Genomic DNA, 126,082 nt, shown 5'->3' with positions numbered 1-126,082 from the left:
GCAACGCCGGGTGTGACCCAAAAAGAAAAAGAAAAAAAAAAACGGAAAAAAAGAAGACAGACTCTCTGGGACTCTGCCTGGGGTGAACACACAGGGAGTGCCCCCAGAGACCCCCCAAGGCTTCTACCCCTCCTCTCACCCACCTGCCCACCTGGGGGAACAGTGAACCAGAGGCCCCTGCAAAGCCACTTTTTCTCAGAACTCTTGCTGACTCTCGGAGCCTTGTGGCAGGAAAGGGCTGGGCTGGAAGAGCAAGTCCAGAGGCAGCAAGGCCTGCAAGACCTGAGCTTAGCCACCTGACTCACATCCGGCCTGATTCCTCTGAAGTGGAGTTCAACCCCATTGCAGTTCTGTTTGCTTTTATCTTATCTATCTTTTTCTCCATGCAACACAGTAACCATCACACATAGGTTGGATTTTTTTGTTTGTTTGGCGGCCACACCCAGTGATGCTCAGGGCTTACTCCTAGTGGAGCTTGGGGGACCCTAGGGATGCTGGGGACGGGGGAATCAAATTTGGGTCAGCAGCATGCAAAGCAAGAGCCTTACCCACTGTACTACCACTCCGGCCCACCATCACTTTATTTTTTTGGTTATGGGCCGTAGCAGCAGTGCTCAGGGTTTATTTTTGGGTGTCTACTCTTGAATCACTCCTGGCTGGCAGGTTTGGGAGACTACACGGGATGCTGGGAATAAAACCTGGGTGGTCCATGTGCAAGGTACTATCACTCTGCCCCTCTCTCCCTAATGGTTATGTTAAAATCCTTCCTGCCAACCCCAGTATCTGAGTTATCTGTGCGTCTATTTCTGTTGCTTATCTCTTGGGTATCAGCCCCAGGGGAAAGTGGAAACACCATCTCTGAGGTGATAATCTCATCATGTGAATTTCATAGAAACTCATCAAACTACAGGAGAAATTCCCCCTCAGAGACTAGACACATCAGAAGATAGGGTTAGTGAACCTGAAGATAGAGTAATGGAAAAAGTTAAATGAAGTACAGAATGGGAAGAAAAGACCCCCCCAAATGTGGAACTCGTTTATAAGTCATTAAAATCACTGGGGGGGGGGCGCATATGCTGCCCGGGCCCATGTGCTGCTTGCGCCCACGTGGTCAAGCACATGGTGCCTGAGCATGTGTCTCTCGCATCTCCCCTCTTTTTTTTTTTTTTGTTTTTTTTTGGGTCACACCCGACGATGCACAGGGGTTATTCCTGGCTCTTCACTCAGGAATTACCCCTGGCGGTGCTCAGGGGACCATATGCGATGCTGGGATTAGAACCCGGGTCGGCTGCGTGTAAGGCAAACGCCCTACCCGCTGTGCTATCGCTCCAGCCCCTCGCATCTCCCCTCTTGAGATGTGTACTTTTATGCTTTCCTATCTAAAGCTGGGATGTGTGGAGGGGCTCTCTCCACCCTTGGAGAAGCCTGCGTTCTCTCTTGAACACATTACTCTGTCTCTCTTACTCTCCACTCTCCGGCTTTTCTCTTCCTCCTTCCCTTCAAAAATCCTCCAAATAGGGCTGGAGCAATAGCACAGAGGCTAGGGCATTTGCCTTGCACTCGGCCAACCCGGGTTCGATTCCCAGCATCCCATATGGTTCCCTGAGCACCGCCAGGGGTGATTCCTGAGTGCAGAGCCAGGAGTAACCCCTGTGCATCGCTGGGTGTGACCCCCCCCAAAAAAAAAAACAACCAAAAATCCTCCAAATAAAATCTGTTTTATTTCAAAAAATAAAATAAATAAAGTCACAGGGGGGCAAGTTGGGGCAGAATAAACTGGAAATGACCCAGATATCTATACAGCAATTAATAAAATGAAAACTTGGGCAAAAGAGAGATGTAGTAGAGCAGTTACAGAGCTTGCCTTGCATCCCCAGTTTGTTCCCTTGTGCAATTCCCAGCATCACATATGGTCCCCTGAGCACTCCCAGGTATCACTTCTTCACTTTTTTTTTTTTTGGCTTTTTGGGTCACACCCGGCAATGCACAGGGGTTATTCCTGGCTCATGCACTCAGGAATTATTCCTGGTGGTGCTTGTGGGACCATATGGGATGCTGGGAATCGAACCCGGGTGAGCCGTGTGCAAGGCAAACACCCTACCTGCTGTGCTATTTTTTTTTTTTGCTTTTGGGGTCACACCTGGCGATGCACAGGGGTTACTCCTGGCTCTGCACTCAGGAATTACTCCTGGCAGTGCTCAGGGGACCATATGGGATGCTGGAAATCGAACCTGGGTCGGCCACGTGCAAGGCAAACTCCCTACCCACTGTGCTATTGCTCCAGCCCCTGCTGTGCTATTTCTCCAGCCCCGCCCCCCCCTGCCCCATGTCACTTCTGAGCTGAGTTAGGAATGGCCCCTTAGCACTCACAGGCATTTCCCCAAATCAACTAAACTGCTAGTACATATACCAACACTGATGAATTGCTGATACAGAGTAAAAAAGTCAGATGTGAGGTGGGAGTGATAAAGCCGTGGGTGTCACACAGGCTGTTTCATCTGGGGCAACCCGGAAGTGGGAGGGTGAGTTCTTCCCTGGCCCTCCCTGCCCCAGTGAAGCCAGCCCCGGCAGCCCAAAACCTCCAGAACTCAATTGCCACCATGCTCGTGGCTGATCTCCACGCACTCAGACGAGCCTCACCCATGAGTGAATCGATTCCTGGATCGCACAACGGCCGCAAATGCTGCCGTGCAGCGTCTCATACTTTACACCACTGATATTCTAAGAGTAGCACACCACATTTGATGAGATTTAAAGTAGAAGCTAAGTCTCCCAGGACACGAGGTGACCGGAAGGACAGACCCTGCCTATGTCTAACACCTCAGTGACTGCCAACAGGCTTTCCAGCCAGCAAGAAAATCCAGACCAGTGATTTGGGGGTGATGCCAGAGACGGAAGTGGAAACAATGAGCATTTTACATCTGTTTAATCAACCCCAAAACTGTTTAAACAACTTTCAACAGTTGGGCAGTGACAAGGGCCTTTTGGACCTTGGTCCTTTTGATGTCAGCAGTTAGACAGGGAAGGGCCCCTATGGCAATGGAATTCATAGGAAGTAATAAAACCAACAGGATCAAAGCTGCGAACACAGGAACCAAGACCTGGTAAGATCATCACCTGGCTAGCAACAGACCCAGAGAAACCTGGACCCTTTTCCAGGAGAAGTTCCAACAGGAACAAAAAGCCAGGAAAGGAATTTCAAAGAAGGTCATCGACCACTCCCAACTTTACCCCCTTGGCAACCTCCCTAACAGACTTACCACCTACTCTGAAGCCCCACATAGGGGCAGATTGGGAAAACCTATAAAGGCCACCTTGAGCAAAGGAATGGCACGCATGTGCTGCCTGAGCCCATGTGCAGCTTGTGCCCACATGGCCAAGCAATACGGCACCCAAGCACATGTGTCACCCGCATCTCCCCTCCTGAGATGTGCATTTTCCTATCTAATGCTGGGATGTGTGTAGGGGCTCTCTCCGCCTCTGGAGAAGTCCGAGTTCTTTCTTAGCGTGTTCCTCTCTCTCACTTTCTCTCCCTCCTTCCCCTTCCTAAAACCTCCAAATAAAATGTTTTTACTTCATTGCTCATCTCCTTCTGAAATTTTTTTCAGCGAGGCAAGATAAGAACCCTGGAACCCTAGGAAAGGCCTACGACTGACTTTCCTTTGCTGCAAAGAGCAGTGCCTGGCTCCAACCTGAATCCGTGACTCCCCGAAAAATCGGGTGGTGGGAATCAACTCCCATACCTAGACGACCAAGTGGACGTCAGGTGTGGCTTGACGGCTACCTGGTGGAGCTGGCGGGACTCTGGCCCATGTTGTGCAGGGGCTCATCGCAGACTTTTATCAGCCCTAGTCTTCCGAGTCTGGCAAGCTACCCGTGGCGTATTCGACATGCCAAAAACAATAACAAGTCTCACAATGGAGACATTACTGGTGCCCGCTTTAGCAAATCCATGAGCAATGATGAACAATGGGATGACAGTGCTACAGTCTTTCGGGTCCCTGGTGACAGAGGCTGATTGGGAGAAAATGATCATCTCTTTCCTCCCCTCCTCACAGAAGGCACCTGTGGGGCCACCGACTTCACTTCCTTTGCCCCCACCTTGCTTTTGGGCTAAATACCCAGTGGGCTTAATGGGCTTAGGGTTCATTTAGCATTTACTCCAGACTCGGTGCTCAGAGATCACCCCAGGCAGTGTTTGGGGACTGGGAACCAGGGTCAGCTGCGTGCAAGGCCAGTGCCTCAATCTCTGTACTCTCTCCTCACCCCTCAGTCTTTCCTTTTGAGCAGATAACAAGGGACCAGCAAAGAGGCGCTGGTGTCCCGGAAGACATGCAGCAAGGCAAGTGCCCCAAGTCCTGCCTTGACAAATGTAGACTTCACGCGGATATTCTCTGCGGAGACGAGTGTTACGACGAACGATTATAACCCATCTAGTTCCAGCCTCGGCAAAAGAGATCTTCCTTATTGGGTGACAGGAAGAGTCGGTGAACGCACCCCAACCCGCGCCCCTTTTCCAGGGCAGCAACAACTCAGCGTGCAGCAAACGTGCCCATCTGCGGCTGGTGGGAAGGAGGCAGCGTTTCTGCTCCAGCTGCCAACGCGCTGCCTCTGGCCACCGCCAGAAAAGAGCATCCGCGGCTCCGGGCGACAGTGCGTGCGTGCGGCGCCTTCCGCAGCGCGGATCACGCAGCTCGGAGGCCAGGGCCAGCCGCAGCTGCGCACTGTGCGGCCGGCTCAGGGGTCCAGTCTCGCTGAGCCCGGCCTGTTGGAGGGGCTCGGCTTTGCGTGGCCTCATCGCGGACCCCCAAGGTGGTGGGAGGGGCGTGCTAGGAAGCGTGGTCTGATGGCCAGGCCTGGTGGCGTAGGGGCGGGGCCTGGAGCGCGGGTGGGGCCTATAGGTGGGTGGGGCCTGGTCCCGGGCGGGGCGCGGGGCGGAGCCTGGCGGTGGGCGGGCGCAGCGCTGGCCCCGCCCCCACTCTGCCCCGCCCGCGTCCAGGGGGCGGGGCTGCTGGTGGGCGGTGTCTAACGGTGGGCCGGGCGCGCGGGGCGGGGCCTGGCGGCGGGGTGGGCGCAGCGCTGGCCCCGCCCCCACGCTGCCCCGCCGCCGCCGCACGACGCCGCGCGGGGGGAACGGCGCGACTGGCCGCTGTGGCCCCCGGAGAGCGCGGCGGCTTGTGACGCGCGGAGGAGCGGGGGCGACCGGGAGCCGGACGTCTCCCGCTTCGCCTGCGTTGCTGCCTGTGCGCTGGCGGCAGCCCCCAAGGATGTGAGGGGCCCGAGCGGCGCGGAGCCGGGGCACGGACTAGGTAAGGCGTGGGCAGGGCCCGGCCGGGCCGCAGACCTGGACCCTGGCTCCGAGGGGCGCGTCCGCCCGGGAGGCCGCGGCAGGTGCCCTCCCGGGAGCCCCTCGCCTGCGCCCCAACTGCGAAGCGGGCGCTGCGGGCCCCGACCGCGACCCCGCTAGCGAGCAGCAGGGCCAGGCTGGGTCGCGCCCGAGGGCTAGGTGTCCCCTTTGGGGCGAAGTTACCTCTGCGGGCAGCCCCAATATTGGGGGAGCGCCAGGGCGGCAGGAAGGTGCTGGACCAGTCCAGGCTCTGCCTCCCGGGGACAGGCACCCCCGTCCCCTCGCGTCCCCGTGGGCACCGCCGTGCCCTTTGATGGACACAGACAGTTGATTCATCTGGAAGCAGATGCATGCACGTGGCCTCACCCCAGCCCGTCTCCGGTGGCTACAGGGGCCGCTGGGTCAGCACCTGGGTACTGGTTTGGATTGGGTGGTCCGAGCCAAACCCCCAGAGGGAGGGAAGTTTGTTAGTAGGTGATGGTGGGGTGTGTGTATGTGTTGATTTTTTTTCCCTCCCGTCCTCTGTGTTGTTGGCAAGTCAGACACAGCAGTGACATTTGTTTATGGTGCCAGGGTCAAGCACGAGATTCACAGACTCTAGGCTCGTGGTGCTCACGGGCAGTTGCGAGCATGGCCCGTTGCAAGCGTGGCCCAGATTCTCTTTGGTGCTGGTTTCTCATCTTTGGTGAAGGCGCAGAGGCCCAGGCTGGCTGCCAGGCTCTCACAGGTGCTCGCCAGACCTCATGGGTCCTAACTTTGGGGCTGTGCTTTTTTTTTAAATCTTTTTGAGCCACACCCAGCAGTGCTCAGGGCTCACTCTACACTCAGGGATCACTTTTGGTGGTGCTCAGGGGACCATAAGGGACACTGAGATCCAACCCAGCTCAGATGCATGCAAGGCAAATGCCCTCCCCTTTGTCCTACGACTCCAGCCCCGTGCCTGTGTTTTTTATAGTAGTGCTGGCAGGGCCCATGCCCCTTCCTTGTGCCTGCACACTCCAGGCCCTGATGTACCTGGAGGGTGCTTTTGGCTCCAGAGACCACAGATGCTCAGCGCATCAGGACTCCCCCTGTGTTGGCAGTATGGGTCAGGGCATTTGGACCTTGTCTGCTGCGCCCAGCCTTGATCCAGGTTGGGATGCACAGCCAGAGGGGGATGTGGTACTTAGGAGCTTGGGGGTGTGTGTGTGTGTTTGAGATTCTGGGGATGGAACCCAGGTCTCTTGCATGCAAGGCTGGAGCTTTCCCATGTAGCCACATCCCAGGCTGGCTTGTTTCTCAGGAGGGGCTGGGGCATTGCAGACCTGGCAGTTTGTTGCTCTGGCCTGGTGGCCTGGCAGTGCCACGGTACCAGGAGCACTGTTGAGGCTCCATGGGCTACCAGGACGGGCTGGGGATCATGCAGTGTCAGAGATCAAACTCAGGGCCTCATGCATGCTAGATCTCACCACAGGGTTATATATTTTTGTTGTTCTTTTTTTTTGAGCCACACCCAGCTGGTGCTCAGGACTTACTCTGGCTCTGCACTCACTCATGTCTGGTGGGGATCAGGATAACCTATGGGGTGCCGGGGATCCAGCCTGGGTCAGCCATGTGCAAGGCAAGTGCCCAGCCTGCTGCACTATCTCCCTGACCCCGGGAGTTTATGTATGTATGTGTATATATATATGTGTATATATATATTTTAACTTATATATATATTCTTTGTTTCATTTTGCTTGTTTTGGGGCCATACTTGACAATGCTCAGGGTTTACTCCTGGCTCTGTGTTCAGGGTTCACTTTTGGAGGGCTCAGGGAACCATATGGGATGCTAGGGATCAAACCCAGTTTGGCCACATGCAAGGCAAGCGATGTACCTGCTGTACTATCATTCTGGCCATTGTATTTTCATAATAATATAATAATAAAATATAATAAGCAATAAGTTTCTTACCCCAGAAGCTTGTGTGTGTGTGTGTGTGTGTGAGTGTGTGTGTACACGTTAATGTGTATGCACGTGTTTGGGCCACACCAAGCAGTACTTGGGCTACTCAGGGCTCCATGGTTGGAGACTCATTCCTTGCCATCCTACATGGACCACAAGGTGCAAGGGTCAAGCCCGGGCCTCTGCATGCAAGGCCTGTGCTGCAGCCCTTATAGTCATAGAGCCTGGCAAATAGGCGCTCTTAGAGCAGCCCTGGGGGTGCCTCTGGGCGTTTGGTGGGAGACCAGAGACATTTTCCTGTCATCCTCCTGCCAGGCCGCCACTATGAAGCTGAAGAAGCAGGTGACTGTGTGCGGGGCTGCGATCTTCTGCGTGGCCGTCTTCTCGCTCTACCTCATGCTGGACCGAGTGCAGCATGACCCCGCCCGGCACCAGAATGGAGGCAACTTCCCCCGGGTGAGTCAGGCCAGGTGCTGCTTTATAAGCACACGGCCACATGCAGACACACACACACACACACACACAAACACATTCACTCACTCTCTCTCTCTCTCTCTCTCATACTAATTAGGCTGGGGACACACACATACACAAGCTCATTAGGCTGGGCCCACACTTCACTTGGCTGCGTTTGGTCAGCCTCGGGCAGGACTGTTCCTTCCCACTGGACAGTTTCTAGAAACCTTGAAGCTAAAAGCAGAAAAAGGAAATGGGAGTAGGAGTGGGATTCCAGGAAGGCATTGCTCGTCCCTGGCCGCATTTGTGGGTATCCGAGGGGCGCACCACCTGGGTGGGTTTCTGCCTTCACACTTGCGGCTTCTCTGGACCTGGGGGCACTATAGCCCAGTGCAGTCTGTGCCTCTCCTGTCACGGGTTCCATCCGCCCGTGCAGGGGGGGCCACCAGGCAATGCGACTGACCGCCTCTGCTCTCGGGGCAGAGCCAGATTTCTGTGCTGCAGAGCCGCATCGAGCAGCTGGAGCAGCTGCTGGAGGAGAACCACGAGATCATCAGCCACATCAAGGACTCGGTGCTGGAGCTGACCGCCCATGCCGAGGGCTCGCCGGCGCTGCAGCCCTACCCCATGGCCAACGGCTCCTGGCTGGTGCCGCCCGAGCCACAGCCCAGCTTCCTCTCCATCTCCCCTCAAGATTGCCAGTTTGCGCTGGGTGGCCAGGGTCAGAAGCCAGACCTGCAGGTAAGAGCCTGGTGGCGGCCCCCTCCCCCGCCCCCCTCCCCCGCCCCCCTGCTTGGCCCCGCGTGCCTTGGCTGGAGCCCTGAGTCCGTGCCCTGCCTGGCAGATGCTGACGGTGTCAGAGGAGCTGCCCTTCGACAACCTGGACGGCGGCGTGTGGAAGCAGGGCTTTGACATCTCCTATAGCCCCCACGACTGGGACGCTGAAGACCTGCAGGTTTTCGTGGTTCCCCACTCACACAATGACCCAGGTGAGCCTGTGCGGCCTCTGCCCTGCCGGGCTGGGCTTTCTTCCTGGGGATGGGCCGCTCCTAGCCATGCTCAGGGGACCACAGGTGGCATCAGGGATTGGGCCCGGGCAGCACCCGAGTGCAGCTGTGTCTCAGTGGGCTTTCTGATGGCATGGTGGAGGCAGGTGTGGAGGCAGGGGGGCTGTCCCTCAGGCTCCGTGTTGCCCCCCAGGTTGGATCAAGACCTTTGACAAGTACTATGCAGAGCAGACGCAGCACATCCTCAACAGCATGGTGTCCAAGCTGCAGGAGGACCCGCGGCGCCGCTTCCTCTGGGCCGAGGTCTCCTTCTTTGCCAAGTGGTGGGACAACATCAGCGCCCAGAAGAAAGCCGCCGTGCGCAGGCCAGTGCCGGGCGGGACTGGGATGGGGGAGCGGGAGAGGGGAGAGTGGCAGGAGAGGGTTCTAGAAGGAGAAGGCCCAGCCAGCGAGTGGGACAAGGGTGTTGGGAGAAATCAAAGCTGCATGAGTGTGTGTCCCCTGGAGCCTGGACGGAGGTGCCAGGAGGAGGCTGCATGTCTGTTCTCGGGTCTCCGGCCAGGCCCTGCCTCCACTGACCGAGCCCTCAACTCCAGGCTGGTGGGGAATGGGCAGCTGGAGATGGCGACGGGCGGCTGGGTGATGCCGGACGAGGCCAACTCACATTACTTTGCGCTGATCGACCAGCTCATTGAGGGCCACCAGTGGCTAGAGCGGAACCTTGGTGAGTGCAGGCGGGCGGGGGCAGGTCTGAGGACAGACCTGGAGTGGATCCTTTTGGGGCACATCGCCCTGTGGGCCTGGCGTCCTGGCCAGGTGGGAGCCGCAGCTAGGGACCGGGCCTTGAGGACCTGTGATTTCTGCACCCTGCCCAGGTGCCACCCCACGCTCAGGCTGGGCAGTGGACCCCTTTGGCTACAGCTCCACCATGCCTTACCTGCTGCGCCGCGCCAACCTGACCAGCATGCTCATCCAGAGGGTGCACTACGCCATCAAGAAGCACTTCGCTGCCACCCACAGCTTGGAGTTTATGTGGAGGCAGACATGGGGTGAGGCGGGGGAGGGCAGGGCAGGGCCCCGCGTCCTCAGCCGGCCCCAGAGCCTGCCTCTGGCCCCTTCAGGCCTTGCTGCCTGGCCCGTGGGTGCCTGTCCCCACAGCCCCCATGCTCACCCAGAAGCCTCGCCACCCACGTTGGCAGGCACCCCCATGTGCCCCCGCCCTGTGCTGGTAACTCATGCCTGTGTGTCCGCCCCAGACTCAGACTCCAGCACGGATATCTTCTGCCACATGATGCCCTTCTACAGCTACGATGTCCCTCATACCTGTGGCCCGGACCCCAAGGTCTGCTGCCAGTTTGACTTCAAACGCTTGCCCGGTGGCCGCATCAATTGCCCCTGGAAAGTGCCGCCTCGGACTATCACGGAGGCCAACGTGGCTGAGAGGTTCGTGGTGCTGTGGAGTCCGGCCCGGGTCTCTGGCAGGCTTGCTGCCTGGGCCTGGGTCCCGTGCAAGGGATGGGCGCAGGTCGGCACCGAGAAGCCCTGTGGTGGAGGTCAGTCAGAGCTGGCCGGCTCACACAAGTGAGAGGGCTGTAGTGATAGGACGGCAGGGAGGGCGCTTGCCTCGCACACGCCGACCAGGCTGCATCCCCGGCGCCCCACATGGTCCCCCGAGCACTGAGAGGAGTGATCCCTGAGCACAGAGCCAGGAGGAGTCCCTGAGTCTCGACAGATGTAACCCAAAAACATAAGAAAAAAAGAGTGATCCAAACAGTGATTGGGCCAGAATCGGACCTGCCTTCAGAACAAGCCAAACTGGTTTTCACATTGCGATCGTCTGATCGCCGGGTGTCTGAGAGGTGAAACCTGGCCACGGCAGGAAGAAAGTCTCTTCTGTTTTCCAAACCTGCAGCTCGAGTCCAGCGGGGCCTGGGGCTGGGCGGCAGGCCAGGTGCCACTCGAGGTGGGAGCGGCTCTGCGGGGCGCCCACATGCATAGCCCTCGGGGCTCCATTCTTCCCGCCAGCTGCCTCTTTCCACCGTCCTTTTCTTCTTCCTGGTCTTTGCTTGGCTCACCAATCTCATGCCCTAGCCCCCCACTCACGGGCCCCTTGGAATGCCATGGGGCCCACGTAAGAGGAGCCCCTGTTGAGAAGTTGGGTTCAGGGGGGCTGGGCGGGGTGAGCAGTGTTCCCTCTAGGCCAGATGTGAGGTTGTTCTGCAGAGGTTGGGCATGTGCTTTGGGCTTTGTGTGTGTTCCTGCTGGCTTGGCCTGAAGTTTAGGTGGGAATGAAGGTGATGGGTGTTCAGTGTAGCCCCTGCTGTGTGCTTTGATGCAGTTCATTGTGACTCATATTACAAGCACGGACGTTTTCCTCAGTCTCCAGAGCCTGCAGCCAGGGAGGTTGATTAGTTGCCCTGGTCCCTGTGTGAGGGGCTCAGCCCCTGGCCCCATTGCAGTGGGGCTGGAGTGTCAGAGTTCATGGCCCAAAGGCCTCACCAGATGAGGTTCCCTCCAGACACAAGAGTCTATCCCCTTTGTTCCAGACACATAATAAGGGTTCTGGGGAGGGAACCCCCGAGGGGGGCTACGTCAGGCCCTGTGGGTGGTGGTGGGGCTTCTAATCCCTGGCTGGCCCTCCCTGGGCTCTCGTGTCCAGCACAGTGGGGACCCTGGCTGGCAGCCTGCCTGCCCGTGGCAGGGTCTGTGTTGGCAAGGGGCAGCCGGGGGGCCTGTGGCCAGGCTCGGCTCACGGGAGCTCTGTGTTCTGGGGCTCTGCAGGGCCGCCCTGCTGCTGGACCAGTACCGCAAGAAGTCTCGGCTGTTCCGCAGCAATGTCCTCCTGGTCCCTCTGGGCGACGACTTCCGCTACGACAAGCCCCAGGAGTGGGACGCGCAGTTCTCCAACTACCAGCGGCTCTTTGACTTCCTCAACAGCAAGCCCGAGCTGCACGTACAGGTCTGGGCCCTCCTGGCGGGCGGTGCGCCCCTGCAGTGGCCCTGCCGCTGACCCCCGTGGGCTTGGCTCCTGCAGGCCCAGTTTGGCACCCTCTCTGAGTACTTTGACGCGCTGTACAAGAGGACGGGCGTGGAGCCGGGCGTCCGGCCTCCCGGCTTCCCGGTGCTGAGTGGGGATTTCTTCTCCTATGCTGACCGGGAGGACCACTACTGGACCGGCTACTTCACTTCCCGACCGTTCTACAAGAGCCTGGACCGGGTACTGGAAGCCCACCTGCGGTGAGGAGTCCCTCTAGGCTGGCCCGCAGGGCCAGGGGCAGGAAGACACAGGGTCCGCGCGGCGCAAGCTGGCCACTGACCTCTGTGCCTCCGGCTCCACAGCGGAGCAGAGATTCTCTACAGCCTGGCTGTGGCACATGCCCGCCGCTCCGGGCTGGCTGGCCAGTACCCGCTGTCCAACTTGGCTCTGCTGACAGAGGCCCGGCGCTCCCTGGGGCTGTTCCAGCACCACGACGCCATCACGGGCACAGCCAAGGAGGCCGTGGTGGTGGACTACGGGGTCAGGTGAGGCCCGAGCGAGTGGCCATGCTGGGCGGGAGGGCACGCCCGTGGGTGGAGGGTTCTGCCACTGTCCACTCCCGCCCAGGCTGCTGCATGCCCTGGTGGGTCTGAAGCAGGTGATCGCCAACGCAGCCCACTTCCTGGTGGTGGCGGACAAGGACGCTTACCACTTCGACCCCGACGCCCCCTTCCTGCAGATGGTGAGCTGGGGGCACCCCCTTCCCTTCCCGCTCCTGGGGCGGCTGGTGGGGAGGAGGGCTGAGCCCAGCACTATCCCCCTGCCTGCGGATGCAGGACGATAGCCGCTCCAAGCACGACGCCCTGCCTGAGCGCACCGTGATCCAGCTGGACACCTCGCCCCGGTGAGCCCTCGCCCCTCTGTCAGCTGCTGGGAAACGGGGCCTGGCCAGCGGGGGGGTCACAGACGAGCCCCTGTCCCCTGCCCAGGTCTGTGGTGCTCTTCAACCCCCTAGAGCAGGAGCGGCTCAGTATGGTGTCCCTGCTGGTCAACCAGCCCCAGGTGCGGGTCTTCTCGGAGGACGGGCAGCCCCTGGCCGTGCAGGTCGGTGCCCACTGGAAGTCAGCCACCGCCACGGTCCCCAATGTCTACCAGGTGAGACGGGAGTCCTGGGGCAGGGCTGGATGCCGACAGCGGCTGTGGCAGTCACACGCCTACCATTGGTCACTCAGCAAATGCTGCTCAGCTTCCCCACAACCCCCCGCGGCCAGCGGTGGGAGGTCGACCTAACTGCCTGCATGTGAGGGACCACGGCCGGTGCAGGGACTAAGGCCCCCGTGCTGCCCGTAGGTGTCCGTGCCCCTCCGCCTGCCCGCCCTGGGCCTGGGCGTGCTGCAGCTGCAGCCAGGCCTGGATGGGCAGCGCTCCCTGCCCTCCTCCACGCGTGTCTACCTCCACGGTCGGCGGCTCTCGATCAGCAGGCCCGAGGCCTTCCCTCTGCGGGTCCTCGACTCCGGCACTGGAGACTTCTCCCTCAGCAACCGCTACATGCAGGTCTGGTTCTCAGGCCTAACGGGGCTGCCCAAGGTAAGGGCCGGGCTGGGTGGGGGTCCGGAGGGAGCCCAGCAGGGGGGTGCTCCAGGGGACGTTGGGCCACCTCTGCGGGCAGGCCTGACGTGCTGCTGTGGGGCCAGGGGTCAGGGCTGTGTTTCTTGGCAGAGCATCCGAAGGGTGGACGAGGAGCAGGAGCACTGGCTGAGCATGGAGCTCCTGGTCTACGGCACCCGTGCGGCCAAGGACAAGAGTGGGGCCTACCTCTTCCTGCCCGATGGCGAGGCCCAGGTGAGGGATGCCTGGGGGCGAGGGGCATGGGGCAGTGGAAGGATGTGGGCTGGGGAACGCGGTCGCGGCTAGTGTGCTGGCCTGGCCTGTCCCCACCACTGGCCATCAGTGAGCTCTGTCCCTGGCTCTCCATAGCCCTACGTCCCCAAGGAGCTGCCCGTGCTGCGCGTCACCGAGGGCCCATTCTTCTCAGAGGTGGAAACCCACTATGAGCATGTCCAGCTGCTGTTCCGGCTCCATAACCTGCCAGGTGAGCCAGAAGATGGGCCCGGCCCCATGGTCTCAGCCCCGTGATCCCCCAGCCCCATGGCCTCTGAGCCCAACTGTTAATCCCCATCCCGTGCCCAGGGATAGAGGGGCTGTCCCTGGACGTGTCATGCCTGGTGGACATCCGGGACTACGTGAACAAGGAGCTGGCCCTGCGTGTGCACACGGACATCAAGAGCCATGGCACCTTCTTCACGGACCTCAACGGTTTTCAGGTGCATCCTGGGGCCCTGCTGAGCCGAGGTGGAGGGTGGGGGGCTGACGGGAGAGCAGAGTCGGGCCTCCTGTGGACCCAGCCCTGAGTCCAAACCTCACCCCGCAGGTGCAGCCCCGGCGCTACCTGAGGAAGCTGCCCCTGCAGGCCAACTTCTACCCTATGCCGACCATGGCCTACATCCAGGACGCACAGAGCCGCTTCACGCTGCACACGGCCCAGGCCCTGGGCGTCTCCAGCCTGAGCGACGGTGAGTGGGCAGGGGCCGAGGGGTACAAGAGAGGGAGCCAGCCCTGCCCCCTTCCAGTTCAGAAAAAGAAGAGAGAACATGGGCTGCTCTAGAGAAAAGCCTGGAAATTGTTGGTAAAGATTAGAAACCAGAACAGAACGAAAATCTCCGTTGTCTACACTGTCAACTCCTGACCGAGAAAAAGTGCTAAGGGGGTTGTTCTAGCCCAGCCGAGGGTTGGAGACCTCCGGGGACGACCTAGGAAAGGGACTGATTTAGGTCTCAGCCTGGGGGCCATGAGAGGGCACAGGGTGCAGCCAGGTGTCCCGGGCTGGAGAGGGTGCAGCAGGTAAGTCTTGCATCCTGCCACCCCCATTTCACTGCCCACACTTTACGGTCCCCAAGCACCACCAGGGTCACTCCTGAGCACTGCTGGGTGTGGCGCAACCTCCCCCCCCCCAGTCCCTCCCCCCACCCCACCCCCCAACTAAAGCAGAGGTCTTGACCTAAGGCTGCCCTTTCCCTGGCCACGACCGTCCTCCATGCAGTTCTCCTCTGTACAGCCTCCGTCACGGCCATGCCTGGCTGTCCTCGCGCAGCCCCGTTGAGGGCTGGGCAGGCAGGACGCCAGGTCCCTGTGGGGCAGACGGAGGGCACGTGTGCTGCCTGCGCCAGCCTGGAGCCAAACCCAAGGCACAGGCCCCCCACGGCCTCGGGACAGCTCAGCTGCTGGCACTGTCCTGAGCCCTCACGAGTCACCTCCCCAGGCCAGCTGGAGGTGATCCTGGACCGGCGGCTGATGCAGGATGACAACCGGGGCCTTGGCCAAGGACTCAAGGACAACAAGAGGACCCGCAACCACTTCCGCCTCCTGTGGGAACGCCAGGTGGACTCTGGCCGCCAGGTGACAGCTGGGCCCAGCCCTTTTGGGAGGGAGGGACTGAGCCGTGGTCCCTTCAGCTCTCACTGTCCTCTGCCTCCTTCAGGTGCCCGAGCTCCTGCCCACCAGCTTCCCGTCCCTCCTCAGCCACCTGACCTCAGCGCACCTCAACACTCCCGTGCTGGCCCTTCCTGTGGCCACGAGGCCGTCGCCGGGCCCTGGCCTGCGCTCCTTCCACCCTCTGGCTTCCCCGCTGCCCTGCGACTTCCACCTGCTCAACTTGCGTGCGCTGCAGGCCGAGGTGAGCTCGGAGGTACCCCCACCCCCCACCCCTGCAGGTAGAGGTGAGCTGGGTGGTTCCCAGCCCCCAGCCCTCCAGCAGCCTCACACCCACCCCCTACCCCCAGGAGGAGGCCTTGCCCTCAGCGGAAGCGGCACTCATCCTCCACCGCAAGGGTTTCGACTGTGGCCTCGAAGCTAAGAATTTGGGCTTCAATTGTACCACCAGCCAAGGCAAGGTGAGGGGGAGGGTCTCACCGCATGTTTGGGGGACTCTAGGATCAGCTGTGACAAGGTGAGGGACGCACAGAATCCGGCGTGTGGCACACAGGAGGGGCGGTGAGGCTGACATCAGTGTGGGGCTTGCCCGGGCTCTGAAGGGAAGGGGCAGAGATGTGGGGGTCATGGCAGGCGCGCACGGAGGGCCACGGTCTCGGTGTCCTGGCAGAGGGCTCCACCAAGCCGATTCTGACATGGTGCCGTGAAGATCCAGGGCCTTTCCAGAAGCTTCTGTCTCCCTGGCAGCAGATGGTACAGAGCAGGCTGCCACAAATATGCATGTGGCTGTGGGGTGTTGCCTCAAGGGCCAGAGCTTCTGGTAGGTTCTGAGCAGTTGGCAGGTCTGCAGAGGGAGCCGCCCACAGACGCGCCTTCTCCTGTCTCTCCACAGGTGGCGCTGGGGAGCCTCTTCCAGGGCCTGGACGTGACCTTCCTGCAGCCGAGCTCCTTGACCCTGCTCTACCCGCTGGCCTCGCCCTCCAACAGCACCGAGGTCTACCTAGAGCCCATGGAGGTGGCCACGTTCCGCCTGCGCCTGGGCTAGGCTTGGGGCACCGAGAAGCCTGTCCCCAGAGACACCCTGCCCCCAGGTTGGGCTGGCACCTGTCCCATCTACCTCTCAGCACTGGGGCGAAGAGCCTGCCCCCACCTGTTGCTGCTTCTGCCCACGTGGGGGCAGCCTGGGCTGTCTGGAGGCTCTGGCCAGCCTCCACTCTGGTGAGTGGCCGTCCCCCCAGAGCACAGGCCCAGCACTGTCCCCTCTCCACTGTGGCAGTGGAGGAGATGCCTGAAGGGAAGGAGTCACCGACGGGGCCACTGGGCATGAGCCTGCTCGAGGGCCCTGCTGTCCAGAGCTGCAGAAAAGATGGAGCCGCTGTGTGGGGGCTCTGCTCTCAGTGCTCTGTGGCAGCGCCTGGCGTCATGGACATGGCAGGGAGCAGAACCCCTCTTGGTCTGGGTGCTGATTTGGGGTTTGGTGGCAAGGGTGGGGCTCTCCCTGACCCCTCTGACTCCTGGGCTCCGCCCCACTGACATCCGGGGTGTCAGACTTCTCTCCTAGCACAAGGCCCTGGGCGTGATAGTCTGGAGTGGCAGCCAGGTCGTGGCCTCCCCCTGGTCCCTGGGATCAGGGACCTGGAACTGAAGAAGGGGAGGGCTGTACGGCGCCTGTCTCAGCTGGAGCGGCAGAGAAAAGGTCTGGTGGTCTTCCTAGACGCGGGATCGCTGCTTGGTCAAGGTTAGGTCATTTGTGGAAGTGCGGAATGAATCCAGATTTCCAAACACCCTGATCTCGATGAAGGGTGCGTCCAGAATCCAAGTTCAGGATGCCCAGGCTTGCTCACGAGCCAGACTTTCACCTGGGGTCCTTCCACCTGTCCCGGCACTGACCTTCCAACTCCTGACTCTGTGCGACTCCTGTAACCCAACCCAAACCACACCTGCCGTGTTTCTGTCAGAGGCTGCTGCTTCAGAGCCCATAAACTCACTGACTCGTGGGCTCCGTCAGGTTCTTGTCGCCATTGACCAGACCCCACAGTTCCTGTGTCCGTGTGTGTATTGGGGGTGGTGGGGAGTGTGGGGTGGATGAGGGGTGGAAGACCGTGGATGCGCTCAGCTGAGGTCTGTGGGTGGGCCAGGTATGCAGGCATCTGGTGGAGGCTCTGGGCTACACCGGGGATGAGGCGCCCCCTTCAGACACAGCCTTAGATGCAGTGAAGAACCTTCCCTTATCCCTTTGGGAGAACACCTCAAGGGCTGAAGCACGTGCCTGTCGTGCACAGGGGGCGGGGTCCATCCCGGCACCACTGTGGCTCCAGCAGCAACTGCCCGACCACCGAGCCAGGCACTACCAGGGGTGGGTGTTCCCCCAAGATACTGAGTTCTTGTGGGCCAGACAGAGTATGTATAGGACATGAGGTGCTTGTCTTGCATGTGGCCAACCTGGGTCTGATCCCTGAGCACCACCAACATTTGGCCCTAAAGAAAGTTCTCCAAAAAGCTACCAAAGCTTGGTCTGCCTAAAAGGATTACCCAGAACGTTAAGACTTTCCCCACTCATCTATTTCTTGTCCTTTGTGTAGCCTTCACTTGTCTGGGCATCTGTGTGGCATGCGCCATGCAGCACATGGCACAGGGGTGCCACCAGGGTCCCCAGGGACGAGGCCCTCAGCTTCCCTGCAGAAGAGCAGATGTCCTGCTTATTGGCTCCCCACTCTGGAGTCTGGACAAGGAGCAAAAACAAATCTTCCGTCGCAAACCCTTTATTTCCCAGAAAGACTTCCTGAGGCAGCTCCAGGCCCGAGGCCTAGAGAATAATAGATTCGGGAAGGCTGCTCAGTGGGAATGCCCTTCAGGGTAGGAAAGTGTCTGGTCTCAAGCCGCTCAGGCCCTCTGGCTGGAAGGCTCACAGGCTCAGCCCTCGCTCCTCAAACAGCTGCTTCAGGGCCTCTTCCAGAGGCTGGTTGGTTCCCTGCAGCCCCCTGACCACCTGCGCTGCCCACTGGAAGTACTCCTGGACCCGCTGCTCAGACCAACCTGCGAAAGAGTGGACAAAAATTCGCTGCTCTTGTCCAGCACGGGGTTTCAGCCCTTTAGACGGACGAGGAGTCCCCTCCCTGCTATGCGCTACCCTAAGGAAGCACATGAGGGCCATGAGGTCCAGTAGGCTGGATCCGGGGAGTCCCCAGGAACGCAGCCCGCGGCTTGCCCTTCCAGCAGCAGGGGTGTGGGGCATACCCTTCGGGGTGCAGCGGGTCAGGTCCCTCAGGTTGTAGAGCTTGTCGGCCAGCTTCACCAGCTTGGCCCCGGGGCTGCTGTGGGCTGCGCGCTCCACCTGCAGCCGTTTCCTCTCTGCCTTCGCCAGAGTCTTGTCGTCTGTCACCTCCTCCACCAGACCCCGCACCTGGGCCCCGAAGTGCTGCTCCAGCTCCTCCAGGCTGGTGTCCGTGTCCTCCACGGTGTCATGGAGCAGGGCCGCCTGCGGACAGGCTCCCACTCAGCCGCGGGCTGCAGCGGGCTCCCCCACCCCGGACGGGCAGTTACCTGTAATACCGCGATGTCGGTGATTCCTGCCTCGTGGGTCAGGATCCGAGCCACACCTGGGGGTGGAGGCGGGGTGGGAGGGGGCGGTCAGACCCCACCTGGGGGCGGGGGCGGGGGCGGGAAGGCGACCAGACCCCATCACAGCCTGGCGGTGGCCCCCGGCAAGCAGCTCCGACCTACGGCGGCTGCTCCCGGCCTCCCCTCCCAAACTCCCACCCCCACCCGTAGGGTCGTCGCGCACACCGATCGGGTGGTTGATGTAGGGGGTCTCCTCGGGGTCTTTCCGCCGCTGGTACCGATGCTTGCGCGCCGCGAAGTCGACCGCGTCCAGCAGCCGCGCAGCCTCCGACTCCATCGCTGCTGGCGAAAGCCCACAGCGCCCCCTGGTGCCGCGGAGGACCGGGCGCCACTGCTCAATGAGCACCGGGAACGCAGGAACCTGCGGCCTCGCAGCTGGCTGAGTCCAGCGCTGGAGGCACCAGGCCCATATGCCTGGAGGGAGGATTTTTTTTTTTTCTCTTTGGGTCCCACCCGATGATGCTCCCGGGGTTACTTCTCGCTTTGCACTCAGGAGTCACTCCTGGCGGTGCTCGGGGGACCTTATGGGGTGCCAGGGATTGAACCCGGGTTGGCCGCGTGCAAGGTCCTCCCCGCTGTGCTATCCGCGGGCCCACAAGTGCATTTCTGTCTTGGTGGCTGCTTCAAGTCCCTAAGTGCCAGCCAGGGGGCCCCTGGGAATGAATGTTGCCAGGGCCGCCCTGGGAGTTTGATGTTGTTGGACATGGTGCTTGATGCCACCCCACCCTCCAAGCTGCGAGCCCTAAGCTTCAGCTGGGGTGGGGCACGAGAGGTGACCCCAGCACAGCAGCACCCCCCTCCCGAAATTGTGCGTGTCAGGCTGGTAGCGTGTGTAGGGTCCCTCGTGTCTGGGGAGGGCAGGTGAAGGCAGGGACTGCCCTGGGTTTCCCTCTAGGCTAGGCGGTTGCCACGCTGCAGGTGGTGGGGAGGGACGCTCCAAACGCTCAAATGAGGTCTCGGGGGAGGAGGGGGATGAGATGGGGCGGGCCAAGCCCCCAGGAAGCCCTACTGGGAGCCCAGAGCCAGATTAGCTTCAGTTTTTAGGACGGTCAGACTAGCTTCAGCTCTTAGGACTGTCAGCTCTTCCGTCCTCCTCAGCTGCCGGGTCCAGCAGGGGCTTCCCCTCAAAGCCCGAGGCAGAGAAACTCCAGGTTTGTGTTCCCGCCACCCACTCCGGCCCCGGCCCCCGCGCTGCTCTTCTATTTCATCCCTGTCCGCAGCAGGCTTAGGCTGACCGATATGGGGGTTCCTAGGAGCAGTGCGGAGACCAGGACGTGCCGCCATGGGTTTCCAGAGGAGACGGTGCCCTTTGCTGGCGGGCCTGAGTGGGGGGTTGCTGCTGCTCCTCAACTGGGGGTCCCTGGTCCAGCCCATTGATCTCTCAGGTAGGACACTGTCCCCCAATCCGAGAGCATCGGGACGGGAGGGGGGCAGTGATGTTGACTGCGGGTGGGTGGGGGCAGCCCTGCCCCCAGCTCTCCAACTCCCCCCACCGTGCCCCTCCCCACAGCACTGGCCCATCACCCCCACTTATGCGAGACAACCCGGGGAGCTGACGGCCGCCACTTCCCCGGCTTCTTCTGCCCACGGCTCTCTGATGACCCCGAGCAGGCTTACTGCTGCCACATGCAGGCCGCGGGGGGCTCCTGCTGCACCCTGGCGGAATTCGAGGCTCTATACCAGGTCAACCTGTCTTCCCTGCCGTCCCCGCCCATCTTCCGGTGAGACCCGGGCTCCGCTCTCGGGGTTCTGGCTGAACTCTGAGGAGGGTTGGGGCCCCTGCAGCCTGGCGGCAGTGGCGGGGCAGAAACACCCGTGAATGCACTCACAGGACTGCACACAGTGCCGCGAGGGGGAGTCGGGGCGCGTGAAAGCAGGCGACAGCGTTGGAGTTGCGGGAGGGGAGCTGCCACCGCCCGCCTCTCTCCACGGATAGCTTTGGGATACCGCTGGGTCCCCGTATTTCTATCGCAAAGCCCACGTTTATCCACGCAGGGGAGCCCCAATTTCTCTGGGGCTCTGCAGCGGGGCCAGCACCCCGAAAAGTCAACTCTGTCCCGCAGGGGCCCCGGCCCGCTCTTGGCGCTGGGCCTCTACAGCCTGCTCCTCGTGGCGCTGATGACGGCGGACCTCGTGCACTTCTGCCGCGGCCGGGGTCGGAGTCCGAGCCGGACCCCGCGCAGCCCGAGCCCCGCGCGCCAGGCACGCCCCCCGCGGTCCTCCACGGCTCGGCCCCTGCAGGTCCCGGCGGGAGCGGACTAGGCGCGTCGCGTCTGCGCCTGCGCACCCGCTCCCCCTGCCCCCGTGCAGCGCCCTGGCCACGCCCCCGAGGCGCCCTGGCCACGCCCTGGGGCGGGGCTCCGCCGGCGGATTCCCGGACACTGCGCGTGCGCGGGCCCAGGACTTTGACTGCGATGACGGTGAGTGGAACCCGCGCCCCCGGGGATGGGTCCCCTTCGCTCCGCGGCTGCGTCCAAGCCTACCCCTGACCTTTCCGGCCCCGCAGGCCAGCGACGTGGAGGAGCTGCGCAAAGAGGGCAACGAGCTCTTCAAATGCGGGGACTACGAGGGCGCCCTGGCCATCTACACCCGGGCCCTGGGGCTGGGCGCCACACCCCAGGACCAGGCCGTGCTGCATCGGAACCTGGCCGCCTGCCACCTGAAGCTGGTGAGGCCCTTGCGGGTGGAGGGGGACTCCGGGGCCCTGGGCGGGGCCCCTCCCAACGGCCTTACCTTCTCTCTCGCAGGAGGATTACGACAAGGCGGAGAAGGAGGCGTCCAGAGGTAGGAAAGGGGGAGGGCCTGGCGTGCCGCTGGGGCTTCGGTCGGGGCGCGGGGTCTCCGTACACCCCCGGAACACACCTGCCTTCTCGCTTTCCCACTTCCTCGGGCCTTTCCTTCTCCGCAGCTGCCCTCACCTTTTCCGTGGCTGGACTGGGCTCCCGCTCGCCTCTGGCGCTGGAGACCTTTCCTTCCTCTCGCTTGGAGACGGTGTTCCCTGGGGTGCTGACAGAGCTCCTGTTTGTGCCCAGCCATTGAAAGGGACGGTGGGGATGTCAAAGCACTGTACCGCCGGAGCCAGGCCCTCGAGAAGCTGGGCCGTCTGGACCAGGCCGTCCTAGACCTGCAGAGATGCGTGAGCCTGGAGCCCAAGAACCGAGTTTTCCAGGAGGCTCTGCGGAGCATCGGGGGCCAGATTCAAGAGAAGGTAGGGCTGCGGGGAGGGGGCACACACACACACACACACACACACACACACACACACACACACACACACACACACAGAGCTGTGGGGATAGGATCCGTTTCAGGACCATAGGGGACCGCTCATGTAGCCACGACTAGGGAAATGCAGATTAAAAGTATCTTAAAGCCATCTTGCATAGGGGAGACCCTGGGGTTGGAGCCCAAGCAACCCCGAAAAAAAAGAATAGCAGATCTGTTTGACCAGACTTTGTGTTTTGGTACTTAGGTTTTTTTTTGGGGGGGGGGGGTCACACCCAGCGATGCACAGGGGTTACTCCTGGTTCTGCACTCAGTAATCACTCCTGGCAATGCTCAAGGGACCATATGGGGTGCTGGGAATTGAACCCGGGTTGGCCTTTTGCAAGGCAAAAGCCCTACCCGCTGTGCTATCACTCCAGCCTGGTACTTATGTTTTTGTGTAGTTTTTTGTTTTGTTTTTGTTTCGAGCCTACACCTGGCAGTGGTCATTGGTTACTCCTGGATCTGTACTTATGAATTAATAATCCTGGCTGTGCTTTGGGCACCATATGGGATGCAGGGGAATGAACCTGGGTTGGGCATGCGCAAGGCAAGTGCCCTCCCCTCTGTATTTTTGCTCTGGCCCTCATAATGTTTTGGTACTTAGTGCTCTCTGCACCTACTCGGAAGATGTGTTTTCTTCTTTTTTTCTCTCTCTGATTTTTGGGCCACAACTAGTGATCCTGGCTTGTTCAGAAATCACTCCTGGCAGTGCCCAGGGAAAAAAATGGGGTGCCTAGGATCAAACTCGCGTAGTCTGCTTGCAAGGTAAGCTCCCTCCTCCCCACACCCTTAATGCTCAGGGGCTTCTCCTGGCTGCCTGTATGGAGATCATTTCCGGCAGTGCCCAGGTATCATCAGCTCCCTGGTTCGAGCACAGCTCTTGGCATGTAACTGCGTCTGTCCTGTGGTCTCTGATCCCCTGAACTGACTTGCCCTCCTGGGCACATGGTGGGACTGGTTAAGTGTATTGCTGTCTTGGGTGGTGGTGAGAAGATGGGACCGGCCTCATTGCCCAGGATTAGAGATGCTGTCCTACTGCACCCCTCTAACTCTAGTTCCCAGCGTGTTTGGACATGAGGGAAGATGCTTGTTAAATGAGAAATGGTGGCAGTGAGGGGGAAGCCTCCTCCCAGGGGAAGGGCACCTGTGTGCCAGGATTTGGACTTCTACACCGCCACTGTTTGGCATTTCCTCTGTGCTTGAGTGTGTAGGGCTGGGCAGAGAACCTGGGCCTCTCGTGGGAGAGTGTTGAAAAGGCGCACATCACAAGGCTAATCCTGTGGCCCTGGGGGAGAGACTAGGATCAAGGGGGCTTTTCAGAGGAGATTTTGCTCGACCTACTCATTCATTTTTATATGGAGACGCTCTGTGGTCCATAAAGTCAGTTACAAGCATCGAAAGCGACGGGAGCCCTGGTACACAGGGCAGGGCGTTCGCGTTGCACGTGGCCAGCATGGGTTCATTCTCTGTCATCCCATACACAGGTCCCCCGTGCACTGCCAGGAGTAACCACTGAGCACTGCTGGGTGTGACCCCAAAAGCAAAATAAATAAATAAAAGCACCAAAAGACTCACACATTGTAAACAAGCTTGAATTAACTAGTTTGGTTATAAAGATGCGGGTCAGAAAACACAGTGTAGGCTCTTCATTGAAAATCTGAGTGGGCAGCAGGTGGGTCTCCGGCACGCACGGATGTGGGCAGTAGCTGCCCATAGTCCTGCGGGGAGCAGGATCAGACACAGCCCTCTGGGACTGGCAGGGGATGCTGCCTTCATGGATTAGTCATGTCTGCCGTAGAGGCAGGAGGGAGTGACACATGTGCCACCTTCCCTCCCAGGACCCTGGGGACATAAGGGTCCTGAGTGATCTTGCTTCTTCAGCTCTTCGGTTTATAAGACAAGTGCCTCACTGGTCCCCTTCAAGTATATATATTTGCTTTTTTTTTTCCCTTTTGCCCACACCTGGCGGTGCCCAGGGCTTACTCTTGTCTCTGCACTCAGGGTTTATTCTTGGCAGGTTCAGGCTCCCATATGGGGTTCCAGGGATCAAACTGGGATCAGCCGAGAGGAAGGCAAACACCTTACCCGCTATACTACCTCTCCAGTCCCTAGACCATTTTTTACAAGCGTAAGAAAGGAGAAATCCAGAGCTAAAGGTCATGTTAGCAAAAACCTCAGTGTAAATGCTGAGCTCAGTGCTGGGGCCTATGCTCTGCCCGGCATGGCACAGGCTGCCTCGGGTGGCAGGACGCCTGGATGCTGCCACATGCCTGGTGCCACCCTAGCTACCCAAGCAGGAAGCGGCCGGAGGGAAGTTTTGGAGAAGCGGCTGGGCGAGTCTCTTCCTGCCTGGGCTGGTGTAGGTGCCCCGAGCCTGAAATCCTTGTGGGACCTCTGCAGGGCCCCGGGCGGAGCCGGGGAGGTCAGGTAGGGAATGGGTGGGGTGTCCCCATGGGACCGGCTGGGGTTTGACTGGCCGCTGGGTGGTGTCATTCCCAGGTGCGCTACATGTCCTCGACTGACGCCAAGGTGGAGCAGATGTTCCAGATCCTGCTGGACCCGCAGGAGAAGGGCACCGAGAAGAAGCAGAAGGTACAGTCTCGGTGCCTACCTGAGCCGCTCGCCTGCGCTGGCCTGTCCCCCCTGAGCCACAAGCAAGCTCGTCCCTCCCCTCATGGAAGTGAGAGGTCAGGGGCGCTGTCGCCTTCCTCGGGCAGCAGGAGGGCCAGGACCACCTCCTGCACTGCCCATGCTGTGAGAGCCTTCCCTCCCGCAGGCGTCGCAGAACCTGGTGGTGCTGGCCCGGGAGGATGCCGGGGCTGAGAAGATCTTCCGGAGCAATGGGGTGCAGCTCCTGCAGCGCCTGCTGGACACGGGGGAGACCGACCTGATGCTCGCGGCCCTGCGCACGCTGGTTGGCATTTGCTCGGAGCACCAGAGCCGGGTAGGTGGGCCTGTGCCTGCCCGGTCTGTCCCTCCCTCCATCCCCCTGTTCACCTGGCACCAGCCTGCAGAGGTGTTTCCCTTCACCTCCCTCCAGGGAAACCGAGGCAGGCCCATGGGGACACATAGTATTTGTTTGGGGGAGCGGGGGGGAGGGGGAGATCATACCATTGGTCACACTCTAACTTGGTGCCTCCATCCACCTCTCCTCGCAGACGGTGGCCACCCTGAGTGTGCTGGGCACACGGCGCCTGGTTGCCATCCTGGGTGTGGACAATGAGGCCGTGTCACTGGCCACCTGTCACCTGCTCCAGGTGATATTTGATGCCCTTAAGGCTGGCGTCAAGCGAGGTTTCCGGGGCAAGGAAGGCGCCGTGATTGTGGGTGAGTGCAGCCAACCCTGTGGGGTCCCAGGACCGTGACTAGTGACAGCCTTGTGGGTCCCCATCCTGGCACTCCCCAGAGCCGCCTCTGTTGTCTGGTCCCCAGATCCCGCCCGGGAGTTGAAGGTCCTTATCAGCAGCCTCCTGGATCTCCTGACTGAGCCGGGGGTGTCGGGCCAGGGCCGTGACAATGCCCTGACTCTGCTCATCAAGGTGGTGCCCCGGCCATCTCTGAAGGACCCCGACAACAGCCTGACCCTCTGGGTCATTGACCAAGGTAGGACGGTGCTGGGCTGCTCCTCTTCCTCTGCCCTGACCCCTGGCCCCATTTTCCATTTTCCATTTGACGGGGCTCTGCCTTCCCAGGTCTGAGGAAGATTCTGGAGGTGGGGGGCTCAGTGCAGGACCCCCCAGGAGAGCTCTCAGTCACTGCCAACAGCCGCATGAGTGCCTCCATCCTCCTGAGCAAGCTCTTTGACGACCTCAAGTGTGATGCTGAGAGGGAGAATTTCCACCGTCTCTGCGAGAGCTACATCAGGTGTGGGGGGCCCCTCCCCTGTTTCTGAGCAACCCCCACCCCGGGAGGGCACTCGGTGTCACCAGGCTGGCCTCCCTGAGGAGCTGGGGTGGTGTTCTGCGGTTGGGGGGGTTCCAGAAGGGTCCCGTGGGGGACTGCAGTCTCGGCATCTTCCTGCCGGCCTGGCTGTGACCGCAGCCCTGTGCCTGCAGGAGCTGGTTTGAGGGCCATGGGCTGGCCGGGAAGCTGCGGGCCATCCAGACGGTCTCCTGCCTCCTGCAGGGCCCGTGCGATGCCGGCAACCGGGCCCTGGAGCTGAGCGGCGTCATGGAGAGTGTGATTGCACTGTGCGGCTCCGAGCGGGAGCCGGAGCAGCTGGTGGCCGTGGAGGCCCTGATCCACGCGGCTGGCAAGGCCAAGCGCGCCTCATTCATCACAGCCAACGGTGTCTCGCTGCTCAAGGACCTGTACAAGCGCAGTGAGAAGGACAGTATCCGCATCCGGGCACTGGTGGTGAGTCTGGCAGCCAGGCTGGGATGGGTGGCTGCAAGGAGCAACAGTCCCCATGGGTCTGGGACAACCTCAGCCACAGGTGGGGTCAAGGGGCCATCTGAGGCTCTCAGCGGTGACCCTCTCGCCTCCCTCAGGGGCTCTGTAAGCTCGGCTCAGCTGGAGGCACCGACTTCAGCATGAAGCAGTTTGCAGAAGGCTCCACTCTCAAGCTTGCCAAGCAGTGTCGAAAGTGAGTGGTGGGGGGCCTGGGAGGGTCCTGTGTCGGGAGAGAGTGGTGGTGGGCTCGGGAGGTCCTGTGGGGGCTGGAGGTCAGAGACCCAGCCCAGCTCCGAGGCCGCCCTCGCTTCACGTCCTCAGGTGGCTGTGCAGCGAGGAGATGGACGCAGGCACCCGGCGCTGGGCCGTGGAGGGCCTGGCCTACCTCACCTTTGACGCCGACGTGAAGGAGGAGTTTGTGGAGGACACGGCTGCCCTGAGGGCCCTGTTCCAGCTCAGCAAGGTAGTGCTGGGGTGGCTCCGGGCCCTGGGCCCCATCTCACACTCCCCTTTGGGCCTCCCTGGCAGTGCTCAGGGGCTGTGTGGTTGGACTTGGGTGCCACCTCACGCCAGGCGTGAGCTCAGGGCCAGAGAGAGCACAGCAGGAACACACTGCCTGGCACGCAGAAGACCCTGATTTTTTGTTTTGGTTTTGGGGGGTCACACCCAGCAATGCTGGGGGCTGACTCTTGGTCTGCACTCAGGGATCACTCCTGGCGATGTTTGGGGGAGCATATGGGACAATAGGATTGAGTCTTGGCCCTTCCTGCTGTACTGTCGCTCTGGGCCCATGCCCAACCCTTATTTGGTTCCTCATGCCACATAGGGTCCCCTGGTCCTCTCCAGGGTTGGGGGGGCAGCAGCGCGTACCCCAGGCAGGGGTGCTGACGCCCACCCTGCCTTTCCTAGTCGGATGAGCGCTCAGTGCTGTTTGCTGTGGCCTCGGCACTGGTGAACTGCACCAACAGCTATGACTACGAGGAGCCCGACCCCAAGATGGTGGAGCTGGCTAAGTATGCTAAGCAGCACGTGCCCGAGCAGCACCCCAAGGTGAGACGCCGAGAGGGGCTGCTGACACAGCCATAGCTCCTTCTGCCCCAGCCCTTCCCCTCCCCCGACCCCCCTGGCCCTCAGCTGTGGCCCAGCTCAGCACCACCTTCTCCAGGACAAGCCGAACTTTGTGCGGGCCCGGGTGAAGAAGCTGCTGGCGGCAGGCGTGGTGTCCGCCCTGACGTGCATGGTGAAGACTGAGAGCCCGGTGCTCACTAACTCCTGCCGTGAGCTACTCTCCAGGTGAGCCAGGTGAGCAGGTCCTGGCCCCGTGGCCACCGAGCCCCCAGCATTGACCACCCCCATTTCTCTGGCAGAGTCTTCCTGGCTCTGGTAGAGGAGGTGGAGGACCGAGGCACCGTGGTGGCCCAAGGCGGGGGCAAGGTGAGCTGGCCCCACTCCCTCCTGCTGGTTCTTCTAGAAAGTTCCCCAGAGCCCCCAGCACTGATACCTGGGTGGTCCTGGGTTGTTACTTCCTGTGTCCAGCCCTCAGGGGACGCATTCAGAATTGCACGGTAGCTCCGGAGAGGGGATGAGGCCTGAGCCCAGGGAGGGGCGGGCAGGGGACAGCCATCATCGGGCCTGATGTCAGGGCACCTGTGACCATCCTATAGGCCCTGCTCCCGTTGGCTCTGGAAGGCACAGACGTGGGGCAGACCAAGGCAGCCCAGGCCCTGGCCAAGCTCACCATCACCTCCAACCCTGAGATGACCTTCCCTGGGGAGCGGGTGCGTGTCTTTTGCTCCTCGGGGCGGATGGGATGTGACGTAGGGAGGTGAGTGGGGGGCAGCCCTAACTGGCACTGGGGGTGCTCACAGATCTATGAGGTGGTCCGGCCCCTGGTCTCCCTGCTGCACCTCAACTGCTCGGGCCTGCAGAACTTCGAGGCACTCATGGCACTGACCAACCTGGCGGGCATCAGCGAGCGGCTGCGGTAAGGGCAAGCCCAGATGTGGTGGGTCCCCACTGGGCGCTCGGTCACTGCTCTGAGCTGCCCATGAGTCCTGACAGCAGCTCAGGACTGAGTGCCAGTAGCTCCACCAGCCTTGGTTCCTGAGAACAGCCCTGCACCCCACACTCACACCCCTAGGGCCAAAGGGAGGAGGCTCAACAGGTCAGGAAGGGGCACAGGGACCACATCTTCCTGCTGCCACACAGGTCCCAGCGCCCCCCCAACTCCTGCTGCAGGGCCGCATGCTCCGAAGCTCAGCAGGGTGGCAGGGTCCACTGCAGACCTCTGTCCACCCGCCTGCTGCAGGGGGCTCCCCCCGTCAGATTGTTTGGGGGTCTGGGTGCCAGGCTGCTGATGCCGACCCCCTGTCTGGGCCCTGCAGACAGAAGATCCTGAAGGAGAAGGCAGTGCCCATGATTGAAGGCTACATGTTTGAGGAGCATGAGATGATCCGCCGGGCTGCCACCGAGTGCATGAGCAACCTGGCCATGAGCAAGGAGGTGTGACCTAGGGCCAGCCAGCCAGTGGGAGGGGGTTCCCTCCTGGCAGGGTTCAGTTTCCCTGACCCAGCTGCCACCGAGTGCATGAGCAACCTGGCCTGGAGCAAGGAAATGCAGCCCAGGGCCAGTGGGTGGCCTGTGGGAGAGCTGGTGCTGGTGGGTTTCGGCACCCCCCTGACTGTGTTGCACCCCTTTCTGCACTCAGGTCCAGGACCTCTTTGAGGCCCCAGGCAATGACCGGCTGAAGCTGCTGGTGCTGTACAGTGGTGAGGATGATGAGCTACTTAGACGGGCAGCGGCTGGGGGCCTGGCCATGCTCACCTCCATGCGGCCATCACTCTGCAGCCGTATCCCTCAAGTGGTCAGTGCACATGGGGACCCCTCTAGTCTAGGGGCACTTGGTGGTGGGAACCCTCTGGGTGGGGTAGCTGTGCTCACTCTTCCCCATGCCCACCCACCTGTAGACCTCACACTGGCTGGAGATCCTGCAGGCCCTGCTGCTGAGCCCCAACCACGAGCTGCAGCACCGGGGCGCTGTAGTGGTGCTGAACATGGCCGAGGCCTCCAGGGAGGTGGCCAGCACCCTGATGGAGAGCGAGGTGCTGGAGATCCTGTCAGTGCTGGCCAAGGGCAAGGAGGGCCCAGTCGCCAGGGTGGCGGCAGCCTGCCTAGGAAAAGCTGTGGAGTACGGCCTGATCAAACCCAACCAGGACGGAGAGTGAGCTGCAGGCATCGCCTCCCGTTTGCCTCCACTGCCGTGCACAGAGCGGTACACTATGGAACCTGCCTCTCCAGCCACCGGCCTCACGCAGCAGCCCGGGAAGGAGCAGGTGCTTCCAGGCTGGCCCGAGGGCCCCGGCTCCAAAAGGGCACATTGCACAGCCTCGCTAGCTGTGAGTGTCACTGAGCCTGCACCAGCAGATTCCCTTCCCCCCAAATAATAATAAAAGTGTGAGAGTGTGAGTGACATACTGTGCTCTTCCTGGTGAGGGAGGGGTTTGGGAGCGGGAGGACGGGTAAATCAGGGTTGAAGGGTATAAACTAGTTGGGAGATGGCGCAAAGGGCTAGTGCACGTGCAGGGGTCGCATTATTGGCATGGCTTGAGCAACTCTGGTGTGACCCTGGATAAAACAAACATCCTTCTCTAAGAATCCAAAACTCTGGCCTCAGTGATTAATGGGCTTATGGTAGAGGCACTAGGTGCCTTGAGTTGAGTCGCTGTTGGGGATCAGCAGGATTTGGGCGGGCACTCAGTTCAGGGAATCTAGCTTTCAAGGGGTCCTTGCGGCGCCATGAGCCAACTAAGAGCGCGCCTCCTGTCTTCTTAGTGATCATTGGCTGGGCAGAGGTGAGTGACGGGTTCTGGGCCAATGGGAGGTGGGTTATCACCACACTACTTCCGGCTGTGCTTTAATCTCGCCGCGCGCTGTGGCCGTCTGTCTCCGAGGGAACCACCGGAACCTGCGCCGCACAGGCTGAACCGCGAAAGCCAAAAGCGCTGGTTTCGTAGGCTCTGGGCTCTGACACCGAGCTACACGGCCCGGCCGGCCCTTGTGGGTGGTAGGATCCTCTATCTCGACCTGCGCTCTCGGCGGGACAAGCTCACATAGGGCCGAAGCGGCTGCGCAGGTTCGACCGAGCTTGGACGCGATTGGACGGGACTGCAGGTAAGCTCGCCTTCTAGGTGACGTCATAGACCTAGCTGACGATTGGTCATGGGGCAGCCGCCGCAGCCAATGGGCGCCTCGCCCAGAGCGCGGCGCTTTAAACATTTCTCATGGCTCTGGCGGCCGCACCGGTGAGCGGAGCTGGGTTTGCAGCTTGTAGGCTCCGAGTCGGGGTCAGAAGACCAATTGGTGGTGGTGTTGGCAAGGAGCTGGGAACCCTGAATCTAGTCAAGAAGATTTGGTTGCAGGAGAGACCTAATAACGGACTCGGCGTTGGAAGTGGCCGAGAAGTTCTGGCCAAGCCAGCGCGTTGTCTGGAGGCGGCGTTTTTGCCGTCCTTTACCCTGGATACCCAGAGCCGCCCTTCGCTTCCGCTTAGAATGCGACCTCGTGAAATATTTGCACTTGCAACCCGTATTTGCTATTTCGTCTATGAGATACACACACACATAGTTAAAGGGAAGAAGCCAGATTGGACTCAGGGAGGCCAGGTGGACGGGGAAGGACAGATGTGCGCTCCGGAGCATTGCCACCTCGCAGACGCACTCCTCCGTGGAGCGAGCACTGTGCACTAGAGTCCCCGTGTCCAGACTGAGAATAGTGTCTGGATTCCTTTCTCTGCAGTCTTCTCCGAGAAAGGGGACCGACGTTCTGGTCCCCTACATCCAAGGGATGGTGCACGCTGGGGATTTGGGTTGGGGGTGGCTCCATCCTAGGCACGTTCCCAGACATGAGTCAGAGGAGGGATAGGGAACGTTTGTGGTGGTGCCTCCCCGCTAGGCTAGCAGGGTGATATTTTCTGTTTTCCAAATAGGACAGCTTCAACTCCGGAAGGGACAACGACGTGGCAGCGGGTCCCGGAGAACCTCCGGGGTGTTGGCCCCCGACCCTGCCCCGCGAAGCGCGGGGCATGGCGGGGGCGCACCCAGCCGTCTGGTTCGGCTTCGGCTTCTGCGGCTTCGGGCAGGTGCCTGGCTCCGGGAGTGGGCGCCAGGTTCTCCGCCCCGAGCGACTGCTGGACGCCGACATCTGCCGCGTGAGCGCCGGCTGGAGCTACACGGCAGTGCTGACCCGTGAGCCCCCCGTCCCGGCCAGCCCCAGGCCCCGTGCGCGTCCTGCCCCGCTCTGCAGCCCCGCTCTCCGCCCCGCAGGTGCCGGTCGGCTGCAGCTGTCGGGCTCGGCGGACGGCGGGGCGGGCGGCTGCACGGACGTGTGGGCCTCGGAGGATCTACTGGTGCTGCTGCGCTCGCGGCCGGGCCCGGGGCCACGCATCGAGCTGCAGGCTTGGGAGCCCGCGGCGGCGTTGCGCGGGGATCCCCGCTGGACTCGGCTTCTGGAAGACGACAGCGAGTCGGACGACGGAGGTGGCGGTGATGGTCAACCCGGGCCGCTGCCCCTGCTGCCCGGCGCCCGCGCCTACGTGAGCCCGCGGCCGCCCCACTACCGGCCTCTGGGCCCGGAGCTGCGGGCGCGCAGGTTGGAGCTGGGCGCGGAGCACGCTCTGCTGCTGGATGCCACCGGCCAGGTGTTTTCCTGGGGCGCGGGAAGGTGAGTCGGGGTAAGGTAGGGGTCTCGGAGGCGCTGGAAGGTTTGTGGGGGCGTGGCTCAGGTCTCCAGGTCTTGGGGAGCGGAGTGGAGGCGTGGCCGGGTCTCGGGGGGCGTGGCCTGGGTCTCGGAGCCTGGGAACGGGAGTGGGGGCGTGGCTTAGGTTTCGGGGGCGCGGAAAGGTGAGTAGGGGCGTGGCCTGGGTTTTTAGGGATGTGGGGAATGGAGTGGGGGCGTGGCCAGATTTTCGGGGGCGTGGCCTTAGTTGGAGGTCGCGGAGAGGGGGGCAGGGGCGTGGCCCGGGTTTCGGGGGCGTAGTCTAGGTCTAGGGGGCGTAGGGGAGGGAAATAGGGGTGTGGTCCGGATCTTGGGGCGTGGCCAGCCGCGGGGCTGGCAGGTAAACGTGACTGAGAGTGGGGAGACCTCAGCGGCGACCCCCTCACCAGGCATGGACAGCTCGGCCACGGGACGCTGGAGCCCGCGCCGGAGCCCAGGCTGCTGGAGGCGCTGCAGGGCCTGAGCATGGCCGCGGTGGCCGCGGGTGGCTGGCACTCGGTGTGCGTGAGCGGTGAGTGACCCCTTTCTTACAAGTTGGGAGGGGGCCCAGCCTCATGCCCCCTTCCTCCGCCTCCTCCAGTTCTGGGGCGCCAGGCAGGCTTCCACTTTGCACAGTCCCCTCCTCCCGGACTCCTGAATTGCCCCCCAGGTCAGCCCCTCGCCACCCCTAAGTTGTTTCTGCTCTCATTGCCACTCTGCCCTGCTTTCTCCAGCGGAGAGGGGCAGCCCGAGGAAGTGAGTGGCAGAGAGGGGAGGTGGCATACCCCTTCCCCCCATCTCCTTCCCTCCCACCCGCCTTGCTGGTGATGGAGGGAGCAAACAGGCCGTAAGGGCAGCTGTGGGGACGGGGAATTATGTTTCTCAGGGTTGGGGGCTTGGGAACCAACTTCTGGGTTCCTTGGGACTGAGCAAGTGGTTCTGTTTGAAACGGGAAGATTGTTCTGGAACCCCGCAGTGGGACTGTTGGGAGAGGTCAGTGATTGGGTTTGAAAAATGCCTAAGACAGGGGCTCAGGCAAAACCTTTTAGAAAGGTTGACTCCCCACTCACCTGTGTGCAATTTGAGGGGACAATGGGCCAACACGGGAAAAGAGGAAGGTCTGGGAGAGGCGGTTAAATTAGGTGGCATTTGGAGAGAACTCTACTGTAAGCCTGGGCCCTTGGCCCTTATCTTGAGGAAAGAGTGGGGCACAGGGTGTAGGAATTTGTGATCAGTGTACCCTGGCTTATTTTTGTTTTCTTCATTTGCCAATCTTATTTCCCAGTACTTCCAAACGTGTTTTTAGTTAAACATTCAGCCCTGTCTTCCTTGGCTCCACAGAACCCCCTCAGCTGATACCCAGTTTTGCGGGAAGGGCAGACTTGTTTGGATTTTTCTAGCTGCAGTGTTCTATTGTGTAATATTCTCCATCTTCTCCCCTTTCAAAAACATTAGGGCCAACATGTGTGCCCCACACGGAGCCACACCCCTGCTTGCTTTTCTCACCCCATCTCTTAGCTGCTGTGAATCACTGCAGTACACGGGAGGATTTGAGTTAATGTTTTCCTTGTTTGGTTTTGGGGTCACACCTGGCAGTGCTCAGAGATCACTTTTTTTTTTTTTTCTTTTTGGGTCACACCCGGCAATGCACAGGAATTACTCCTGGTTCTGCACTCAGGAATTACTCCTGGCGGTGCTCAGGGGACCATATGGGATGCTGGGAATTGAACCCGGGTCGGCTGCGTGCAAGGCAAACGCCCTACCCACTGTGCTATCGCTCCAGCCCCTCAGGGCTCACTTTTGACTCTGCTCAGTGATCAGTCCGGTTCAAGGGAACATACCGGGTGCAGAGGATTTAACCTGGCTAGCCACATGCAAGGTCAGTGTTCTACCTGCAGTATTACATCTTTCCCCTCCATGTTTTGTTTTGCTTTTGGGTGCTCAGAGTTACTCTTGTTTTTGCACTCAGGAATTAACTCATGGCAGTGCTCAGGGGACCATATGGGATGCAGGGACTAAAGCTGGTTCCAGCCATGTGCAAAGCAAATGCCCTAACCCACTGAATTAGCTTTTGTCTTTCTAATATTTTCTTGCTGCACAAAAGCTTTTTTATCTTATTGTTTGGGGCTACACCCAGCACATGACTCTGTACTTTGGGCTCACTCAGTGACTACTGGCTCTTTGCTCAGGGATCACTCCTGGTGGGACTTGGGGGACCGTATGGGATGCTGGGGATCAAACCAGGGATCAGCCACATGCAAGGCAAGTGCCTTAACCCCTGTACACTCACCACACAAAAAGGGCTTTTCAAATGTTCTGTAGTCTCAGTTGTTTATTTTGTTTTGTTAAGTAATAGGATTATTCTGGGGACCTGGAACCCCCTGCATCAATACTTGTCCACCCAGGCTGAGGCCCACAGAGTCATCACTGGGACCCTCCCGGTGCTTGGGGCCCCCAGGTCTGCACCAAGCAGGCCCTGGGGCGCTTGGCTTTGCCTATACCTCTGTGCCCCAGGCCTTCCTGGACGCTTAAGTGGTTTATTTTTGCTTTCACCTCCCTAGTCTAGTCCCACAGACATTTCTTTCTTTTTGTTATTGGGTCACACCCAGTGGTGCTCAGGGATCACTCCTGACAGGGCTTGGGGACTATATGTAGTGTTAGAGATTGAACCCAAGTCGGTTTCATGCAAGCAATACCTTCTGTACTATGCTCCAATTCTCTCAGTGTTACTAGGGTTGGAGGCTTCTTTAGGGGTTTCTTCTATCATCCACAGATAGTTTCCTTTATCCTCCTCCATTCTGGTTCCTCTCTATTTCCACCCTTGAAAGTTGTCTAATTAAGGTCTCTGCTGTGGGACTAGTAGTGATGACAGTCAGCTTGTCTGGATTCTGATTTGGCAGAATGAGAAAACTTTGCCTTCTCAATCTTTCAGAGAGAAGGAAGCGAGCTGTGGTATGATTATATTGAGCATCTCCCCTTTTATGTGCAATGAGGGTTTTTTTGGGGTCACACTCGCTTGCTTGAGGCTACTCTTTGTACATTGGGGATTATGTCTCCCTAGCCTTGAGAATTTTTAGTTTGGGGCTGGAGTAATAGGATAGCGGGGAAGGTGTTTGCCTTGCACGTGGTCAATCCTGGTTCGATCCCCACAGGGTCCCCTGAGCACCACCATCAGTAATCTCTGAGTGCCGAGCCAGGAGTAAGCCCTGAACACTGCTAGGTGTGGCCCAAAAGAGAAAAGTTTTTTAAAAATCATAAATGGGTGCTGTATATTGCCAAATGCATTCTCTGATGTTGGGGTTCATGGGTGCAGTATATAGATATGCCCCACGCTCCTTGAGACTTCTGATGGCCTATTGCTGAAGTCTATTTGCCAGTGTTTTGTTTGTATCTTTTTTTATGTGAGAGATTATTCTGGTTTTGTATTTTTGTGGGAGAGGAGGTACTCCAGAGGTGCTCAGGAGCACTCTGGCAGTGCTCAGAGACAGTCTTAAACGGCCAGTGCCTGAGCCCCTGCTTGGATACACTTCATTGATCTGGAGCTCTTGGGGTCTCGTGTCTGGTGTGCAGTTCCTTCCCCGAGACGGGGGCTTCCCAGCCTGCTCTTCTCTGTCCGTTTCTCTCCTGCTGCTCCCGTTCTTCAGGCTGCCTCTGTGCACGGCTGTTTTCTTAGTTTTTATCTCCACTTTCCTTGTCCCCCACCTCTCTAGTGCTTGCTTTCTGGTCACTTTTTGTTTTGGTTTTGTGTGTTTTGGCTTTTGGGCCACACCCGGCAGTTCTCAGGGCACATCCCTGTCTCTGTGCCCGGGGAATCATGCCTGTCAGGGCTCAGGGGGTCATACAGGATGCTGGGAGTTACACCCGTGCAGGGCAAGTGCCCTCACTGCCATGCCATCGCTCCGGTGCTTCACTGGGATCTGCTGGGACTCGCTGTGTGGGCTCCAGGTTGACACAGTCACCTCGGGGTGCTGAGATGGACCCCATACTTGGTACCACTTTTAGCACCTGGTTGTGCCCCAGGTGTGAGCCCCCTTACTGGGCGATTCCTGCTGCTCCCAGGGTGCTGGTCATTCCTGCTGGCCTGCGGGTCCCCATGGGTGCTGGGGGGTGATACTGGTGTGGGGGGAGACAGGGCCTGCTCCCCTCAACATGAGCCCCCCTTACAGAGTCTGGAGATCTGTACGTCTGGGGCTGGAACGAGTCTGGCCAGCTGGGCCTACCTGCGCGGGGCCTGGGGGAGCCCCAGGTGGCAGAAGGTAAGGCCCCCCCCTTTCATCTAATCCTGCTGAGAAGGCGCACACAGAACCCAGGGGCGCACCTCAACTCAGCGGTGGGGTTCCATGGGAACCGCTTTGTTTTCTTGCCTTCCCCCTTCTGTGTCCTGCAGCCCCCAGCCCTGGTGGCAACGCTGCTGCTGAGGACAGAACGGAGGCGGACACGGCCCCCTACATCGCCGTGCAGCCTTTTCCAGCCCTGCTGGACCTGCCCTCCGGCTCAGATGTCATTGCGGCCAGCTGTGGGTCCCGGCACACAGCGGCCGTCACACGTGAGTCAGGCTTGGTTTGTGTGGTGACTTGGGATGGAGCCTGTGTCCACTCTTCCTGGGGATGCAGACCGAGCGCCCCTAGCAGTGGGGTGACTCAGGATGGAGCCCAGGTCCCCACTGTGGACTCTGTTTCCTGGGACCTGCCTCAGCCAGGGGAACCCCAGGCTGTGGCCTGTCTGTCAGGCACCCCCACACCTGCCATGGGCTCCAGGGGACCTTGGCTGCCCCCATCATGGGCTCTTTGCTTGCAGGTACAGGGGAGCTGTACTCCTGGGGCTGGGGTAAGTCACTTTGCTTCTGGGATGCTGAAACGAGGGGTGGGGGTGCTGGTCAGACCCCCTTCTCCGGACTGCAGCTGGCCCAGTGGGGACAGCGGACAGGAGAAACGGGCGGGGGCAGTGCTGCTGACCCAGGGCTTTCCCCAGGCAAGTACGGGCAGCTTGGCCACGCCGACACCACCAGCCTGGACCGGCCCTGCCGCGTGCGCTACTTCAAGGAGCAGCGCCTCCGTGTGCTGTCTGTGAGCTGTGGGGCCTGGAGCACGTTCGTGTGTGCGGAGGAGGAGCCGAGAGCAGCCCCGTGAGCCCAAAGGAGCCGAGACCTCACCAGCACGTCACCAGCCTGCAGCTCCCACACACGCACCTCAGCGTCGCTTGGGAGCGCGTCGCTCGGGAACTCGGTGCTCGTCTGGGGTCCTTGTGGTCTTTGCTCCCTGTTCTGGGTTTGGGGAAAGCCGGTGCCCCCGCCTGAGCTCTGCTTTCCGGCACGGTCCTCTCAGCCCACTCTCACTTAGGGGCCTACAGACACTTCTCTACGACGGTTGTCCTTTCCTCAGTCGGTGGTTTAGGGCTGTTCCCTCCCTCTTCTTCTTGTGTTGCTTTGTTGCTTTTCTCTGGAGCTGCACTGGGTGATGCTCAGGGCTGCTCCCCACCTGTGCTGGGACCAGGCTGTGGAAGGCCAAGGCCTGTGGTAGCCCGCCAGGCTCCAATCCCAGTGTTGTCTAGGCAGTGACCAGGGGCACACACGGGCCTGGTTGGTGCTTGCGGGGCCCCATGGCTGAGCTCCCACACATGTGGGGTGGGGGTCTTGTGCTGCCTGGCTGTGGTGTTGCTCAGCGCTTTTGTTGGGGGCTTCCTGCGAGCCCCTCTCTGCGGTGCTTCCCTGCCCCGACCGTGGGCGGGAATGCACAGCAGCCACGCTGGCCCTCTGGCTGCTGTGTCCCTGCCTGGCTCCACAGGCTCTGCCCTTCTGCCACAGCCTTCTGCTCTGTTTTTCTTCTGAATTGAGGTATTAGGGGGCCACAGGGGGTAAGGTGTCAGCCACAATTCTATTCCCAGTATGGTATTCTGAGCACTACTGGGTCATTTCTGAGGTTATGGATAGGAATAGTCAATGAGCACCTGTGTGTGTGGCCCACACCCCTAAGAAAGGAAAAGAAAGTATGTGATGCCTTCCTGTGGTGCTGAGGGGTCTGCGCCAGGTCATGCTCGACTTGTTAGGTCATTGTGGGCTTGAAGGTTCCATGTTGCTCGAACCACACAGGGACCACCAGGCTTGCACAGTGACCAAGCTCAGAATCTTGCATGGGCAAGGCTTTGCCCCACCCCTTACTGAACTGTTTCCTTTTGTCTCTTTAAAGTTCCTTTTAAAATCACATAAGTAAAAAAAAAAATAAAATAAAATCACATAAGTAAAGGGCCAGAGAGATGCTCAATGGCCTGGAGTGCTTGCTTGGCCTGGCGGACATGCTGGGGGCACACCCCACTGTTACGCTGAGGACAGACATTATTTGAACTCTGATGCTTATGCAGGGAATCGTGTTTGTAGTTGGTTCTCTTCTGTTCCTGTTTTGTAGGGTGGCCATGTCATGACAGGGTGTCAGAACTTCAAGTGTTTTGGGAGGGAGGATCACCACCTGAGCACTGCTGGTGTTAAGAAAGTCAATAAACACCCCCAAATTGTTTGTACCCACTGATGGACTGTTTGGACTATCCTTTGTAATGTGGTAGTTTATTATTGTTTTTAATCCCCTCAACAATACTTACTGGGCTGAACACCCAGATGATACTGTCGTTAGGTGTCTGTGTTTTTTTGTTTTGTTTTGTTTTTGGGTCACACCTGGCAATGCACAGGGGTTACTCCTGGCTCTGCACTCAGGAATTACTCCTGGCGGTGCTCAGGGGACCATATGGGATGCTGGGATTTGAACCCGGGTCAGCCGCGTGCAAAGCAAACGCCCTACCCGCTATGCTATCACTCCAGCCCCAGGTGTCTGTGTTTTACAGTGCTTATGTGCTGGTTGCTTCATCTTGGCCTTTTTTCACCTGTTACATGCTTTCCTTTTTTTTTTTTAATTTTTTTTTTTTAATGTGGGAGCACTGCTATTTTTTTTTCTCTTTTTGGGTCACATCCGGTGATGCACAGGGGTTACTCCTGGCTCTGCACTCGGGAATTAGTCCTGGCGGTGCTCAGGGGACCATATGGGATACTGGGAATCAAACCCAGGTCAGCCGTGTGCAAGGCAAACGCCCTACCCGCGGTACTATTGCTCCAGCCCCAGGAGCATTGCTGTTTATTCAGCTGAGTAAGCTGGATGATCCATTGTTTTAGTTGACTGATGGTGGTATTTTTTTTTTTCTTTTTGGGTCACACTCGGCGATGCACAGGGGTTCCTCCTGGCTCTGCACTCAGGAATCACCCCTGGCAGTGCTCAGGGGACCATATGGGATGCTGGGATTTGAACCCGGGTCGGCCGCGTGCAAGGCAAACGCCCTACCCGCTGTGCTATCACTCCAGCCCCTGATGGTGGTATTTGTGATTCAGAATATTTTACTTAGGATGTGATGTTAGTAGCAGAGTGTCTACATCAGTCTTACAAACTCCACATGAGTTTGGTCCAGACACTAGAAGTGCACACACATCTCTAATCATTCCTCACCTGATCTGACGTGCTCAGATCCCTGGCTCACTGGTTTCAGCAAGCACAGCACTTGCTTTCTCAGTTCCTCTGTCCGGTCACCACTGACTTCATAGCCCACCAGGTTGCTCCTCCTGCTTTGGGCATGCTCAATCTCGTCTCCCTTAGCCCCGAGTTTTATTTGATTATAACCTGTGTTTTCCACATTTTTCTTTTTTAATAGACATACCAGTTGCTTCATAGAAACCACGTCCTGTGCCCTTTTATTCCTCACTACATCTGGCACAGCTTTATGCAAATTGAGTACACAGAACTTACTTCATGTAAGAGTACTTAAAAGTACTGTTGGGGGGCCGGAGCAATAGCACAGCGGGTAGGGCGTTTGCCTTGCATGCGGCCGACCCGGGTTCGATCCCCGGCATCCCATATGGTCCTCCAAGCACCGCCAGGAGTAATTCCTGAGTGCAAAGCCAAGAGTAACCCCTGAGCATCGCTGGGTGTGACCCAAAAAGAAAAAAAAAAAAGTACTGTTGGGCTGAAGTGATAGCACAGCAGGTAGGGTGTTTGCCTAGCACGCAGCCAACCTGGGTTCGATTCCCAGCATCCCATATGGTTCCCCAAGCACTGCCAGGAGTAATTCCTGAGTGTGGAGATAGGATGAACCCCTGAGCATTGCTGGGTGTGGCCCAAAAAAAGCAAAAAAAAAAAAACTTGTCAGGTGGGAGAGACAGTACAGCAGCTAGGGTGCTTCCTTTGCATGCAGCCAATCCATATTCAGTCCCCAGCATCCCCGAGCACCTCCAGGAGTGATTTGTGATTTTCTGAGTACAGAGTCAGGGGTGACCCCTGAGCATAGCTGGTGTGGCCCAAAAACTAACACATAAATAAGCTGTTCTAAAAAATTCAGTTCAGTGAGTTGAAATTAATGTGATGACAGAATTGCTGTTATAAAATTAGTATTATGGATTATAGTTATTTTGTAGCAGCCATTACAGTTTTGGTGTGTTTTCTTATTTGATTATTAAAATACTACTGCCGGCTGTTATGTACTGTTAGTATCCATATTCTACCGCGAAATAGATTGATTCTGAAGTCAGCTTATCCACTTCGTCCAGCTAAGATCTGCAGCTTGTTGCCCCCCCCCCCCACCCCGTGTCAGTAAGGGAGATTATTGCTGTGCCCCCTCCTCAGGTGTCATTTCCATCTCTGTCCACAGTCACAGCGGTCCCTTGATGGGGATGGTGTTTTACATTCCAGCAGCTGCAACATTTTACTTTTAGTTCTGGTGTCCTGAAAACTTTTGCAGTTTCCATTTTTATTCACATCTCCCTTGTTTCTGCCTTTAGTCTCCTATGAATAATACTGCTGGAAATATTCCTGTCACCTGAGCCTTGTGATAGACCCAGTTTGATCCCACCATCAGGGATCGTTGTTAGAAATCACCCCTACCCCGCTGCACTCTCCTGCTAGTGTTCTGGGCAGTGCTTGGGGATCTGGTGGCTTGTTTGTCCAGCGGGGTGGCAAGTTTAGTACTTGCCTGGGAAAGAGAACTGAATACTCCTAAGGCCCAGTGATGTGTGGGGACAACAGGGCCGCACCTGATGAATGAGGGGTTTTGTGCACATGAGATTTCTGCTCTTGCACCGAAGGGAGCTTCTTAGTCATCCTTAAAATACGTTATGTCACATAGGGAACTTCCATTATTAAATTCTAATTATCCATTCACTACAGTCTGTCTGTATACAGCGAGTACTGTGAATAATTTTGATATACAGCTAACTTACAAGTCGTATATAATTTGTCAAAAATAATGTCAACACTTATAGATTTTCATCATCTCTTGCTTATGGGCATGATTTGGGGATGTCAGGGATTGCCACTTTCACATAAATGTGAAAAGTATCCTGGTCAAGATTCTCTGGGCTGTCCTGCTGTGCTCACATGGATTCAGCACACTTAAGCACAGTGGCTAATGTACTTTGTTTGCATGCAGTATCATGATAGGGTAGTAATTGTTAAACTCATGAAAACTCTGCATTTGGATAAATGCCAGTACCCTGGAAAGTCCACAGTGCCACCTCCTGAATGCAAGTTACTCCTTATGTAACAGCCCCCAGGGATAGTATAGCTTTCCTAATGTGCATTTTCATTGCCTGAGATCAATTTTTTTTGGTCTTTATTTCCATAATCTATTTCTGTTCCAGGTCATGAATGCAAAATGCTGCCCACAATGAAGGGTCTTTCACGCTTTATTTCTCTGACCAAATCACCATGTTAGAGTTTCTATAACTATTTCTCTGTCACTAATTGTTGGTGATTTGGATTGTTCCCATGTTTTTCATGCTATGAACAATACTGCTGTGAAGATGAGGATATGTGTTCTTTGAATATTAGCTAGGATTGCTATTGGGTGCATTCGATTATTTTCAGATTTCAGAATTTTTGTATATGTCCATAGTATTATAGTATTTTACCTAATGAGACTCCAGTTTACTACCAGCATCCTGTGAGTCTTTTCCTAATAATCACAATTACCTAATGGTCCCTTGCAGCAGTCTCAGTTTTTCCACTCCCTGACCAGGATGGCCTCTGTTGTTACTGGTTTACCCTCAGGTTCCACAGGAAGACACAGTGAGGATGTCCATATATTTATGCTTCATTTTTGTTGCAGATGGTGTGAGATGAATGTCCGCTTCTATTTTTCTGCACACGTGTAGTCAGTTGTATAGTACTAATCACTGAGAAGAGTCTTTTTCTCAGAATAATTTTTTTCTCTTTCTTTTTTTGGGATTACTCATGGCCCTGTCATTGCTGGAAGTGCTGATAAGATTATAGTTTGCAGTATGCAAGGCAAGCACCCTTGTGACATCTGTTTGTCTGCTTATCATTAATGTTTTCCACATCACTACAAAACATTTTACTATAGGTAATAAATCTGTTTTTGTGTGTTGCTCTATAATTGTTTACTTGTTGTTCCTTTGTCAGTAGATTTTAAGTGGGAACTATAAATATCCAGCTATTTTTTTCTTTTAAGCTCAGTATTTTTATCACTGTTTTTATCTTTATCCAACCCCCAGAACCTCTCCGTAAATAACAAGACATCCAAAGCAGAGAGTTCACCAGTCTTTCTGTGTTTATACAAAAGAACAAGTCAGGTTTGTTAAGCCATCTGGCAAACTTAAAGTGAAAGTGTAGAAAAAACTGTCTTTGTAACTTGCCCTCTGTAGAAATTAGATTCTAGTTCTACAGAGTGATTGAACATTTTTTAATGGGCTTGATTAAAATAGGGTTTAACAAGCTTAACAGTCTATCTTGCACCCCCATCAGTACAGGCATTAGTTTGAATAAGGGTATCTTTTAGCTCAATGTCTATTTCTTTGTATATCTTAGCACCCTGCCACCTGAAATTCATCCAAGTGTAGTTATAGGAAATCTCCATAACCACCTTCAATTACCTGCTCCTCAACCCTTACTCCCAGTTGCCAGCTGATCCCCACCGACTCCTCCAGTTAACCATCCCCCTAAATTCTTCAACCCTGTTCACACCTGAAGAAGTTAGATTTTTTTTTCTTTTTGGGCCACACCTGGCGATGCACAGGGGTTACTCCTGGCTCTGCACTCAGGAATTATTCCTGGCAGTGCTCAGGGGACTATATGGCATGCTGGGAATCGAACCCGGATTGGCCGCGTGCAAGGCAAACTCCCTATCCACTGTTAGATTTCTTGTTGCACCCTTTTATATAATCTTAACCACTGCTATGTGAGGTTTGTTCAGACAAAACGGAGATAGGACAAAATGATGACTGGCTGATGACAGCAACATTCCTGGAATCAGAGACCATCATGACCCCAGAAAGAAAGACAAGACTTATGGACCACCTAGACCAGGAGGCCACCAGGCTGCATGCCATGCTTCCATCCAGCCTCCTGCAGGTAGCAGGAGCCAGACTAAGTATACTGGTTCCACTAGTATTAGTTCCCTTTCCTGCCCAAGACAACTTAAAAATCCCACTTAGTCCCTCCAAGGGCGCGGCTCTCCCCCAGCCTCACCCCACGTTCGTGGAGCTCACCCAGGAGTGCACCCCAATAAACTTCTCCTATTTCCTTCACTTTGTCCATCTCTGACCCTCTGTTTGCGCCAGACAGGGCTCCCAAATCTATCAGAAAGGTATAATGGTGTTGGGATTGGTGTTGGAATATTGAATGTAATAAATTATCAGTCACTGTCACTGTCATCCCCTTGCTCATCGATTTGCTTGAGCAGGCACCAGTAATGTCTCCATTTTGAGACTTGTTACTGTTTTTGGCATATCGAATATGGCACGGGTAGCTTGCCAGGCTCTGCCATGCGGGCAAGATACTCTCGGTAGCTTGCCGGGCTCTCCAAGAGGGGGTAATACATTACTGTAAACTTAAAATAAATTTTAAAAATAATAATGACGTGGAGGATTTCTTATCTGCCACATTGGAAAACACAGTGGACGTCCTGGAAAGAGAAAACCCCTACTAACCTTCCTCCAAAGTCACCAAAATAGGGGCCTGGCTCAGTGCTGGGGGTACGGCTTACCCGGCTAAGAGGAGCAGGGGTCTCCAGAGGACAATGTCCCTCCTTCTCTCCGATTCTCTCCCCACCCGTATTTATCTACAATTCTTTCAATAAAAACTCATTTGCTTCACTTTTTTTTTTTTTTAAAGAAAGACAAGCGGCACCCCATCATAGGGAGCATTCTCTCTCTGACCCGGATTGCAATCTGCTGGGGTTAATTCCAGTCACCGGCTTCCCCACAGGAAAAAACACAGGAAAGGGGGCGAAGAGGGCCCTCCCTCCGGTGCTCAGGGCCGCGGAACCAGAAGGGCTGAGAGCGCATAGAGGAAAAGGATGAGAGGGAGGCTTAGAGCACTAGCAGCGGAGGCCCGACGGCCCAGGTGCTATACCAGGGACCCACGAGACCCAGCAGCACGTGCCCCCCCCACCTCAAGGGCTAAGGCACATGACAGTCTGCTCTGCCCCCAGATGCAGCACTGGGAGCTCACGTGACCCTAAGCCCAATAAGCCTAATCATAACTCATTGGAGGCCTGATCACTGGTGATGCCCAAAACTACCAGATTTCTAGGTGTACTTAGCTTTTGTATTGAAGAAAAAGCACCGAGATAGGTAACAGCCAAAATCCTAACCATGAAACTTGCCCGAGGCTAATCCTATCTTTAAAATTAGCCCCACCCGAGAACAGGGATGATGTTACCAGTAGCCCAAACTTAACAACTGTCCAATAATGCGCTTTCCTTTTCACCTGGGATCAACACTTCCCACCTAAACCTCCACATCCCTAACCCCCACCCGTCGCCCTATTTAGTAGGTCTGATCTCTGGGGATCCAAGAACTAACAAATTTCCTGCTTAATGAGCTCTGTACACGTTACCTGGTGGGCACAACCCGCTCAGGTGCCAAGGCACGTGACTGCCTGCCCCGCCCAAGCCGTGGCAGGGTCGCACGGGACCGGCGCGCACAACCCTGGGGGTCCACGGCACGTGACAGTCACGTCACAGCCCCGCCCGGCCCACAGACGGGCCAAGAGTCTGGGATTCTGGCCTCAGACCACAGGTGCAGGCGGACCCTGCGCTGGGCTGCGGCTGGGGATCGGTCTGTTAGCAAAGGAAGCGCCTGCGACAGACGGGGCGGAACGACAACGGTCACCTTAAAGTACGGCCCTTGCGCCTTCCTGCGGTCCGCCCGGGTTCCAGTCCCGGCACTCCACGAGGTCCCCGGAGGCTGCCAGGTGTGCGCCAAGAGTTGAGCGAAATACAGGAAAGGGCATCTAGAGGGAGCTACACAAACGCACTGAGGAAGCGCGCGACGGGGCATCTGGGACTCTTCCGCCTTCTTTATTTATTTAGTTAGTTATTTATTTTTTTGCTTTTTGGGCCACACCCAGCGATGCTCAGGGGTTACTCCTGGCTTTGCACTCAGGAATTGCTCCTGGCAGTGCTTGGGGGACCATATGGGATGCCGGGGATCGAACCCGGGTCGACCGCGTGCAAGGCAAACGCCCTACCCGCTGTGCTATCGCTCCGGCCCCATCTTCCGCCTTCTTTAAAGATGGTGCCGAGGGCCGTGATTAGTCCGTGGGGGATGTGTGGGTGGTACCCGAAGTGAGCATGCCCACGGAGGAGATGCGCGAAGGGGTAGCTGGGAAAACTTTTCTGCCCTCTTTAAAGATGGCGCCTAGAGCTGTGATTGGCTGGCGCGCCGGGGGCGGATACCCAGTGTAGACATGCGCACGGAGGGGGTTAGCGAAGTGCATTCTGGGAAGATAAGTCTTTTGAGTCTTTAAGACCTACTTGGGCGTAAAGATGGTGCTGACAGTAGCCTGGGGTTTGATCCCCAGCATCCCAAGAGGTCCCCCGGGCCTGCCAAGAGTGATCCCTGAGCTTAGAGCCTGAGCACCATAGTGTCTAAGCCAAAGGGAAAAAAAATTTTTTTTTTGGCTTGTTGGGGCGCTCCCGGTCATTACTCCTGGCGTGCTTGGAGACCGTATAGGATGCCCAGGATCAACCCGGGTCGGCCGCGTGCAAGGCAAACGACCTACCTGATGTACGATTACTGCTCCGGCCTCCGAAATGATTAAAAAAAAAAAAAAGCAGCTGGCGCCAGCAATGATTGATGCGCGGGTGTGTGAATGAATCGTCGGAAAGCGAGTCGTCCGTTCTTGCACACGCAGGATCACCCAACCACCACTAGGAGTCACTCTCATACTGTGTCCCAAGGCTTAATGCGCAGCAGGGAGGATAAGTACTTGTTGCATCACCACAGAACACTTCTTTTTTGTTTTGGGTCACACCTGCCGTGCTCAGAGCTTACTCCTGGTTCTGCACCCAAGGATCACTCCTGGCGGGCTGGGGAGAAATGGGGGCTATGAGGAGCCCGGGATAGTACCCGGATAGGCCGCGTGCAAGATAAATGCCCTATCCACTGAACTATCACTCTGGTCTGGAGAACCTAGGGTTTGGAAGAGCATGAACAGTGATTTCTGGAGGCCAGCACTATGTAGACTGAAGATGGATATACTAGCCCAGCGTTGGGCCGAAAAGCACACCCTGAGCAGAGAAACGGTCCAGGACCACAACTGCTTGCAGAGATCTAGAGAACTATAGAGAACGTTATGTATTTTAAAATTTTATTAAAGCACCATGATTTACAAAGTTAGAGACACCAATGTTCCAGTACTGATTCCTCCACCAGTGTCCTCAGATTCCTTCCCATATCCTACCACCCCAAGCCTGCCTCTTTCACAGACACATTTTGTTTTGGGATTTACTCCAGACTCTGCTCAGGGAATCATATGGGGTGCCAGAGATTGAACCTAGGGAGGTCGCATGAAGGCATGTGCCCTATCCATTGTACCACTGCTCTGGGTTCCATAGACACATTTTTAAGTTTGGTTGTTGAAGCTTGGGCCCCATGTTGCTGGGGTTTTGGTGGTGTAACTGTACCCCTCTTAAACCACTAATGCATCTGAATCCCCTTGGGCCTGCTGCCCACTGCTCCCTTCTGTCTCTTATTGCCCCCCACCTCTCTATTTTTTTTCCTGATTTAATATATTTAAATTAAATACATTGTATTTAATGTATTTAAATTAAACCTCCCAAGTTTAATGTATTTCCCATGTTTCCCCATCCAGTTTCTCTTGACTAAATCATCCGGTATTTATCAAGAATGAGGAACAATCAAATGGAATACACCTCAACACGTACATGTCTCTCACAGGATCACAAATGAATAGTGATCATTTGTTAGTGACCTAGTTTCTGCTATGTGGGAAATTATTATGATGTGGGATAAATTTCCCACATAGCAGAAACTAGGTCATATTTCAATTGCATGATTTCCCATATATAAATCCATATATTTTACTGCAAAAAGAATTAAGAGCTTTTGGGCCAGAAGCAGAGTTCGGCAAGGAGCCTTATACACAGCAGACCCGGATTGCTCCTGGGCATGCCATATCCCCCAGCACCACCAGGAGTAATTCTTTTTTTTTTTTTTTTTTTTTTTTTTTGCTTTTTGGGTCACACCCAGCAATGCTCAGTGGTTACTCCTGGCTTTGCACTCAGGAATTACTCCTGGCGGTGCTTGGGGGACCATATGGGATGCCGGGGATCGAACCCGGGTCGGCCGCGTGCAAGGCGAACGCCCTACCCGATGTGCTATCACTCCGGCCCCCACCAGGAGTAATTCTTGAGCCAGGAATAAGCCCTAAGCACCAGCAGGTATGGTCCCCAAACCAAAAAAGATTTCAAAAAATCTCAAAAAAAAAGCTGTTTTCATCATTCAATTCTAAGTACGTTCCGATGGCTCTCCAAATGTTCTATCATACATGCAGTATGGCCATCGTACATCTTCCAGTGAATAGAGCTATGAGGACTTTGCCATTTTCCTTACATTGACAGGATTTTTTTTTCTTTGCGTTTTGGGTCACATCTGGCGATGCACAGGGTTTATTCCTGACTCTGCACTCAGGAATTAACCCTGAGTGCTCAGGGGACCATATGGGATGCTGGGATTCGAACCCAGGTTGGCCACGTGCAAGGCAAACACCCTACCCGCTGTGCTATTCCTCCAACCCCACAGGATTTTTCTTAAGGATGAGATTTCCAAGCCGCTAAAAGTGGGAAAATGAAGGCGTTTTTGTATTCCTGGCACTGCCAAATTTTCAGTTGCTTTTTTTCTGTGATGTTTGGCACAATTTGAGGAAACAGAAATTACCCATCATGTGCCCACAAAACTTTTGGGGTTGGAGAGATATTCTATCAAGGAGCGTGCCTTGCACGTGGCCAAGTCTAGCTAGATCCCTATGACCCCCAGGCATTGCCTAGAGTGATCCCAGAGTATAGAGCAGGGGGTAAGCCCTGAGCTGAGTAGGGTTCGACGCCCAAATTAAGAGTTTCTTTTTTCCAGTGACCGTATTATGTTTGTTAGGGCCTGCATTTTGGTGAAAGTTCCCCCCCCCATTCCTTGCACACAGGTTTTTCTCTGCCTTGTGAGTACACTTGTCAATATCAATATATTTGCCTGATAAGTATCTCCTGGGAACACTTCTATCCAGTATGTGATCTGTAATGTTTAGTAAGATGTGAAGAAGTAACAAAAGACTTCCCACACTTGTCACACTGATAAGGTTTCTCTCCGATGTGAATTTTTATATGTTCAGTGAGTCGTGAAGACTGAGTGAAGGCTTTCCCACACTCCTTGCACGGGTAGGGCTTCTCTCCAGTGTGAGAGCGCTTGTGAATGATAATGTACGAGTTATTGGCAAACAATTTCCCACAAATGTCACACTCGTACTTCTCTCCAGTGTGAGACCGATGGTGTTTAGTAAGACACGAAGAACTAACGAAGGCTTCCCCACATTCCTTACACACATAGGGTTTCTCTCCAGTGTGAATACGTTTATGAATGATAATGTATGAACTGTTGGCGAACGTTTTTCCGCATATGTCACACTCATATTTCTCTCCAGTGTGAAATCGATAATGTTTAGTAAGGTGTGAAGAAGTCGCAAAGGCCTTCCCGCAGTTCTTACATTCGTAAGGTTTCTCGCCAGTGTGCATGCGCTTGTGAATGATAGTGTATGAAGAACTGGTAAATGTCTTCCCACATATATTACACTGGAAAGGCTTATCTCCAGTGTGGTATCTAAAATGATACGTGAGATGTGAATAGGCGACAAAGGCCTTCCCACATTTGTCACATTTATAAGGCTTCACTCCAGTGTGAATTTTTGTGTGCTCAGTAAGGTGTGAGGATTGCGTGAAGGCCTTTCCACATTGTTTACACACATAAGGTTTCTCTCCAGTGTGAGTTTTTGTATGTTTCATAAGGACTGAAGGCTTAGTAAAAGCCTTCCCACATTCCTTACACACATAAGGTTTCTCTCCAACGTGAGTTTTCGTATGTTTGGTAAGGACTGAAGGCTTAGAGAAGGCCTTCCCACATTTCTTACATTCACAAGGGTTTTCTCCAGTGTGGGTATTAGGATGGTGGATAAAGTCTGAGACTTGAGTGATGGATTGCCTACATGGATCAGATTCATGGAATTCTTCCCCAGTGTGTGTCTGTACGTGACGTTTAAGGAGAGCAGCACACTGAAAACCTATTCCACATTTCTGACATTTGTAAACATTCCTCTCTGTGTCAACTGCACTACAAGCATGAAGATTTGAGAAACTTCTCAATGAATTTCCACATTCCTCGCCACAGGGAACCCTTCTTATGTGTGCTTTTTTATGTTCAGTAAGTTTAACAGGCTCAGCGAAGTTTGTCTCTGCAGAGGATGTTCTCTTCGGAGGGAGGAAGCCCTTTCTGTACTGCTTATACTCGAGAGACGTCCCTCCACCCTGAGGGTTCCCATGTGTGTTAGGGCGTGAGTGGCCACTGGAGTCTCTTCCACAGTTTTCACGATCAGAGTCATCCCAGTCATTCTGGATTCTTTCCTGCTGGATAATATATAAATCATTATTCAGTTATTTCTCAGACTATTGACAATGTCCATCTTAATACAGAAACAACACAGAGTACTCTGACCTTTATCATTTCTACTATGTTTACACAATTACTATCATGGATTTCTTTCAAGTTGAATGATTCGATTCCGCTGTCAGAATGAAGCGCAATCTTCATCCACCACATTTAGAATTTTTTTTTAAGAAATAAGTGTCAGATAACCATGTGGGAATGAGTCCCTCTGAGAATTCTAAAGCTCAAATTTTAAGGTAGATTTAGCACAACCACAAATTCAGACTCTGTCAATGATTTTGTACCATTTAGGAAGCGAAATCTTATCACTCGTGGTTCTAATAAAAATCTCAAGGGTTTTTGTTTTGCTTGGTTTGTTTTGTTTTAGGGTCACACCCTGCAGTGTTCAGGGCTTACTCCTGGCTCTGCACTCAGGGATCACTCCTGGCAGTGTGTGCTGGGGATCAAACCTGGGCTGGCAAGTGCCCTGCTTGCTGTACTGTGGCTCCAGCCCGATCTCAGTATTTTTGTCAAGGTGGTATAAGTAAGAACTACTATTTTCAAACTTACTGATCTTATTGTCTCTATCCTTGAGGTTTCATTCCCCAAATTAAACTGCTGAAATGCCACGTCTTTTTGGTTAAGTTGTTGCAGCTCCCATTCTATAATACAAAATAAAATGAAATATAAGAATTTGCAGAAGGAAATGTAAGTTCAGTTAACTTAAAACCCAGGAGGTGATTAGTCTTGCTTTCAAGACCACATTCTCCTTTGAACATGTCTCACTTGTCTTGCTGTTTCTTTGCTGTTTCCACTCTAAGAAAACTGTTCTCTCTTAAACATGTACTTCTCCCTCTCTATCCTCTCACATTTTTCTAAATGAGTTTCAGTAAAAAACTGTTTTACCAAAATAATAGTAATAACAAACAAGTAAATAAATAAAACCACAAAAAAAAGTAAGGTTAAAAGATCCAGGGTTGATAACTCAAATCAAAGGAGTGCATGTTTTTCATACTTAAGGGCCCCAATCAAAAAACTGGTATCAACCATAATGCACAAAAGGAAAAGGAGAGCGTGAGCAAGAAGGAAAGTGCCTCCTATAGAGGGAGGCTGGGGGGTGGGGGGAGGTGTTGGGGGATGGTGGGAGGGAAACGGGACATTGGTGGTGGGAAATGGGTGCTGGATCACTGCATGACTGAAACCCAATTATGAACAGCTTTGTAATGGTCTATCTCGTGGATATTCAATTAAAAAAAAAGTAATGTGGAGTTCATGCCCAATTAAATCAGCTTAATCAGTGGCTGAATAAATAGCAAAAGTCCTACATTAAAAAAAGACAAAACTGTACCATCCCTATTACCACAAGGTCCCCAGAGTACCACAAGACCTGACTCCAGTGGACCCTGAGCATCAACAAGGGGTCACTGGTAGCTCCCAGCACAATGCTGAGCCAAGCCCTAAAGCATACGACCTGCCCCACCTGAGTGACCCTCAAGATCACCAAACACAACTAGCAAAGTCACTTCACAAAAACAGCCCATTTGTTGTCTCCAAATTCCATACAACCAAAAACGAAAGACAAATGTAAGGAGTTTGGCCGTGTCAGAATTTTAGCTTTGAGAACTGTCTACATTTATTTACGTTACAAATGGATTCTGTAATAAACATTAAATCTGGTGGGCAAAAAGAATGGGATTAGGTAGAGGAAGTAGAAATATTCTGAACGAAAATCATCACAAGAACCAAGAGAAAAGACAGGCAAAACCCAGAATAAACCACCTCAGGAAACCACCACCTAAAAGCAGAATCAGAAACCAAGGTGATGGTGCAACTGCTCCGCCTCATCAACAAGGGTGCTGGGAGACAAAAGCTGCAGCCACAGCTCGCACAATGAGGTCAGCCATGGCAGCTGTCCCAGACTGGAGACCAGGCCCAAGATGGTCAGGGCTGGGGGCGCCCAGAACGCCAGTGAGTGATGCACAGTAGGGAACTGCTACATTAGCTCCCAAATACATGGACTGTGACCAGACACTGAATTCAAATGATTTTTTTTTTTTTAATCACTTCTGGCGGGCTCAGGGGACCATATGGGATACCAGGAGTCAAAAGTGGGTCGGTGGTCAGGGCAACAGTACAGTGGGGAGGGCACCTGCCTTGCATGCGGCCAACCCAGGTTCGATCCCGTGCATCCCATATGGTCCCCCAAGCACTGTCAGGAGTGATTCCTGAGTGCAGAGCCAGGAGTATCCCCTGAGCATCACTGGGTGTGGCCCCAAAAGAAAAAAAAATAACAACAACTGGGTCGGTTGTGTGCAAGGCCAGCGCCCTCCCCGTCGTACAATCCCTCCAGCCCCTGGCCTCCCAAGTTTTCAGCTCAAGGATCCTGAGGCTACTCGGGCGATACTTAGCAGGACAGGCTAGCAGTTCAGTGCTGGGGCCCTCTGGTACTAGAGGCCAGGGCCACCCCAGCAGTGCTCATGAGTATCCAAGGCCACATCTAGCAAAGCTCAGGGGCCTCCAGGATTGCACCTGGTTGTTCTTATGGGGTGGGATAAGGTGCTGGGGACAGAAATCAGGTAGTACCCGAAGCACTGTACATCTCCATCCCCAATTCCAGTGCTTTTACCAGGCATAGCATGGCAGGGCATATAGAGAGGAATCTCTGAAACCCTCCACACAGATCAGCCACCACCCATCTACCAGCACAGCAAGTCCATCCACGTCCACAAGAGGCTGCAGAAACAATGACGCCCTTACCTACTGCCATCAGGTTCTGGTAATTCTCCAGCATGACATCTCTGCAGAGGTTTCGCTGAGAGGGGTTCAGCAAATTCCATTCTTCTTGGGTAAAGCTCACAGTGACATCACGAAAGGTCACCAAGTCCTAGGACATCACACAAATGCTGATGTGAGTCAAGCAACATCTTACCCATGTTCACTGGACAATGAGGAAGGGCACTCAATGACAAAGAGTCTCACTAGATCTTGTCATCTGCCTAAAAAAATAATGGTCTGAAACAGCACCGTTTAAAATAAACTACATAGAGGGGCTGGAGTGATAGCACAGTGGGTAGGGCGTTTGTCTTACACGTGGCCGACCCGGGTTCGAATCCCAGCATCCCATATGGTCCCCTGAGCATCGCCAGGGGTAATTCCTGAGTGCAGAGCCAGGAGCAACCCCTGTGCATCACCGGGTGTGACCCAAAATAAACAAATAAATAAATAAATTAAAAAATAAACTAGAGAGAGTGGAAATTAATTGAGGAAAATAACTCTTCAATAAATGTACTCTTTTATTTATTTATTTTTTTTGCTTTTTGGGTCACACCCGGCGATGCACAGGGGTTGCTCCTGGCTCTGCACTCAGGAATTACCCCTGGCGGTGCTCAGGGGACCATATGGGATGCTGGGAATCGAACCCGGGGGTGTCGGCCACATGCAAGACAAACGCCCTACCCGCTGTGCTATTGGTCCAGCCCCAACTCTTTTATTTTCTTACAATATCATAGCATCCAACATAAAAAAAATAGGAGGTTACCATTATGAAAGATAGTCGTTAAGTGGTAAATATTGAAATACCAAGGTTATTAAGTATAATTTCTCATCATTAAAAGATTCACACTGTAAGGAACTTCAACATGGACTTTGAGTGGATCTACTATTTTCAAAAGAATTCTGGAGACATCTAACGAGATGGATACGTACATAGAAATACTAGAATGTTATTTTTTAAGACGGTCATACTTCGTACCTGAGAACAATTGTCAAACTGTGATTCCCCATCCTTTGACCTCAATCTCCTCATAAGAAAGTTAGTTTCTTCAGAAAGAAATCCTGGGGAAATGAAAAGGACATGATCACCCAGAAATGACCAGAACTCTTAGGGTCATCTGCATAGAAGTGACAGCATCCTAGGTTGAAATAACCTCTATAGATAACTCAAGAAATCTTACATACGACTGAAATAAATGCCAGAATGTGCTTGCCTCACTTGGAAGCAAAAAAGGGGCCTGAGTGGGGCTACCTTTCAATCAGTACAAGAGTAAAGGTGCCTGTGACTGACCCGGCTTGGATCACTCCACATGGGCCACCGAGCTGGCAAGAAGTGACCTCTGAGCAGAACCAGGAGTAAGCCCTGAGCACAACTGGGTGTGGCCCCCAAACCAAAACTAAAAAGCAGTTTCTTTGTTTGGAGGCCTCGTGCTAAGGAGTGTCTGTGACACTGAGAGCTGAATTCTGGGCTTCTGTGATAGGCTCCACCCGTAAACCATCTTCCTGGCATCTGAAGTACTTTACAGTTGGTCCCCACTCAACTGTAGGGAAGAAAGTTATGAGAGACAATGCAGCTCCTGTGCCCTCAAGTCTTCAAGTTTACCGGGGAGTGCTTTTCTTTTTTCTTTTTTTTAATCTTATAAGGTAGTTCACAATATTTGATTACATTTAATATTCGAACACTAATCCCACCACCACTATACCTTCCCACGACCATATTTTGGATGTTTCCATCCTGAACCCCAATCCCTGCCCCAAAGCAGAATCGAAATAATTTATTTTGTATTGTTTGTTATGAAAAAACTGCTGAAAATGCTACAAAAAAGTTTCCTTAGTGGAAAGAGTGTGTAGACTGTATTTTACCAGGCGTCATTAAGCCCTTCTATAAGAGATCACTAACACGTTGTTAAAGGTTGAGCCTTGTGTGCTTATATATATATGTGTGTGTGTATATATATATGTATATACTATATATATGTTTTAAAAAATATTTCCCGCTAAGATTTGTTGCCTCCTACTTTAAACCCCATCAAATATGGCAGGGTACTCTTGGACTATGGGTGGTGTGAGGTATGAGTTTTTGGGCTGCCGCAAATTTGCGGCAGCGAGGTCCAGAGGGAGTGCTTTTTAACGAAGATAAAGAGGACTGGCTGCAAGCACTGGGCAGCCACTGACCACCCCTCCACGAAGGAACCCTTGGACTCACAGGTCACACTGCACCCAAGCAGTGGCCAGGCCCCAAGGGCTAAGTCCTGCCGAAGTGGAGGTCGGGGTGGGGATGTCAGGAAACAGCAAGCGCAGCTCTTCCTGGTGGTCCCCAGAGCGGGTCATTCTGGAGAAGGTGGCACATTCCCACATTCCACCTTCAGGTGTCAGGTCACAATAACTGACACCCAAACACTTTTTTTTTTTTTTTTTTTTTTTTGCTTTTTGGGTCACACCCGGTGATGCACAGGGGTTACTCCTGGCTCTGCACTCAGGAATTACCCCTCATATGGGATGCTGGGAATCGAACCCGGGTCGGCCGCATGCAAGGCAAACGCCCTCCCCGCTGTGCTATTGCTCCAGCCCCGACACCCAAACACTTAAAAGCGCTTCTCTGGGGGTTCTCCAAACGGCCAAAGGACCAGTTAATCAATCGCTGATGTCGCTCCCACACCCTGTGTGAGATCGAGGACCAAGTCTCCGCGTGGACCCCATGACGGCGACCCCCCGCGAGCTCACAAGTCCCGTTGCACCGCCCTGCGCAGGGGCCGCTGCTCGGCACAGATGCCACCGCCACTGCCATGGGCCAGGCCCACGGCCGGCTCCTCGCTGCGACCCTGCCCGGTGCGGTGCTCCGCCGGGGACTCCCGGCCGCGATCTCGGGGGCTACAGGGACCCTGCAATGCACACCCCTTTCCTCGGGCTCCCGGGACCCGCCACGGACTCTGGCCCGGGGTCCTTTCCAGTAGCCCCGCGCGCACGTCTCTCCGGGCCCTGGCAGCCCCCGCGCGCAGTCCCCCGACCGCTCGCCGTGCACCCACCCGGTCGCCCCCGGTCGCCCCCGCGCCCTCACCCGCGCAGACGCCGCAAGCCGGGAAGCGCCGCGGGAGCGCACAGAACTCGCAGCCGCCCCCAGCACCGGTGGTTTCCCGCCCGGGGTCGCTGGCCCCGCCCCTTCCGAAACAAAAGCTACTTCCGGCCCCGCGGGTGCTGTTGCCGGGTTACCGGGGAGGGGCGTGGCCCTGTGGGAGCCGCCCCACCCTCGAGGCCCGCAAGTCCCGGGCTTCTAAGCCCTCTTCAGTCCCTGCAGCAAGGGCCGGAGATTCAGCAAACTTGGCTCGGTTGTAATGCGGGCAGCAGCTGTATTTCACACAAGCAGACCTCACGCAGAGGAACAGAGAGCGGGAATCGGGGAGACATGACATAGTCAAGGAGTGCACTCGGGGTGTCCTTGAGGTGGTCCTAGTCCCATTGTTAATCCTTGGACACTCTGGTAACCCTGGAACATCTTTCAAATATGCTGCCGTCCCTGACTGGTCCAGAACCTGCTTTGCAAACTAGCATGCTTGGAAATTTCTGCTTCTGTGCTGTCCCGCCAGCTGCCTGCAAATACCCCGGCCCCTATCACATATTCCATAAAGATGGGGCTTTTTTGCCTTTGTTCTGACCCAATTCTTTTGGAGCAAAAGCTCTGCTGGGTCCACTAGCGTACTATGTCAGTGTTTCTCCCTCTTCTCAAGGGCGTGTTGCTTGGTTTTTCGCTGTCATTTGGTGGAAATTTCCACAACAATAAGCCTGAAAAGATTTATGGTTCAGCAGAAAAGTTTGTGCCATATATGAGACCTGGGTTGGATCCCCAGCACTCAAGAAAGTAAGTCGAGGGGCCTTCATGATAGTATATGTTGGGAGCTTGTCTTGCACGAGGCTGACGGAGTTTGATTTTGATCACCCCATATGGTCCCCTGAGCCCGCCCAAAGCAATCCCTGAGCACAGAGCCAGGGTTAAGTCCCGAGCATCACCAGGTGTGGCCGCACCACTCTCCTCCTCCCCGCCAAAAAAAGTGATGTCAAGAAAAATTAAATGTTTCTTCTTAGGTGATAAATTTACCTAGTACCTTGTCTAGAGGTAGTATTTCAGGACTTGGGACTGCCAGGCGAGAAGGGGAGAATGAGGAGTTATTTAGGTTCTGAGCATCCTCAGGCAGTATGTTGGGCTGTCTTCATTAGTGTCTTTATTATCTATCCATCATCCATTAACCTCACCCACACTCACTCATGCATCCCTCCACTCGGCCATTCGACACCTAGCCAATCACCCAGTGAGCAAGGCATAATCCATCACCCACACCTCCACCGTCCTGTGCATTCTCCAAGAACCACAAAGCAAAGCCCTTCCTCTGCTCTGAGGGCCACAGAAAGAAAAGTTAGTTCCCCACCCATACTTTCTCTAGGAAGAGTTCTTAAGTGTTCCAAAAGATGAGTCATTGCTTCCTGGCTACCCTAAAAAGGTACCTAAGCTCTAGTTTCCACCAGCATCCCTGCCATAGTTCCTGTGCAACTCCAGGTGAGCAGATAGGAGAGCTTCCTATTTATTCTTGTAGCTCATCTAATCCCCTAGATTGGCCTTAGCGTTAAGGCTACTCATTCACCCATCATCTATCTGACCTGATTGGGTTATGGGGCCACACCCACTGACCCTCATGGACAGAGGCCAGAGATCCTACTTAGGCGACAGCATTTATTTTTTTTTTCATGATACATTATCTTTTTTTCTTTAATTTTTTTTGTTTGTTTTTGGATCACACCCAATGATGAACAGGGGTTATTCCTGGCTCTTCACTCAGGAATTACTCCTGGCGGTGCTCAGGGGACCATATGGGATGCTGGGATTAGAACCCGGGTCGGCCGCGTGCAAGGCAAACGCCCTACCCGCTGTGCTATCACTCCAGCCCCTTTTCTTTAAATTTTTTTCTTTAAAATTTTTATTAGTGAATGACCGTGAGGTACAGTTACAAACTTATGAACTTTCATGTTTGCATTTCATTTACATCCCTCCACCAGTGTCCATTCCCTCCACCAATGTTCCCAGTATTCCTCTCACCACCCCTGCCCCAACCCCCACCACCCCACCACCCTGCCTCTGCAGCAGGGCATTTCCTTTTGTTCTCTCTCCTGTTGGATGCTGTAGTTTGCAATAGAGGTATTGAGTGGCCATCATGTTCGGTCTATAGTCTACTTTCAACACGCAGCTTTCAACCTGAGTGGGTCCTTCCAACATTCTCTACTAGGTGTTCCTTCTCAATCTTAGCTGTCTTTCCCCCCAGCATGTGAGGCCAGTTTCCAAGCCGTGGGGCAGACCTCCTGGTTGTTATCTCTACTACTCTTGAGTGTTAGTCTCCCATTCTGCTACTTTATATTCCACAGATGAGTGCGCTCTCTGTATGTCTGTCTCTTTCTGACTCATTTCACTCAACATGATACTTTCCATGTTGATCCACTAATATGCAAATTTCATGACTTCATCTTTTCTGACAGCTACATAGTATTCCATTGTGTAGATGTACCAAAGTTTCTTTACTTTAACCAGTCATCTGTTTTTGGGCACTGTTTTTTTTTTTTTTTTAACAGATTTTGGCTATTATAAACAGTGCTGCAATGAACATACAAGTGTAGATGTCATTTCTACTATACCTTTTTGCCTCTCCGGGATATATTCCCAGGAGTGGTATTGCTGGGTCAAATGGGAGCTCAATTTCTAATTTTTTGAGAATCGTCCATATTGTTTTCCAAAAGGGATGAACCAGTCGGCATTCCCACCAGCAGTGAAGGAGAGGCCCTTTCTCCCCACCTCCGAACCAACACTGGTTGCTTTTGATTTTTTGGGATGTGGGCCAGTCTCTGTGAGGTGAGATGATATCTCATTGTTTTGATCTGCATCTCCCTGATGATTAGTGATGTCGAGCATTTTCTCATGTGCCTCTGAGTCAGGCGGCAGCATTTAAAGCCTGCTCTCTAACCTGCAACTTCTCCCTGGCTCCTGGAAGCACGTTTATTTTGATCTCCAATGTATATATTACAAAATTTACGTTCCCAGTAAAGAATATGAAGATGGAAATACAGCCATTATGATAACAGAACTATATACTCTGATTATGATAAAGTGCATGGATTGTCCCTGAGAAGTCATTTTATAATAAACAAATGCAGACAACACTCAACACTTTGAAATTGTGCCATCTGGATCACATTTGTAGAAAAGCAATCTTTATTAACTTTTTTGTTTGTATGCTTTTTTGGCCACACCCAGTGGTGCTCAATACATATTTCTGACACTCTGCACTCAGAAATCACTCTTGCTGTCAGGGTGACCATGTGGGATGCTGGGGATCGAACCCAGGTCAGTCAAGTCCAAGGCAAGCCCCTTATTGTATTATCTCTGCAGGCCCCAATTAACTTTTTTTTCTTTTTGGGTCACACCCAGCGATATTCAGGTGTTACTCCTGGCTTTGCACTCAGGAATTGCTCCTGGCAGTGCTTGGAGGACCATATGGGATGCTGGAGATCGAACCCGGGTCGGCCGCGTGCAAGGCAAGCGCCCTACCCGCCGTGCTATTGCTCCGGCCCCCCCTATTAATTTTTAAATTAGCAAAAAGACTTAAAACAATTTTTTTTTTTTTTTTGCTTTTTGGGTCTCACCCGGCGATGCACAGGGGTTACTCCTGGCTTTGCGCTCAGGAGTTACTCCTGGCGGTGCTCAGGGGACCATATGGGATGCTGGGGATCGAACCCGGGTCGGCCGCGTGCAAGGCAAACGCCCTACCCGCTGTGCTATCGCTCCAGCCCCGACTTAAAACAATTTTAAGTCAAATTAATTAGAAAGTGCATATATGACAGACATCTTTGTTTTTTTGTTCTGGTCACACCACACTGTGCTCAGGGTTTACTCCTGCCTCTGCTATCAGGGATTATTTCTGGCAGCAGGGCCTGGGGATTATCTGGAATGCTGATGATTGGCCCAATTGCACTGGGTTGGCCCAATGCAAGGTGAGAGCCCTACTCTGATTCCACAATTTTCTTACAATGACCTTGAATTCAGGGTCTCACCTGTGAGCATTATGAATTCTATTTGCTGAAGACACTACCCCATCTCTGATTTAGGTTTTATTCAGCATTTTCTGGAAAATTATCTTAGTATATACAATGCTATAAATAAGTACCTCTGGCTCAGGGAGCCTTTTATTATGTTACAATTTAATAAAGATGTTAGAGCTTTATGTCATATCTAAAAAAGTAATATTATTAAAATTTTGAGCATATAACTCTGGCTTTTATAAAAATAAATGTTATCTGGCCCAGAGAGCTAGTATAGTGAGGTAGGCACTTGCCTTAGGCAGCCAACCCCATTGCTCAATCCTCAATACCATGTACGGTCCCTGACCTCTGGTAGAACTGACCTCTAAGCAGAATCAAAAATAAGCCCTGAGCACTGCCAGGGCTCCAAAAGTAGCACTGTAGCACTGTCGTCCCATTGTTCATCGATTTGCTCAAGTGGGCACCAGTAACGTCTCATTGTGAGACTTGTTACTGTTTTTTGCATATCAAATATGTCATGCTTAGCTTGCCAGGTTCTGCCTGTGTGGGCGGGATACTCTTGGTAGCTTGCTGGGCTCTCCGAGAGAGATGGAGGAATCGAACCCAGGTCGGCTGCATGCAAGGCAAATGCCCTACCTGCTGTGCTATCGCTGTGACTCCAAAAGTAAATAAGGAAAATAAAAATTTAAAAGTATGTTATCAATATAAAGTATTAAGTTGAAAAGGGTGTGTTTGAGATTACTGAAATCCTTCAATGAGTTTCTCTTGTATAAAATATACTAAGCTCCTAATTAAAAAAAAACTTAATATAAGGAGAAAGATGTATTCTATATACATCTGATACTGAACAAATAACACTGGGAAAAATATTCACATTGGGCCACAGCGATAGTATAGCATGGAGGGCGTTTGCCTTGCACACAGCCAACCCGGATTTGATGGACGACATCCCATATGGTCCCCTGAGCACCGCTAGGAGTAAGTCCTGCGTGCTGAGCCAGGAGTAACCCTGAGCATCACCAGGTATGACCCAAAAAGAAAAAAAAATCACACTGTACACATAATACACATAGATGATGGGTTATCTTTTCCAAGACCTGTGTCAGGCACCTGTGAAAAACCATTAACATTGACTTTGGATCCTGGGGGGAGGGCTGTTCCCAAGATGGGGTCAGTGTGAGGGTGCTTTGGATGGGTTCCACGGAGTGCCAGCCAGGGTGAGCTCTAAGCACAGAGCAAGGGGCAAGTCCTGAACACTGTGAGGTATGGTCCCCAAACTAGAAAATAAGTTCTCTGAGCATATTTTCAAACAATTGCTCTGTTGTGCTACCTGAAAAAGGGATGAATATGTAGAGGAGGGCATGAAGTTGGCATGGCTCTTTAAGACTGACCCAGACCCCCTGGTGTTTGTAACTCAGAACTCAATTAAAGCCACCCCTAGAAGAATCTGCAGTTAGAGTACTATGCCTATAGCTCACTGTGGGATTCTCCAGGGCATCTGTCCTGGTATCAGAACATCCTCATGCCTCTAACTATTAGGGCCGAAATTTCACCTGTGAACTCATCTTTGCTCTAAGAGGATGTCTGGTCTCCCAGTCATGTTAGACCTAATACCATTGAACCAATAAATAAAATAACATCTATCTTCCAGACTGTTCAAGAGTCACTAGCCTGCAGAGCAGTTTGGCTGTGACTTAATGTGGCAGAAGGCAGAATGTTGGTTATTTCCTCCCTTTACTGGGCTCTAAGCTATCATGTGGCTCATTTATGACCTCGTCTAAACATATTTTCCAAAGATTCCAACTCCCCAAACCATCACACCGCAGAGTTAAGGGCTTCAATATATAAACTGAGAGGATAGAAATATTTGGTGTGTAATAGGTAATAGGTAGACATTCTCATCCCCTAGATGAGTTTATTGGGGTCCAAATTTGTGTGTGTGTGTGTATTATGTGCATGATCGGGGTGGTGGGGGGGGGGCAGAGAAACAGTCCAGGGAATAAGGCACTTGCCCTAGCATATGTATGACACAGGATCAATCCTCAATACCGTGTAGGCCACCCCAGAGTACCTCCAGAAGTAATTTCTTAAGCACAGAGCCAGGAGTAAGCCCTGAGTACTGCTGGACCTGGCCCAAAAGCCAAAAAATATAAATACATACATGATAGCATAATCTGCTGCTTGAAATGTTTTTAAGTCTACAATCAGTGTCATTACATTCAAAACATTAGTGCAACCACTGCCACTAACTTCAAAGATTATTCACAAAGAAACTGCATCCGGTTTCTCTTACCCCCAATCCTTGGAAACCTCTTTTCCATTTTGTCTATTTCATGTAATTTGATAAGAAAATTCTTCTCATTCCCCCCACTTTCCACCCTCTACCCCATTAACAGAATTTGGTGATTCATATCAACAGTGTTTGAGAACTTAATTTTTTCTGGAGTGAATACTTGCTTTGACACCCTGCATCTTATCTGGGGACAGATAGCGCCACCTGGCTCTCAGGAATAAGGCAGACAGCTGGTTTACAAATACCTACTTATGCCTGTTTTCAATAATTGAAGGTTATTTACTTACCTTAAGATGAACTATCCTTGGAATAGAGCAAGGTCGTTTTGAATTGAGATTTTTGTTGTTTAGTTGCATCTTTTAGATTCACAAGCCTTTGTCTTCCGGTTTTCCGAGGCAGGGTATCATGTAAAATTCATGAGTCCTTTTGTAATAAACTGTTCTCTCCCATTAGATGGAAATAATGAACTTCTTGCACTCTCAACTTGAATGAGCTAGCCCTTAGGATGGCCACAATCTGTCTCATTGATCTAGAGATCAAACTCAGTCACAGAGGGCGTCAGGTGAAGTTCTTTAGTCCAGGAGACTTTGTCAACTCAGTGCTGGGAGATAGAACAGCTAGGGCACTTGCCTTACGGGTGGTCAACCCACGTTTAATCCCTGGCACCCCAGATGACCCCTGGACAAAACCAGGAATGATTCCTGAGCATAAAGGAGTAACTCCTGAGCAATGCCTGGTGTGGCCCCAAAACAAAACAAAGAGCTGTCAACTGAAGGGGCAGTGATAGTAGAGAGGGTAAGGGCATTTTCTTTGCATGCAGCCAACCCGGATTCAATCCCAGGCACCCCATATGGTCCCCAAGCATGCTAGGAGTAATTCCTGAGCACAGAGTTAGGAGTAAGCCCTGAGCACCACCAGATGTGACCAAAAACAGAATAACAACAACAACAAAAACCCAACAAAAATAAGAGACGTCAATTCAAAGTTCAGTCTTCTCTCTGTTCTTTTGGGTTTGAGTTATGTCTGGCAATTCTGCAGAGTTGTGACAGAAGTTTCTTTCTTACAAAGTTTCTTACATTTCCTACATTCATTTGTGTTCAAAAATTTGAACTTTTGAGACACAATGAAACACAATTTCTAAAAGATTTTTGTCACGTCTTTCAATTTTGCTTCCATGTGAGTTACCGGATGAAAAATCAGGACTGCTTAGAAAATTATTTCCTACATTTCTAAGTCATAAGTTATCACTACTGTGGGTTCTCTCATGTGTAGAGAGGTCTGATTTCCGACTAAAAGTTTCCTTACATAGCTTACATTCATATGGTTTCTCTCCTGTATGAACTCTCTGATGTACAGTGAGGACTGACTTCCGATAAAAAGATTTCCTACATTCCTTGCATTCATATGGTTTCTCTCCTGTGTGAATTCTCTGATGAACATTGAGGGCTGATTTCCAGGAAAACATTTTCTTACATTCTTTACACTCATAGGGTTTCTCTCCTGTATGAATTCTCTGATGATCAGTGAGGGCTGACTTCCAGGAGAAAGTTTTCCGACATTCTTTACATTCAAAGGGTTTCTCTCCCGTGTGAATCCTCTGATGTACAGTGAGGATTAACTTTCTATAGAAAGTTTCCCCACATTCTTTACATTCAAATGGCTTCTCTCCTGTGTGAATTCTCTTATGAACAGTGAGGGCTGAATTGCAAGAGAAAGTTTTCCTACATTCTTGACACTCATATAGTTTCTCTCCTGTGTGAACTCTCTGATGAACAGTGAGGGATGACTTCTTGTAGAAAGTTTTTCTACATTCCTGACATTCATATGTTTTCTCACCTGTGTGAATTCTTTTTTTTTTCTTTTCTTTTTTTTTTTTTGTTTTTGGGTCACACCCGGCGATGCACAGGGGTTACTCCTGGCTCTTCACTCAGGAATTACCCCTGGCATTGCTCAGGGGACCATATGGGATGCTGGGATTAAAACCCGGGTCAGCCGCGTGCAAGGCAAACGCCCTACCCGCTGTGCTATCGCTCCAGCCCCAGTGTGTGAATTCTTTGATGATCAGTGAGGTCTGACTTTTTATAGAAAGCTCTGCTACATTCTTGACAGGCAAAGGGTTTCTCCCCTGTGTGAGTTCTTTGATGTACAATGAAATGTGATTTCAGGGAGAAAGCTTTCCCACATTCCTCACACTCAAAGAGTTTCTCTCCTGTGTGAGTCCTCTGATGAACACTGAAGGCTGAGAGACGAGAGAAAGATTTTCTACATTCTTTACATTCATAGGGTTTATATCCTGTGTGAATTCTTTGGTGAACAGTGATGGCTGACGTACAGGAAAAGGTTTTCCTACACTCTTTACACTCATAAGGTCTCTCCCCTGTGTGAATTCTCTGATGAACAGTAAGTTCTGACTGCCTATAGAAAGTTTTCCTACACTGTTTACACTCATAGGGTTTCTCCCCTGTGTGAATTCTCTGATGACCAGTGAGGTACGACTTCTTGGAAAAAGTTTTCCTACATTCATTACATTCATATGGTTTCTCTCCTGTGTGAATTCGTTCATGAACAGTGAGAGCTGACCTCCAGGAGAAAGTTTTCTTACATTCTTTACATTCAAATGGTTTCTCTCCTATGTGAGTTGGCTGACACAGTGTAAAGTCTGACTTTAAGGAAGTTTTCCTACATTTCTTACATTCATAAGATTTTTTTCCAGTATATGGTATTGTAGACTCACTTTTTTTTTACATTCATAAGGTTTATCATTTGAATGTATTTTTTGATTTTCAGTATCATTACAGCTTTTACAGGAAGTTTTATTACACTCATTATATTTGGAAGTTTCTTCTATCTGAGTTCTCTGAAGCTGAGTGAGGTGTAATTTCTTGCTAAATATATTCTGATTTTGATTGTATCTTTGATGCTCATGCTTAAAATTTTCATAAAAATTTAATTGTGTTGATTTCTTAGAAAAGTTGTCTCCCCATTTATTACATACAAAATGACCCTCCTTAATGTGAATTTTCTCTTGAGTACTGAAAGCTGTTTTTTCACTGGCATTCCAATATCCATTATATGCAATATCCCCCATTAGAGTTTTTGGGTGTATAAAATGAATTTGCTCTTTGTTGAATCTGTCTCCTTGTCCCCTAAATTCAAAAGGCTGTGGCAAGTGATTATTGATCTCATGAAGAACAGGGTGCTCAGGATATATGGAGAAGCTCCCCATTGTCTTATGCCTCTCAGAATTCTCTACAGCATACATCTCATCAGGTTCAACAGGCAGAAACATATTCTTATGTGCATCATACACTTCCTTCATTGTTCCAGAATATTTCTCATTATTTGTATCTGGTTCAAAAATATGAATTGAATGCAAATTATGCATTTTTTCTAAGTTAGTACTCTTGTAAGTTGTTTTTATGCTGTTGATTGCAACTTGCAAAAAATGTCTGCCCTGATTTTCCAGGTTGCTCCCTGTCAAGTCTTCCAGAGTCTGGACATCTAATAATGAGATAAAAATAATCACATGTATGATTCACATCCAATGACTTCTTGTAGAATTATTCTGCAATTATAAAGGAATCCCTTCTGTCATAAAAATGCAAATATTAAAAAAAATACAGATACTGACATTATGAGATGGAATTTTTCTCCAGTATAAATCACAGCAACAAATTTTATTAAGAAAAAAAGGGGCTGAAGCAATAGTACAGCGGGTAGGGTATTTGTCTTACATGTGGCCAACCCAGGTTTGATTCCTGGCATCCAATATTTTCCCCCAAGCACTTCCAGGAGTAATTCCTGAGTGTAGAGTCTGGAGTAAAAACTTCAATTTGTCTGTAGTGATACTACAATGGGTAGGGTATTTGCATTGCATGTAGCCAATGCAGGTTCAATCCCTGGCACCACAAATGGTCTCCTGACTGACTCAAGAGTGATCCCTGAGCACAGAACCAGGAGTAATCCCTCAGCACAATTGTCTGCCTTTCCACCAAAAAAAGTGCTTCTCAATTAAAAATATTGAAAAAGTAAGCCAACACTTATGACATATCTAAAACAAAGGTCTATAACATGAAAGAAAGAAGACTATGAAGAACATGACTATAGAAAAATTTCCAAGTACAGGCTTGTATGGATTGCATTTGGGCTGTCTATGAAAATATATTTCTTATTAAAGCTGGAAGTATAGAGCCAGAGTGGTAGTACAGCAGGTAGGGCATTTGCTTCACATGTGACCAACCTAAGTTCAAATCCCGGAGCCCTATACGGTCCCCTGAGGACCTCCTGTAGTAATTCCTGAGTGCAGAGCCAGGAATAACCCCTGAGCATTGCTGGGTATGACCAAACAATGTAAAATTAATTAATTAAAACATTTTTTAAAAGTTGGAGGTATACAGGCTAAGAGTGAGATCACTGTATCACTGTTATCCCAGTGTATAAATTTGCTCGAGTGGGTGCCAGTAATGTCTCCATTCGTCCCTGTCGTGATATGGAGAGTAAATAATGCTCAAGCCTCATTCATTCAGACTAACAGGCATAAGATCTGGAGCTGGAAAAACCTCTAGTCAGAAGGAACCAACAGCCATTACACATTCTTTCTAGTCTCCCAACACCAGCTGTAACTACTGACCTGAGACGCTTTGCCCTGGGGGTCCTTTCCACGGTTCTTCTCCATGCTCCAACCTGGTGATCACTTCCGGTTTAGTTACTGAAAGCCCTGTTGATGAAAAATAATATACGACCATTGCCTAATTGCTAAGGTTCACTGGTTCTCAAACAAACCACCAACACAGCTTTTACACTGCACATAAATGCCACCCTCAACTTTTTTTTTTCTTTTTGGGTCACAACCAGCGATGCTCAGGGGTTACTCCTGGCTCTGCACTCAGGAATTACTCCTGGCAGTGCTTGGGGGACCATATGGGATGCTGGGGATCGAACCCAGGTTGGCCGCATGCAAGGCGAACGCCCTACCCGTTATGCTATCGCTCTGGTCCCAACATTTTTTATTCTTTTTTTTTTCTTTTTGGGTTATTCCTGGCTCATGCACTCAGGAATTACTCCTGGTGGTGCTTGGGGGACCATATGGGATGCTGGGAATTGAACCCGGGTCGGCTGCAGCCACCCTCAACTTTTGATTACAATTTTGGCCAAAAAAAACCCCCACCTTAGTATATATTCAAATTTAATTTATAAAATTGTTCTGCTTTATTGATTTTTGGTTAAAGGACCATTTACTCTGGTTTTGGGTGATGCTCAGGTTACTCCTGGCTCCGCCCATCCTGCTGTACTATCTCTCCAGTCCTATAAAGTTATTTAATAATGTCAATTTCCTTGACCCTAAGAGAGAGCTGAGCCACACCTGCCCTTGAGGTGCCTCTGGACTGGGAGAGATGCTCCTGGTCATTCTGTGAGCAGCTTATTTACCAGCACACTCCCACTGTAAGGTGATGCAAGAGGGGCCTGCAGGCTGGTCCCTGAACACTGCAGGGATCAGACCATGGCTGACGAAGAGAGAACCCTAGAACCAGGACATGCCAGCTATCTGGAAGCCAGCCAGCCCCCTGACCACTGGTAGGAGTTGCATCTAAGCCATTACTGGTGAGACTATAGACCACACAGAGCACGCAAAACTGCAGAAAGCATGACATCCAGTGGCATCAGTGCACAGTGACAGAAGGCCAAGAAAATCCTTAACTACTGCATATCTTTCTAAGGTGCCCCCAAACTAGAACAATTGTCTCAACACTAAATGATATGCAAGAATGAACTAAAAGAATCATTTGAACAGGGTCTGGAGAGACAGTAAGTATAGTACGGATAGAACAGATAGTAACATTTGCCTTGATGCAGCCAGGCCCCGTTTGATCCCTGGCATTCCATATAATACCCTGAGCACTGGCAGGGGTAATTCCTAAGCATCACCATCTGTGACCCCGTCACCACAAAAAAATCATTTAAATGGAGAATTAATGCTTAAAGAGTCTGATGAAAAATATGAATGTATATACAAGTAGAAATGAAGGAACAATAAGAAAAGACAGCAGAGATGAAACTGAAAATGACACCAGTGATCTCAAGACAAAGTGCCAAACTCCACATAAATAGAAGAAAATAAAATTAAGAAGAGGACCAGAGTGATAATACAGTGCGGAGAGTGTTTGTCTTGCATGCAACTGACCTGTTTTTGATTCTGGGCATCCTATATGGTCCCCTGAGCACTGCCAGGAGTAATTCCTGAAGCAGAGCCAGGAGTAACCCAGGAGAGAGAGAGAGAGAGAGAGAGAGAGAGAGAGAGAGAGAGAGAGAGAGAGAGAGAGAGAGAGAGAAAACTAAGAGATTCGGGGACAGGCTGCAGCTTAGACAACTCATGGACTTGAAGCCAATCTTGTAAGAAGTGCTGAAGGAACTTCTTTAAAAGAAAAGATAGTACAGAAGGAAAGAGAGTAGAGCAGGAAGGGCACATGGTTGCCCCAGGTTCGATCCCAGGCATCCAATATGAATCATCACCTCAGCTAGGAGTGATCCCAGAGCACAGAGTCAGCACCTAAGGATCGCCAGGTGTGGCCTCCAAAAGCAAAACAAAAGCGACAGAGAGAGAGAGATCTCCTACAGATGAGCTTCATGAAAAGAAAAAAGAAACATAGTAAGAGAACAAAAAATGATCAGAATCATCAAGCCAGACAAGCAGGATGGGGGATGGGAGGGGTCCCTGGGACACTGGAGGGAGGAAGAGGGCTCTCTTCTGGAATGATGCTTGCATATAAAGTATGATTCACAGTATTATTAGTACCACTACTATAATAAAAACGGTTTCAAAAACTGAAGAGAATCTAAGGGATTGTGCTGCTAATATCAGAAGAGTAAATTCAGAAATACAGGAATTCTAGGAGCTATAAAAGGGGCAGGGAAGAACAGGTCATTGAAGAAATGGTAGTTCCAAACTCTCCCAACCTAAAGAGCGAGACAGGTACATGGATACAGATGACCCAAAGCATGTGAAAATCAAAGTAAACCCATACAACAGTGTCAAGCCATACTTTTCGAAAGGACAAGATAGAGAAGAAACTGTTAAAGAGACACCAGAACTTCAAGACCTCCTCTACAAGGGAAACACTGAGACAGAACTTAGTTTTTTAAAATAATAAACAAAAGAAACAAACCTTTAGCTAGATTTTATAAAGAAATTTACAAGGAAAAAAATGGAGCAGTGGTTAAAGTAAGAAATTACAACAGGTGGGGCTGGAGCGATAGCACAGCAGGTAGGGCATTTGCCTTGCACGCGGCCGACCTGGGTTCGATTCCCAGCATCCCTTATGGTCCCCTGAGTACCACCAGGGGTGATTCCTGAGTGCAGAACCAGGAGTAACCCTTGTGCATTGCCAGGTGTGACCCAAAAAGCCAAAAAAAAAAAAAGAAAAGAAAAAAAAAAGAAATTACAACAGGTATCTCAGAAACAAAATGATCATAAGAGACTACTCTGAACAACCTTATGTAACTAAGCTGGTCAATGTAGAAAGAAAAAGGATGCATTCATGAAATCATAAACCTCCCAAGAGTGACTCAGGAGAAAGTAGAAAACCTGTGGCCAGAGTGGTAGTACAGTAGGTAAGGCCCTTGCTTTGCATGTGGGTGACACATGTTCTAACCCTGGCACCAGCTCTGTCCCCCAGAGTCTGTCAGGAGTGATCCCAAAGCACAAAGTCAGGAGCAAGCCCTGAGCAAAGGTGTGCCCAAAAACAAAAAACAGGAATCCTTCCAAGAATTTCTGTGAACCTTACTCTAAAACCAATACCAGAAAGATATACTACTAAAAAAGAAAATAACTGACATATTTTCCTCAATCAACATCAACACAAAGATCCATAACATAGTATCGAAAGGTTTGTAAATCATGACCAAAGGGACTCATCACAGGGATTCAAGGACACATTTCCCTTAAAACACATCAATGCAAAGATCCTCAACAAAATCTTGGTGAAATGAATCCAACAAAGTATCAAAAGCATTATAAATCATGACCAAATGGGATGCCTCACAAGGATATGTAAACCAATAAATACAATAAACACAAATTAACAAAAAGATAAAAGTATATGATCATGGAGCTGGAGTATAGCATGTAGGTCACTTGCCTTGCATGTGGCTGACCTGGGTTCTACCCCAGCACCGTATGGTCCCCGTCAGGAGTAATTCCTGAGTGCGAACCAGAAGTAACCCTTGAGCATTGTCAGGTGTAAAAAACAACAACAAATTATATAATCATACCAATTGATGCCCAGAAGCAAACTTCATCATCCAATTATAGTAAAATGCCTCATGGACCAGAGAGATAGTACATTTGCTTTGCACATGGTTTACCCAAGCGTGGTCCAAGCATCCCCAGAAGTGATCCCTGAGTAAGCAGTAAGCTCTGGGCACAGCCAACTGTTGCCCAAAATAAAAACAAAATAAACGTAATAAAAATTCTCAATCAAACAGTGATAGAAATAGCTCAATATAGTAATGGCCAAATATAACAAACCCACAACCAACATTCTACTGAATAGCAAAAAAACTGAAAACTTTCTGATATCAGGCAAAGGAGAGATCGGCACTTTTTCCACTATTATTCAATATTTGGAAGTTCTTATCAAAGAAATAGGACACAAAAGAAAAAAAAAGAAATCAAAGGGATCCAAATTAGTAGAAAAGCAGTTACCTTATTACTATGTTCAGATGATACTCCTAGAAGACCCAGAACACTTCCCTAAAAAACCTTAAATATAGCAATACAGCATAAATACACCAATACAGCAAACAGCAGTCTACAAAATCAATACACAAAAAATCAGTTGCATTTCTATAAGCAAACAGCAGACTAGAAGAAAGAAACAAAGACAATTCCAGGGCTAGAGTGATAGCACAGCAGGAAAGGCATTAGCCTTGTACATGGCTGACCTTAGTTCAATTCCCAGTGTCGTATGTGGTCCCTCAAGTCAGAAGTGATGTCTGAGAGCGGAGCCAGAGCAATCCGTAAGCATCTCTGGGTGTGACCCCCCAAAAAGAAATCAAAGGGATCCAAGTTGATAGAAAAATAGTTAACTTATGTTCAGATGACAGAAACAGAGATAGAGAGATCTCCCACAGATGAGCTTTTTTTTGTTTTGTTTTGTTTTGTTTTTTTTTTTTTTTGCTTTTTGGGTCACACCCGGTTTTGCACAGGGGTTATTCCTGGCTCTGCACTCAGGAATTACTCCTGGCGGTGCTGAGGGACCATATGGGATGCTGGGAATCGAACCCAGGTCAGCCGCGTGCAAGGCAAACGCCCTACCCGCTGTGCTATCGCTCCAGCCCAGATGAGATTTTTAAAAAAGAAAAAGAAACCTGGTAAGGAAATAACAAATGACAATTTCATTTAAAACAGCGTCCAAAAACATCAAGCATCTAGAAACGAATAAAATAAATGTAAAAGATTTATCCATAAGTCACTTATGGATAAAAGGAATAAAAGAGGACACCAAGAAATCAGAAAATGGAGCAGGGAAAAATAGTAAAACAGTGGGTAAAATAGTAAAAGAAAAAATAGCAGGTTAAAAAAAGAGAACAGGTTAAAACACAAAGCGAGTAAAAAAGGCAGGTAAAATGGTAAAAACAAACAAACAAACAAACAATAATGAGTAGAGCTATTGTCTTGCATATAGCCAATGTGGGGTGGATCCCTGGCAACCCATGTGGCCCCCCAAGCTTGCCAGGGGTGATCCCTGAATGCAGAGGCAGGAGAAAGCCCTGAGCACTGCTGGGTGTGGTCCCAAAATAAACAACAACAATCCAAATTCAAGGATTGAGAGAATTGGCATTATCAAAATGACCACCCTACTCAAAGCAGTACACATGATGTACACCAAAATTCCAAAGACATTCCTTGAGGACTTAGAATTAACTCTACAAAAGTCAAATGGAATCATAAAACTTCCAAATGACCAAAGTTCATCTGAGAAACAGAGAAATATTCCATTCTCTAACTCTGAATTGTACTATCCAACTACAGTAATCAAAACCGTGTGTGGGCTGGAGTGATAGCACAGCGGGTAAGGCGTTTGCCTTGCATGCGGCCAACCCGGGTTCGATTCCCAGCATCCCCTATGGTCCCCTCAGCACCGCCAGGAGTAATTCCTGAGTGCAGAGCCAGGAGTAACCCCTGTGCATTGCTTGGTGTTACCCGAAAAGAAAAAAAAAAAAGTGTGGTGCTGGATTACAGCCAACACACTAGAACTGAAAGCCCAGAGATAAAGCCTCAGATACACTGACAGGGCATGTAAGACTAAGCAGTTGAGTGCATGAAGGAGATCAAAAAAAGTCTCTTCTTTGGGGCCTTTGTCGCAGACCCAGGTTTGATGGCTGGTACCCCATCTAGTCCACGGCAAACTGCCAGGAGTGAGTCCTGAATGCAGAGCCAAGAGTAAACCCTGAGCACTGGCAGATGTGGCCCCAAACCAAGAACAAAACAAAACAGCAAAGCCTCTTCTGGGACCCAGAGCAGTGAATGGTAGGTAGAGCACTTGCTTTGCCTATAACTCATAAGTGGTGTTCAGGGTGTGGCCCAAAAACAAAAAACAAAGATACAGAAAAGAAAAGAAAAGGCTCTTGATACAAAGAAACAAAATAGTAGAATAGCTAATACCCAAAGATAGTGCAAACAACTAACATTGAGAACTCCTCTTCCTGGGAAACTCTGGCTGAGAGACAAGGCAGGGAAGGGGCCACCAGTTGGAGGACGTGATGCTGAAAGCAATAAAGTATTATGTATGACACCCTATCAGCAACAGGACTGTAAACCACAGTGCAAAAACTTTTTTTTTTTATAAAGTACCTCTCCTAGAAGCAGACTGGTGGGTGGGAGGCAAATGTAGCCGGGAGGGCTTTGAGAAAGGGTAGAGACACTGGCGAAGGAATAGACATTGAAACATTGTATACCCGAAACTCATTCATCAATAACTTTGTAACCTTGGAATGGAATGGGTATTGGAACATTGTATGACTGAAACCTAACCATGAACAGCTTTGTAAGGGTTTATCTCACAGTGATTCAATTAAAAAAAAAAGTAGTAAAGAAAGAAAAGCCTCTTCAACAAATGATCCTGGAAAAATTGGATAGTCATTTGCCAAAAAAAGTGAAACAAGATCCATCTCAAGTCATACACACAATTTAGTTCAAAATGGGTTAAAGGCCTCAAGATTGTCAGTCCAGGAGCCACAGCAATAATACAGCAAGTAGAGCATCTGTTTTGCACACAGCCAACTAACTGGGTTCAATCCCAGGCACCCCATATAGTCCCCTGAGCCTGCCAGGAGAAATCTCTGAGCACAGAGCCAGGAGTAAACCTTGATCATTGCTGTGAACAAAATAAAAAAGTTATTAGTCCAGATCCATAAAAACACACTGAGGAGAACATATGCAGAATTGTCCAGGATATGCACCTCAGAGAAGTTGTCAATGATTTAAATATAGTAGCAAAGGCAACAAAAACAAACAAACAAGTGGGACTACATCAAAATACAAGGCTTTTGGATGGTTAGAGAAACTCAAGCTAAAATAAAAAGCAGAAAATATTTGCACATTGTGAGACTTGTTGTTACTGTTTTTGGCATATCGAATACGCTTGCCAGGTAGCTTGCCAGGTTCTGCCATGCGGGCGGGATACTCTCGGCAGCTTGCTGGGCTCTCCGAGAGGGACAAAGGATTCGAACCCGGGTCGGCCGCATGCAAGGCAAACTCCCTTCCCGCTGTGCTAATTTTACACTCTTCTCATCATACATCAGATAAAGTATTCATTAGGTCTCAAAAGATAAAGGGAAGAATCCATCAAAACTTAAGTGACATGATCAAACCCCTCAACTCACCCTGCCCCCACTACACAGAAAGGCAACCAAGGGGGCATATGAAAAAAACCATTTACCAGCATTAACAAGGGAACATGACAGTGAAGGATCAAAAGATCGGAAACAAGTGTGCCGGTGGGACTGTGCTGAAAAGGGAGCCCTCCCTCACCGATAGTGGGAAGGCTGTGTGGTTCGGCCTCTACAGGGACAGTGTGGAGATGTCTCAATAAGGAACTACCAAATGACCCAGTAATTTCACTTCTTGACAGCTACCCCCAGAACATCAGAACATTAATTCGAAGAGATACATGCCCACTTCCATTCACACAGTGCTAATTATAATAGCCAGAATATATGGAAGCAATTCAAATGTTTAACGATAGATGCATAAAGAATTTGTGGTACGGATGCACAATGAATTACTATGCAGCTGGAAGAAAAGAAGAAATCTGCAGTTTGCTGCCACTTGAATGGAACTAGATTGTCTCATGTAAACAAACTAAATCGGGGAGATCCCAGAGGATCGCATTTGTCTGTAGTATATAGAGAAATAAGAGAATAGCATGTTGCTGGATATTAACCCTAAGTGTTTTAGGCTTCACTGGTGAATTGTCCCTTTTCCTCGCCTCTCCCCGCGAGAGAAACCTGAGTTTACCTTTATTTATTTATTTATTTATTTATTTATTTTGCTTTTTGGGTCACACCCAACAGTGCACAGGGGTTACTCCTGGTTCTGCACTCAGGAATTACTCCTGGCGGTGCTGGGGGACCATATGAGATGCTGGGAATCGAACCCGGGTCAGCCGCATGCAAGGCAAATGCCCTACCCGCTGTGCTATCGCTCCAGCCCCCTGAGTTTACCTTTAATCTTTCCTTTGTGCTTTACCTCTCATTGTCTCATTGTCAGCTACTAAATTCCCCAAGTCAAGTTTGGTTTCTTATAAAGTGAAAACTTCTGGTGACTCTGAACTTTATATCTGTAATGAATTACTAGTTTTTCTCTTTCCTCTATAACCTTTTCATATTTTACTACAGAGCATGCTTTTTGCTTAAAAGATATATATATATCTTAACGCTATGGTCATAATATTTGGGAGTTGATTGATTCTAAGATATATCTACTTCTTGGCATCCATCATAATGACATGACTCAGGCTTTGGTTGCTATGGTTCCTAATACCCTAAAGAGGGGGGTCCCAGCCACGGGACATGGATGGACCCAGAGCCAACAGCAAAGCATCAAAATGGGACAGTGTGGAAAGCATAAATCATGGTCTTGATGCAAGTCATGATGACCTAAAAGAGAGGACTCTCATGGGGAAGGAAAAGCTAAACTGGCCTGAGGACTTAGTGTGGGATTTACAGGAAAAGCCTTGCTTGCCCTAGGAGCCCAGAGAACTAAGTTTTGAACTCTATCTCTTACTGTGTTTATCCAAATAACTGCAAGTTTTAGTAAGAAGTAACTTGATTGTTTAAAATGTTCTAGTAGCAAGGTAAAGAGAAAAGTAATATAGATGCCCCTGGGAGAAAAAAATTGTCTCCTTGAGTTAATCCCCAAAAAAAACTGCCTCAATCAAAACACTTTACCTCTGTGGAGCTGGAACTATAGCACAGTGGGTAGGGCGTTTGCCTTGCTCTGGCCAACCCGGGTTCGATTCCCAGCATCCCATATGGTCCCCTGAGCACCGCCAGGAGTAATTCCTGAGTGCAGAGCCAAGAGTAAGCCCCGTGCATTGCCGGTGTGACCCAAAAAGCAAAAACAAAACAAAATGCTTTATCTCTGTAAATGATCAACCACACCTATGTGCTGTCCTGTACCTCAACCCCCCTCAGACTCAGTATAGAGGCCATTTGGTTCTGGAATCAAACGGGCCATTTTTCCCATCTATCCATGCCCCCTCTCTTTGTTCCTCGGCTGGGGAGGTGGTTCTCGGCCACCTAACGCATGGCGCGCCTAAACTAAAAGTATGTTACAACAAAAAACTTTGGTTTTGGATTACAAATCCCAGAGTACCTAAATTTGGGGTCTTGTAAACTAGTGACACTAACTATAATAATTTTTAAAATAACTTATTTGCCGGGCTGGAGCAATAGCACAGCGGGAAGGGCATTTGCCTTGCACGCGGCCGACCCGGGTTCGATTCCCAGCATCCCATATGGTTCCCCGAGCACTGCCAGGACTAATTCCTTACTGCATGAGCCAGGAATAACCCCTGTGCATCACCATCACCGGGTGTGACCCCCACCAAAAAAAAAAGCAAAAAAAAAAAAAACTTATTTGCTAGTGGGGAACATATTTGTGGTACTCGGACGTACTGGGAAGCTTCACTCACCCACTGACACTAGGTTCCTGTAGGTTTCCAGCATCACATCTCTGTACAGGGTCCTCTGAGCGTCATCCAGGTCCTTCCACTCTTCCCGGCTGAAGTCCACAGCCACATCTTCAAACAACACCATGCCCTGGAGGCACAGAACTTTCATTCAAAGCATGTTTGGGTTAAAAGGACAGAAAGTTCCAGAGACTCACAAATATAATCTTGGAAGAGAGCAAGATGCTGCAGAGATGCCTCTGGACCCCCAAATCACCATCCAGTTAAAAATTTAACTCCAGCTCTAACACCCTATTTAAAATTTTAGAATTCCTGGAGCGACATCTCATATACTACACCACTGATGTACCAGGAATAGCACACGACATTGGATGGGGTATAAAGTAGAAGGCAACTGATCCTGATGTGTGTGTGTGTATATATGTATATATGCACACAAGGCTCAACCTGTAATAACATGTTAGTGATCTCTTATATGGGGCTTAATGGCTCCAAGGTGAGATACAACAACTTTCACACACTTTCCTCTAAGGAAACCTTTTTGGATCATTTGTAGTGAATTATTCATAACAAGCAATACAAAATAAATTATTTAGCATCTGCCTTTGAGGCAGGCTTGGGTAGTGGTGGTAAAATTTGAAATAATGGTGGAGGGAAGGTGTAGTGGTAGTGGGACTGGGGTTGAAATAGTGAACGCAACAAATTATAGTGAACAACTTTATAAAAATAAAATGTAATAAATAAATAAGAACAGAAAGTCTGGTGATTTATTCATCTGTGGAGTTTTATCTTTTAGAATTTTTTTTCTTTTTGGGTCACACCCAGCAATGCACAGGGGTCACTCCTGACTCTGCACTCAGGAATCACCCCTGGCGGTGCTCAGGGGACCATATGGGATGCTGGGATTTGAACCTGGGTCGGCCGCTTGCAAGGCAAACGCCCTACCCACTGTGCTATCACTCCAGCCCCTCTTTTAGAAATATTTTGTCTTTATGTGATTTTATAAGTTCCTAAAAATTACTACTTGAGATTTCTTTATAAACTGGAAGATGTCCTTATTGCTAAAAATAAAAAGATTACACTTCTGTTCCAGATAGAAGCTGAGGTTTGGAGACAGTATGAAATGACACCTGTAACATTTTACTGACGGATACTTGTTAAAAACATGTTGAAAGTAGACTGAGTTAAGGAAGTACAAAGGAGGCCAAAGAGATAGTGCAGCAGAGAAAGGCACTCCAATTGCACATGGCTAACCTGGGTTTGAGGGGCTGGAGCGATAGCACAGCGGGTAGGGCGTTTGCCTTGCATGCGGCCGACCTGGGTTTGAATCCCAGCATCCCATATGGTCCCCTGAGCACCGCCAGGGGTAGTTCCTGAGTGCAGAGCCAGGAGTAATCTCTGTGCATTGCCAGGTGCGACCCAAAAAGAAAAAAAAAACACCTGGGTTTGAACCCCAGCACCACATATGGTTTCCTGAGCACTGCCAAGAGCGATCCCGAAGCACAGAGCCAGGAATGAGCCCTGAGCACCCCTGTGCGTGGCACAGGAAAGAAAGTAAAATTAATTATAAACTGCTAAGTAGCAGTCTACAAAACTCAATGCACAGAAAGATGTTGCATTCTTTATGGAAACAATGATGCAGAATGGAAATTTTTAAAACTATGCATTTGCGATGGTGGCAGAAAAAAATCAAGTATCTGGGCCAGAGAGATAGTACAGCGGGTAGGACAATTGCCTTGCATGCAGCTGACCCTGTCCGATCCCTGGCATCCCATATGGTCCACCAAGCACGGCCAGGAGTAAGCCCTGAGCATCATTAGTTGTGGCCCCAAAACTAAAAGAAAAAAAAAAGAAACTAGAAGCAGTATCTAGAAGTTAATCTAACAAAGTAAAAGACCAATTTATGACATCCCTCACCCCACCCTCCGGCAACTCAGCAGCCATGCCTCTGGTTGGTGCCAGATAACCTCGTCATCAGCCACTATCCAGTGGAATGTCCTCTCTTGGAAGGGAGCAACATGACTCTCACCATAACCATACCGCTGGATCCCGCACTAGGCTGTTTCATTCGGGGTACCCCAGAGAGGGGCGGGTGAAACCCCTCCCCACCTCAAAGGACCCCGCACAGCAACCGACCCCGCAGCAGCATTTGCGGCCACTGGACACTTCATAGGACACACCCTACCAGTACTCCGCACCACATTTGATGGGATTCAAAGTAGGAGGCAACCAACCTTACAGGGAAATATTATGGCATTTGGTTCTGCTTTGGGGCAAGGATTGGGGTTTGGGATGGAAACACCCGAAATATGATGGTGGGAAGGTATAATGGTGGTGGGATTGGTGTTTGAATATTAAATGTAATCAAATATTGTGAACTACTTTATAAAAAAAGACAAATTTAGTGAAAATTCTAATTCACTTTTTTTTTTGGGGGGGGGTCGTGTTTATATCTGGCAATATTTAGGGTTAACTTCTGGCTCTGTACTCATAAGTCATTCCTGGGGACTGGAGTGATAATTAAGTGGGTGTTTGCCTTGCACGCCAACTCTGGCTTGATTCCCAGCTTTTCATATTGTCCCTTGAGCAGAGCCAGAAATGACCCCTAAACATCACCAGGTGTGTGACCCAAAAGAAAAACAAAACAAAACAAAACAAAACAAAAAACCTCACTCTTGGTGGTGCTCTGGGAATCATATAGGCTGCCGGAGAGCAAATCTGGGTTGGCTGCATGCTGCCCTACCCACTGTGCTACCTCTCAGGCCCCTAATACACTTCTACATGAAACAAACGACACAGGAAAATGGAAGCATCCTCCTTGCTCATGGATTAGAAAAATCAACACAATTAAAATGACCATCTCACCCCAACTAATTAACAGATAAATAGGGGTCACCAATAACACACCTCAGGCTACAATGTGCATTAATTAAACCACGTTCAAGTGTGAAGCAAGAGCAGCATGCCCCAGTGTCAATGTATTAAAATTCCCACTCATTCTTTTTTTTTTTCCGCTTTTTGGGTCATACCCGGTGATGCACAGGGGTTACTCCTGGCTCTGCAATCAGGAATTACTGCTGGCAGTGCTTGGGAGACCATATGGGATGCTGGGAATCAAACCCGGGTTGGCTGAGTGCAAGGCAAACACCCTACCCACTGTGATATCACTCCAGCCCCTCTCACTCATTCTTTAAGGATCACTGTATCGCTGTCATCCTGTTGCTCATCGATTTGCTCAAGCAGGCACCAGTAACGTTTCCATTGTGAGACTTGCTGTTACTGATTTTGGCATATCGAATACACCACAGGTAGCTTTCCAGGCTCTGCTGTGTGGGCTGAACAAATATTTCTATAGTTTGTATGGAACCATAAAACTTCCACAATCACCAAAGCAATTATAAGCAAGAAAACGGGAGGCATTATACTCCCAAACTCTAGTCTTTACTACAAAGCTACAGTAATCAAAACTTCATGGGACTGGAGCAAAGACAAACTCAGGTTACTGGAACTTAAAGAGTTCAGATGTAAACCTTCAAATACATAGGCAGCTAATTTTTTTTTTGGGTCACACCCGGCAATGCACAGGGATTACTCCTGGCTCGTGCACTCAGGAATTACTCCTGGGAGTGCTCAGGGGACCATATGAGATGCTGGGATTCGAACCTGGGTCGGCCAGAGCAAGGCAAACACCCTACCCGCTGTGCTATTGCTCCAGCCCCCATAGGCAGCTAATTTTGATTAAGTAGCCAGATGTATGATAAAGTGGATAAAGCAAGGAGCACTGTGAATCTATAGAAACAGAAAAAATGTGACACATATTCACAAAACAAAAAGGAGAAGCAGTCATCAAAAATTAAACTCAAGGATCTTAAGACAGAAGAATGCTAAGCGTCCATAACCAAGTTCAGGAAACTAAATGGAAGTCAGAGAGAATGCATTTCAGAGAATGAATTATCATGAGCTGTCAAGAGGCACAGTGGAAACCTAAATTCATATTTAGGAAGAAGTCAAGCTGCAAGACCTACACATTTGTGATTCTAATTTGAAAACTGAAAATATCAATAGTTGCTAGAGACTATGAATTAAATAATGGTGAAGAGAAAGAAGACAATTTTTGGGGCAGCAAACAACAAAACGATTATAATGCTTGACACATTATCAATACAAAACCCATACAAATGCATACAAATGGGTGAAAATACACAATCTAAGGACTTTGGATGAAAATGCTGCATCACTGTTAGTTCAAAACTATAATAAATTACCCACTCTGACTGACAAGCCCATAAAATGAAAGGCACGTGTGCACAGGCAGGGAGTATATTAGAATTCTGCCAGCTTTGGGCTAGTGATGCTGGGAGCCTAGAATAAACACATGGTTTCAGGCCTCTGGGTTTGCACTTTCCTGTAAGTGCATTTGCCCAGGTAAAAAAAAGATGCCCTCTTTGGGTCATGGCATAAGGCAGCCTACAGATCAATTTAATTTCATCTTGGTGGGGCTGGAGCAATAGCACAGTGGGTAGGGCGTTTGCCTTGCATGCAGCCAACCCGGGTTCGATTCCCAGCATCCCATATGGTCCCCTGAGCACCACCAGGGGTAATTCCTGAGTGCAGAGCCAGGAGTGACCCCTGTGCATCGCCGGGTGTGACCCAAAAAGCAAAAAATATAAAATAAAATAAATTCATCTTGGTTAACTCTAAGGTTATTAACTGACTCTAAGGTCATTAGCTGCTCAAAATCCACACATCAGGAGTCAGGTCTCTGATGTACTATGTACTATGTACTATGTCAGGAGACATAGTACAGCGGGCAGGGGCTTGCATGCAGCCAACCTGGGTTCAATCCCCAGCATCTGATATGGTCCCCCTAGCACTGCCAGGAGCAATTCCTGAGTGCAGAGCCAGGAATAACCCCTGAGCATCACCAGGTGTGACCCAAAAAAGCAAAAAAAAAATCTATATACCAACTTTATCATGTTTATACATATTTCCCTGTAATGGAAATTTTTTTCTTTTATTATGGACAACCCCATTGTCGCTCAGGGGGTGGGACTCTGAACAGCCCTGATGATGGCAGTCCAACTATGGAGGCCTGAAGATTTGGTGCTTGTGCTTCTGAGCGCAAGGACACTCAGTCCAGTGGTACTTGAGGCTCACCAAGGACACCAGATAAGTGCCGGGGAAGAGGACATCACAGCTATCCCCAGTGATGCTAGAGGTACCTGACAATTCTAAGGATCAAATTAAGAGCTTCAAGCAAGCCAGAAATGTGGATTATCACTTGAGCTCTCTTTCTAGCCCTTTGCTCTACTTTTTCATCTTAACTCAGGAATACACATAAAGCTCATGAAGTACAACGAGAAACAAGCTGAGCAAAAAGTGTTTGCAAAAGCTACTCACTAGAGACTTATTCATCATCTCTTAGAGAAGCAGAAGACCCAGAAGTAAAGCTGAGAGGGAAGGTGAATGCATTAGCCATGAAAGGCAGGATGAGGCTTATTCACGGGGGCTGGGTCTCCTCTCCAGAGCTCCCTATTTACGCACTAGCTGGAGAAACTTCTGTGGGACAAGCATTTTGCATTGTGAAAAGGAGCAGGATAGACTCACAAGCTCATTAATTGGTAGAATTTACTTACAATTCATCCTTAAGCTAATGAAATGTATTTCCTACTACCTTAACAAATAGTGTCGAGCCCCACCGGGGCCGGTGCTCGGCTCCGGCCGGCCGGGTTTTCGGCCCGAGTGCCCAAGCCTCTGCAGAGCTGGTGGATGTGGAACGAGTGGGAATCAGAGACAGCTTTAGGAATTGGGGCTCCAGCAAGTGCTTGCACCCACATATGGAGACTGTGAACTAACTTTGGGTACATGCTGTTCCAGGAAGGGAAATGATTCATTTTCAAACTTAAATCTTCTCGAACTTAATTACTATAATACAGAAAGTGTAAACCGCGTGGCCGCCGCGGCCGCGCAACATTTTATCTCTTCATTCTCATCAGTGGAAAACCTATTATCAAATATTTCCCTGTTAATAGAGCTGTATTCTTAGGGGATAAATTCCAACAAAAATAGTGAGTCTGTTTTGAAACTCTAACAACAATAGTGAGTTATGTATTGAAATCTGGAATGTAATCAAGGTAAAGAGAAAAGGAAGTGAAATTATCACTCACGTACGAGGTGGGTTGGGGGGTGAGGGGTGGGATGTATACTGTTTTCTTTTTTTGTTTGTTTGTTTGTTTTGTTTTTGTTTTTGCTTTTATTGGTGGTGGAATATGGGCACTGGTGAAGGGATGGGTGTTTGAACATTGTGTAACTGAGATATAAGCCTGAGAACTTTGTAACTTTCCACTTGGTGATTCAATAAAATAAATTAAAAAAAAAAACAACAAATAGTGTCAAGAATTACACTTAACTTGGGGCTGGAGCAATAGCACAGCGGGTAGGGCTTTTGCCTTGCATGTGGCTGATTCAGGTTCGATTCCCAGCTTCCTATATGGTCCCCCGAGCACCACCAGGAGTAATTCCTGAGTGCATGAACCAGGAGTAACACCTATGCATCGCCAGGTGTGACCCAAAAAGCCAAGAAAAAATAAAGAATTGACTTAACTCCGCGGACCCCCCCACCCCCGTCTTTTTGGTCACACCTGGAGGTTCTCAGGACTTACTCCAGGTTCTGCACTCAGGGATCACTCCTGGATGTGCTTGGGGAATCAAATGAGATGTTGGGGGTTAAACCTGGGTCAGCTGCATGCAAGGCAAACACCCTCCCCTCTGCATGAGGGCTGCGGCCTGTGATTTACTCTTTTTAATGCTCATTCATAAAATGGCAAGCTGGGGCTGGAGTCATGGTACAGTAAGGAGGCAGTAAGGAGGGTGTTTGCCTTGCCAGCACCAAGCCAGGGTTCATCCCCTGCACCCCATCACCCCTACTAGTCTTCTGAGCACAGAGTAAGTGGTAAGCCCTGAGGAATGCCACCCCCACGTGACTCCCCCCGCCCCAAAAAAAGTCTGTGTTGGTGGTATATGGTTAGTTTAGCTGCCTCTCACACAACGCTGAGTTATGTTCCCGATGGCAGAGGTACTCCAAGTCGGGTCTCCATCAGGGCACCCGCGGTTGTAAACTATCTGAACTTTGCAGAAAGAATATTTATTGCAAACAACTTTTTGATCCATTATTTCACAGGACACTCACACTTTTTTTTTTTTTATGGTTTACAGTCAATCCCAGTACTGATTTCCAAAGATTTTCTTCCCTGTCCTGACTACTGCCTTGTGAAGTCCAACAATGAGCTTCATCATCTGACTTGCTTTGGTCAAGAGGGAATCGGGAGAGAACGCGGGGTGGGGGGCGGGGTGGGGCGGGGGTGCCGGGGGCGCGGCTCGCTGGAACACGAAACACGGTCATCTTGGGAAGAAACGCCGCCCTGGGTCTCCTCCCCAGCTGTCTGCCCACCACTCGTGTCCACAAGCGTCTGGCTGCCCCTCCAGTCCCTCTCCTGCCCGGCTCCTCCTTCACCCTGTGTCCACACGTGTGCTGGCGACTGAGGGCTGCAGGGCCCCGCGAGGAAAGGCAGGAGACAGTCCCTGCTGGCTCTGACCCCTCCCCACACTCCGTGTCCACCTTCTGGCCCGAACCCGCGTGTCAGCAGTTTTCAGGGAGCAGCACCGGCAGCAAACGCCAACCGTCCCGACCTGCCCCTTCGCGGGGGAACGTGCGACCAAGACACCCTCTGCAGCGGCGACACTGCTGCAGGGACAGACCTCCCCCAAGCGTCCACCAGGGTGCTAGAGCCTGAACTATGATCGCTCACGGCAGCCCCTTCCCCTCCCACAACTCTTCTCTGCTTTTCTCACTCACACACTTGGTATCTTAACTCTTTTTCACAGTGTTCCCTGGCCACCAAACCTGGAGAAAACGAGGCGGAGCCTGGCTCCCACGGGGCTCCTGCCATCCAGGGTCCACCCTAGGCGGGCAGCAGGTCCTGAAACCTCATTTCCACTTAAAGCCCTCGGCCGTCTTTCTGTTTCTGGGAACTCACGGCCCCTCCACGTTCAGACAAGCAAACACACCAACGCACCTTTAAACATCCTCGGTTAAGTATTCTCAGCACCCGAATTATTACACCGCACAGAGACCTGAGCTCCGGCACTGACAGACCCAAGCACACGCACCTTACACAGACCGAGCTATCACCTAGCATACAGAGCAGAGCTCCTGCACCCGCACAGACCCGGGCTCCTGCACCCGCACAGACTCGAGTTCCTGCATCCGCACAGACCCGTTTCTGCAGCTACAGACCGAGCTCCTGCACCCGCACAGACCCGAACGTCCAGCCCCTCGCACAGACCCGGGCTCCTGCACCCGCACAGACCCGAGCGCCCAGCCCCTCGCACGGACCCGGGCTCCTGCACCCGCACAGACCCGAGCGCCCAGCCCCTCGCACAGACCCGGGCTCCTGCACCCGCACAGACCCGAGCGCCCAGCCCCTCGCACAGACCCGGGCTCCTGCACCCGCACAGACCCGAGCGCCCAGCCCCTCGCACAGACCCGGGCTCCTGCACCCGCACAGACCCGAGCGCCCAGCCCCTCGCACGGACCCGGGCTCCTGTGTGGGGAGCCGTGGACGAGAAGTCTTAGGCCCCTCTCCCCCACAGCTTGTGATCTCTGCATGACCTCCGCCTGCCTCAATAGAGGGACTGAAAACAGACGTTCACGAGCCCCCGCTAACAGGATATTGAGCCACAATGAAAACAGTTAGGGCTGACAGCTCTGTTCCTGCTCTCACTCTGATCAATACAATTGTCAAGGATGTGTAAGTTAATGATTACACGCACAAGCCCCCTATCTTCACTGCCCATCTGCTGTGTACGTTGTGTACGTGACCTACGAGTTTCTCAATCCCCCTGCAAAGTATATAAGCATCAACTCTGCCTTGAATAAACGCTCTAGACCCTCACGAGTCTTGAATCATTCCTTAACCCTTTCACCTTTACAGGTCCCTCAGGAGAGACTTTCACCCACACCGTCGGACTGCCCCGGCTGCAGAGAGAGAGAAGCTGCTGGTCAGTTCTCTGTCTCTCTGCCGCAGGGAAACACAGCCCGACAACTGGCGCCCAACGTCGGTGGATCCCCCGTCTCTCCTCCCCGGTCGACGGTCTATCCCGGGTCTCCTCGTGTTCGTCCCCTCGGAGTCGGAATACGTGTGAGTTTCCTCCGTGCATGCACCTCGCGACCCTGTTGCCCCATTTTTTACATTTAGTCGACCCCCTCGCCTCTGGCTACGTCCTCGTGACCACAGTATTCAGGCTTTTGCCTCCCTCTTCTCGCCCTGCGTTATGGGCTCCCTTGTTAGTACTGAGACCAAGTTCCTCCAATCCTTACAGGACGAACTAGTCTCCCGCAAGGTCCATGTTTCCAAAGCTGACCTTTCCCAATTCTTTGCTATCCTACATAAGGCTTCTCCCTCATTCGTTCTTACTGCTCCTAAAATTGCTCGCTCCACCTGGCTCTCCCTAGGCGACGAGTTGTCCACCTACTGCGACGAACGGCATGACCCTGCCTTCAAGGACTGCATCTTAAAATACTGGCAGCTCCTTGATGGCATTATTACCGCTGCTCCCATTTCCCAATCCTGTGCTGCTATCATCAAGGATGGCCAAGCTCTTTTGGCTTCCGCCTCCCGCGCACAGACCCCCGTCCTCCCTTCGGATTCATGCCCCCCATCTTATGCCTCTGCCTCAGCTTCGGCCCCTCCGCCACCCACTCCTTCCTCTTCTTCTTTTGTTGCTCTTGAACGCTCACCCTCCCCCACTCCCCTGTCTCCCGAAGACCAGGCCGACTTGGATGCCGCGGCAGCAGCCTATCACGGGGACCCTCCCCTAATTTCTCTTGCTGCAACTCCTCCTGATCCCCCTTTGCAGGCCTCTTCGGCTGCAGCGATGGATCGCCTATCCTCCTCTATAGACCGCCTTCTCTCTCTCCTGTCGCCTTCTGACACTCCACAGGGTTTTCCTGTTATTTTGCGCCCCGTCCCCCAGGACCCTCCCTCCACCCCTGTCGCCCCTGCTGCCCCTCCGGCGGAGGGCTCCCCTGCATCTTCCGCCTCCTCAATCCACCCCATGACCACCCGCTCACAGGCTCAGGGTGCGGCTCGCCGCCTTGTCCCTGCGGTCCAGCCCTCTGATTCCCCCCGTCCTCACCCCCCCACCCCTCTTCCGACCCTCGCGGAGGCGGCGGGTGCTCTCCCGCAGCCCTCTCCTCCGCCCCCTCGCCGCGGCCCTGGCGACATCTATCGCCAGGAACTCGAGTTCAGGGACCTCGATCAGGCCTCTCTTAGGGAACTCCGCAAAGCCGTTCAGGATTACGGCGCTCGGGCTCCCTACACCCTCTCCTGTTTGGAAAGCCTCGCTTACGGCGGCAACCTTTTCCCCGAGGAATGGCGCATCACTGCTCGCCGCTGCCTCCGCCCTGAACAAATTATTCTTTGGGAGGCGGAGTTTGTCAATAACTGCAAAGATCTCGCCCGAACAAATGAATTGGAATTCCTCCAGATCTCGGGCTCAAAGCCCTATGACTCCATCCATGCTCAGCGGGACCTCCCTTATCACTTACTTAACCTTACATCGCAGGCTGCTCTTAAAGCCTGGAAATCCCTTCCCTCTTCCTCTGCCCCCTCTCTTCCCCTTGCCAAAATTCAACAGGCTGATGATGAACCCTATCATGCCTTTATCTCCCGCCTCTTAGAGGCCATTGATAGAACCACGGGCATTTCAGATACTTCTAACCCCTTTGTTAAGCAGCTTGCCTTTGAAAATGCTAATCCTGCCTGCCGTCAACTTCTTCGTTCCTCTAAACCCTCTCGGTCCTTGGAAGAAATGATTTCTCTTTGCAAAAATGCTCATTCCTTTGCTACACAGGTGGCTGGAGCCTTAGTGGCTTTTCAAGGCCAAAATGCTGGCCACGTGTGCTACTCTTGCGGTCGCCCTGGCCACTTTGCTGGGAAATGCCCGGAGCGGCGCGGCCCTATTGTGCAGGCTGGCTCCACCTCCGAGCGCCCCTCCCTCTGCCCCCGATGCCGCCGCGGCCGCCATTGGAAATCCTCCTGCCGCGCGACCACGGACCTGGATGGGAATTTTCTGGGACCTAACCCCCTCCTTACCCGCCGCCAGCCACCCGCGGCTCAGGGAAACTCCTTCAGGGGCCGCCCCCAGGCCCCGCGCCCCAAGCCTCGTTTTACTCCCTTTGTCCCAGCCTCGGGGGTTCAGGCGGGCACCTCCCCAGCCCCGGCCCAGGCCCTGTATGCGGGAACTCAAGCCCCTCCGCCAGCACCCCAGTACCCGTTGCTGGATTACGCCCCTCTACCTCCACCCTCTTCCGGGCCTCCCCCGGCTCAGCAGGACTTGACCTCTGTGCCTCCGCCCCACACTTATTAACACCCCAGGGCGGTGTTTATTCCATCCCCACTGGCATTTTTGGCCCCCCTCCGCCTGGATATTTTTTTATGATCATTGGCCGAGCTTCCTCCACCTTTGATGGCCTTATTATTCAGCCTTCTATTGTTGATAATGATTACACCGGGGAAATTTTTCTCCATGCTGTTGCTCCTTTTAAGCCCGTACAGCTAGTGCCCGGACGCCGTATTGCACAGGCCCTTCCCCTCCCCCTAGCTGTGGAATTGCCGGCGCTTCCCCACCCCCGCGGCGCCACCCACCCTGGTTCCTCCGATGTTTACTGGATAAAAACCATCTGCCAGGAGCGCCCCTCCTCTATTCTTTCCCTATCTATTCAGGGTCGCCGTTTCCACGGCCTCCTTGATACTGGAGCTGATACCACCTGTTTTTCCCCCAGGACTGGCCCGCCGACTGGCCTACCTCTCCTTCCCCCAACCCTGTTAGCGGTGTTGCTGGTACGGCCAAGCGAGTCCTTCTCAGTGCCCGTCCTCTCATCTGGCAAGATGAGGACGGTGACTCCGGCCTGGTTCGCCCCTATATTATCCCTGGCCTCCCTATTAACCTTTGGGGCCGTGACCTCATGGATCAAATGGGCCTTGTTATCCTTAAGTGCAAAGACAGAAAGATCCTTGACCAAATGCTAGCCTCTGGCTATGTTCCCTCTAAAGGCCTCGGCCGTTTTTTGCAAGGGATAACTAAACCCATCTCCCTCTCCCCCAACCCTGGCCGTCAGGGCCTCGGCTACACCTCCGGGACACAGCCTCTCCCCTCCCCAACCTCCGTTTATGCACCGTTTGCCCTTACTTCCCCCCCCCCCCCCCGTTTCCCCCAACCCTTGGCCTTCCCTGCGCATTTCATGGTCCTCTGATGACCCCATTTGGGTCCCGCAATGGCCTCTTTCGGCTGAAAAGCTGGCCGCCGCCGCTTCCCTAATTCAGGAACAACTTGCCGCGGGCCACATTGAGCCCACAACTTCTCCTTTTAATACCCCCATTTTTGTAATTAAGAAGAAATCCGGCGCTTGGCGCCTTCTTCATGACCTCCGAAAAATTAACGCCTCAATGCACCCCATGGGAGCGACTCAGCCTGGTCTCCCTGTCCCCACCGCCTTCCCTAAGGATTCCCATAAGATAGTTTTGGATCTTAAGGATTGTTTCTTTTCCATTCCCCTTGATCCTACAGACTGTCCTCGTTTTGCCTTTTCCTTACCTCCCACTAACGCTGCCGGCCCGGCAGCTCGCTATCATTGGAAAGTTCTTCCACAGGGCATGGCGAATAGCCCTACTCTTTGTCAGATTTATGTAGCCTCCTATGTGGACCCTTTTTCGCTCCCTTTACACTTCCGTCTCCTTTTATCACTATATGGACGATATTCTTTTGCTCTCCTCTGACCAGGATCTCTTGATCCGTGCCGCCAATCACCTTGTCTCCTCCCTTCAATCTCACGGATTTTCCATTTCCCAAGATAAGATTCAACTGCACCCTCCTCACTTATTTCTGGGTTTTGAACTTTTACCCTCCTCCGTTCGCACTCAAAAGTTGCAGCTCCGCACTGCCCATTTGAAAAAGGTAATGTGGACTCAATTTCTGTGTGAATGTGCTGCGTTGGGTGCGCACCGGAATGAGAGAGGACCGGTCCGAATGAATGCAGGAGTGTGATTTGTGCAAGTGCCTTTAGTGTGTGTGTATATTTGTCTCATTATATTTCTCTTAGTTATGCTTATTATTATCAGCAGAGAAGTCAGGAAAATGCAAGATCATGTGGTTGAGTGTTTAATAATATCAGGAATGAAAAAGAGTGTCGCTAAGGTGGTCTATCCACCTCAGAAGTAGTCTTGATCTTAAAATAGTAACATCTGGCAACCTTAAGCTTCAACAACTTGGTCATAGTTTTGCCGGCTTATATCAACAAAAGCGCTTTCTTGACCCGTTTTTAACAAGCAGGAAACCGGCTGGTCAGGCAGAGAAACGGGGAGTAATGTTCCCAATCGGCCGACAGGGCTTAACTTTGCCCTGGGGACTTCTCCTTCCTTTCTCAGTCTGTCAGTTCTCTTCCTGCCATTTTTTGAAGGGTCAGATCGATCGATCAAATGCATACATGTGCACATGTAGTGGTGTTTTTTTGTTAGTAAATTCATTGTCTGTCTGTCTGTCTGTCTGTCTCTATGTGGAACACTTGAACTTGAGTGTTGGAGTCAGAGTGAAAATCAGCAGTAAAAATTAGACCAGGGAAAGCAGGATCACTACAAGAGATCAAAGTGGTATGTAGTCAAGCAATTTAAAGGGTTGAGGTGTTTTTTGGAACTTGTTAGACCAAGTTAAACAGAGATTAACCTCTGTTAAACAGAGATTTCTTATCAGAATGTTGAGCCTATGTTGAACCTATGGAAAATGCAAAATTCTCAATCTAGATTTCTTATTGTAAGAACATTAATGGCTATTAACAGTTGTAATTCTTCTGAAGTTCAGAGTCTCTACTATCTAGGAAGAGCTGCAGAAGTAGCGCCTAAAACTAAAGTGAAATAAAGCGTTCAGAGGATGCAAGGCTTTATTTTACAAGATTCAGCCAATCTTAATGAGGAATTTAGCCAGTTTACAAACAGAGGTACAGAAGCCATCAAAATAGTTTTCTTATGTTTCCATAAACATTGACAGTCCAAGTGTCTTTTCTATGTTATTATCAAAGGTTAGTCAAAAAAAAAAAAAAAGGGAACTCTTTTTGTGTCTGAAAGCATGTTTGTATTGTGGAATTGTTAGAGAGCTCATGATTTGAAATAACTAAGATACAAAAACTATTGGATTTAAGCCAAAGAAGGTTTACTCATGTTTTATAAAAATTGATGGTTTAAAGGTCTTATGCTGTTGTGTCAGTGTACATATGCATCTGCATTGGATTATTAGAATGTGAGCTGAAATAATTGTGGAAAAGCAGGTTCAAAGAGTAATAGTTTAGTTAAAACATGAGTTTCTAGAGTTATGAATTTGGTTGCAAATCTTATCCTACTGGTATTTTATTTGATCTCTGAGACTTTTGGTAACTAAAATTTCTAGAGATACTTAGCAAAGAATTATAATAGATTAATCTCAGGTGTCAGCCTGATAGTCTGAAGCCATAGCATTGTGCCTTGGTTAAAGTTTGAGATAAGAATGGAGTATTTCATGGAAAATGTGGGAAATTTTACTGACTATTGTTAAATCAGTCTGTCTAGTACATGTAGATGCATGTTATTATTCTGATAACTTTATTCATTGCAAAGCTTTGTCACCAGATATCATATCTAGCTCTGACCATCACATAGAAGTTTGTATGCAAGTGTGAGATCCTTAATGTTTTATGGTAATCTATGAGTGTTTTAATCTTTATATTTGTGTTTTCCTAGAAATCAGAATTCTAAGATGTCTCCTGGTTAATTTCTAATGTGGAGTGAACCTTTGCCCAATGAATATGTTGTAAGAACTTTAGTTGTGAGCATCTTTAAAGTTGTTGAATATCTATAGAACTGACCTAATGCTTTTGAAATAACACTGAAAGTAGTTTTGTCATGTTAAATGAAATGATTGGTAATTTGTGCCCAAACTTGGAAGATCATGTTGTACTAAGTTCAGTAAAAATAAGAGTTTAAACTTGTGGGACTATAAAGAATATAGATGTATGTCTTAAGTCAGAAAGATAATGGATGCAGATATCATCAGTTGGAAAAAGGAAAGAAACTGATCACTGTTTTAAGAAACTCTTTAAATCACATGCAGAATTGTTCTAGTATGTTTTTGGTAGGATCTATGGAAAAGATATTGGATGGATTGTCTGGAACTCCTGTTACAGTGCTCTTAGATTATTGAATTCTTCAAAAGTTGTGGAAAATCAAGTGTTTTTTTTTTAAAATGGGATTAAATGAATTAGACATGTTTAACTGTACACTGGACTCCCAGTACAGTGCTCTTATTAATGGGAAGTCAAGGTTTTCAACATGGAATTGAATGGGTTAAACATGATGTAAATTGTACACTTTTCCTCTACAGATTTTAGCTTCTTTGACTAGGACCCACAACAAATGGGTGTGTTGCATCTCACTGTGAGTAAAGTGAAATGTTTGCTTTTCTCTTCTTTTGTACCTTCAGTATGTTTTTGATGCTTCATGGCACTATGTTGGTTTGCATAAATCCAGATAAAAGTCTTTCCTCTCTGTAATAGGGTCTACCCCTCATGCAGACAGGAAAATCAGTTATGAGACCCCAAAGCCCTCTTTCAGGGAAAGAGTCAAGGGATTGGTCTAAATGACAGGAGCAGGTATTCAACAGGTACTGTTTCAAGTACCCTACAAACCTCAGGGAGACCCTAGAGGCCAGTTGGCTTAAGGAAAGAATGGAAATCATCACTGCTATGGAAAATGAGAAATCCGGCAATCTGTGTGACTGACACAATCTGGGCCTACTCAGCATCAAGAAAAACCCTGGAAACCAGGATCTCTCCCAGCCCTGAAAAAGGGAGGGGATGGACTCCTTTCTGCCAGGATGCATCTACGGAAAAGGCCACGCCTGCGTCCATAACCCTGATACGGAAGAAACCCGCTGGCTCCCGGAGCGCCTTATCAAGCCGTTCACCCAACCCAGGGCCTCGGCCCCTGAGGATCCCCCTTCTTCTTCCCCTACAGATCTGCTCTCCGACCTCGCCCTGCGCGGCTCCCAACGCTACCGCCGCGAGCCCATTACGGCCATCACAGTCGGACTCCTCCTGGCGGTTGGTGCTGCTGGAGCTGGAACTGGCATCGCCTCCCTAGTTGAGACGCGTGGTCATCTTGCCACTCTCCAGAGACTGGTTGATGCGGACATTGCTGATCTAAAACAGGGCCTTGACCATCTCACTAATACTGTTAACTCCTTGGCAGAAATGGTCCTCCAGAACCGTCGTGGCTTAAATTTAGCGTTTTTAAGGGAAGGGGGAGTGTGTGTTGCTTTAAAAGAAGAGTGTTGTGTTTTTAAAGATGAAACAGGCCTAGTCAGAGATAGTATCAGACGTGTAGAGAAAAATTTAGAAGATAGACGCAGAGAAATTGATCAGAGTGAGAGCTGGTACAAGAACTGGTTTTCAACCACACCGTGGTTATCTACATTGCTCCCAGCTTTACTGGGACCCTTTATTGGCTTTATGTTGCTCATATCCTTTGGCCCATGGGCTTTTCGACGCCTGACCACCTTCGTGAAGACTCAAATCGACGAAGCTACAAAAAGTCATCCCAACGTAATGTACCAGCGCCTGGAGACTGTTGAGATGTCACCACCTGAATATCTCAACCTTGCGGCTTTCGAGATGCTCAGCAAGAAGCCTCCGTCGGTGCGATCCAGAGTAGCCAGAGCGTGGCGAAGGCTGCGCTCCTGCTGCAACCGTCCGCAGCCGACCCGTGAGTTGCCGCCTGTCTGCTAAAAGTAAAGAAAAAAGGGGGAGCTGTGGGGAGCCGTGGACGAGAAGTCTTAGGCCCCTCTCCCCCACAGCTTGTGATCTCTGCATGACCTCCGCCTGCCTCAATAGAGGGACTGAAAACAGACGTTCACGAGCCCCCGCTAACAGGATATTGAGCCACAATGAAAACAGTTAGGGCTGACAGCTCTGTTCCTGCTCTCACTCTGATCAATACAATTGTCAAGGATGTGTAAGTTAATGATTACACGCACAAGCCCCCTATCTTCACTGCCCATCTGCTGTGTACGTTGTGTACGTGACCTACGAGTTTCTCAATCCCCCTGCAAAGTATATAAGCATCAACTCTGCCTTGAATAAACGCTCTAGACCCTCACGAGTCTTGAGTCATTCCTTAACCCTTTCACCTTTACAGGTCCCTCAGGAGAGACTTTCACCCACACCGTCGGACTGCCCCGGCTGCAGAGAGAGAGAAGCTGCTGGTCAGTTCTCTGTCTCTCTGCCGCAGGGGAGCGGCCCGACACTCCTGCACCCGCACAAACCCGAGCGCCCAGCCCCTCGCACGGACCCAGGCTCCTGCACCCGCACAGACCCGAGCGCCCAGCCCCTCGCACAGACCCGGGCTCCTGCACCCGCACAGACCCGAGCGCCCAGCCCCTCGCACGGACCCGGGCTCCTGCACCCGCACAGACCCGGGCTCCTGCACCCGCACAGACCCGGGCTCCTGCACCCGCACAGACCCGAGCGCCCAGCCCCTCGCACAGACCCGGGCTCCTGCACCCGCACAGACCCGGGCTCCTGCACCCGCACAGACCCGGGCTCCTGCACCCGCACAGACCCGGGCTCCTGCACCCGCACAGACCCGGGCTCCTGCACCCGCACAGACCCGAGCGCCTGCACCCGCACAGACCCGGGCTCCTGCACCCGCACAGACCCGAGCGCCTGCACCCGCACAGACCCGGGCTCCTATCCTCTCGCAAGGACCCGGGCTCCTATCCCCTCGCACAGACCCGAGCTCCTATCCCCTCGCACAGACCCGAGCTCCTGCACTCGCACAGACCCGAGTTTCTGCAGCTACAGACCGAGCTCCTGCACCCGCACAGACCCTGCCTCCTATCCCCTCGCACGGACCCGGGCTCCTACTCCCTCGCACAGTCCCGACCTCCTACACCCGCACATAGCTGAGCCTCGCAACCAGCACACAGACCTTCAGGGACAATCACTACGAGAAGCCTGGAGCTGGGCTGTCTTGGGTAAAAATGGAGGCGTGGGCGGGTGCACACGTGCGCAGAAGGAACCCAGAAGACTTCCCAGAGCCCCGTGTGGACTAGTTGCGTAGCCTACATTTCCCACAATGCACTGCACCGCGTCCTCAGCATCTCTGCTTTCCCCGCAGACTTCTTGCGCAAGCCCGTCAGCATCGTGGAGAAAGTCAGGGAGCAAATTAGGGAGCAAGCCCAGAGGCTACTTAGGGAGGTGCAAGGAAGTCTTCATTTCTATGTGACTGCGCCCAAAAGTCAGTGCTTTAGGCTTCGATTTGCTGGCCAGCGCTGGACAGAATAGCGGGAAGGTCACTTGCCTTGCACACAAGCGACAGGGGTTCAATCCCCGCTTATCCCATGTGATCCCCGGTCCCCCCCCCCCCCGCCATGTCCGCCAGGAATGATTCTTGATTGCAGAGCCAGGAATAACCGCAGAGCACTGCTGGGCCCCAAAACAAAACAGGAGAAAAACCCGGATTTGCTGGTGAGGGTCTCTTCAGAAGCAACCACATTGAATCTTGGTTTTAAGAAATTCCGTTACCAAAATCAAATATATGGTCCTGCATTGTGATACCTCTAGTTTCGAGTAACCGGTCTCATGTTCGTTATTTATTATTTATTTTTTTTCCGCCTCACCAATATGAGAAATGTGCGCTGGCTAGATGGACATACTTATGTAGCTGATGGGTTTACAGGCTACAAGATATGGCACGGCTGCTTTGTGGCTGCGCGCTTCTGGGAGCTTGCTTTTAAGTCTCTGGATGTTGGCCGTTGATGGATTACACACACCTGGGTTCCTCTGCCGGTATCTTCATGCGTGAGGCCCATCCAAATGTGTGGAGAGGGGCCTCCAGCATGGCTCTAGCTAGGTTCCGGTGGTCTTCGGCTGCCGAGAGCTCTGCTTGGGGTGGGGAGGGAAGCTGGAGCCCATCCCCTCCGAGGTGTCCCAGGGAAGACAGCCAGGCACCGGGCAAGAGATTCTCTGCATCGCTCTCTTCTGGGAGCTTGCTATTAAGTCTCTGGATGTTGGCCGTTGATGGGATTACACACACCTGGGTTCCTCTGCTGGTACCTTCATGCTGATACAGAACATAATAGCAAGCTAGAGCAACAGAATTCTGAGTGCAAAGAACTATATAGCAACTTTAAAGACAAAATACAACAGCAGCAATAAAGGACTAGTAAAAGAGAAGGGGCTGGAGAGACTACAACTTGTCTTGCATACGGCCAGCTGAGTACAATCCCGGTGAAAGGACACAACAAGCACCACCTTTCCCTTGGAGGAAAGATATTTTTTCTCCCTAAGAGCAGACCGTTGAAGTTAGCTACTCACCAGGTGACCCACAACCCAATGAGGAAACGAGGACCCTGCTCACATGACACGTTTGACATGCACATGCCCTGTGGGGATGCTGCTATTTCATAGCAAGTGGTAAGAGCCCTGGAGACAAATTGGAAATTATATTGTGCTTATAGACCCCAGAGCTTGGGACAAGTGGGAAGGATCAATCGGAACTTGAAGGAGTTTTTGGCTAAATTAACCTTTAAAACTGGCTAGGGGGGTTGACACTCCTGCCATTTGCCCTGTTGCGGGTGTGATGATTCCCATACCTGGAAAAAATCTCCCCTTTTGAAATCGTGCATGGCAGACCAAAAAAGGGAGGTGGGGTGGAAAAATGAACAGGTACATCTGAAGACAGGATACTGAACTGGCATATAAAAAAGTCTCACCACCGCTTATTACTGGGAAAATCCAAACCAAAACAATGAGATTTCATCGCAAACATGTCACATATCAAAAATACTGGGAGGGCCAAAGAGATAGTACAGCAGGTAAGATGCTTGTCTTGCACTCAGCTGAACAGGGTTTGATCCTGGAACCCCACAAAGTCCCCTAAGCCTGCCAGGAATGAGTTCTAGAGAGCCGGAAGTTGGGTATGGCAAAACAACCACCCAAAACATCAAAACTACTGGCAGTGGCTGGAGCAATAGTCCAGCAGGTTGGAAGCTTACCTAACATGTGGCTGACCCCACTGTGACTCCCAGCGTCAAAGTTCCCTAAACCAGACAGGAGTGATGCCTGAATGCAGAACCAGGAGTAAGCCCTGAGTACCACTGGGTATTCCCTCCCCTCTCACCCCCACCCCCCAAGAAAATGATAACAATCTGCTATTGGTGAGATATGTTGAAAAAGAATTCTCATCCACTGCTGGTGAAAATGTTCTCTGGCTTAATCCCTATGGATAACAGTATGGACATTTCTCGGGGTGTGTGGGGGGGATTAGTTGAGTTTTCATACTACCCAGCAATTCTATTTCTGGATATCTAAAAATTCATTCAAAAGGACATAATGAACTGGACTAGTAATACAGCAGGTAGGGCATCTTGTCTTGCACACGACCAACCAGGGGTTCAATACCTAGCATCCCATATGACCTCCCAAAATCAGCCAGGAGTGATCCCTGAGCAGAGAGCCAGAAGCCCTGAGTACCACTGGGTCTTCGCATCCCCCAAAAGACACATGTACAGCATTATTCATTGCAGTATTTAGCATAAGAGCTAAGCTATGAAAGTATTTAGCATAAGAGCTAAGCTATGACCTAGGCATGAAAATAAGAGAAGTATGTTAAGTACACACACACACACACACACACACACACACACACACACACACACACACACACACACCCCAATCGGGTAGAACGGATCCAGACCAAAAGAACAGCTAGTACAGATGCACTGGAGCTGGACTGTCCCAAGCTGATCACAGTGTTAGTAAGAGATTTGTGCCGGGTAAACTCCAGATCCAGGAAGGCTTCCCCTGGGCTAAGCCACTTCCTGGCTTATGCCACTTCCTCAGAGTCCAGAGTGGTTGGTCCAGGAGACTGGCATGTTGGCTAACAGACTGAAGAATACATCTCTCAACTTCTCTGATTTGACCTATCCACCTGTTCCTTCCTGCTATAGAGAAGCTGGTGAGAGTTTTGTCCTCAGCCAGGATCAATAGCATGAAAGGTATGAGTAGGAAGGCAGGGTTGGGAAGGGGGAACTGCAAGATGGTCCCAGCCATAGACACCTGAGAACAAAGTCCCAGGAGTGTCTGAGGTCTCTGTCAATACCCTAGGCAGTTGCTTTAGAGGCAAAGGTGGAGATGGAGCCCCCGATCCTTTTTACAAGGGAAAGATGGCTGAGTCAGCTCATATCCCAATCCTTCTCCTAGACTTATTTTGGTCAGGAACTGGGCATAACCAGCAGTACTCAGGGCTTACTTCTGGCTCTGCACTCAGGGATCATTCCTGGCAGGGCTGGGGGCTCATATGGGATGCCGCAGATTGAACCAAAGTTGGCTGTGTGCAAAGCGACCCATACTATCACTCTGGTCCTTTTTACTTTTAATTATCCTAGTCTCCTCATATCTTCTTGCCTTACTTTTTTCATTCCTCTACTATTCTCTGGTTCCACCCCTTTTTATTCAAGCTGGATGATCTGGAAATGCTCCAGGCCATGCTCAAGACCAGAGCAAGAGAAAGCCAAAAGAAACTATGGGCCCTGGGGCTGAAGTGATAGCACAGTGGGTAGGGCGTTTGCCTTGCACACGGCTGACCCAGGTTCGATTCCCAGCATCCCATATGGTCCCCTGAGCACCACCAGGGGTAATTCCTGAGTGCCGAGCCAGGAGTGACTCCTGTGCATCGCCGAGTGTGACCCAAAAAGCAAATAAAATAAAATAAAATAAAAACTATGGGCCCTAACTATGTAGGCAACAGTTACATAAGGAAATCCAGGGTGGTGGGACAAGAGGGGTCTACCAAATCCCAATTGGGCAGTAGGTCTTCAGAAAACATCCCGGGAAAAACACAGCCAAGGAAAACATTACATTCAGAGTCTGGGTGTGGAGTGGTGGGAGGAGACAGTGCTAGGAGTAGGTGTGAAATGCATGGAGATTCACATCAAAAACCTAACGCCGCCTGCCGCCCAGTTCCAGGCAGATCAGAGTCAGAGTGAAATCCAGAGCTGCCGGAGGCCTGTACTCCCAGGTATGGAATATCTGCACCTAAACTAAGAAGTTATTCCATGAGCTTCAGAGAATAAAGATGGTGACTCAGTGACATCTGCAGCTGTCTGTGATGTGAGTGTGGGGGAGGGGGGCAGTGAGACCTAAGGACAAAACCCTGTAACAATCTATTTTTTTTTGGATGGGGGATGTTGGGGGGGTTGGGCTACATCTGGAGGTGCTCAGGGGACAATATGGGATGCTGAAGATCAAGCCCAGGTTGGCTGTGTGCAAGGTAAGTTCTGTACCTGCCCTACCATCTTTCCAGTCCCTTAACAGTCTTAATCATATGCTCTTAGCTACTTCACTGAAGTCCCCTAAAGAAGCTTTAAAGTGGGGGTTGGGGGGCCACACCCAGTGGTGTTCAAGACCTGCTCCTGACTTTACATCCAGGGATCACTTCAGGAAGGGCTCAGGGAACTATATGGGGTGCTGGGGATCAAACAAGGGTCAGCTGCATCCAAGATCAGTACCCTACTTGCTGTCCTATCTCTCAAGCCATTTTACAACAGTTTCACATGTGTAGACCAGTCCACACGTTAGCAGTTCTAACCAATACGGTGAATCAGTGATTTTCAACCTTTCCACACCTTAGACCGGCACACCCATGGGCACTGGTTGAAGCCCACTTCCACAGGACACTCAGCTTGTTTGACACGCTCTTCTGTAACCTCACCCCAGACCAAATTAATGTCTGATCAACAGAACTCCAGAAACCCTAACAATAAGGACAATGATGCTCATCCAGTCACTTCTATGTACAAAGTACCAAAGTGATTTACTAGTTAAGAAAGGTAATTGGGGGTAGGGGGAGCAATAGTACAGCTGGTAGGGCATTTGCCTCACACGTGGCCAACCTGGGTTCAACCTGGCATCCCATATGGTCGATATGGTCCCCCAAGCATCACTAGGATTAATTCACGAAAACAGAGCCAGGTGTAATTCCTGAGCAACACTGGGTGTGACCCAAAAAGTAAAAAAGAAACAGAGAGGAAGGAAGGAAGGAAGGAAGGAAGGAAGGAAGGAAGGAAGGAAGGAAGGAAGGAAGGAAGGAAGGAAAGAAAGAAAGAAAGAAAGAAAGAAAGAAAGAAAGAAAGAAAGAAAGAAAGAAAGAAAGAAAGAAAGAAAGAAAGAAAGAAAGAAAGAAAGAAAGAAAGAAACTGGGTCCAGATATAGTACAGGTGAGGCAGTTGCCTTTCATGCAATAGGCCCAGGGCCGATCTCCAGGACAACATATGGTCCTCTGAGCATCTCTGCCAGGAGTGGTCCACGAGTGAAGAGCCAGGAATAAACTCTGAAAGAAATGTAATTGGAGCTAAATATATGTTGTCCTCATAGGCCCCAGATGTGTGCAGTATTACCAGTTCTAGAGCTACTATCAACCCAGAGCTACTATGTGTTTCTATATCCAGATTTGAATGTACTGAACCAATTAGAGGCAAGAAAGAAATAAAAATGTGTATTAGGTCAAAATACAGAGACTGCAATATAAAGATCTTCCTCTCCTTGAAGAGTTCCAGTGTTCAATGTTCAGGTCCCCAAACTCGAGAGCACAGAGTTAGTGAGAGAGAATTCTCCACTTCCTCAATATGAACGGAGATGACAAGAGCAGTGAGGAGAAAATACCCTCTGGGAATAGTTCATTCAACTCAGAGAAACCAGACAATATATTAAACTGGATTAAATGAAAATATCACATTTTAATACTGCTATTAGGGCCTGGGCTTGTAACTAAAAGCAGAGCAAGTAACAGTACCTGTCTGCCAAGTGGGGGTCCTGGGTTGGATCCCCAACACCACAAAAGGAAATAAAACTGCACTCATCAGCGCTGGTTTGGTTTGCTAAAAAAGAAAACTAGTTCAACAGATTAAAAACCCTTAACAAGATTAAATACTGACTGATATAAAAGAAAACCAAGAACATAGGCACAGATCTTTGGCAAAATTTAACTTTTTTTTTTTTTTTTTTTTTTTTTTTTTTTTGCTTTTTGGGTCACACCTGGCGATGCACAGGGGTTACTCCTGGCTCTGCACTCAGGAATTACCCCTGGCCGTGCTCAGGGGACCATATGGGATGCTGGGATTTGAACCCGGGTCGGCCGCGTGCAAGGCAAACGCCCTACCCGCTGTGCTATCTCTCCAGCCCCGGCAAAATTTAACTTTTACAAAATAAAGATTTACTTATAAAATCAGTAACGTCCAGGAATATATGGTTACTTCCATTATACTTCTTGGCTAGGTATTTAAAGCATTTTAGGTGAGGGCTGGAGAAATAGACTGCTTGCGTTGCACAGGGCCAACCTGAATTCAATTCTCAGCATATGGTCCTTCCTTCTCCAGCACCACCAGGAGTAATTCCCGAGTGCAGAGTCAGGAGTAAGCCCTAGCATAACCAGGTATGGCCCCAAACCAAAGAAATTAATTTTAAAAATAAAGCATTTTAAGTGTACACAAATACTTGTTACCATACTAGAAGTGTCAGACTGCAAAACACAAAATAAAAGCATAAAATTTACTTATGCATTATAGAAATGTACAAAAGAATTATAAGTAAATTACATATTGGCAAAAAGAATACAAAAGTTTGCTAAATGCAGGTTTAGCAGATTTAAAAAATCAGTTTTATGCACAGGATCCAAAATAGCAATACATAGGAATATACAGTTTATTACAAAACAAAACAAAAATGTGACAATACAGCAATCACATTTAAGAAGGACTATGCACAGTTAGGTAAGTACATCAGCCAAAAGGCTGCCTCACAACAATGGCTGTACCTCCGTGCAAGCAACCATTTACCTTCTGTACAGTCGTGGCAGGAATCTGTCATAAGTAGTCTTACGTTCTTTTCATTCACTGGTTTTCTCACATATACAGTTTCACTTCTTTGTGAGTTATCTGATTTTTTATATTTTTTATGTTCATTGGCTTTCTTTCCTGTACAGGTTCTTTCATATACAGTGAGGGCTGACTTCCAGTAGAAAGTTTTTCTACGTTCTTTACATTTGTAGGGTTTCTCTCCTATGTGAATTCTGAGATGTACAATGATGGCTGACATAACATACACTCTCTGCATTCATAAGGCTTCTCCCCAGTGTGGTTTCTCTGATGTACAGCTCAAGTTGAATTCTGAAGTTTTCTTAAATATTTGATATTTAGAAAGCTTCTCACCTGTGTGAATTCTGAAGCCTACAGTGAGATCTCACTTATCACAGAAAAATTTTCTACTCTACACATTATAGGACTCCTCCTCTGTATGAACTCTCTGGTGAAAAATGAGGGCTGGCTTCTTGTAGAACCTTTTCTTGCACTCTTCACATTCATAGGGTTTTCTACCCAGTATGTTTTCTCTGATGCACAGTAAGGGCTGACTTTGAAGAGAATGTTTTCCTACATTCTTTACATTTATGTGGTTTCTCTCCTGTGTGAGTTCGCTGATGAATTCTGAGGGTTGAATTGATAGAAAAAGTTTTCCTACATATACTACATTCATAAGGTTTCTCTCCTGTGTGAATTCTGAGATGCACGTTGAGATGTGACTTGTCTGAGAAAGTTTTCCAACACACTTTACATTCATAGGGTTTCTCTCCTGTGTGAGTTCGCTGATGAATTATGAGGGTTGAACTCATAGAAAAAGTTTTCCTACATATACTACATTCATAAGGTTTCTCTCCTGTATGAATTCTAAGATGCACGGTGAGATGCGACTTTTTGTAGAAAGCTTTCCTACATTCCTTACATTCATAAGGTTTTTCTCCTGTGTGAGTTTTTTGGTGTTCTGTGAGGTATGATTTCCAGAAAAATGTTTTCCTACATTCCTGACATTCATAAGGTCTCTCTCCTGTGTGAGTTCTCTGGTGTCCAGTGAAGTATGACTTACAGGAGAAAGTTTTCCCACATTCTTTACATTCATATGCTTTCTTTCCTGTGTGAATTCTCTCATGTACAGTAAGGTGTGATTTCCAGGAAAATGTTTTCCCACATTCTTTACATTCATAAGCTTTCTTTCCGGTGTGAATTCGCTCATGTACAGTGAGGTCTGATTTCCAGGAGAAAGTTTTCCTACATTCTTTACACTCATACGGTTTTTCTCCTATATGAGTTCTCTGGTGAACAGTGAGGTCTGACTTCCGTATGAAAGCTTTTCTACATTCCTTACATTCATAGGGTTTCTCCCCTGTGTGAGTTCTCTGGTGTATGCTGAGATGTGACTTTTGGGAGAAAGTTTTTCTACATTCTTGACACTTATACGGTTTCTCTCCTGTGTGAGTTCTTTGATGAACAGTGAGGGCTGACATACGGGAGAAAGTTTTCCTACATTCTTTACACTCATAGGGTTTCTCTCCCGTATGAATTCTTTGATGAACAGTGAGGGCTGACTTCCAAGAGAAAGTCTTCTGACATTCTTTACATTCATATGGTTTTTCACCTGTGTGAGCTCTCTGATGTACAATGAGTTCTGACTTCCAGGAAAAAGTTTTCCAACATTCTTTACATTCATAAGGTTTTTCTCCTTTATGACTTCTCTTATGGACAATGAGGTCTGACTTCAGGAAGAAAGTTTTCCTACATTCTTTACATTCATATGGTTTTTCGCCTGTGTGAGTTTTCTGATGTACAATGAGTTCTGACTTCCAGGAGAAAGTTTTCCAACATTCTTTACATTCATAAAGTTTCTCTCCTATGTGAGTTCTCTGATGTAGAGTGAGGTATGACTTCAGGGAGAAAGTTTTCCCACATTTTTTACAGTCAAAAGATGTCTCTCCAGTGTGTTTTGTATTACACAAATTATACCCAATTTTTTTTTCTTCAAACAGAGTATTCTGGAGGTGAGTGGGGCATAATTTTTCGCTAGATGTATTCCTACTTTGATTATGTTTGGGATGAATATCCTTAAAGTCTTTATGAAAATTCAACGGAGCTGTTTTTTCAAAAAAATTGTTTCCCAATTTATAATTTATATAGTCACTCTCTACTTTGTGAATTTTCTCTTGGGGAATAAGAACTGTAGTTTCACAAGAATTCCAATATTCAAACTTCGGCAATTTTCCTGTATGTTTTTCATTATTTAAAATACAAACTGAACTCAAATTGGGAATTTTTCTTAAGTCAGTTTCCTTCTTAGTTGATGTTTTGCTGTTGCTGATTAATACTTGTTGAAAATGTTTGACCTGATTTTTCAGGTTGTTCACAATCAACTCTTTCACACTCTGGACATCTAAAATGAGATAAAAAATATATCTATGATCCGTATCTAATAATTTATTCAGGAATTATAGACTGAGCATATAGAAATCGTTTTATCCTTTGAGCACAAAATATTTCAAAGATGATAGTCATCAATTTTATGATAGATGATTTTCTCCTTTTTGAATCAAAGTAATGTTAAATTGGGTGTGATGTCATTATTTTTTTCTTAATTCACAAGAAAAATATTTTATTTTCAAATTGCTCACCTATTTTCTGTTTATGGATTCCAATAGAGTGGGGTTTTGGGGGAGTAGAAGGGGGCCACACAAGGCCATGCTTAGCTCTGGGATCACTCCTGACTGGTTTGGAGGTACCATATGGGGTTCCAAGAATCAAACCAGGGTTAGCTGGGTGTGACCCCCAAACAAAGTAGCTTTCACTTAGTTTGTTTCTCTATGCTTTTTTCTTATAGTAACTGTGGGTATGTTCAGGCCCTTTTCTTACTACTCAAGTTTTGAGTATGGCATGATTTTCCAGGATCTTTACCTCCAGGAGGACACTCACATAAGGAAAAATATAAAGGAAAATTATTTTCAAACTGCAGTTGTTCCTGTTTTTACTTTATCCTGGGAATAGCTACAGGTTTGGGACTATTTAAAAATAAAAAAAAATCTTAGCTTCTCCATGCTAAGATAGGCAGTTATCTTTCTACACATTCCAAATTAAATACTACATAGCTGCTGTCTCAGAACTCTACAGACACGGAAGATTGGTTCAATCATTTAATAATTCTTGGTACAAATATACCTACTTAGTAATTTACTACATCAGATGACTTTTACTGCATTCCTTTGTTTTTCTTTCCTTATAGTAACAATTTCCACAAAGCAAGTTAAAATGATACCTTAGAAGTCTACTCTAATAGTCTGACTCTTATTAACTTGAACTACTTGGATGTATGATTCTGACAATTATCTTAGTTCTCTCTTGTTATAGAGGACTCTTTTGTATGAGAAAAATCTACAGGAGCCTTGGATTTAGTATTTCTATTACTGTGGTTAAAAAAATCTTGTTCCTGGAGATCTTGGTTGATATTCTCGATAATTCCCTTGCTAAATGACCAGATTTGAATTAAGATTTAGTAATTTACATCTCTAATACTGAGAACCATGCATTGCAGCAGACAGTATGTGTACCTGAAACTATATGTCAAAACAGAAAGCAATTTTCTCAAATGTACAGGTTTTACAAACATTTCATCTTTTCTTAATCATTCTAAGCATCTTCCCATTTGTGTTTTTTTTTTTTTTTCTGAGAATTTCCCTACTTACCTGAAGAAATAGCTTTCCCCCTGTCCCCCACCGCCGCCCCGATCCATCTGATTAAATATTCTCTGGACTGTTAGGATATCATATAATGTGGATATTTGCTAAAGCAATTTTTTCTCAGGGCTGGAGAGATAACAAAGCAGGTAAAGCACCTAAAATGCATATGTCGCGTCCAGGGCCAGGCCCCACATATGGTCCCCTGCACCCACCAGGAATGATTACTAAGTGCGGAGGCAGGAGTGAGCCCTGAGCACATGTGGGTGTGGTGCCAACACCCATCCCCATTTTTTTCCCTCAAAGTATTTTAAGTACCATCAATATATTTATCTCCATACAAATAACTATGAAAAGGAGCAACTCCAAAAATTTGATAAAGATATGAATTAGTAAGCAAAGGCATATAAAATGTATAAAATAAAATAGTCCATGAGTGGATGAAGAGAAATACAAGGAACTTCATTAACAACAAAAACAAAAAATTTCCAGTGAGCACAGCTCAAAAGCTTAGCAATTTGGTGCATTTCTTTAATACAAGAACTTATTAATGGCTATTTTGCTGCTTTTTTTTTTTTAATGTCTGGGTGATATCCAGTGATACACAGGGGATACTCCTGGCTCTGCACTTGGGACTTACTCCTGGCGGTGCTTGGGGGGTCCATATGAGATGCTGGAGATCGAAGCTGGGTAGGCCATGTGTAAGGCAAATGCCCTACCCGCTGAGCTATCGAGCCAGCCCCTTGATGGCTATTTGGAAATAACTGTGAGACGTTTTGAATGAGTATGTAGGCCTTGTGCTAATCCAACTCTTCCATCCCCCTGTTTTCCTTTTCAGTGAATCATCCACAGCCTCTGCGCTGGTTGTATACATTTGTGTATTCAAGCAAAAAAATCATTGTTTAGAAAAAAAAATTTTCCAAGTGGAGAGAGATAACAATTGTATTCGGGCTATGCAATTAAAAAGAAAACACACACACACACACACAAAACTGGATAGATAATACAAGAGCTAGATTTGGAGACTGACTGACATATACATGTAGACTCACTACCATAAAGTCTGCAGAGAAGGCCTGGAAAAGATTTCGAGACACAGTAAATATCTGTTACATCCTCTCCCCAGTCTCCCAACCCAGCATGTATGCGCTGTCTGACCTGAGGTGTTCTGCTCTGGAGGCCCTACTATAATCCAAGGATCTTCTCCATGCTCCAACTTGATGATCACCTCAGGTTTGGTTACTGAATATCCTGTTGATGAAAAATAGTGTAGGCCTTTTGTCAAACTGCTTAAAGTTCACTCTTTTAAGATTACCACTAGCACAGCTGTAACATTTATGTAATGAAGGGCCAGCTCAACGTTTGATTAGAAGGGTAAATAGCCACATAATTATTTTTGCAGGGAAAACGTAACATCACTTATTGAGAAGTTGTTTATTTACTCATGAGAAAAATTTCCCTGTGCTAGGAAGTCACTCCCAGAGTTTCACTCACCCACTGACACTAGGTTCCTGTAGGTTTCCAGCATCACATCCCTGTACAGGGTCCTCTGAGCGTCATCCAGGTCCTTCCACTCTTCTCGGCTGAAGTCCACAGCCACATCTTCAAAGAACACCATGCCCTGTAAGGCATGCATCATCTATTCAAGGCATCTGCTTGGGTCAAAAAAATAGCAGGTTGGGCCTGGAGTAATAGCACAGTGGGAAGGGTGTTTGCTTTGCATGCAGCTGAGCCAGGTTCAATCCCCAGCATCCCATCTGGTCCCCTGAGCACCAGAGGTAATACCTGAGTGCAAAGCCTGGCACCAAAATACCCACTGAGGGGCTGGAGTGATAGCACAGCGGGTAGGGCATTTGCCTTGCACATGGCCGACCCGGGTTTGATTCCCAGCACCCCATATGGTCCCCTGAGCACCGCCAGGGGTGATTCCTGAGTGCATGAGCCAGGAGTGACCCCTGTGCATCGCGGGGTGTGACCCAAAAAGCAAAAAACAAACAAACAAAATACCCACTGAAAGAAAGAAAAAGAGAAGGAAGGAAGGAAGGAAGGAAGGAAGGAAGGAAGGAAGGAAGGAAGGAAGGAAGGAAGGAAGGAAGGAAGGAAGGAAGGAAGGAAAAGTTCATCTGGCAGCTTACTCATCTGTTGGTCTTTATCTTAGACAGCCTGTCATGTCTTGTAGACTCTATATTGAATAAAGAAAGATTTCATTAGAGAACAAAAAGGGAATAACCCTGTCAACCCTTCTGCCACCAGCCAAGTAGTTTGAGCAAATCATCCACCAAGCACCTTAAAAATAAAAGAGGGGGTGCTGGAGTGATAGTACAGCGGGTAGGGCGTTTGCCTTGCACGCGACCGACCCGGGTTCAATTCCCAGCATCCCATATGGTTCCCTGAGCACCACCAGGGGTAATTCCTGAGTGCAGAGCCAGGAGTAACCCCTGTGCATCGCCGGGTGTGACCCAAAAAGCAAAAAAAATAATAATAATAAAATAAAAAAGTAAAAGAGGGGCTGGAGTGATAGCATAGCTGGTAGGGTGTTTGCCTTGCACGTGGCTGACCCGGGTTCAAATCCCAGCATCCCACATGGTCCCCTGAGCACTGCCAGGAGTAAGTCCTGAGTGCACAGCCAGGAGTAACCCCTGTGCATCGCCGGGTGTGACCCAAAAAGCAATAAATAAATAAATTAATTAATTAAATAAAAGAGAGAGGATTTCTGAGCAGGGATACCGTGTCTGTCACTATTCAGCTCAATGTGGGGAGTGGTTAAACTATAACCACATGCACAAAATTAAATATTACAATGGAATTATTCTATAGCAAGTTAGTAGTTCTCAAAAATAGTACTATAAGGTTCCTTGAAAATTAATACTTATCAGCATTGCTATGAATAAAAGATTAACTATTCCGCCCAGAGATGAACCAAGAGCCGCGGCACGAGAAGCAGAGCCTCCCGCCTACTGACTGTGATCCTGAGGTCTCCTAACCCATTTTGGCACCAGAGCAGATTCTTGCAGCCATCCATTTTGACTCTGAACTGAGCTAAAATATTAGAAACCCAAAACTGCGCGGCCGCTATCGCGGCCGCGTGGACTCAAAGTCTTCACTTTTACCAAGGAAGAGAAATTATTAGATGATGCTTATTTAGCAGGCCTGATTGTTGGGGAAAATTTCCAATCAACAATAGTGAGTTCTGTATGGAAATATGAAATGTACTCAATATATAGAGAGAATAATGGGAATATCATCAGCTACTTAGATGGGGGGTGGGGTGGGAGGGGGGTGTATTGGGGTTCTTGGTGGTGGAACGGGTGCACTGGTGAAGGGATGGTGGTTTAATCAGTATTTGACTGTGACTTAAACCTGAAAGCTTTGTATTTTTTTTCTTGTTTTCACGGTGGTTCAATAAAATATTTCTTTAAAAAAAAAAAAAGATTAACTAAAATTCACTTCACTGGGACTGGAAAGATAGCATAGTAGGTGAGGCACTTGCCTGGTATGTGGCCAACCCAGGTTCAATCCCTGGCACACCACGTGGTCCCTGAGCATGGCCAGGAGTTTTTCCGTGAGTGCAAAGCCAAGAGTAAACCCTGAGCACTGTGAGATGTAGCCCAAAACAACAAAATTCTGTTCCACAAAGGAGTAGATGTTTGCAAATATATAAATATCAAACGAGTGGCTGAAGAGATAGTACAGTGGGTACCATGCTTGCCTTGCATGCGGCCAGCCTGAATTCAATCCCTGGCACCACAGGACATCCCCCGAGCACTGCCAGGAGGGATCGCTGAGCACAGAGCCAGGAATAAATCCTGAGTAAATGATACTTGTAGCACTGTGTACAGAATTTGATAAAAACATGGTGAATGTAGACTGGGGTAAGCTGGGGTAAGGCGTTTGCTTGGCACATGGCTGACCGGCACTAGATCCCTGGAACCCCCTATGTTCCCCTGATCACCGCCAGGAGTAATTCCTGAGTGTGGAGCCAGAAGTATTCCCTGAGCATTGCTAGATATGGCCTCAAAACAAAACAAAATTTTATTTATTTTTTTGCTTTTTTGGGTCACACCCGTCAAGGGTTACTCCCGGCTCTGCACACAGAAATTACCCCTGGCGGTGCTCAGGGGGGCGATATGGGATGCTGGGATTCGAACCCGGGTTGGCCGAGCGCAAGGAAAACGCCTTACCCGCTGTGCTACCACTCCCCCCGAAAAAAAATTTTAAAAGGAAAGATAATCAGCACTTTGTCATATCATACTATACTTCCTTAAAGATCTAAAGATGTTCAGTTTATTCTTGTGAATATGAGGCAAGATAAGTTAACACATTAGACCACGAGTGAACTGCACACAACACACAAACTACTATCAGCACTTAAAATCCTACTTGAATACAACAAAACCATAAAACTTATCATTGTTGTAAGCATGTTACCTAGAATAGGTAAAAAGGATAAAATAGGATGAAAAGAAGACCAAATAAAATGTCAAGACTTTAGAGCAATACCCCCTAAAAAACGTATGTGAAACTCTATTCTTAATAACAATTTTATAATTCAAAAATGACAGGGCATAATCACAGTCAAAAAGAGCTTCGTTATTTGACTGTATTTGCATTTTAGCAGGCATCTCCTAGTAGCAGAAAGGGAAAAAGTTTAAGAATAATAATAATAGGGGCCGAAGTGATAGTATAGTGGGTACAGCGTTTGCCTTGTACACAGCCAACCTGGGTTCAATCCCTGGCATCCCATATGGTTGGTTCCCCGAGCACTGCCAGGAGTGAGTTCTGAGTACAGAGTCAAGAGTAACCCCTGAGGGGCCGGAGCGATAGCACAGCGGGTAGGGCGTTTGCCTTGCACATGGCCGACCCGGGTTCAATCCCCGGCATCCCATATGGTCCCCCAAGCACCGCCAGGAGTAATTCCTGAGTGCAAAGCCAGGAGCAACCCCTGAGCATCGCTGAGTGTGACCCAAAAAGGAAAAAAAAAAAAAAAAGAGTAACCCCTGAGCCTCGCTGGGTGTGACACAAAAAGAAAAAAAAAAGAATAATAAAAAAAGAGATAGTCACAACCTTAAAACAGAAATGCACGTCATCATAAAATAGAAAGAGCACAAGGAAAGAGAACTAAGTTCTGCTTTGCTGTAAGAAGGGTTACAAGTTTTCCTACCCAGCTGCATGGGTGACAAAACAGGCAGACAGATGCTGTGAACTGAAATGCAGAAGGACAGACTGTAGACAGAGTGATACAGACCTCAGCTGTTAAATCTCCCCACATGAATGTATGTATGCAGGCATTTATATCTGCATACATATACACGGGCCTATCAGGCATAACCACTGATGCATTCATAAATAGTGATTTCAGAAGGCAATCAATTTTAAATGGTCTCCTAATTCCCTCATCCAATACTACTGGTAATGACATAAAAGGAAAGAGAGACAGAACTTCCTCTTACTCTGTCACATAAGGACCCAGCAAGAAGGTAGCTAATTGCAGCTAGAATTTCAACAAGGACTAGATGGCACTTTGAAAGGTAAGTTTGCTGCTTACACCACATAGTACGGTACATTTTGGTGCCCTAACTAATGTAGGCAGAGATACTTCATATAAAAGGAAAAATCATGCAGATAAAAAATTAATAAGATGATATTAAATATTTTAATGTATGGGCTTGCTCTTCAAGGCCCTGTTCTCTCTTGAACACATATCTCATTTCCAACCTCTAGTTTCTTTGCTTGCATATTTTCACTCTGGAGAAAACTATGCTGAACATCTACTTCCCCTCTTTCTCTCCTCTCAAATCTCCGTAAGAGTTACAGGCAGAGGAGTCAGGTGCACTTGGCAACGTTTAAGTCAGGGATTCTTCATTAGCTGATCAGTGACTGTTCTCTGACCAGAGCTTGAAACGGGGAGCAGCCCCCCAAACTGTCTTCCCGAGCTTTCTAGGGACTCGGCTCACCTCCCCACACTAAGCGACTAAGCCAGACAAACACAGAAGCTAACGATAAGCACTTAGCAAAGCAAGCTATTGATTACAAAATAGGACTGTTAGTAGGACAACAGGTAAACAAATTCATTGATTAACATGGAAACCCCCCCCCCAATAAGAAACTAAAGACAGTTAAGCAATAGTAAAACAGACATCAAAGCAGAATAGTTAGACAAAAGTTAAACAATTAGGGCTGGAGCGATAGCACAGCTGGTAGGGTGTTTGCCTTGCACGCGGCCAACCCGGGTTCAATTCCCAGCATACCATATGGTCCCCCAGTACCGCCAGAAGTAATTCCTGAGTGCAGAGCCAGGAGTAACTCCTGTGCATTGCTGGGTGTGACCCAAAAAGAAAAAAAAAAAGAGTTAAAACAACTGACTGACTGACTGATGTAGGGACTAAAATTAAGCAATAATCTATCCTCTTTATTGATCCCCCATGTCATGCATCCTTTTTTTTTGCCAAGTGAGCATATGGCCTGCCCACTGCCAGACGCGCACACGTCCTGCTTCTCTGCCAAGCTCAACTGCACACAGCCTGCTTCTCTGCCATGAGGAACACCTCCATCTTTTCTGTCAAAGAAAAGCTCACACTCTGGGTGCCAGGTCAAAGACAGTTTGCCTCTTTCTCAGGGGAGTGGGTTAGGTTGGCTTTCCATACCGAGCATTTTTGTGCAATAAAAACTACCTTGCTTCACTTAAAAAAGAATAAAAATCATTAATTTATGAAATAAATATATATAAATTTCCATTCTGAAGGAAATATATTCTTTTCAAGTACATATGCAACATTCTCAAGGATATATTATAACGAATATAAAAGACAAGTTAAGGGGCTGGAGCAATAGCACAGCGGGTAGGGTGTTTGCCTTGCATGCGGCCGACCCAGGTTCGATTCCCAGCATCCCATATGGTCCCCTGAGCACAGCCAGGGGTAATTAATTCCTGAGGGCAGAGCCAGGAGTAACCTCTGTGCATCACCAGGTGTGACCCAAAAAGCCAAAAAAAAAAAAAAAAAAAAAGGACAAGTTAAGGAACCGGATTGATAGTACAGCGGGGAGGGTATTTGCCTTGCAGGAGGCTGACCTGGGTTGGATCCCCAGCATCCCATTTAGCCCCCAGAGCTCACCATGAGTAATTCCTGAGTGTAGAACCATGAGAACCCCTGAGCATGGTAAGGGGTGAACCCCCCACAAAAAAATACCCAAGTTAACAGGGTGCAGCTTTAGCTCATTGGTAAAGTGATTGCCATGCAGCCATGAGGCCATGAGTCTGAGACTCTACATTGTCACGTGAATGCTAACCCAGAGGCTCTACTGTTAGGGTCTCTGGCACTGCAACAGAAACAAGATATCGGGGCCAGAGCAATAGTACAGTAGATAGGGCATTTGCCTTGCATGATATCAACTGACCCAGGTTCAATCCCTGGCATCCCATATGGTCCCCCGAGCAACGCCAGGAGTAATTCCTAAGTGCAGAGCCAGGAGTAACCCCTGAGCATCGCTGAGTATGACCCAAGAAAGCCAAAAACAAACAAACAAACAAACAAACAAAAAACAGCAAGCTATCTAGTGCACAACAAAGTGTATGCAAGGACATCTAAATCGTCGAGCACTGCAACCAGATTCTACAGACACCACAACTACAGTGCATGGGCCCAAGTGAGCCTGAGTAAGCAACGCACTGAAGAATGATCCCATGAAGCACAACCAAGTCTGTGCAGGCCCTGGTCATCCTAACAAAAACACAGTAAGGCAAGAGGAAGCACCAATCTGGGTAGGGGAAGTGGGTGGCTGGGACACTCATGGGCGGCCCTGGGTGACAATATATGATGCTGGGGAACAAAGCACGATCCTCTGTGTGCAAGTCAACAGCCTTATCTCCTAATGGTCTCTCTGGCCCTACAAAAGAAAAAACTTTTTAAAAGTTCTATGCATAATTAGCATAATAAAAAATTAGTCTTAATAAATAATTAGGCTGGAGCCATAGCACAGCAGGTAGGGCGTTTGCCCTGCACACAGCTGACCCGGGTTTGATTCCTCTGTCCCTCTCGGAGAGCCCGGCAAGCTACCGAGAGTATCCCGCCTGCACAGCAGAGCCTGGCAAGATACCCGTGGCATATTCGATATGCCAAAAACAGTAACAAGTCTCACAATGGAGACACTACTGGTGCCCACTCAAGCAAATCGATGAGCAATGGGATGACAGTGATACAGTGATATAGTGAATAATAGTTAATCATAGAAATCATCTACATCTTTTCTGATCACAATGTATGTGGCTAGAAATCAGATACACCTGGGGAAAATTCAAACATGGGTGGGATTAAATAATTCAGAAGCATCTGAATCATTTGAGTAACTCAGATTAATTCAGAAGGAAAATTGGAGAAAAAAAGACCAGACGTGTGGAAGGCAAATAACTGAAAATGAGGCTGGAGAGCTGGTACTGGGGTTAAGGCGCATGCTTGGCATATGCCAACCCAGACTCGATCCCTGGCACCACAAGGTCCCACAAGCAGGCCAGGTGCAATCCTGGAAGCCCCCAGCATCACCGGGGTGGCCCAAACAGAGCCTGGAACCCCAGGGCCAGAGCGGCGCCGCATTCTCTGTCCTTGTCTTCAACTGCAGGTCAGCTGGCCAAGGACCACCAGGAGAAGCTGCTGGCCCCTGAGCAGCATTTGGGAGAAATAAAAAAAAAAATTCTTCAAATCAAAATAACTAAAGCTGGAGCTAGAGTGATAGGACAGCAGTTACGGCCTTTGCCTTGCCATGTGGCTGATCGGGGTTTGGTCCCTGCCACACCACATGGCCCTAGAGTCCAGGCAGGCGTGATCTCTCATATAGGCGAGATAGGGCTGAGGTTGGGAAACTGTACACATGGAATTTGATCATGGCTGATTGTAAAGTTGGGTGCTATGAATGACTTTGTAAATTACAGTACCTCAATAAAAAATATATTTTGGGAGCTGGAGCGATAGCACAGAGGGTAGGGCGTTTGCCTTGCACATGGCAGACCTGGGTTCGATCCCCAGCATCCCATATGGTCCCCCGAGCACAGCCAGGAGTAATTCCTGAGTGCAGAGCCAGGAGGAACCCCTGAGCATCACCGGGTATGACCCAAAAAAACAACATATATATATATATATATATGCATATACATACATAAATAAATAAATAATAAATAAAGCTAACAGCAATGAGAAAACTCCAAAACTATTAGACATGGTGAAAATTAGGGTGGTTGCAGGGGCAAAGAGGAGGTAGAAGAGAAATGGGGAGAAAAGTTTTCAGTGCCAGTGAAACCTATACACACAGAGAGGAACAGAGCTGTATGCAGAAATTTTTCAGCAAGCAAACCAACAAAAAATAAAGAAATGAAACACTGTATCTCAAAGACAAACGAAAATAAAGACAAACCTAGAATCACAAAGTTATAAATTAGTTTTAGTATTGGACAAAACAAACTGAGCTCAAAAGTTCTGTCACTTTAAGGTCTAAGGCATAGTACAGTGGGTTGGGCATTTGCCTTGCACAAAGCCGACCTGGGTTCAACCCCTGACTTCTCATAGGATCCCCTGAACACCACCAGGAGCAATTCCTGAGTGCAGAGCCAGGAGTAACTCCAGGAGCACTGCCAGGTGTGACCAAAGTTTTACATAGACTGCTTGAAGCTATGGACAAAAAGATATGAAGAAGACAGGCTAGCCAATTTCACATTTTAGTATTTTGTGTTTTGGGGGATTGGGGACACCCATGGTACCCAGGGCTTATGACTGGCTGTGGGTTCAAGGATCACTGCTTGAAGGGCACCAGAGACCATATGGAATGCCAGGGATTGAACCCGGCTCAGCCACATACAAGCAAAATGTCCTATCTGCTGTACTGTATATCACTCTGGCTTCAATTTAGTGATTTAAATAATTTAAAAAATATTTTCCTGGGACTGGAGCGATAGCACAGCGGGTTGCCTTGCACGCAGCTGACCCGGGTTCGATTCCCAGCATCCCATATGGTCCCCTGAACACCACCAAGAGTGATTCCTGAGTGCAGAGCCAGGAGTAACCCCTGTGCATCGTCAGGTGTGACCCAAAAAGCAAAAAAAAAAAAAAAAAAAATTCCTATTTTATTGAGATATAATTAATATATAAGTAAAAGTATACACTTAAAAAATCGGCCAGACACTGTGGTGCTCAAGGGCTACTTTTAATTCTATGCTCAGAGGTCACTCCTAGTAGTGCTCAAGGATAAAACCGGGGTTGGTTACAGGCAAAGAAAGCCTAACCCTTGGATAATCACTCTAGCTCCTACCTTTTAAAATTATACCTGGGACCAGAGAGTTGCTGGCACAGTGAATAAGACTACTGTCTCGCATGTGACCAACCTAGGTTTCATCCCTGGCATGCCACCTAGTCCTTAAGCACTGACAAGAGTAACCCTGAAGGAAAGGGCCAGGAATAGGGCTTGAGTACAGCTGAATATGACCCATAAACAAAAATAAACTTCAACCTGATTATCTAATATACATCTGCACCGTGAAATAGCTGTACATCAAATTATTTAACTCAGTAATCTTCTCAGCAATTATTTTATTGCTTTTTCAGTAAGATTATAAATCTCTTGCAAAGTGCCATTAGTAAAGCATTAAACTATACACTTATATCAATATCTTCTGTCGTGCGCCGCTTTGACCAGCGAAGAAACACGCAACCCGGAGATTCTTCTTGCAGCGATTTATTCAGGGACCTTCTCATGCATTAGGGAAGAAGGGGAACGGGAAAGAGAAGGAACGAGGGGGAGGAACGAGGGGGAGGAACGAGGGGGAACCGACTAGCTAGGCAGCTTCCCCCCTTATATACCTCTCGCTGCTTGTTTACGCCCAAGTGTCTGCAGCTGATAGACTAGTTACAGCTCGTGGGCGTGATAAGACATCCTATTTCCTTATCAGGTGTTGTCCACGAAGCACGGTGCAATTAACAAGAAACAGGTGTCCATGAAGCACTGTCCCTGGAGGCTCTCCACAATCTTCCCTTCTCCCCACTCCTACCAATTATTCTTTTTTTATTCAATCACTAAGATAGACCCTTACAAAGCTGTTAATGATTAGATTTCAACCATACCGTGTTCCAACACCCATCCCTCCACCAATGTATATTTCCAGCACCAGTGTCCCCAGCTTCCCTCCCATCACCCCCCAACCCCCACTGCATTATTCTACTTTTAGTTTTTGAGTTCAACATTTTTACCCTTTCCTATAGACACTCCATTTTCAATGAGCCCTTCCAAGTAAATGTAGTCATATATGACAGATATTTCCTCTTTTTTTTTTTTTCTTTGCTTTTTAGGTCACACCTGGCTCTGCACTCAGGAATCACTCCTGGCGGTACTCAGGGGACCATATGGGATGCTGGGAATCGAACCCGGGTCGGCCGCGTGCAAGGCAAACGCCCTACCCACTGTGCTATTGCTCCAGCCCCCAGATATTTCCTCTTAATAGATTACTCTTCATGTGTATGTGTGTGCATATAAAAAAAAAGTGAAGATAATATACCATAATATTGTTTATAATCAGAAAATGAGATTAAATACAAATCAGGCTATGTGCTAAATGAAGAGTACCAGAAATGGTCGTATGAGTAAATATAAAATATATACTGTGTGTCTATAGTGTGTATGCATCTTATAACGTGTAGCATCTAACATGCAGGAGTAAAGTAAATGCAGAGAACAGCTTGGAAGTCAAGAGTAGAGAAGCTAGTGTGCTGCATAAGGTTTGTGCATTATACCAGAAGTGTCCCTCCAAAGGTACCTAGGATAGAGATGACCCAAGTTCATTTCTGACATCCTATATAGGCCCCCAAGCACGGCCAGGAGTAATTCCGGAATGCAGAGCTAGGGGTAAACCTGAGCACCAGCAGATGCCAAATACTTGTTCGCAGTAGGTGAGGACTGGGCTATACCTGGCTGTAAACTTATGGCTTCCTCCTCACTGTGCTCAGGGATCACTCCTGGGTGGGCTCAGGGGGCCATATGAGGGTATTGGGGATTGAACCTGGCAAGCACCCTACCTGCTATTCTATCTCTTCAGCTCCTCACCTGGCTGTTTTTCTTTTTCTTTTTCTGCAGTATCAGGGATCTATCCCAAGCCCCACAGTTTACCACTGAGCCACATATCCAGCCCCACAATGAATTAAATATTTTTCTTTCTTTCTTTTTTTTTTTGGGGGGGGGCGTGGTGTTGACAGAAATTGAACCCAGGTAACCATGCACTCTACCACTGATTCATTCCCGGTCCTTCAGTTTTCTTTTTATTTTTTTCATGAAATAAAATTCTAATTTTTTATATTATTATTCTTTTATTGAATCATCGTGAGATACAGTTACAAAGCTTTTATGTTTTGAGTTTCAGTCATACAATGACTGAACACTTATCCCGCCACCAGGGCACATTTCCGCCACCAGTGTCCCCAAGAGGTCCTTTGGTTTTCTATTTGCAACATAGAGAGCAGATTCGATAGTAGACTTCAAGAAAAGGCTACAATGGGGGCTGGAGCGATAGCACAGAGGGTAGGGCGTTTGCCTTGCACACGGTTGACCCGGGTTCGAATCCCAGCATCCCATATGGTCCCCTGAGCACCGCCAGGGGTGATTCTTGAGTGCAGAGCCAGGAGTAACCCCTGTGCATCGCCAGGTGTGACCCAAAAAGAAAAAAAAAAAGAAAAGGCTACAACATTAAATAGCAAGTACTTATTCCATCCAACCAGTGAAAGCAAAGAGGCAAAAAGAGGTATGTTAGGAGCCAGATAGTATAGCAGGGGTGCAATCCCCAGCAACTCATATGGTCCCCCAATCAGGAGTGATTCCTTAGTGCAGAGCCAGGAGTAACCCTGGGCATCACTGGGTATGACCCAAAAACAAAAATAAATAAATAAATAAAAGAGGTACGTTAAAGGAAAATTCTTCTAAAAAAATATTTGTCCTAATGTGGCTCCAGTTTCTCATATGGTTTCAAAAACAAATGTGTGGTTTAATTTTTTTTTCTTTTTGTGTCACACCCGGTGATGCACAGGAGTTACTCCTGGCTCAGCACTCAGGAATTACCCCTGGCGGTGCTCAGGGGACCATATGGGATACTGGGAATCAAACCCATGTCGACCGCGTGCAAGGCAAACGCCCTACCTGCTGTGCTATCGCTCCAGCCCCGTGTGGTTAAATTTTTTTTTTTTTTTTTTTTTTTTTTTTGCTTTTTGGGTCACACCCAGCGATGCTCAGGGGTTACCCCTGGCTTTGCACTCAGGAACTACTCCTGGCGGTGCTTGGGGGACCATATGGGATGCCGGGGATCGAACCCGGGTCGGCCGCATGCAAGGCAAACGCCCTACCCGCTGTGCTATTGCTCCGGCCCCCTCGTGTGGTTAAATTTTAAGTGTATTAGACAGGCCACAAGTCAGAATGTTGGATGTATACTGCTCCGAGATAGCATAGTGGTTGGGCGTTCGCCTTTCAAGCGGCCAACCCGAGTTCGATTCCTCCGCCCCTCTCAGAGAGCCGGCCAAGCTACCGAGAGTATCCAGCCCACGAGGCAGAGTCTGGCAAGCTACCCGTGCGTATTGGTTATGCCAAAAACAGTAACAATATGTCTCTCAATGAGAGACGTTACTGGTGCCCGCTCAAACAAATCGATGAGCAACGGGATGACAGTGATACTGATCCTGGAGGCCAGAGCAATAGTCCACAAGGTAGGGCACTTGCATGCAGCTGGCTCTGGTAAGATCCCTGGTACCCCATAGGGTTCCCCATGCCAGCCAGGTGTAATCCCTGAGCACAGAGCCAGGAGTAAGTAAGCCCTGAGCACCGCTGGGTGTGGCCCAAAACAAAAACAATAATCCTGGCCAATTACTTGAGCCTTGATCAAGTTTTTTCATCTTTCATACTAGGTGGAAATACCCTGACAAAGCCTTAATGAACGACAGGGGAAGAGCATGAAAATCAGAGGAACCATGAGCTCTGCACAAGGAAAGGTAAAGACTACTTCAGAGTCTGGGCACAGTGAAGGAGAAGAAAGGAACACCTCTGTGCCCAGGAGGAGACAGCTGATCCTGGAGGCCAGCCCCAACCATCCCTGAAGTTCCCTTCCTTGAGGACCATTTCCTAGGCTCCTCCTACCCTATCAGACCCGAGCATCGATACGGAAATCAGCCCAGCTAGTTCAGTATCATCCAGTCTTTGACAACTTCTAGAGTCAGTTTCACCTGAATCCTGTAACTGAAATTCCCCAGCTGTGCAAAGCTAGACTGGCCCTCCCTGTGGCACCCCAGTGTCAGCTCCAGGCAGAAACCTCACAAGGCTGGCTCTCGGGAAGATTGGGGTCCACAGCACCCCTGCTCTGGGGCTTCCTAAGAGCCACCTGTCATCCAGATCACAAGCACCCCTCCAATAACGCAAGGTCCCTGTTTTGGTTTGGTTTGGGACCACACCCGGGATTACTTAGGAATCACTCCTGGTGGTGCTTGGGGACCATATGGGATACCGAGGATCAAAAACCCAGGTCACCCACATAAAAGGCAAGTGCCTTACCCACTTTACTATCGTTCTGATTCCCTGGAAACACTTTCATATAATCTGCCAAATCTCATCAGAAGGTAAGTTACAGGGCAAGAGGGATGGGCTAAGGACCCTTAGGGGTCGGGAACCCCAAAAAGACAAGCTCCTCAGAGTGTGATCTGGTCCCCATATACTTCCCAAGGATTTTTCCAGGAGCATCTCACGGGCTAGTACCCGCCTCTTTGCCAGATGCTGGATGAAGGAAGTAGGCCATAGCTGGCATGCTCAGTGTTTATTTGCACTCAGCAACCCCCACCCCATCCCACCTGCCCCATTCGGTCCCCATGCTGTGTCCTGAGGCTCTTCCCTCAACAGAGAGTCTCACCCCACCACAAACCCTCCCAACCCTCCTGCCCTTGCACAGGTTTGAGCTAAAGACAGGCAGAAAGAAAAATGTTCCTGAAATTGGGATCAAGCCTGAAGGCTGCTATTCTGGGCCAGTCCTACAATTGCTTCTCCGGGCAAAGCTGAAAAGACTGCTAACATTCTGGCTGGCTGAGGGTCACGGTGCAATTTAAACTGCATGGGACAGGATCGTACAGCTGGTAGGGTGTTTGCCTGGCACGAGGCCAACTGGGTTCGATTCCCAGCATTTCATATGGCCCCTGAGCACCACCAGGAGTAACTCCTGAATGCAAAGCCAGGAGTAACCCTGTGCATTGCTGCATGTAACCCAAAAAGGAAAAAAAAAATTTAAAAAACTGCATGGGACCAGGGGGCTGGAGCGATAGCACAGCGGGTAGGGCGTTTGCCTTGCACGCGGCCGACCAGGGTTCTAATCCCAGCATCCCATATGGTCCCCTGAGCACCGCCAGGAGTAATTCCTGAGTGCAGAGCCAGGAGTAACCCCTGTGCATCGCCGGGTGTGACCCAAAAAGCAAAAAAAAAAAAAAAACCTGCATGGGACCAAAGACACACATTGCTTACAGGCATTGCAGCCCCTGGGAGCTTGCGGGTACTTGAAGCTCTTGAAGCCCGAGTGTTCCCATTGCTATGAGCTGAATCAAAGCTTTATTCTCACAGCTACACTACTAGCCCCAGACTGCCATACTGCTATCTGTACAGAATAGGAAAGGACCCACAACTAAAACTTCTTGGCTAAATTAAAACTCTACTAAAACTCCCTGACACTTTTTTTTTTTTTTTTTTTTTGCTTTTTGGGTCACACCTGGCAATGCACAGGGATCACTCCTGGCTCATGCACTCAGGAATTACCCCTGGCGGTGCTCAGGGGACCATATGGGATGCTGGGATTCGAACCCGGGTCGGCCGCGTGCAAGGCAAACGCCCTACCCGCTGTGCTATCACTCCAGCCCCTCCCTGACACTTTTATTGGGCACTTTTCTTTGTTGTCTGGTGCATATACAGTCACCACCTGATTTACAGCATGTGCCTCACTGGAACACGGTCATCTTGGGATGTAACACTGCCACAGGCCCACTCCCCGCCTCCCTGCTCCCCAACGCTCTGTCCACAAGCAACCAGCTGCCCCTTCAGTCCCTCTCCAGTTCTGCTAGGTGCTACATCCACTAGGTGCTACAGCCTGAACTATAACGGCACACGGCAGCTCCCTCCCCTCCCAGAGTTCTGATTGTCGCCGAAACTCACACACTCTTAAGAAGCTAGACTTGTATCCAGGTCAAGCTGCTCCTTCACCCTCAGCCTGCCCAGGTTCCCTCCTCACCTCCTGTCCTTGCTCTGTGTCCACATGTGTGCCAGTGGCCGGGGACACGCTGAGGGCTGTGGGGTCCCTAGTAGAAAAGCAAGAGACTGTTCCGGCAGGTTTTGGCCCCTTCCTACAGACCATGACCACCTTCTATTCCAAGCGCGCATATTAGCAGTTTTCCCAGAGCAGCACCAGCAGTGTCTCTGGAACAAACACCAACGTCCTGACCCAGCCTGTCACAGGGGTGCAACCAAAACACCCTCAGCAGCAGCGTAATGCTCCCAGGGACAGACCCTGTGTGTTCCTCCCCCAGGCATCCACTAGGTGCTACAGCCGGAACTATAACCCCCCTCCCCTCCCAGAGTTCTGATTGTCTCTGAAACTCACTCACACGCTCTTAAGAAGCAAGTTTCTTAACCTGCTTCTCAGTGTTTCCTGGCGAACAAACCTGAAGAAAGGGAGGTGGGGAATTAAAACCTGACTGCCCATCCTCTGCCCTCCATGCTCCACTCACAGCCCAGGACTGGTTTCTGCTTCCTTGCACCCAAGTCCTGGGCTCAAGGCCCCTCTATCTCTCTCTCTCTCTTTCTCACACGCCCATCTTTATGCATTCTCTGTCTCAGAATCCAAACTTGTGCATCCACAGACCCAAGCTCCTGCACACACCCGAGCTCCTGCACCCGCACACACCTGTGCAGACCCGAGCTCCTGCACCCGCACAGACCCGAGCTCCTGCAGCCACAGACCTGAGTTCTTGTACCCACAGACCCGAGCTCCTGCAGCCACAGACCCAACCTCCTGCACCTAACAGACCCGAGCTCCTGCACCTGATAGACCCGAGCTCCTGCACCTGACAGATCCGGGCTCCTGCACCTGACAGACCCGAGCTCCTGCAGCCACAGACCCGAGCTCCTGCAGCCACAGACCCAACCTCCTGCACCCACAGACCCGAGCTCCTGCACCCACAGACCCGAGCTCCTGCACTCACAGACCCGAGCTCCTGCACTCACAGACCGCGCTCCTGCACCTGACAGACCCGAGCTCCTGCAGCCACAGACCCGAGATCCTGCATCTGCACAGACCCGAGCTCCTGCACCTGACAGATCCGGGCTCCTGCACCTGCACAGACCCGAGCTCCTGCAGCCACAGACCCGAGCTCCTGCAGCCACAGACCCGAGCTCCTGCACCTGACAGATCCGGGCTCCTGCACCTGCACAGACCCGAGCTCCTGCAGCCACAGACCCGAGCTCCTGCAGCCACAGACCCGAGCTCCTGCACCTGACAGATCCGGGCTCCTGCACCTGCACAGACCCGAGCTCCTGCACGCACAGACCCGAGCTCCTGCACCTGACAGATCCGGGCTCCTGCACCTGCACAGACCCGAGCTCCTGCACGCACAGACCCGAGCTCCTGCACCTGACAGATCCGGGCTCCTGCACCTGACAGACCCGAGCTCCTGCACGCACAGACCCGAGCTCCTGCACCTGACAGACCCGAGCTCCTGCACCTGACAGACCCGAGCTCCTGCACCTGACAGACCCGAGCTCCTGCACCTGACAGACCCGAGCTCCTGCACCTGACAGACCCGAGCTCCTGCAACCACAGACCCGAGCTCCTGCAGCCACAGACCCGAGCTCCTGCAGCCACAGACCCGAGCCCCTGCACCTGACAGACCCGAGATCCTGCACCTGCACAGACCCGAGCTCTTGCACCCACAGACCTGAGCTCCTGCACCAGCACGACACGGGCTCCTGCACAGCACACAGACCTTCAGCGACAGAGTCCACGTGTACTAGAACACAGGCGCCGGGACTTCCGGAAGAAAATGGAGGCGTGGGAGGGCCTACACATGCGCAGTACGAACCTGGAACGCTTCCTAGTGCTCCAGGTGGGCTAGTGTCGTAGAGATGACATTTCTCATAAATTACTGCACCGTGCCCGTCCGAGAGGACATGTCCCACAGCCTTCTGCGCGTGCGCCCCTCAGCCTTTGAGAAATGAAGTGGACGTGTTTTTATTTCCGCATGATTCGTTCTTGCTCCTGGCACCGTAGGTGACTGAATGATGACTACATTTCCCACAAGACTTTGCATCCCCCCTCCCCCCAATGGACAATGTCAAATCTTAAATTCTGTGCAGAGCGGCTCTTTAATCATTTGGTTTTGGGAGGCCACACCCGGTGATACTCAGAGGTTATTCCTGGTTCTTTGCTCAGATATTATTCCTGGCGGAGCTCGGGGGACCAGGATCGAACTCGGGTTGGCTGTATGCAGAGCCAGCTCCCTTAATGCGCTGTACCTGACCCGGAAGTTGGGGCTCTTTACTATTGCTCTAATGAAACCAGCTCTGTGTTGCATAAATCCTGTCTCTGTTCAGAGACAACCACCTGAAATCCTAGCTCTCTGTGAAACCCTGATGTTACTGATAGTGATGCAGGTGAGGCAGAAACTGACGGCAGCGGATCTGTGTTCATTCCCGGGTTCTTCAATATTTTCAAGAATGAAAATATTGAATAATGAAGATGCTCAGAGTCAGAGTTGGAACGTAGAAGGGCTCCCCAAGTGGGGAGGACTTCGTATAGGACTAAGTTAAAAGTAAAGGTTTGTGTAGGCCCTTTGCATTTCTTGTCAATTGACAAGTATTACAGAGAATGAATGAAGGTCATCATCATCATCATCATCATCATCCCATTGATCGTGGAATTTCTAGAGTGGTCTCAGTAACATCTCCATTCGTCCTATCCCTGAGATTTTTAGAAGCCTCTATTTATTCATCCTTCCCAAAGATGCATTGGAGGCTCTTTCAGGGTCAGGACACGCTGAATATCCTGCTTCAGGTATTGTTCATTATCTTAGTCTTGTGACTCCTAGTTCTGGCACAGAAGAATATGGTCCTGGGGAACTCCAGGAACGTTAAAGATAGGGCCTTGGGATGAGGTGTGGTAGATGGATAGAAAGAAATAGAACTGCTGGCCATCCACCACTCCCAACTCTACCCTCTTGGCAATGGACTTTTACCTAGGTAGAAGTCCCCCATGGGAGCAGGTTGGAAAAACCGTATAAAAGCCACCTTGAACAAAGGAATTTTGTACATATTCAGCTGAGCCCATGTGCTCACATGTGGCGTGTGAACACGTGTTTCCCATATCTCTCCTCGTGTGTACTGGTGGTCTCTCCATCTTTGGAGAAGCAGGCGTTCTCTCTTGAGCGCGTTACTCTCTCTCTCTCACTTTCTCTCCCTCCTTCCCCTTCCTAAAGACCTTCAAATAAAATCTGTTTTTACTTCACTCCTCATCTACTCCTGAAATTCCTTTCTGTGAGAAAGACAAGGATCCAGAAACTCTGGGTAAGACCTTTGACTGACTTTCCTGCAAAGAGCAATTCCTAGCTCCAGCCTGAATCCGTGGCTCCCACAGAGGTCTGTAGTGGGCATCAACTGCTGTGCAGAGACCAAATGGATGTCAGGTGTGGCTTGATGGCCACCTGGTGGGGCTGGCGGGCCTCTGGCTGGTGCAGAGCAGAGGCTCACGGCAGACTTTATCAGTACTAACCTTCCCAGTCGGTTTCAGGCAGAGGTGGATGAGGAGAAAGAAACGGTTTCTCTCTTCTCTGCTTCACATAAGCCACCCATGGGGACACACTGACTTCTCTATTTTTTTAAAAAGTACTAAGAGGGGCCGGAACAATAGGACAGTGGATTGGGCGTTTGCCTTGCATGCAGCCAATCTGGGTTTGATCCCTGACATCCCATATGGTCCTCCAAGCACTGCCAGGAGTAATTCTTGAGTGCAGAGCCAGGAGTAACCCCTGAATATTGCTGGGTATGACCCAAAAAGAAAAGAAAAAAAATAAGGTAATAAGAGGCAGGGGTGGATATTATGTAATGGACCATAAATCAAGAGTATTAACATGCATTTAAAAATACCAGGACAGAGAAGATAATTCAGTTGACTAAAGTGCATATTTTGCATGCGGGAAGCCCAGTTGGATCCGCCACACCGCATGATCCCCTAAATACCCCCAGGAACGACCGCCCAAGCATTAAGTCAGGAGTCGATCCTAAGCACATCTGGTGTATCTCAAAAAATGAAATGTAGAATCTGAAAGATAGTTACAGCAGGTAGGGTACTTACTTTGCATACAGCTGCCCCAGAGTTCAATCCTGGGCATACTATATGCTCTGTCAAGCACTGCCAGGACTAAATCCTGAGGATCACCAGGTATGGCCCTCATATCAAATATATATATACATATATATTTATGTATATAAAATTACATATAAATGTGTATATGAAATTATCTCTAATTTTATATACCCACATATTATATATAGATCTACATAGATGAAATTATGTGCATATAATGTATATATAAATATATAAAAATATTAAGTGGATGGGACATCTATATAAAAGAGGGCCAGAGGGGCCAGAGCAGTAGTGCAGCGGGTAAAGCATTTGCTTTGTATGTGGCTGACCTGGATTCTATCCCCAGTACCCCACAGTCCTGAGCCTGAGCCCTCCAGGAGTGATCTCTGAGCACAGAGCTGGGAGTTAACTCTGAGTTGTGCTAGGTATGACCAAAAAAGTGCAGAGCC

General features: G+C 50.2%; 8 protein-coding genes across 9 annotated transcripts; 4 read left to right on the top strand and 4 right to left on the bottom strand.

The window, feature by feature from the left end:
• The first annotated feature begins 5,089 nt into the window (after positions 1–5,089).
• Positions 5,090–17,200, top strand: MAN2A2 (mannosidase alpha class 2A member 2). Of its 2 annotated transcripts, none has more exons than XM_055142715.1 (23): positions 5,090–5,309; positions 7,589–7,729; positions 8,219–8,470; positions 8,574–8,718; positions 8,930–9,101; positions 9,333–9,460; positions 9,612–9,785; positions 9,993–10,179; positions 11,518–11,695; positions 11,771–11,973; positions 12,076–12,258; positions 12,341–12,455; positions 12,550–12,617; positions 12,703–12,868; positions 13,064–13,300; positions 13,433–13,555; positions 13,691–13,805; positions 13,904–14,037; positions 14,145–14,286; positions 15,033–15,169; positions 15,252–15,446; positions 15,553–15,663; positions 16,095–17,200. In XM_055142715.1, exons 2-23 carry the CDS (start codon positions 7,598–7,600, stop codon positions 16,245–16,247), a joined length of 3,450 nt encoding a protein of 1,149 aa, XP_054998690.1. In that variant the 5' UTR covers positions 5,090–5,309; positions 7,589–7,597; the 3' UTR covers positions 16,248–17,200. The 2 variants fall into 2 exon arrangements, with proteins under 2 accessions (XP_054998690.1, XP_004617636.2); XM_004617579.2 differs by having other exon boundaries at positions 5,091–5,309; positions 8,213–8,470.
• A 748-nt stretch (positions 17,201–17,948) lies between these two features.
• On the bottom strand, positions 17,949–19,132 carry HDDC3 (HD domain containing 3). Its single transcript, XM_004617580.2, has 4 exons — positions 18,989–19,132; positions 18,746–18,801; positions 18,440–18,680; positions 17,949–18,238 (listed from the first exon to the last, which is right to left on the bottom strand). Exons 1-4 carry the CDS (start codon positions 19,098–19,100, stop codon positions 18,108–18,110), a joined length of 540 nt encoding a protein of 179 aa, XP_004617637.1. The 5' UTR covers positions 19,101–19,132; the 3' UTR covers positions 17,949–18,107.
• A 279-nt stretch (positions 19,133–19,411) lies between these two features.
• On the top strand, positions 19,412–21,085 carry LOC129405879 (protein shisa-like-1). The gene is made up of 3 exons (XM_055143564.1): positions 19,412–20,208; positions 20,334–20,544; positions 20,887–21,085. Exons 1-3 carry the CDS (start codon positions 20,106–20,108, stop codon positions 21,083–21,085), a joined length of 513 nt encoding a protein of 170 aa, XP_054999539.1. The 5' UTR covers positions 19,412–20,105.
• Positions 21,086–21,178: 93 nt separating this feature from the next.
• Positions 21,179–29,951, top strand: UNC45A (unc-45 myosin chaperone A). Its single transcript, XM_055142716.1, has 20 exons — positions 21,179–21,243; positions 21,330–21,491; positions 21,571–21,607; positions 21,856–22,031; positions 24,590–24,682; positions 24,867–25,034; positions 25,249–25,417; positions 25,523–25,693; positions 25,783–25,954; positions 26,146–26,446; positions 26,581–26,675; positions 26,804–26,945; positions 27,392–27,532; positions 27,648–27,775; positions 27,850–27,916; positions 28,147–28,260; positions 28,351–28,466; positions 28,867–28,984; positions 29,190–29,345; positions 29,449–29,951. Exons 1-20 carry the CDS (start codon positions 21,238–21,240, stop codon positions 29,704–29,706), a joined length of 2,790 nt encoding a protein of 929 aa, XP_054998691.1. The 5' UTR covers positions 21,179–21,237; the 3' UTR covers positions 29,707–29,951.
• Positions 29,952–30,049: 98 nt separating this feature from the next.
• RCCD1 (RCC1 domain containing 1) lies at positions 30,050–39,397 on the top strand. Its single transcript, XM_004617502.2, has 8 exons — positions 30,050–30,652; positions 31,467–31,725; positions 31,804–32,200; positions 32,644–32,765; positions 36,400–36,489; positions 36,621–36,779; positions 37,031–37,060; positions 37,205–39,397. The coding sequence occupies exons 2-8, from the start codon at positions 31,563–31,565 to the stop codon at positions 37,360–37,362; spliced, it is 1,119 nt and encodes a 372-aa protein (XP_004617559.1). The 5' UTR covers positions 30,050–30,652; positions 31,467–31,562; the 3' UTR covers positions 37,363–39,397.
• Positions 39,398–50,101: 10,704 nt separating this feature from the next.
• LOC101542434 (zinc finger protein 568-like) lies at positions 50,102–86,993 on the bottom strand. The gene is made up of 6 exons (XM_055142724.1): positions 86,955–86,993; positions 76,548–76,674; positions 66,983–67,069; positions 53,962–54,044; positions 52,968–53,094; positions 50,102–50,191 (listed from the first exon to the last, which is right to left on the bottom strand). Exons 2-6 carry the CDS (start codon positions 76,669–76,671, stop codon positions 50,172–50,174), a joined length of 441 nt encoding a protein of 146 aa, XP_054998699.1. The 5' UTR covers positions 76,672–76,674; positions 86,955–86,993; the 3' UTR covers positions 50,102–50,171.
• Positions 63,587–65,440, bottom strand: LOC129405586 (zinc finger protein OZF-like). Its single transcript, XM_055141844.1, has 3 exons — positions 65,122–65,440; positions 64,409–65,068; positions 63,587–64,203 (listed from the first exon to the last, which is right to left on the bottom strand). The coding sequence occupies exons 1-3, from the start codon at positions 65,438–65,440 to the stop codon at positions 63,587–63,589; spliced, it is 1,596 nt and encodes a 531-aa protein (XP_054997819.1).
• A 14,364-nt stretch (positions 86,994–101,357) lies between the features above and the next one.
• LOC105942740 (zinc finger protein 260-like) lies at positions 101,358–123,613 on the bottom strand. The gene is given in 6 exon segments (XM_055142720.1): positions 101,358–102,060; positions 102,062–103,941; positions 106,394–106,486; positions 106,730–106,890; positions 107,371–107,417; positions 123,208–123,613. Coding segments are annotated over 4 exon segments (2,226 nt in total). The 5' UTR covers positions 106,875–106,890; positions 107,371–107,417; positions 123,208–123,613; the 3' UTR covers positions 101,358–101,952.
• Between the last annotated feature and the right edge of the window lie 2,469 nt (positions 123,614–126,082).

This window comes from Sorex araneus, chromosome 6 (genome assembly GCF_027595985.1).
Source record: "Sorex araneus isolate mSorAra2 chromosome 6, mSorAra2.pri, whole genome shotgun sequence".
NCBI classification, from domain to species: domain Eukaryota; kingdom Metazoa; phylum Chordata; class Mammalia; order Eulipotyphla; family Soricidae; genus Sorex; species Sorex araneus.
This window is presented reverse-complemented; position numbering and strand designations above follow the sequence as displayed.

Bases quoted from the DNA above. Each gene is read 5' to 3' on its own strand.
- MAN2A2 (XM_004617579.2), top strand. From the start codon at position 7,598: ATGAAGCTGAAGAAGCAGGTGACTGTGTGCGGGGCTGCGATCTTCTGC. The intron at 13,806-13,903 runs GTGAGCCAGAAG...TCCCGTGCCCAG, and splicing joins CCGGCTCCATAACCTGCCAG to GGATAGAGGGGCTGTCCCTG. The intron at 14,287-15,032 runs GTGAGTGGGCAG...TCACCTCCCCAG, and splicing joins CGTCTCCAGCCTGAGCGACG to GCCAGCTGGAGGTGATCCTG.
- HDDC3 (XM_004617580.2), bottom strand. From the start codon at position 19,100: ATGGAGTCGGAGGCTGCGCGGCTGCTGGACGCGGTCGACTTCGCGGCG. The intron at 18,681-18,745 runs GTAACTGCCCGT...GCCTGTCCGCAG, and splicing joins CCGACATCGCGGTATTACAG to GCGGCCCTGCTCCATGACAC. The intron at 18,239-18,439 runs GTATGCCCCACA...ACTCTTTCGCAG, and splicing joins GACCCGCTGCACCCCGAAGG to GTTGGTCTGAGCAGCGGGTC.
- LOC129405879 (XM_055143564.1), top strand. From the start codon at position 20,106: ATGGGTTTCCAGAGGAGACGGTGCCCTTTGCTGGCGGGCCTGAGTGGG. The intron at 20,209-20,333 runs GTAGGACACTGT...CCCTCCCCACAG, and splicing joins CCAGCCCATTGATCTCTCAG to CACTGGCCCATCACCCCCAC. The intron at 20,545-20,886 runs GTGAGACCCGGG...TCTGTCCCGCAG, and splicing joins CCGTCCCCGCCCATCTTCCG to GGGCCCCGGCCCGCTCTTGG.
- UNC45A (XM_055142716.1), top strand. The intron at 21,492-21,570 runs GTGAGGCCCTTG...TCTCTCTCGCAG, and splicing joins CCGCCTGCCACCTGAAGCTG to GAGGATTACGACAAGGCGGA. The intron at 28,261-28,350 runs GTGCGTGTCTTT...GGGTGCTCACAG, and splicing joins TGACCTTCCCTGGGGAGCGG to ATCTATGAGGTGGTCCGGCC.
- RCCD1 (XM_004617502.2), top strand. From the start codon at position 31,563: ATGGCGGGGGCGCACCCAGCCGTCTGGTTCGGCTTCGGCTTCTGCGGC. The intron at 32,201-32,643 runs GTGAGTCGGGGT...CCCCCTCACCAG, and splicing joins TTTTCCTGGGGCGCGGGAAG to GCATGGACAGCTCGGCCACG. The intron at 36,490-36,620 runs GTAAGGCCCCCC...TGTGTCCTGCAG, and splicing joins GGAGCCCCAGGTGGCAGAAG to CCCCCAGCCCTGGTGGCAAC.
- LOC129405586 (XM_055141844.1), bottom strand. From the start codon at position 65,440: ATGGGGGATATTGCATATAATGGATATTGGAATGCCAGTGAAAAAACA. The intron at 65,069-65,121 runs ATTCAAATGATA...CTACAATACCAT, and splicing joins TACTGAAAATCAAAAAATAC to ATACTGGAAAAAAATCTTAT. The intron at 64,204-64,408 runs AAAGAATTCACA...AAAAGAAAAAAA, and splicing joins GTCAGACCTCACTGATCATC to AAAGAATTCACACAGGTGAG.
- LOC101542434 (XM_055142724.1), bottom strand. From the start codon at position 76,671: ATGGTGTTGTTTGAAGATGTGGCTGTGGACTTCAGCCGGGAAGAGTGG. The intron at 54,045-66,982 runs GTCAGTAGTTAC...TCATTTCCCCAG, and splicing joins CCCAGGGCAAAGCGTCTCAG to GATTTCTTTCTGAAGAAACT. The intron at 50,192-52,967 runs GTAAGGGCGTCA...TATATTATCCAG, and splicing joins CCAGAACCTGATGGCAGTAG to CAGGAAAGAATCCAGAATGA.